This window comes from Neltuma alba, unplaced genomic scaffold (assembly GCF_004799145.2).
Source record: "Neltuma alba isolate B1F8T4 unplaced genomic scaffold, ASM479914v2 tig00011770_pilon, whole genome shotgun sequence".
Taxonomy (NCBI): domain Eukaryota; kingdom Viridiplantae; phylum Streptophyta; class Magnoliopsida; order Fabales; family Fabaceae; genus Neltuma; species Neltuma alba.
The window spans coordinates 18682-162860 of record NW_021636393.1 but is presented as its reverse complement, the minus strand read 5'-3'; the positions used below and the strand labels follow the sequence as shown (position 1 = coordinate 162860).

General features: G+C 34.9%; 3 protein-coding genes and 4 pseudogenes across 3 annotated transcripts; 1 reads left to right on the top strand and 6 right to left on the bottom strand.

Annotated features, from left to right (window-relative positions):
• Nucleotides 1-1878, bottom strand: part of LOC114717706 (receptor-like protein kinase FERONIA) — a 2554-nt pseudogene extending 676 nt beyond the window's left edge.
• A 25816-nt stretch (nt 1879-27694) lies between these two features.
• On the bottom strand, nt 27695-44240 carry LOC114717705 (receptor-like protein kinase FERONIA; annotated as a pseudogene).
• A 16559-nt stretch (nt 44241-60799) lies between these two features.
• On the bottom strand, nt 60800-63379 carry LOC114717704 (receptor-like protein kinase FERONIA). The gene has a single exon (XM_028902900.1). The coding sequence runs from the start codon at nt 63377-63379 to the stop codon at nt 60890-60892; it is 2490 nt and encodes an 829-aa protein (XP_028758733.1). The 3' UTR covers nt 60800-60889.
• A 13192-nt stretch (nt 63380-76571) lies between these two features.
• Nucleotides 76572-79138, bottom strand: LOC114717703 (receptor-like protein kinase FERONIA; annotated as a pseudogene).
• A 2799-nt stretch (nt 79139-81937) lies between these two features.
• On the top strand, nt 81938-82339 carry LOC114717708 (uncharacterized). Its single transcript, XM_028902902.1, has one exon. The coding sequence runs from the start codon at nt 81995-81997 to the stop codon at nt 82337-82339; it is 345 nt and encodes a 114-aa protein (XP_028758735.1). The 5' UTR covers nt 81938-81994.
• A 24021-nt stretch (nt 82340-106360) lies between these two features.
• On the bottom strand, nt 106361-121238 carry LOC114717702 (receptor-like protein kinase FERONIA; annotated as a pseudogene).
• A 7094-nt stretch (nt 121239-128332) lies between these two features.
• On the bottom strand, nt 128333-129931 carry LOC114717701 (uncharacterized). Its single transcript, XM_028902898.1, has one exon. The coding sequence runs from the start codon at nt 129929-129931 to the stop codon at nt 128333-128335; it is 1599 nt and encodes a 532-aa protein (XP_028758731.1).
• Nucleotides 129932-144179: the final 14248 nt, after the last annotated feature.

Below are 144179 nucleotides of genomic sequence, written 5' to 3'. Positions count from 1 at the left end.
CCCTGGCAAATTTTCAACCTCTGCTTCCAGGAAAGCGGATGGTTGTTAGAATTGTAAAGATGGTCACGGAGGGTCCCACGAGCCATAAACTCATAGACGAGGATCATTTCGTTGCCATCGTTGCAGTAGCCAATGAGAGAGACTAAATGATTGTGACGAAGCTGGGAGAGCACTTCAATCTCAGTTCGGAACTCGTGGAGCCCTTGTTGCGACCCTTGTTTGAGTCGTTTGATTGCCACCGGAGTTTGACCGTCTTTAATGTAACCTTTGTAGACGTTGCCGAATCCTCCGACTCCGATGAGGAAGAGTTCATCGAAGTTGTTGGTGGCGGCTCTGATCTCAACGATGGGAAAGTGATGGCACAATTCCGTCCGTACAATTGAGCCGCTGGTAATAATATTCGCTGATTTGGTGACAGTAAATAATTGAAAGCGCTTGAAAATTCCATAATCGCTCGACTTGACGTTCATCCCGCGAGTAATGAGGCAGAAAGCAACAATGAGAACCAAAACGGCGACGAAAGCTGCAGTGCAAACCACGACCCCAATTATCTTGCTTCTTCTTCTTCTCTGATTTTCTCGGGGTAGCTCATTAGAATTGGGTGGTGGAGGAGGAGGAAGATAAGAGTTGGGTCCGGCGAGATTTCGATCACTGGTGTTGAAAATCTCAAGTGCGTTCAAGAATGCATCACTGTACTGAATCATCGAATCCGAGACAGGATGCATTTTGAGTGAAAGAGAAGCTGGTTTTCCATCACCTGCGACAATTACGGCATAGTCTCTATATACCGGAACTGCTTTTCCCTTTGCCCACTTTAACACATTCACCCTAGGCTCAGCTAACTGGTCGGCTGTGTAAATATCAAACATTCTGTTGTAGGAATCGTTGATACCTGGAGTAAGCTCACAAAAATGGAGTCTCAGCATGTAGGTAAAGCCTGAATCGACGGGAAACTCCCAAGTAAGATTAGTGTTCTTGTTCAAAGTTTTATTCATCCCCATATTGCGTTCTGTTCGGTAGACTCGCTCAGGTACGGTGTAATTAGGAACTTTAGTGAATATCAGGGGTCTTCTCTCACCCTCAAAATCAGCAGGTAATTGAGAATGACTTACTAGAAAACTGTCATCGACGTCCCAAGATCGGAGCATTCCTGTGTCATCCGCATCTGAGATTTCGCACCCACCGACATTAAGCCGGTATTCTGTCTGGAGAGCAACGTTGGTGGGAATGTAAAACATGACCTCCGCACCAATTAAATCGAATCCAGGGCTATCAGCTTTAGTGTAATAGAGATAATCAGGCATGGATACGATCTCGATCCCATTAACGAATGCATATGATTGTGGGTTTGTTGAATTTGGAGTGAAGGTTAAGTTGAGGTTCCCACCATCGTCAACGTTGACACAATATTCTCTGAGGATGGTATCTTCATGTTTCGAATCGGCCGTGACCGAAGCATTGAAATCCTGAAGGAGTGTGAACCCACCAGATTTGACAGTGAAGAAGGCATCAAAACGGTTAAAACCTGGGTAGAAGAAGAGGCGGATGAATTTCTGGCCTGGAGACACAGTGAATGAATAGGAGAATTGAGAGCGAGATAGGCGAGCTGTGGTGTGAGGGACTTGTTGAGCAGAAGGAGATTGAGTAAGTGCTGTAACTGCAACAGATTCGTCTTGTTTTGATAAGAGCTTTGAGTCGATATCTCCGGTCCATGTCCGGTCATTTCCCGAAGTTGCCGGAGCAGCCACAGTTAATGCTGAATAGATCAACGGGGGTGTACAAAGAAGCAAGTGTGGAAAGGAAAAGATGGGAAAAACAGAGGAGGAGGAGGAAGATGGTTCTTAATGATGCAAAAGTAGTATAATTACTGAAGCTCATCTCTGGAAGAAGTAGACGAAGTCAGGTTTTGATGGAAGTAAATTTTGTAGTTCAATAAGAGAAATCAGTTCCCGCTTTGTAGGAGTTGGGTTCACGGATGCTAGTAGTTGCTTGCGAGGAAGCTTCTCGGGAGAGTAAACGTTCAAAGTCTATACAATAAAACATCGTCCGTTGACTCCTTCTACTACTCTAACAAGTGGGGAGTCTCATAAACGGTCTATGTGACGGAGCAACAATTGAGGGGAACCACTCCATGCTTTTGTCCATCACAGTATACTTTCTCCTCAATCCTCATTCTTCACTTTTGGTTAATTTTAATTTGCAGTGGTTGCATTTAATACCCGTAGGAGCTAGTTGGAGTTTTTTTTTTTTTTAACGAAACGCAAAAATTTAATTCATTTTATCTTTTAAATTTATAATTAGATAAATGTTCACTTAACATTGTGATGATATTTCTCAAATATACCTAACATTCTAATTCTTTTAGTAGAACAATTTTACTCACAATCTATTAAATGTTTGGTGCACTCTAACTCATGCTTTAGTTTTTTGATGTGACTGTAATTTGGTTACATTATATAAAAGTTGTTAATCATTTTATAAAAGAAACAAAAATTATTAGTTTTAACCGTTAATATCAACAAAAGGAAAATAGGTATTTAAAATAAATTTTAAAAAACGATGAGATTGCGTCAAATTTAAATATCATGAATAAAATTGTACTACGAAAAAAATTATAGTGCTTAGTGCATCTGAAAAATAAAATCAGGATGTTTGGTACTATTTTATCCAGTATAATTTTTTTGTTCATTGTTCGAAATGGCCATAGTATCAAATATGAAAATTAACCACCAATAAAGTCAATCATTGATAACGACTTATAATGTTTGAGAATATTGGAAAAGGATAATAACAAAAATGAATCTAGATGGTAAATAGTATAGGAATCAATTCTTGTATTAATAAAAAGGTACTTTAAGTGGCAATAAATTGGTGAAATTAAATAAGTTATTTATGCACAGCTAAGCCAATGATATTACAGATCTTCTGAAACAACTAGAGATTTAAGATTACTTAGCAATATTTTTTTGCGATCTATTAAAAAAAATTCTTCACAATAAATATTAATATGTACTTGAAATATGCTTTTCTATTTTCTCTTTTTGGTATTGAAATATAATATACTCCTCCGGTCCTTAATATAAGACCCATTTAACTAATTTGATTAGATTAAGAAAGTTAGGTAAGTTAGTTAATTATAAGAAAAGTGACACATTTTTCCTAAAATACCATAATCATCTTTCTTAATACCCCCTCTCCCTCTTCTACTTGATTATGGGTGAGATAGTATCTATAGAGATAATTTAGAGAAAATTGATAAATATGAGAAATGGGTCTTATATTTAGGACCAAAACCAACTCAAGAATTGAGTCCTATATTAAAGACCGGAGGAGTAATATATTAATATTCCACTATATATTATAATATATAATTATACATTTTAAGGTTGTATAGCTTGTCCGCGGCCGAGCCCTATGAATAGCCTGGACTGAAAATGGCCCTTTTTTCCCTGTTGTTTTTGTCAAGTTGGGGGGGGGGGTCATTTGTTTTTACGGGTTTATCATGAGGTCAACCGGGATCATGAACATCCCTATGGTGCATGTAAAGAATCGATATGAAAGTTGCATCGATATTTATAAAAATATTATTGGTCACATTTTTTATACCGTCGTCGCAGCATGAATGGGTAGATAATGCGGTTTAAAAAAGAACTTTTCTTTTCTAGTAGTGAAGTGTGCATTGTATTTAATTGATGGACATAGTATATGACTTGCCGGGAGAGCCGTGAAAATGAGTTAAACTCATTAGGTCAGTCGGTTTAAGTTTTTTTAAGTGAAGGGTTGAGTTTTTATTTTAGGAGATTTAAAAAATAGGCTTAAAAGGATTAACCCTTAGGACTAAGAAATAAAAAAGTCAACCCTTTTAAGCCATCCTTCTTTTTTATTATTATTGAAATATTTATATAATTATAGATTAGTCTTTCATAGACAAATCTAAACTAAAAAATTATTGAGAAGAATCAATACTTAAGATAATTAAACAGAATTAGATGTCTTGAACTGGTGGAAGAACAATTAAAATCAATTCCAAATTCTTTCAAGAATAATAGTTGATATTCTTAGCATTTGAATCACTACAGTAGTCGGTGAATCTTCTACAGTAGCGAATGATAACTTCAGTAGGATTTGTATTGGGTTCTCATCAGTTTTGATGAGCACCTAGTGCTTATCAGATCTGAACCGTCCAGATCCAATCTGGACGGTTCAGATCCAATCTAATTTTTATTTTTTTAAAATAATTATTTTAATAGGTATGAGATAAAAAATAATTTCTTAATTATTATTCTTTAAAAAAATAATTTTTTATTTTAAAATAATTATTTAAAAATATTTAATCTGAACCGTCTAAATTATATCTAGACAGTCCAAACTGCTCATCAAGTGATGAGCACTGGCTGCTCATTCCTTGATGAGTACCAAATACAGACCCTTTTCATCACTGCTTCTGTACCTTCCTGTCAGTCTTCAATTTCATTGCCATGCCCTTGAATGAGATACATCCCCCTGCACCTTTATCCTCGTATGGTTTCCCTACTGAAGATAAAATTAGAAGGAAAAATCAAATAAAGAATGATAAAAGCTTAACTTAATCTTTTATAAAATTATTTTTGTATAAAATAGTGAAATTAATTATTTAGCTTAACATTAATTTAAGTTAATAAATTTAAATATTTTACAAATATAAAAAGAAGGACTTACATTATATCTCTTATTTTCATTATCTTAAGGTCTCCAATCACACATGATTATTTGTCTTTTAGTTTTATATGAATTTATAGTTTAATTATAATATTTTAAAAATTAGAACACATAACAATATGTAATTAAAAATTTAACATAATAAATATAAACAACGAAAAAACAAAATATTTATTCATTTATTTATTTATTAGAAAACACTGGATCTCCGTGGTTTACTTTTCAACAAGTCGTCTGGACGTCCGTGCTTTAATAGACGACCATGGCCTGTGAATAAACAATACTCACGCAACGGACAGAGCTCTCGAACAGCAAAAATGAAGAAGACACTCTCACTTATCTTCATCATGCTGATGGTCCTACTGGTTCACGCAGATCTAAGCAGAGCAACCTCAGGGAACTTCAACCACAGCTTCACCTCCGAGTGCGGCTCCGGCGACTGCCTCATCGGCGATGAAGTCGACGTGGTCGCTGAGTTCCAGATGAATTCTCACGCAGCGAGGATGCTTTACGATGTCAGCAGGTCTATCACTGGGAGAACACCGAACCGCGAGCAGGCCTCTGTGGATTGCCCTCAAACACAAGGATACCGAACCTGCCTTCCCACTGCAAATGGAGGCGCTCCGAGACAAAAATGCGGCGATTACACTCGAAATTGCTGAGAAATTAGTCAGTGTCTTGTGGTTTGATTAAAAATTGTGATCTGATGGTGTTTGTTGCTCTGTTTTAACGCTTTCGGTTCCCCTGTATATGTAATTCTGGGTTTTTACCACTTTCTGTGTATCGTGAGAAAGAAAAATAATGAATCGCACCTGTGATAAAATAATAAGAGATTGTGATTAGAAGTAATTTCTGTAGCACACGGATTTAATACGACCGATCAATTTCCGCATCAAGCCTAAATTTTGGGTGATAGTTGTGTCCCTTGTATTCTCCGATCATCGTGGGAAAATGAATTCGATGATACCCCACCCACCGCCCCAGATTCTGTAATCATGTATTTGTGTTGCTACGAAAAGGATGGGCATTGAGACAAGACGATGAGCGTGGGGCTGCCCAAGTGGGCTCGTCTGGCCACTTGCCGCCCTTCATCTACTTTTTGTTTTTTGTTTTGTTTTTCGTAAGAGTACTTTTTGAATTTTTACTAATTATTATTTTTTATCTTTCCATGCTTGTTATGCTTCAAACAAGTCGGACATCAAAGTTGTGGTTGGCGTTTAACAATAATTGATCTTGATGTTATGAATATCATGTAGATGTCTATTTATTTCTTTCACTTCATCTTCTTTAAATAACTTCTACTATCTCAACTATTTATTACTTTTTTACTATCCATAACTCTTCTACTATTTATTCACTTTTGTAACTCATCTCCATTCATATTCATGGGATTGATTATCAAGTATTTGTTATTTAAAGATAATTGTAACCTATGTATAAGACTATGCCTATAAATAGGACCTGTTATTTGTGTTGTAGTACACGTGAAGAAATACAAAAGTTCTCTTATTCTCTTGTCTTCATCTTTCTATTTTTGTGGTTTCATTTTGGTTCTATTTCACAAGACGTTATCAGCACAAGGTGCTCTTATAATCGGAAGGTGTTGTAGTAAGGCTAATCAATCGCAAGGTAAATTTCTATATTACTTTTGTACTGATTTGTTTCATAACTATTCCATTCTCTTATTCATATTAATTTATTTTATAACTATTCCATTCTCGTAACATTAATTTCCATCTAACTTTTATATAATAGTATTATCATGTTAAATTTCATGAAACTTGAGTTTGTGGCTCTTGACACTACTGGAAAGAATTATTTATCATGGATACTAAATGCAGAAATTCATCTAAATGCCAATGGTCTAGGAGACACAATCAAAGAAGACAACCAAGCATCCAACCAAGATAAAGCCAAAGCCGTGATTTTTTTACGTTACCATTTGTATGAGGGGCTCAAGATTGAATATTTGACTACAAAAAATCCACTTGTTATTTGGAACAATTTAAAGGAGAGGTATGACCACCAGAAACTATAATCCTTCCTAAAACTTGTTATGACTGGATGCATTCACATTTACAAGACTTTAAATCTGTGATTGAATATAATTTTGCAATGTTTAGAATCAGTTCTCAACTAAAATTACGTGGAGAAAAGATTACTGATGAAGATATGTTAAAAAAAAAACATTCTCCACATTTCATGCATCCAATATGCTCCTGCAGCAGCAATACCTTGAGAAATGTTTCAAAAAATATTCTGAATTAATTTCTTGCCTGCTTGTGACAAAGCAAAATAGTGAACTTTTAATGAGGAATCATGAATCCCGTCCTACTGGCTCCACTCCATTTCTAGAAGCGAAAGCAGTAGCAAGTGAATCAACCGGTAGCCATGGTCGTGGACGTGGACATAGACATGGCCGTGGAGGTGGTCGTTTCCACTAGAAGTGGGCAAATAATAATGAAAATCATCAAAAAGAATCTAGTGGAAATAATAATCATGTTAAAAATCTTTGTTATTGTTATGGTGGCAAGGGTCATTGGTCTCGTACCTATCGTACGCCAAAACATTTAGTTGACCTCTGCCAAGAATTATTGAAAGATAAGAATAAAAATAAAAATAAAGACAGAGAGCCAAAGGTGGAAACAAATTTTGTTGGAGAAGAAGGCGATTCTGATTATGGCAACATGGATGTTACTCATTTAGATGTTGCTAATTTTTTTGCCGATCCTGATAGAAGAATTGATCACTTAATTGGTGATGGAAATGTCAAAAAATAAGTCATCTTGATCTATATATTTTATGCCTACAAAATTAGCTTTTTTTAATTCAATTTCTTCCATTTGATTATATTTTCTATACCAAATGCCACCTGTTGTTCTTTTAGGGAAAAACATAGGTCAATTTGTTTACTTTCATATAGTCAAATTCTCCGGTTAAAACTGAACACACGTTTTTTTTTTTAATGAAAGAGCTATTAAAAAAAAACCAGTCTAGGCAAAACGTGGGCCGATCAGAAGAAACCAGTCTATTCCAACCAATAAAAAATGGACTAGGTTGGACCGGATTGGACATCAAGGGTGTGTTTGGATGAAACCAAACTATGGTTTGGAAAATAGCTTCTGGAGAATAGATTATGGAAAAAATAGATTTTGTGAAGAATATATTTTGTGAAAAAGTGATTCTGATAAATGAGAGTGTTTGGATAGTTGTTATCAGAAGAACTTTTTATATGTACAAATTTTACTAAAAAATGTATAAGTTAATATGATAATTACATAAAAGATAGATTTTATAATATATTTTAATTTGAAAAAATAAAATTGTTAATAATATTTTTTTTACCAACATAATTAATAATATATAAAATAATATAATTAATATGTATATATATTTATAAAATATAAGATTAAATATATTTATAAAAAAATAATTGAGGAATGTTAAAATCATATTATCGTTGAGATCTACTCTACAGGTACAATCATACTCTCCCATTTGAGTCAGAAGCAGAATGAATTCACTTCTTCTGAAACCATGGTTTTGATCCAAAACCATGGTTTCTGTTTTTTCCTTGGTGTTTGGCAAGTCTGAGACCCAAACCATGGTTTGGGTTCCAAAACCATGGTTTTCTATGTTATCCAAACAGGGCCCAAGTCTAACTGGGTTTCGGACTAACTCTTCAGAGTAGATAGTTTGATTTGACCTAGTGTCTATGTCTATTTTTTTAAAATTTTATATTACGTTTGATTACCGCATACTTCTCTCTAATTTAGTTATTTGCGATATTTTATATTTTATTTTTAGATTTGGTAAAGTGTAATTTGTATATGTGAGATGATTGTATGGTCTTAGCGCAAAAAAAAAAAAAAAAGCTTCAAGTTTACAAGTTTTTTTACAAAAAAAAGGATGAGTAGCCAAGCAACCAAAACTGATTTGGGGGGTGTTTAGGTAACCCAATAACCACTTTTCAGAGGCACTTTTTCACAAATCGAGAAATTTTTTTTCACATATTTACTTCGTATACCGCAAAAGCACTTTTGAAACTATGGTTTTGATCCTATCCAACTACTTTTTTAGTAAATCGCAAAAAAAAGACTTTAGCAATTGACAAATTATAAATAGGGACCTGTTGTAATATTAGTATTGGTTTTAAAACAAATAATAAGCAATTGACAACAATTTTTATGAATAGATCTTTGTATGAAATTTTTTAATTGTAAAGATTTTTTTTTACAATTTTTTCAAGAATCAAATATCGTGGATATAAGGAAATGGACTGAAGTTTTGTCCTTTTTATGCTTAATATTATGTAATTATTTATAAAATGTTACTAAATATAATTAGTAAAAGTGATTTGGCATATCAAATAAAATCAAATGAAAAAGAAATTGAATCAAAAAACTGAAATTGTAGGTGTACAAATTTTTTTTTTAATATTTCTATAGAAAACTGGTAAAAGATAAAATATTAAGCAATGATAATATGAATTTAAAAATTATCAGTTGGAAATTTAAAGTTTACACTGCTGTAAAATTGTATAAATTTCACTGTAAAGTATTGCCAAAATTTACTATATTACCTTCCATGCAACTGGAAATTCATAATTATTCTTAGCGTCAACAAAGCGATACACACGCAAACACACCTACAGAAGAACAAAGGAAATCATAGGCAGTGAAATATATAAACAATAAAAACCTTTCACATAACATTTAAACTATAAAAACTCGGTTGAAATCGTTGTACGGTTGATCTATACTTTTTCTATTTGATGGGCCAAGGTAGGTGGTATCTGTGCATTTCGCACTTGGAGTGCACTTTATAGCAGACTGCTAATGATTGGCCTAACTAGTAAAGAATTGATATGTAACCTATAAAGTTGTGAGTTACAATTTTGCTATCAATGTAAGAGCTTTTGACGGGCAATTTATAGAGTTATCTCTATAAGTATCTTTTGAGCCTAGAGACATATAATTCAACTCACCTGAGTTTTTTTATTAAAAAAAAAAATCACAGCAGGTTGTACTCCTAGTCGCTGTCATCCTGACATCAAAAAGTGCTACGTGGGAGTTCATCATCATCTAGAGCTTGGCACTATCATCCAAGTCGCAACCGCTGATGAGGCAGTTGACGGAGTCGCCGCATGCGGTGGTGATGAGGCTGCTATTGACATTCCTTGAAGTCGCCTTACCCAGATCTACATAGACGGAAGAGGATGCTCTCAGTGTCCCCTTCCCTCAGCGTCTCTTAGCATCCATATCGCATCCATTGAAGTTAATCTAACAATTCAAATTCTGCCACATCATTATGCTATTAAAAAATAAAAATAAATCCTAATCGTCCTGCAAAATTTTTTACCGGTTTTGAATTATTTTTGAAGATTTTTTAGCATATCCAATTTTTTTCGCCAACCTCATTTCAACTAGAAGAGTTATGAGAAGTGACTTGGATAACCATAAAGGATGAAAAAACTTAAGCACCAAATATTTATATATAGGTTTTCGGACTTATCCAATTTAAACTAAAAGATTCATCTCAATTCAGTCTAACACAAATCATAGGACCATAAAGAGTTTCAAAACTATACCAAATTAAAACTACAGCAAGTATTATTTTTTTAGTTTTTAATTAAAATACTAGATGGCAGAGCTTTGCTATTTTTGTGGTCATATCTGACTCAATTTATATCTGAACTCCTAATAAACTCTATAGTTAAAATAAGTAGGTCCAAGATATTAGGTGTGTCACTCTAAATTTTTTTTAAAAAATACTTTAAAGCCACTTAGCAATTTTATAGCATAAGTCATATTTATTTTTAGTTTTTAATGTCATGATGATGTAACATATTGTGAGCTCTTAGATCAATCTAATAGACCATGATGCGATGTTAAGGGATGCCGAAAGGCGCTGTCGTTGAGAGGATCCGAAACCTACGTGCACAAGTAGGATCATCCACTGGAGGAGGAACTCTATTAGCAAGAGTTCATTCATTATCTCTCCTCAAGGGTTTTTTGTTGTGAATCACCGAGTTGTCCGTTCGCACCAAAACAAATGTATTTTGAGGTTGTAAATTCTCTTATTTTTTTTGGCAAATCTTATAAAGATCAACTCAACATAGGGAGAGCTTTCAAATGAGGGGAAAGAAGAGTAGTGAGGTTAATGTAAAAGATAGGAGGAAAAGTGTCAGCTTGTCTTTAAAAAAAAAACAAAACAAAAGAAAAGATATGCTAAAAGGGCATTAATTTTATCTACTAATCTTTTTCTTATATAGCATTATTTTCTATTCTTGTGATATAAGTCATGATTCGAGGGAAAATCTTTTTAAAAAAGGGGGAATGAAAATCTAATTACTAAAGAGACTAAAAGGGACTCATCAAGAGTTACGATGCTTGAGAGCCACAAATTAGTTTATTTTTAGTTATTTTATGTTTTATTTATTTGAGATATTTTATGTTTTATTTATTTGAGATTTCTTTTTTAAATTTGAGGATTTTCCAATAAATCGTTTGAATTATGTAACATCATCAATTTATTTATTTTGGGATTAAGTGATAATTATGGTTTAGGATATATAACTAAAGAATAAAATGATTTTGGAAGGGTGTTAAAAAAATAATGATAATAATAAATTATTACTCTACAAAACATAATAATTATCAATAATAAAATAAGTAATAAAGAAAATAAGCACATAAAGAGATGCACGAAAAGGGCAATATTTTCATAAAATAACTGTTTTAGATATATGTGAAAAAATTATTACTATTACTATTTTAGTTAGGGGAAAAAAGATATTATTTTATTATTTTATAGCCAAATAAAAAGTAAAACCTAACCCTAAACCTCATCCCTATAATTCCTTCTATTTCTCTTCACCTCTTGCTTTTCGCTGCTGCTCAGTCTCCTCATTATTGCATACTCTCATTAAGAACTTTGGCATAACTTTGTGTGATTATCTATAAGCTAAAGAGTAGCAGGCAACTCTGAAATTTCTTTCATATACAAATGAATTGTTTATGGATGTTATTGTTTTTAGATATCTTGCAAATTAATTATTTTAGTATGAAATGTCAAGTAATATTTGTAATAATTAAATATTTTGATAGTTATAATGATTGAAATATAAAGAATTATACTGTTGATGATTTGTATTGGATTGTGATTCTTTTTTTAGTAGTGGAACAGAAGTATATTGGTTGAGATATTCTGTTATACTATTAATTATCATGGCATATGCATTTGTGATGGGCTGAGGTCAAAAGGAGATTTGTATGTTATTTAATTACCACGTGGTATGCCATTACTCGGTGTATAGTGGATGGCAATTGTCAGGGCTCCTTCTTTTATGTTTTCCTTTAGCATGGATTTTATTGGAGTTGTGGGACATATGACACTTTCTTAGTTTTGCTCTTTTAAGGAGGGAAGCCATAGTCTGGACTTGGATTTTACACTTTTGGCTGGACATATTTTAAGTACTGGTGAACTTGAGACAATCTAGTCAAATGGATTAGTTTTGGTTGGACTATTTGTTAGCCTATAACTCTGATCATCGGAATAAGAATGGACGGTGATATAAGAGAGGCTGCATAATGCATTTATTGTTGTGAAATGCAATTTGTAAATGAACATGGATTGATCATGTTGTTGATTTAATGATAGTTTTTGGTAAAATTGTGACACTTAATGTATATAAATATATGCTAATATCTAGTTTTAATAATATATATATGCGTGTGTTTAGATTGTATATGTGAGGAATTTCATTATTATTGAGACGTTAGATCTCATCCCTTCTATTAATATTTTTAGGTGATGGATCTAGTAGGAAGCAAGAGAAGACACTAATGGAGTGAACCATGAAGGCTCTTTTGTGCTATTTGAGCACATGTTATGTTTATTTTATTTGCCATGACCCTAATACTTCATTTTATTCTGTTAAGATACTTTAAGGATTTATTTTGAAACTATGATATACTCAGTTGTTTGGACATACCCATGCTTTTTTGTTGATTTAAACACTAAAAATACGTATGGACTATTTAGGAAGTACTTTTGTTAAGTATATGGATTATATTTTTGAGTTGTTATATTTTTGGTATCAGAATGACAATATTCTGTGGCTTTTTGTTTTACTGTTGTGTGACATATCTTGTTCAAAAACTTTGAAATCTTTAAACTTGTTAGAGGCCATGAAAATATAGATGTGGTAAAATGTGCACTTTCCTTTATTTAGATTTAAAGTTTGTTTTAGTTGTATTGTTTAGCTTATGTAGTCTCCTTGTGGTGTCTTACATAGGAGAGAAAATTGGTGACCATTAGGAGGACTAACTCTACCCTAGTTTCATCTCAAGATGCTCATTCTCACCAAGATAATAATGTTATTTTGCAAGAGTGATAAGATTATGTTGTGAGTATTGATCAGAGAATGAAGAGATATGAGGATAAGTTGGCTGCAATAAAAGGTTAACGTGGTAGTCATCAAGAGGAAAATAGCCCTCTTACTAATGAAGCTCCTAGTGATCACTAGCCAGGAGGTGATATTCTTAGAGGCACTAAATTAGGAGGCAATAGTGGTGCACATTCTTAGCACAATCTTGCATGCATCATTCTTTTTTGGGAAAGTTTTAGAAAGTTTAATCCTCCTATGTTTGAGGGCAAGCTAAATCTATCAGAGACTGAAGAGTGGATTGAAAGGGTAGAGACCATATTTAGAATAGTGATTTGCAACCCTTAAGAAAAAGTACAGGTTGCAGAGTAGCTATTGCAAAAGGCAGCAAGAAGGTGGTGGGACAATATCAAGCCTTTTGGGAATACAAAAATGACTTGGGAGGAAACTTAATGCTCTTAGAGTTGATCAAAAAACAGAATGTTATGGCTTCAAGCAAGGGAATTTGAACAAAAAAGACTTCATGTCATGATTCATTAGGTTAGTCAAGTATATCACCTATTCTCAAACACAACACAACTTGAGATGGATGGCTGATAGACTCCTACGGAAAGCTAGACCAAAGTTAACAACCATCTTTTAAGACTGAGGATTTTGAGTAGATGTGTATCAAATTACGCATCATAGCTAAAAGAATGAGAGAGCAAGAAGCTAAAAAGAGGAAGGACTCTTATACTAGATCCAGTCTATTTATGAGACCTTCAAGGGGAATTAATAAGAAGAATACTCCCAACTTTAGTAGCCCAAAGAAGTGGTTTAATCAGCTCTCAAGGAATCAATTTAGTGCACCTTTCGAGGAGTTAATTTAGTGGATCTTTGAGAAATTAGTTTAGTGGGGCATAGAATTCCTATAGGGGCTCTAAAGCTCTTATCTCTAGCACCACTAATAATCAAAAGTGTGCCAAGTTGGAAGGGTACATTAAGGGAGTTGCATGATCTGCTTCAAGTATAGAAAACTTGGCCTCATTTCTAGATTCTGTGAGGATGGCTCATAAGGGGCAAATGATATGAGAGCTATAGTTCCTAGTAGAGTGTTCACGTTGTCACAACAGGAGGTTAATGTTACATTGAATTTCATTAAAGATATTCTCAAACTCTAGGGATTTGAAACTGAAGCTTTATTTAATTCTGGTACAATACACTCTTTTATATCTGATAGTTGTGTGCCTTATTTGAAATTGTATATGTATAATTTGTCATTTGATATGGATATTTCTACACCATTGAGAGCCTTGGTAAAAACTTCCAAGGCTTATTTGAGTTGTATGATTGAATTTGAGGGTAAGACTTCTACTATAGATCTTGTTTGTCTACCCATTAAGGGTATCAATTTGATTGTAAGAATGAATTGGTTGTCAAAAAATCATACCATTCTTGATTGTAAAAGGAAAACAATTTCTCTTTCGGCCCCTTAAGTGAGTTCTAGTAGGCCACAACTTTTATCTCTAGTGTATGCTTGGTGCATTTAAAAGGGTTGTTTGGCCTATATAGTGTTCTTTATTCAAGAAGAAGTTAAAGAAGGAGTAGATGACATTGTAGTAGTGAGTGAATTCTTTGATGTGTTCCTGAGAGAGATAGCTGGATTGCCTTTAGAGAGAGAAGTTGAGTTCTCTATCAATCTTGCACCCGATACAAAGCCTATCTCTAAAGCTCCATATCAAATGTCTCTATTAGAATTAGCAGAATTAAAGAAACAAACTAAGAAGTTGATGGAGAAGGGCTTCATTAGGCTTAGTGTATCCCCTTAGGGTTCGCCTGTGCTCTTTGTGAAAAAGAAAAAGAAAAGTATGAGATTATGTGTTGATCACAGTTAATTGAATAAGGCAACCACAAATAACAAATATCCTTTATCCTGGATTGATGATCTAATTGACCTGGCACATCTATATCCTTTAAGATTGACTTGAGGTCAAGCTACCGTCAATTAAGGGTTAGAGTATACGATATCCCAAGAACTATATTCAGAACTACATATGGTCAATACAAGTTTTTTGTTATGCTTTTCACATTAACAAATACTCTAGCTATCTTTATGGATTACATGAACAGAATTTTTAGGCCATATTTGGACAAATTTATAGTGGTTTTTATTGATGATATCATTATCTACTCTAAGGATAAGAAAGAGTAGGAGGAGTACCTCAGAGTTGTGCTTCATGTATTGAGAGAACATAAACACTATGAAAAGTTCCCTAAATGTGAGTTTTGGCTTAAGGAAGTAAAATTTTTAGGCCTTGTTGTATCAGTTGAAGGAGTTTAGTAGACCCTAGCAAGATTGATGTAGTTTAGAAATAAGACAAACCACAAAGTGTAACAGAAATGAGAAGATTCTTGGGACTGACAGCCTATAACAGGTGATTCATGAAAGGCTTTTCACATATGGCCATACCCTTAATTAGATTAATTAAGAAGGACAAGCCATTTGTTTAGAATGAGAAATGTGAGGCATCCTTTCAAAATTTGAAGATTAAGTTGATCACCACATTGGTAATTATGATTCTAGACCCACTCAAGCTTTCACATTATATATTAATGCATCTAAACAGAGTCTTGGGTGTGTATTAATGCAAAATGGTAGGATAATTGCTTATGCCTCTCGATAGTTGAGACCACATGACAAGAACTATCCTACTTATGAGTTGGAGTTAGTAGCAGTTGTATTTGTATTAAAGATTTGAAGACACTATCTCTATGATTCATAGTTTGAGATTTTCAGTGACCATAAGAGTTTGAAGTACTTGCTTAATCAGAAAGAACTTAGCAGGAGACACAGAAGATTGACAGAGTTTCTAAAGCATTACGATTATGAGTTAAAGTATCACCCATGAAAGGCAAATATTGTAGCAAATGCCTTAAGTAGAAAGTCTATCCATGTAGCCTAAATGATGGTCTGAGAATGGAAACTGCTGCAAGAAGTGCAGAGTACATATATAGATATCATGTTTGGTTTAATCGCTATCATAAAGGTGCTAACCATCAAAAGTATACTATGGAAAGAAAATAAAATAGCTTGATTGGAAGATGAGCATTGAGAGTTAGGAAGGAAATTGAACAAGGAACAAAGTCAAAGTTTGATGTTGGTGAAGATGGGATACTAAGGTATAAAGAAAAGGTTGGTCTCCCTAATGATAGAGAATTAAGGAAGCTACTGCTTGATGAAGCTCACCGAAGCAAATAGCCTATTCACCATCGAGCAACCAAGATGTATCACGATCTAAAGTAGAATTAGTGATGCCTTAGTACAAAGAAACATATAATTGAGTTTGTCTCTCACTGTCTAACTTGCAAGAAGGTCAAATTTGAACATCAAAAGCCCCCGGGTTTGTGGCAAAATCCATAGATTCCAAAATGGAAGTGAGATGATATTCTCATGGATTTCATCATGGGTCTTTCCAGAACTAAATTTGGTCATGACACTATTTGGGTAATTGTTGATAGATTAATTAAATCAGCTCACTTTCTAGCTATTAAGGCAGATTGGCCCCTTAAAAAGTTAGTGAAGATTTGTATGAAGGAGATCATTAGGTTGCATGGAACACTAGAAAGCATTATATCAGATTGAGATTTATGATACACCTCTAGGTTTTGGAGATTGTTGCATGAGGCTATGGGCACTTGATTGAATTTTAGAACTTTTTGTCATCCCCAAACAGATGGATAGACCAAAAAGACTATTCAAACTATTGAAGACATGTTAACAGCTTGTGTGATTGAATTAAAAAAGAGTTAGGATGATCACCAACCTCTAGCAGTTTACCTACAATAATAGTTACCACTCGAGTATTCAATATAAATCCTTATACGACCTTGTATGGAAGAAAAGTGTAGATCTTCATTTTGTTAGACAGAATTGAGTGAAAAAGTTTGATAGGCCCAGATTTGGTAGATCAAACTACTGAGGAGATTAAGATGATTCAGTAGAAACTGCTTACTGCCCAGAGGAGATAGAAGAGTTATGTAGATCAAAGAAGGTGACTAATAGAATTCATGGTATGACACCATGTATCTTTGAGAGTCACACTGATAATAGGTATTGTAAGATCAATTTGAGCAAAGAAGCTCACTTCATGAGTCCCTATGAGATTTTGGGTAGAATAGGGCCAATAACCCCCCACAATTGAAAAACATTCATAATGTATTACATTTATCACAAACGAAGAAGTACCAACTAGATCCTTCCTATGTTATCGAGCTTAAGAGATTGAACTCAAGAATAACATGACATATAAAGTTGAATCAGAAAAGATTGTGGGTACTAAAGATAAACAATTGAGGAATAAGACCATCAAACTTGTAAACATTATTTGGAAAGGAATGGCACCTAGTAATGCCACTGAGAGATGAAGCAAAAGATGAGATAAGAATACCCTCATTGATTTACCTAGGTATGTTTGTTAGCATGTGCGTCAAATTTTAGGGATAAAATTCTTTTTAGGAGGAGTGAATTGTAACATCCTCAATTGATTTATTTTGGGACTAAGTGTTAATTATGGTTCATGATATATAACTGGAGAATAAAATGATTTAAGAATGGTGTTAAAAATATAATGATAAAAATAAATTATTACTTTACAAAAAAATAATTATAAATAATAAAATAAGTAATAAAGAAAATAAGCATACAAAGAGATGTATGAAAAGGGAAATATTTTCACAAAATAATTATTTTAGGTATATGTGAAAAAGATATTATTTTATCATTTTATAACTAGATAAAAAGTAAAACCCTTACCCTAAACATCTTCCCTATAAATTCTCTTTTTTTCTTCAACTCTTGTTTTTTGACATGGCTCAGCCTTCTCATTATTGTTGACTCTTATTGAGAGCTTTCGAGTAACTTTGTGTGTAACTTTGAAATTTCTTTCATATACATATGAATTGTTTTATAGATGTTATTGTTGTTAGATATCTTGCAATGAAATGTTATTAAATAATATTTGCAATAATTAGATATTTTGATAGTTCTAATGATTGAAATATAAAGAATTATACTATTGATGATTGGTATTGGATTTTGATTATTTTCTTTTTGTGGTAGAACAATGGTATATTGGTAGAGATATTTTGTTATATTATTAATTATCATAGCATATGCATTCTGTAATGTGCTGAGGTCAAAAGGAGATTTGTATGTTGTTTAGTTACCATGTGGTATGTCATCACTCAGTACATAGTGGATGACACTTATCAGGGCTCTTTTTTTTATGTTTTTCTTTGGCCGGGATTTTATTAGAGTTGTCGGATATGTGATACCTCCTTAGTTTTCTTCTTTAAGGAGGAAAGTCATAGTCCAAACTTGGACTCTATACCTTTGGTTGGGTATATCTTAAGTACTAGTGAGCTTGGGACAATCCAGTCAAATGTGTTAGGTTCGATTGGACTATGTGTTAACCTATAACTCTAGTCACGGAATAAGAATGGACGGTGATATAAGGAAGGCTGCATAATGCATTTATTGTTGTGAAATGCAAGTTGTAAATGAACATGGATTGATCATGTTGTTGATTTAATGATAGTTTTTGGTAAAATTGTAACACATTGATGTATATAAATATATATTAACATCTAGTTTTAATAAATTATATGTGTGTGTGTTTGGATTGTATATATTAGGGATTTTATTGTTACTGATACGTTAGATCTCATCTCTTTCATTGACATTCTTAGGCGATAGATCTAGTAGGAAGTAAGGGAAGACACCAATGAAGTGAGTCATAAAGGCTCTTTTGTGCTCATTGAGGACATGTTATGTTTATTTTATTTGCCATAACTCTAAGACTTCTTCATTTTATTTTGTTAAGATACTTTAAAGATTGTTTTTGAAACTATGACATGCTTGGTTGTTTAGACATGCTCAAGCTCTTTTTGGCTGACTTGCACACTAGAAATACTTATGGACTATTTATAAAGTACTTTTATTAACTATGTGGATTATAATTTTGAGTTGTTACAAATTATCCATTAGATATATTGTTATACAAATATGAGTTGGCAAATAGGGATCTTAGAGATATTTTATAAGATATTATTATTATATCCTTGATTTAAATTTTAATAGATGACAATCTTATCCTAATAATATTTTATATTTTTAGATTAAGTTTAATATTTAGAGTCTCATTTGAGCATTTGCTTTTCTAATGAATTCGATTTTTAGGATAATAAATCTATAGCAGTAGTTAGGCCTTACCTGGACTTTCTGCCCTCCCGAGCATTTGGAGTGGTTGGATTACACCTTATAATTGTATATGCTCCAAACAAGAACATCTTTTAGTTAAGGAGAAAGAGAAATCGACTTAGGAATTTTGTCTATTTTAAGAGATCAATTGTATGCAATTATTTTCAAGTTATAAATGAAAATTTTCTTTGACAAATATTTACTTGTCTTTTTGTATTCGTGATAGAATACAATTAGATTGTAAGAGTTTGATCAACTCTTTGGGAAGCTTTTTTATAACTATGAATCTAGAAATAAGTTCTTTTAGGATTTTAGCTAACCAACTTTTATTATTTTCAAGTATATTTTAGTTTTGTGTTTCTTGAATTCCTATAGGAATCCATGTCATATAGTCAAATTTGAATGTTCTAATTTCAAATTCATTATCGTTGTAGTGTATATTTAAAAACAATTTTTCTGCTAATTTAACATGTAAAATTTAGTTTGTGAGTGTGCTTTATGTATATATGTGTGTCTCCCTGTTCTAAAATCTTTCTCCCTTACGCTCACACTGGCAAGAAGGGAAGAAAAGCACTTAGATTTAAAAGAAAAAAGGACGATTTAGAGGAGATACTATCTAACTTAATGTGATAGTTTGGGATATTCAACCGTGTTATGTGGCGTGCAGCTATCCTTTCTCAGTCTCTTTTAACAATTGAAATATTATCTTTCCTTTTAATTTTATAAATTTATTTTTATCACTATAATAATATTATTGTAATAATATTTATCAATTGTTACTTTAATTATGTTGTTTACAAATTGTTCTGTATGGGTTGATTTTGTAGAGGATATTTGTTATTTATTTATTTTTTGTCTCCCACGATCATAGAAAACTTTTTTTCTTTGTCAAAATTTCAATTAGCACCAATTTTTTAATCTAATTTTTATCTTTTTTTTTTTTTGATAGTTTTTATCATGATTTTCTGTACTCTATGCACAATTGGTTTTCAAATCAGGAAAGGAAAAAAATTTCAAAAACAAAAAAAGAAAGAAAAGACGAGAGCTCCTCATCCTAGCTTGCTGGTTATATCCTGTCTTGTCACATAAACACCCTAGAGTTTGACCAAAAGACTAATGAATCAATCTTAAAAAAACACAATTTACCAAAATATTAGGTCATATGGGATAATAAATATGGATATATGTTTATATGTGTGTATATGTATATATAATTTCTCACTTAAAAGCTATAGGCTGATTGCAACTCAAACTGTAGGAGGTTAATTCTACACTACAAAGATAGCGTAACATTGCCACCGGGAAAAAAAAAAAACAGAAATAGAAAGAGCGTATCATGAGGAGGCATATGAAACTGATTTGTTTTTTCTTTTTGCAGTGACAGGACATATTCTTCCATCAATAATTCAACGCTCCATTTTGATTTTGAAGAGGATTTATATAGAAAGAATAGTCACACAGCTTATATAAGAGAATCAAGAACACGGGGGACAGAACATGCACATTTTGTCTAGATTGGAAGCACTTGAGCAACAATAAGCTAAATGACTCCTTATCAGATCTTATGTCAAATGACTCAAATGTTGAAAATGACTGTGTAAAGCAAAAAAGAAGACTTGTTAGTTGTGGCTTATTAATTTGAAGACTTCTCGAGACAGTTTGATTATGTTATGGCTTGTTTGAAAAATTAATATTTGTTACGACAACTTTAATACTACCTTATGTTTTTAATATAAAAGTTAATAGGCTAATTTGTGTAGATTAAGAAAGTTTGTTGAGTTACTTATTTGTAATAACTAGGTGTAGTCATTCTTAAAATATTTGCTAATACTATCAATGGATAAATATGAGAGACCAAGTAGATTGGGCTCTTATATGTAAAACCAAGTTAAAAATTAAACTAGCTTTTATGTTAAGGAGTAGAGGTAGTACTAAGACTTATTATGAGGCTTTCATTGTAATTTGCTGACATTTTATATGATGGTTTATGGTCCAATTTTGTTCAGAAAATTTTCACTCAGAAATTATGGGCATCCGAAAGCTTTTTAGAAGTAATGTCATTTTAGAAATACTAAAAACATAGCAATGTCGCCATGCTGTCATTTAAAGTTAAGTTTGACTATTAAATATTCTTTCTTGATCAAGTTATGTAAATGTGACCAACCCAAATCCTAACCCCCGCCTTTCTCCCCAACCCAAATCTTTACCCCAAGAAATATATGTGATGAGTAATAATACTCTCTTGAGTGCTACACATATAAGCTAGGGGGTTTGATTTGATTTCAAATTTCAGACATCAATTTAATTTTTTTTAATTTATAATTTTTTCAAACTATTTATATTGATTATTGTACATATTAAGGAGGTTTTTTTTTATCAATATATATTTTCAAAACAAAACATTAAAAATGATTTTTTTAAAATAAAATATATTTTTAATATATAACTAATTTAACTAATTTTCTAATATCTAATCATCTAATTTTTATATTGAAAATGGAAGAGAGTAGTATAGAGTATGCCTTCTTATTAAATTTGAATATTTCACTAAACACTATGCCTAGACTTTTTAAGTCCATGATTGCCATAGAGCATGTGATTAATGCAATGGAAGGCAGACAATATTCATTTGTGATGAGAAAAACACATAACTCAAATTTATGAGTTATATGCAACAAAAATATTTTCTCACTACTTGCAAGAATCTCTAAGAAAACAAAAGAAGTATATGACAAAAATTAAATAACATAAGAGACACCAAAATTACTAACTCGGAAAACCTTTCAATGCAAGGGGAAAACCATGAGTCGTCCAGAGTAAAGAAAATCATAGTTCCACTATAATCAGAATAGGGTGCAAGAGAGTCTCAATCAAATGCACAAACAAATGCAAACAACCAGCCAAACAATCAAAGCTACAACCTTACAATAGAGAATGAAGAAGCTGAAAAAAAATACCCAAACCATAGGTTATAGAACAAACTCAATATCTCTCACACCAGCCAACGAATTAACAATCAAACTGTTGAAAATGATGCACTACTAGATATTGCAAATCTACTGACCTAGTTTCACCCTGGGCTAACAGTTAATGAATGTGTAAATGCCGATTTATTGAGACTGCCCCGTGAAGATGCGAAAATAACTTTCTCTTTCTTCTCTCTTCAAATGGCTGCTCTTTCTCTCAAAATGAGACCTTACGCCCTTTAACCCTAATCTACCCTCTCTCCATTTTAATAAGTGGGACTCGAAATGAGCTTCAAATATTAGGTCTTTCTCCACATAGGAATAGAGCCCAAACCCAACATATCTCCTCGTCCTGACTATGTAGAGATAATCGCAAATATATCTAGCATCCTACAATAAGCTTCAAACTTTCCATGAATATCAGAATACATCAACTCAAGCAATTCAAACAACTCTAGCTTGTTCACCACCCATGCATCAAGAACACTTCTCTAGTTCTACACACTTCAATTTAGGAAGTACATCCTTCATGGTTGAACAACTCAAGCCTTTACCACAGAAAAATCTTGCCCTGTAATAGCCCTTATATTTGAAATAAATAATTATTCTTTTTTAATTAATGTTTTAATTATTTATTGCAGTGAGGTGATCTAGTGGTGGAGGTGGTATCTCTGGGTGCCAGGTTGAATCTTCCTATGACGAAGGGATGATTTTATTTTGGTCTAACAATGTGAAATTACCAGAGTGCCCATATTACTCATCTAGTTTAAATGATCTTATATGGGATCTTAGCCTCTTCCCAGACAAACCCTTGTTGTTTGGTTGTTGAAATATCGGAAAAGAAGATGGATCTAAGCTCTATTTTCTTGGGTTTAAGTTAGTTCTTAGTAAAGAATTGTATTTGGAAAGCATAGTATTTTTTATATATTGATGTTTGAAACATTGTTGGGCATAGGATTTGAGGATTAAGAGGCTTGAAAAACTTGTTTGAATGTTGATTAACATACAAGGTGTTTATCAAACGTTAGAATTGATCATGCTCTTATTATTTGAAAATGGCCTACTTCTTCTCTGGTTGCATATACTGATATTTGAGTCCCCTGATAATCTGATCACGTATTCTGGTGCCAATTAGGGTGGTAAGGACGACAGAGGGAGCTAGCTAGGGAGGGGCAGCGGCAACAATGAGTCTTCAATATGGGCTTTGAGTGAGACAAGCTTGCTAGGAATGAAAATGGAGGAGGTGCGATACAAGATTATTGGCTGTGTTTTCTAAGAGTTTGGATGATATAATGGGATTTAGGAGCAAAGAAGATTAATATATTAAAAAAAAATAATTCAGCCTTTTGCACTAATTGTAAACACTATCAGTGTAAAAAGTAATCAAAAATATTTTTAGAAGAATTATTTTCACCCTTCTCCACCAGTGAAGAATTGGAGTTGTCATATTTGAAAATTTATGACAAATGAATATTCCAACATTTACAATTCCAGAGAAAAATATCAGAAACAAGAGGGTTTAACACATGCATATCATTTTTATATAGTTTTTATTTACAGTATCCTATTTTGTCCACGTTTACCACCGCTTAGGGTGTGAGTGGATTAGCAGTAGGAAAAATGATTTTTACTTCATTTGACTTTTATAAGTGCAAATTAGGATAAAAGTCCATCACTACTGGAAAAAAACCCAATTACCAACCAAATTAGTGATGAAATTCAAAATTACCAACGAATTAGTGATAGGAATAAATTACCAACAAATTTTTGGCAGAATATATTCCGTCTCTGACTTCATTTGCTGGAATTTTAAACTCTGACAATAATTTCCGGCAAAATATTCCATCAAAAATTGGCCACAAATTACCGACGGAATATTCCGTGGCAAATTTATTTGTTTTAATTTATTAATTAATCATGGATTTTTTTTGAATTTTTTCTTTTAATTTCTTATATATATTTATTTGTTTATTTTGTTTATTTTTTAGAGAGAGTAAAAGACAATTAATTTGTTGGAAACCAAACATACCTTAATTAAAGAGTATAGTCTAAACACAAGTCCTGAATACTTGAAATGTCAAATGTCAACTAAAGTCACAATTATTAATAACTCTCAACTGTCATTTTCTGAATCTCTAGTACTGCTAGAGGGCTCAATGATGAGTACTTATTTTATTATGATTTTTCAAATCTTATTTGAAATTTTGTCATATTTATTTGGTTTAAATGTATTAATTAATGATTAATTTGAATTAAAAGTGATTGTATGAAATTAGAGCTAAAAAGAATAAAAATATCATATTTTTATTATTTATTTTAATTTATTGATTTTTGAAAAATACGATATTATATTATCTTGACATAACAGATATAAGAAACTTGACCTAAATTTTTTCCTTTAATAAACTAACTTTCACTCGATGTCGGATAGAAAGATTTGTTTTTTAAAAATTCATCAACAAAAGCATAAAAATTACAAAAAGAAAAAAAAGATAACAAAATATCCTGAAAATTGCTAAATGACTTTCAAAATCCCAATTTAAACCCCTTATACTATTTCAAAATTTTCAAATCTTGTAAAATTATGCAAATGCTGTTCACTATTTTTTTTTTTAAATATTGCTATCTTAACACCCTTAACTGGTTTCTGGCCACCAGAGCTCTGACGCTGACAACCCTACCAATGGTCAGCATCCAAAGCTCTAGCAACGTGTCATCAAAGCTCTGGTGACGCTTGCTGGAGCTTCTGTGACCACTCTTTCTTGTATATTGACTACTTTTGTTAAGATATTGACTACATTTATTTTTAAAACTTTGATAACTACTAGCTATTAACTACTTTAGTATTACGATTAGCTACTTTCATTTTTAAAAATTTGATGACTACTATTATTTAGCTAATAACTACTTTTGTTTCAAATATTCAAAAAAAAAAAGCATTAAGTGTTGTTAGAGATCCAATGACTACTTTTGTTTTAGTTATTTACTATTCTTGTGTAATCAATAGTTATACAAAAGTAGTCATCTGAACTTTGAAAAGAAAAGTAGTTAATAGTTATATGAAAGTAGTTATTAGAAATAAGAGCCATGTTATCATTTTATAATATTTTAAAATTTTGAAATAGTACAAGAGGGTCTGATTTAGGATTTTGAAATTCATCCACTTTAATTTGTCCTTTAGCATTTTTGAAAGTATTTTGATGTTTTTTTTTCCATATGAAAAAGTAATCATAAGTGAAAGTGTTATAAAACTATGAAAACATATAGATTAGAGAGATGAGCAAGACACGAGAATTTGAGAGAAAAATGGATAAATTCTTGTTCCTTAGATTTTTTTTTTTCAGTTACATATAATCCTTTTTGTTTAGCCCCTATTTATTACAAGCTTCCAGCCCTTTTAAGAGTTACAATTCATAAATAGAAGAATTAATCCACATTATGGTACAAACATGAAAACATTCGTGGTCATAGTAGTAAATATTAGAATAAACCATCCATTTGAGCATCATAGGAAATAATGACATTAATCAAGAGATGAAATTCTAAAAAGACTGTAGAGTTCTTTTCACCTACTCATCATATATAATATTAATGACAAGTTATTTTTACCCTTTTAATTTGAAAGTGATCACCAATATAATGTAGTTATGACAAACTGTAAACCAAACATGCATGATGCTGATTTGTGGAGTCGCATCGTTAACGGATTCCATGAGATGCCCGAATGGAAGGGAAAAGCTAGCAAAGGGGCTCTAGATAGACAGAATCAGTTTAAGCTCATCAGATCTGGATCGTTTATATCTCATTTGAATGGTCTGAATTTGATTTCTTTTTTATTTTTATTTATTCAAAATAATTATTTTAATATATATAGAATTTAAAATAGAGATAATTTCTTAACTATCACATTTTTTTAAAAAAAATTTTTTCTATTTAAAAATAATTAATTTAATATTTTAAATATGGACCATTCAAATCAAATACAAACGGTCTAGATCTAATAAACTTAGAGTGATGAGCACTGAAACTCTAGATGAACCACTTTTACATTTATTTTCGGAGCACGCCATCATTGACTATTCCAAACTGAATGCGCCTTTCGATATACAAGTTGTAAAGAACACATAGACGGAGTTTTGATATGCAAATAACTCAAAGCGGTGCTCTCCATATGCATCGCATAATTGTTGATTAAATGAAATACTATTAAATTGAAATATATATTAAACACAATCAATAAACTTTATGAGCTACTTATAAATCAAATATTCTTTGGATAGATATAAATATATACTACTATATTTTATGTACACCAGGGTGGGTTAAATGCAGTCCGGATGGTCAGAACTAGTTTGAATGCTCATGAGATTTGAACCGTACAACCTGATTTGGACGATCCAGGTTTGATATTTTTTATTTTTATTAATAATTATTTTAACAAGTATATAATCTAAAATAAAGACGATCTCTTAGTTATTTTTTTTCAAAGAATAATTTTTTATTTAATAATTATTAATTCAAAATTTTAAATCTAGACTGTTATCAGATTTAGACGGTCCAGATCCGATGATGTTAGGATGCTCATCCAAACTAGTTACGCAGAAGGTTGAGTTAATAGCATGGGAAAAAAAGGACTATGAATACAAACACAATATTTTCAGAGATCCCTGCCTTAATTCCTTTGAACCAAAATATGTATAGCTATGCCTATCATATAACATGGTTAATGGTGTGAATAGAGTTATAAATATCATCATGAGAGTCATTCACATTATAAATGTTTTTTAAAAAAAAACCCCTAGCTTAAAAACCTAAAAACACATAGTTAGTGGCATTATAGAGCTGTGAATATTATTATAAGGGTTGTTAATCACGTTACAAATGTTAAAAAAATCTCAGTTTAAAAACCTAAAAAATATGTGATTAATGGTGTTAATAGAGTTGTGAATATTGTCATGAAAGTTAGTTGTTAAACACATTACAAATATTGAAAAGTCCTAAAAAAAAAGTTAACAGTTGCCTAAACTTCAGTGCCCAACAGCCCACCTGAACTCCAGCATGAGTTGTTAACAATCGATTGACCGGCGGTGAGGAAAAAAATTAAAAATTCACCAACATTTCAAAATTATAATTTAGTCATTATCATCAATTTAGAAATTGTTAAATTCATGTGACCTTATGGGGATTTTGAAATTCAAAAATTATTTTGTTGGAATTTTCCCCATTAAAAACTATAATTTTGTAGGCCAAAAGTGCCTTTTGTTTAATTACAATTGCGCTTTGCAACTTGCTTGGAAGATTTACTAAAAAACAAAACAATATTGTAGTGATGGTGCATGCAGTGATGTTGGTGAACAATGAGGGACCACACAAGGTTGTAAATGGCCACCACCCATTGAAAGCCTACCCTTCTTCAAAAGTAATATCTTCATTTAGAGTCCCACCAAGCTCTGCCATCTTTGCTCTGTTCAGCATCTCCATCACAGACTTGAGGCCCAACATCACATCAGCCATGGACGGCCGTTCATTTCCATCATCAGCTAAGCACTGTAAAGCAATCTCCGTGTATTCCTTCAAGCTTTCGGGCGTTATACTTTCCTTGATGAATGGATCCACCGTCTCATAAATCTTATTCTCATTAACACATCTTCGAACCCACTCTACTAGGTTTTGTTGCTGCCTCTCCACTGTACGAATGATAGGAGGCCTTCCACACAATACCTCCAGAAGGACCACTCCAAAGGAATACACATCTGACTTCTCCGTCAACCTTTGACACATGTAATACTCTGGATCTAAATATCCAATGTTTCCTTTTACTACTGTGCTTATGTTAATGTTGGATCTCATAATTCCTGAGGGTCCTATTTTGGAGAGTCCGAAATCTGAAATCTTGGCCATCCAGTTCTCATCTATCAGGATGTTTGTTGACTTGATGTCACGGTGAATGATAGCGTGCTTTGCACTTGTATGTAAATAGTGCAGTCGTCGTGTTGCACCCAGACAAATCTCCAGCCTTTGATGCCAAGAAAGCAGGAGCTGATTAGACTCGTAGAGATGGTCACGTAGGGTCCCCCAAGCCATGAAATCGTAGATGAGGATCATTTCGTTGCCATCGTTGCAGTAGCCAATGAGAGATACAAAGTGATTGTGACGGAGTTGGGACAACATTTCAATCCCTGTTCAGAACTCATGGAGCCCTTGCTGCGACCCTTGTTTGAGTGTTTGATTGCAACGGAGTTTGACCGTCGTTAACATAACCTTTCTAGACGTTGCCGAATCCTCCGACGCCGATGATGAAGAGTTCATTGAAGTTGTTGGTGGCGGCTCTGACCTCCGCAATTGAAAAGCGATGACAGAGTTCCGTCAGCACAACTGAGCCATTAGTAATACACTTACAAGTTCCATTACTCAACTTGATGTTCTTCCCACGAGTGATGAGGAAGAATGCGATGCTGGAAATCAGAATGACGATGGAAGCTGAAACACCCACAATGACCCCGATTACATTCTTGCTTCTGTTTTTTCTTGCTTGCTTTTGGGGTAGATCATTAGGATTGGGACGAGGTGGAGGAGGATCAGGGTTAGGTCCGGCTAGATTACTTTGTGAATCACTGATCTTGAAAATCTCAAGCCCATTTAAGAACGCGTCATTGTACTCTAACGGTGATTGCAAGTCACGATGCATTGTGAAAGAGAAGCTGGTTTTGCATCACCTGAAACAATTACGGCATAGTCTCTATATACCGGGACTCCTTTTCCCTTTGCCCAATTTAAAACATTCGCACCATCCTCAGCTAACTGGTCGGCTATGTAAATATCAAATATCCTGTTGTAGGGAATGTTGATATCTGGATTAAGCTCGCAAAAATGGAGTCTCAGCATGTACGTAAAGCCTGAAACGACAGGAAATTTCCAAGTAAGGTTAGTGTTCATTTTCACATTTTTATGCTTTCCCATATCGCGTTCTGTTCGATAGAGTTCCTCAGGTGCTGTGTAATTAGGAACTTTCGTGAACATCAGGGGTCTTCTTTCACCTTCCAAATCAGCAGGTAGAAAAGAACTTCCAACAAAGAAACTGTCATCGCTGTCCCAAGACCGGAGCATTCCCGTGTCTTTCGTGGGTGAGATTTGGCTTCGACCCACGTTTAGCCTGTACCGTGTCTGGAGAGCAACGTCGTCGGATATGCTAAACCTGCCCACCGAACCAATTAATTTGAATCCCAAATCGTCGGGTTTGGTGTAATAGAGATCCTCAGGCATGGAGACAATCTCAATTCCATTAACAAACGCATAAGAATCTGGGTGTGTTGAATTGGGAGTGAAAGTTAAAGTTGAGCCTCTCGCCATCCCCGACATTGACGCAATATTCTGTGAACATGGTATCTTCACGGTCAGCATCGGCCGTGACCGAAGCATTGAAATCCTTAAGGAGTATGAAACCCACCAGATTTGACAGTGAAGAAGGCATCGAAACGATCAAAACCCGGGTACGAAGCTGGGTAGAAGAAGAGACGAAGGAATTTCTGGCCTGGAGAGACAGGGAATGAATATAGAACCGAGAGCGAGAGAGACGAGCCGTGGTGTAGGGGACTTGCTGGGCAGAAGGAGATTGAGTAAGTGCCGTAGTTGGAACAGATTTGTCTTTTTGGATAAGAACTTTGAATCGTTGTCTCCGGTCCATGTCCGACCATTTCCCGTTGAGTTGCCGGAGCTGCCACAGTTAATGCTTAAAAGATCATCGGGGGTGTAAAAAGAAGCAAGTGGGGAAGCGTAAAGCAGGGGGAAACAGAGGAAGAAGATGGTTCTTAATGATGCAGAACTGGCGTGATTATTGAAGCTCATCTCTTGAAGAAGCAGACGAAGCCTGGTTTTGATGGATGTAAATTTTGTAGTGCAGAAACTGAAATCTGTTCCCGACAAGTAGGAGTTGGGTTAACGAATGCTGGTGGTTGCTTGCTGGGAAGCTTCGCGGGAGGCTAAAAGTTCAAAGTCTATACCAAAATAAAAATCGTCCGTAGACTTAAGTACTTCCATGCCAAGTGGACCAATAATAGCTGTGAATCTCATAAACGGTCATGGGGACATGGACAATATATGCGATTGGGCAACAATTTAGGGGATCCACTCCACGAGTCCATGTTCTTTTCCGTCACAGGACTCTTTCATCTCAATCCTTACTGGTCACATTTTGTTGTGCAATGTTAAGATTTATACCCGTAGGAGCTTATTAGAGTTTTTTTTTAATGAAATGTAAAAATCTGCTTCATTTTATCTTTTAAATTTATGATCACACATAAGCTTTCTTGGATAAATTGCACCAATAAAAAGATTATGATGATAAGTGCACATGAGAAATAAGATTAGGAGTATTTTGTGGTACTTTATCCTTTATCATTTTTTTTAAAAAAATTTTATTGCTTGCACCTGTTAAAGGAATTTCTATAAAAAGGATAAGTTCTGATGTAAATAAATTATTGAGATATTTTGTTAAATCAACACATATTTTACAAACGACTAACTTATCAATTAAATTTCATCTAAACAATTTAGAACTTTGGAAAAAAGATAGTGAAAGAATCATTCCAAGATATCACTCCCTCTGGTCTAAATATTTGAGTTAGATAAGTAACTTATAGAGATATTTTGTTAAAACCAACACATATATATTTCACAAACGATTAACTTATTTGATATTTAATCTCTATGAGTTACTTATCTAACTCATACATTTAGACCAGAGGGAGTGATATTTTGGAATGATTTTTTCACTATCTTTTTCCCAAAGTTCTAAATTGTTCGGATGAAATTTAATTGATTACTTTAGATTTATCACTTTATGCTTATTATTTTAATAATAGTTTTATAAAAAAGTATTGGAGGATTAGGACAAATTTGCACAAAATTTGGTTGAGGATTTGGGTTCATGTTAGTTAGTTTCTCTGTGTTTGTTTTAGGGCTTGATTTTATATCCATATATTTCTTAGTTTTATGGTTTCTCAGATTGAGCAAGTAAAATAAAAAGACAAGCACATATCAATAAACCAAGGTACTGAAAACCGGACCGGTCATTGAATCGGTCGAAACAGTGGTTTAAGGGTTAGTGGGTCAAACCGGAGTCAGACTGGAGTCAGACCGGTCATTAATAAAATAATATAATTAATTAAAAATATTAATATTTAAATATAAATAATCAAAGATTTTTTAATTAAATTTAAAATATAATCATATGTACATTGAGGGACTGTTACGGGGCAGACGCGTCATGTCTCATTGAAGAGATATGAACCAACCCCAAGAAAAACAAGAGGCTACGGAGGTGTTTTATTAATGGTTTGCTTTGTCTGATATACAATCTCGATTTGTGTGTGTTTTTATTTTATTTTATTTGATGGGAAGGTGAACCAATGTACCCATCTTTATTCTAGTTTCACTCTTCCGTCTTCTTTTTTGTTTTTCTGGTTAATAGAGTACCTTGTAAGTTCTTTTCTTTTTCACCATTTTGCTTTCAGTCGTGTCTAATTTTCTCATGCCTTGATACTGAGACAGCGTCGACAGATCAACAAGTGAGCGTCACCATCATCCCAAAGGCCACCGTCTCTGATTAATCTCCACCATCGCCTCCCTTTCTATCGTTCTTCTTCTCCCTCCATCATCTCTGGCGTCTCCCTCGAACCTTCTCATGAAATCATCTAAGTCCCAGGTTTTCCTCCACATTTTCTTTTCAATTTCTTACTTGCCCTGAAGTTTCTTGGCTACTCCTGAGATCTAGATCTCTGAAAGAGATTTAAGTTTCAGTGCAATTTATGTTGGTATTCTCTTCGTCTTCAAACCCCCCTTTCTTCTTCAGCCTCCCCAATCGTTCTGTGATTTTTTGGCATCTGGATTTTTTCAAAAGACGACTCGGACAACCCTTGAACTCGGTGGGTTACGCGGGTTGTAACCGGTTTATACCAGTTCATTCCGATCCATACCGAGTCAATTTCCTCCCGGTTTATCCATTAAATCGGACCGGACTGATGGCCGGTTGGCCGGTTTTCGGCTTAATGGGTGGTGGGAGTGCATACATTAGCTAAAAGCAAATTACTTACATTGAAGGAAAAAAAAAAAGACGACGATATATACATTAGGTATAAGTTCTATCTTTTGGCTGGGTGTGTACATATACGCGGCAATCCTTCAGATACCGCACTCAATAGTTACTAGGACTAAGCAAGGAAAGGGAGGACGCATCGGTATTATTTTGTGGCGCTTCACCCTGACCATGACCAGCAGGAGGAGGAAGATGACGACTTTCGGGAAAAAAATGATGATGGTTCAGAATTTGAATAGATAATGATATGACATGATGACTTTTGAAATTTAGAAATGTTATGTTATATAAGCTGAAAAAATTAAGGGGAGCAAGGGCAAAAAAAAAAAAAATTAAGGGGAGGGAAATAAAAGGGTGGTTTCTTCAACTACCCAATAAACTTACTCCAGATCGGTCCTTTGATATAATTGATGCAGATAAGGGTCGTTTAAACCAGATTTTCAAGGAGCCGATGTAAAGAGAACTTTAAATACTATCTCGATCCTTAATATAAAAACTAATTTGATATTTTTTATTCTAAATATAAGATCTCAATCCACTTTGTTTCTTATGTTTATTTTTTTTTCTAAGGCAGTCATTGTAATAATGATAGTCATAGGTAATACACTTAATTAGTAAGAATATTTTAGGTAAGATAACACCTATTTATTACAATAATTAACTTAATAAATTTTCTTAATTTATTTAAATAGTCAACCAGTTCTTATATTAAGGACAAGAGGTAGTACTATTTTTAAATTTATTTTTTAATTATTTATATTAACTTCTAGAGTTGATACGAAGATGTCCAGTCTTCACCAAAAAAAAAGAAGAAGAAGAAGATGTCCAGTATAAATAATCTTCGTTATATTGTATATGTAAAGAACCGGTGCAAAACCTGTACCGGTCCCATTTGGAATCCTTCAAATCCCAGTACTCAAGGCATCCCTTCACTAACTTTGGCATCAAGGGTCCCTTGGATTTGTGCGTGGAAAGTGATTTTTTCCTATGAATTTTCCCCCATTAATATATGTATCATTACCGTTAGTTTTAGTGATCTCTTTCGTCGTTTGCTGGTTTAAAAAAAAGATCTCTTTGTTCGTTTTTGTTGTTGTCATTTTCTCTTCTTTATACCAAAGAGAAAGAAATGTTTTCACTTATTGTCTGCAATTTGAGTTGAACTGAATTTTTGGTTTTTATTACTGTATCTCGTGTCCTAATATAAACGCTAGTAGAAGAATTGAATTTACCTTAAATATAATACATCAATCTATGTTGTCTTCCTCATTTATCCAAACTAAACTTATTCATTACATATGTTAACGAAGTTTGCATTAAAAGGTGATTTCAATCCCAATAATTTAAGAGAGCATTTTAACAAAATCAACATATATTTTTGACAAATAATGAATGTAACTTTTTTTCGTAGTCTATCCAAATTAATTAAATAGATCTTATATTAAGGATGTGAGCTAGTATAATATAAGGACCAAACAATAATGATCTCTAACAATAGTGTGATATTTGATTGGTCCATTTAGCAAAATCAATACGATGTACCGCATTCATTTTCACCACTGCCTCAGTGCCTTCCTGTCAGTCTTCCGTTTCATTACCATCCCCTTGAATGAGATACATCCCACCACACCTTTATCCTTGTATGGTTTCCCCACTAAAGATAAAACTAGAATGAAAAATCATACAAAGAATGATAAAAGCTTAATTTAGCCTTTTATAAAATTATTTTCGTATAGAATAGTGAAATTAATTATTTAGCTTAAAATTAATTTAAGTTAATAAATTTAAATATTTTACAAACATAAAAAGAAAATACTTACATCATATCCCTTACTTTCATTAGCTTAAGTTCTCTAATCATACATGACTATTTGTCTTTTATTTTTATATGAATTTATAGTTTAATCATAATATTTTAAAATTAGGACACATAACCGTGTGTAATTAAAAATTTAACATAATAAATATAAGAGATTTGATTTAAATATTGTCTTTTATGCATTCAAATGATCTATGTGTAAATTGAAAAACAAAATATTTATTCATTTATTTATTTATTAGAAAACACTGGATCTCCGTGGTTTACTTTTCAACAAGTCGTCTTGAGGTCCTTGCTTTAAATATTGTCTTCTTTTTTTTTTTTGTGTTGCAATTTTACCTAGATTGAAGATTGATAAACTCAAGGGTAGAAAAGTTGTAGATTCTAGGTTAAGAAAGGTTGAGATGACATTGGGCTCAAATTTTTTGTAAACACTTTGAGATATTCTAAAATTATTTGAAATACATTTTAGTCAAACATTATCATCAATTATTTATATTAGATTCGCTTGGCATTCAAGAGTAGGTGAATTTGATAATCAATAAAAATTTTTACAACTTAAGAAAAGTTTTTATGAGTTATTTGCATTAATTTTAGCACATGTCCCATTTCAGTTATAGATTGTATAATTGATGAAGTGTTAGTAAAGGATTGCTAGCTGATAAATATCCCTTAATTGGAATTTCTGTGTTCTGTTGAGGAAATAATACACACATGCTTCTCTCTCTGTGTGCTACATAACAATTTGGCATCAAAGTTGACTTTCTAGCCACACCACTATCATGCTGGGAACAAGATCTGGTGAATGTATCGATGATCTTGAGCATCGTTTGGACTTGCATGCTGGTGCCCTGGAGTCTAATTATGTCCAATTGGAATGAAACTCCTTAGATATAGATGAATTGAAGACTTGGGTGCTATTCTTACACAGCAAGGCTGTCCAATTACTTTTCCCAGCAAGCTTCTTAGTCCTCAAAAACAGTCATTATCTGCTTATGAACGTGAACCTACAGCAATTATATTTCCTGTACAGCAACAAAGATCTTCCTTGGTTGGCTATATTTTTACTACCAGGATAGATCATTTACCCTTGAAGCATTTATTAAAGCAGAAATCAATGTCGTCAGATCAATTTAAGTGGCTCAACAAGTTATGAGAACTAACTTATCAGATTCAGTATACTAAAGGGAAAGATAATGAAGCTGTGAATGCCCTTTATCGTCAATTTGATGTTCAATTAGCTATATATTAGTTCTTAGAACTTAATTACATACTAAAGTGAAACAAACATAGGTTATTAGTGATCATGTGCATCAACTTATTAAAGATTCAGAGCACGATCCTACTTCTCGGTCCAAGTATACATGGCTGCAACAATTGTTAAAGCGGAATAGAAAATTGGTAGTGGGTATTGATCACTCGTTATGACATAACTTGCTTTCCTTCTTTCATTCAGATCATACAAGAGGACACTCTAGCACCACTACTACATATAAAAGGCTTGCCTTTGTTTTTTATTGAAAAGGAATGTAGCATGATGTGAAAGGGTTTATTAGTTCATGTTCTACTTGTTAGCATTTTAAATCTGAACATGTTGCTTCACTTGGGTTGTTACAACCTTGGTCTATTCTAAATCATGTGTGGTCTGAGTTTTCTATGAATTTTATTAGTGGCTTGCCTCTCTTATATTTTAAAACAGTCATTTTGGTAGTTGTTGATAGACTTAACAAAGTTGCACATTTCATGCCACTTAAACATCCATTTTCAGCTTCAGATGTAGCTTGTCTCTTTCTTGATAATATTGTTAAACTTCACAAGTTTTCCAAGTCCATTGTGACTAATTGTGATCCCTTTTTTTATGGGAAATTTTGAAAAGAACTCTTTTAGCTCTATGGCGTTAAGTTGAATTACTATTCAACCTATCATCCATAGTCAGAAGGCCAAATTGAGGTTCTAAATCATTTCCTTGAATGTTACCTAAGATGTGTGACTGGTGACTTTACAAAGTAATGGGTTTATTGGCTTTCTTTGGTTGCACTATGGTATAATACTACTTACCATTCTTTTATAGCATGAATCCATTTGAGGCGGTTTATGGTGTCCCTCCATCAATTCATTTACGTTATCTACTTAAAGATTCATTAAATGATCTTGTTGATCACCTGTGCATGTCAAGTGAGACAAACATTCAGGTGTTAAAAGACATACTCTTGAAAGCTCAACATCGCATGATCCCGCAAGTCAATAAGCACTATATTGAAAGGAAATTTTCGATAGGAGACATTGTTTATATTAAGTTCCACCCCTTTCATAGAAATTTAATCTATAATTCTGCATTATATAAGCTTGCTACCTGGTATTTTGAACCATTTGAAGTCATTAAACGAGTTGGGAAGGTTGCCGATGAACTTAAACTGCTCCTTGAAACAAAAGTGCATCTAGTCTTTCATGTTTCATTGTTCCAAAAATGTGTTAGTCAAGGCCTTCCAGTTGCTATTTCATTGCCTATGATAAATGTTGAGGGTCAATTTTCTCTTGAACTTGAGTGTATTCTTTGCCATAAGCTTGTCAAGTGTGGTTCATTGTCTAGTTATGGTTCACTGGAATCATAGTAGACCTAGGGACACTAGTTGGGAGGATCTTTCCTTCTTGAAACAACAGTTTCCCACATTTGATTGTTCTGCTCCGCCATCCAACATCATCCTTATGGACAAGGATATTCTTTAGGTGGGGTGTAAATCATACAAGTTAGTTGTATTAGTTTTAGCACATATCCTATTTTAGTTACAGATTGTGTGTAACTGATTGAGTGTTAGTAAGGGATTATTAGCTTATAAATATTTCTTAATGTTCTATTGAAGAAATAATACACCTGTCCCCCCCTCTGCATGCTGTGTAACAAAAGAAGTTTAACAACAATTAGTGCAGAAACAAATAAGCAAGTAATGCAAAAATCAATATGAATAATTGTGCTAGAATGGATACAAATATAAAAGAGAAGAGCATCCAAACTATAACCCTTGGTCTATGTCTAGTCCCCAGAAAATCTTCTGGGATTTTTCATTATATCTCACATATGTTTGATCCAGACACTTGCAAAATTGCTAAAACCCTTTGAGTTTGATCTTAGCATGTCTTTGCAATTCCTTAAGTTTGATTTGGACGCGTAAAACATCACCACAATTCTTTCCAAGGTCAATCTTGCCCTTAATCCCAAGGGAACACTCTCTCGTGGTTACACAAATTACTGACGAAAACTCTTGTAAAGAATTGGACGAGAGAATGATAATTGATGGCTCAAGAGGAGTGATTTTATGATTGAGGATATATAGATATGAATATAATCATCCCAATTTAATCATCTCAAATTTTTCTCATGTTTCCTCCTTTTCCTTGCACTTTAAACTTGTTTAGAGTGGCATATTTATAAATCAATATGTGAAATAACTATTAGAAAGAACTAGTTGTAAGTTGCTTTTAGAAACTAACTATGTTTAGCCGTTGGAGACCTTTTCTGACTAGAAACTCAACCATGCACACATTAACACATTAGCACTTAAGATAGACGTATTAGTGATTAGGGAAAAAAAACTCTTTTAAGCTGTATATTGAGAATTCTAGATTTTTCATATACGTGAGTAGATTAACTCATTAGTCCAAATGACAATTGGGGGAAATGTGTTTCATATTTTGCTCCAAAGATTAACTAGTTAGTATTTCTGCACGGTGTATTAATTAAGGCATAGATAGTATGTAAGCACTTTGGAAAACTTACTTAGTTAACACATCAAAGATAAATCAAGCCACATTAAATGAGAGGAGACTAGCCGAAACTAGTATAAATCAAGGTGAAACAAATCTCTAAGAACCAATCAAAAATTGGGAGAACTTTTAAGACTAAGAAATTTACCAAGATTAATATAATTTTTGGTCTTTCAAGTTTTTCATAATTTTGGTTTTGGTATCTCCAATTTCAAACCATAGGTTTTGGTCCCTCAAATTTCTTTTTATTTAAAACATTAGTTCCTATAATTTAATAAAAACCTAGATCATTTTGCCCTTTGAGGGACCAAAACCTCTGAGTTGAAGCTTGAGGGACTAAAACCAAAATGAGAGTAAACTTGAGGGATCAAAATTATATTAACCCAATTTATCATCTCAAACTTTTTTTAAATAATTTTGCCCTATATTACTATTATCACACATGCACTATTGTTCTATATAACTATTACACATACACGCTTCATGCATATTATAATGAATTCAAGATAAATTCTCATCGGTTGACAATTTTGAGTCCAGTATATGACTATGGGAGAATATTAATTTATCACTAAATTTGATAATTAAGTTAAGAAATAATGTAGTAATTCATAATGGTTTTTTTATTTCCCATATAATAACTTAGCAATATATAAAATCAAAAATATATACCAATTTTATATGACCAAACAAAGTATAAAAGGAACCAATGCCTTACCCTTACTCAATTTAACAAGGGTGCAATTTTAAAAGGATCAACAATTGTAATTTCAAATTTGAATACTCCTCCGGTCTTATATATAAGACCCATTTTGTAGTGTAATTTACACTGCAAAACAGGTCTTATATTTAGGACTGGAGTAGTATAATTCTAGCAAAATGACAAAAATAATGATTATTGCTTTATGAAAGAAATTGACAATTTATTGTGGGTAGCACAGACTCCACCTATATTGTATAGCCGGTCCTAAGCCCAAATAAAGGAGGAGGGTTGTGTTAGGCCCTCGACAGCCAATGTAAAAACCCGTCGAATCTCATGAACATGGATCAACGAAGTAATTACGCTAATGCTAGGTCGTTGCCTAGAAGTGTCGCACTGTATGGCTTGAGTACAATGAGAAATGTGCTAGAGCCGCTGCATTGTCGCCTGGATGTAGTGTTAAATGAGCGAGGGCTACCGCACTCTCTTGGACGGAGGCGGCTAAAGAAGTTAGTTCATGAGACTGAGATTAGATTCGGCACTTGGAATATTGGGACGCTGAATAAGAAATCTATGGAAGTAGCAGGAGTTATGAGGGACAGAAGGATTAATATCTTGTGCCTCCAAGAAACCAAATGGACTGGAGAAGATGCCAAGGAACTTGGAGAGTATAAACTTTAGTATACAGGAAAGGTGAGTGCAAGGAATGGGGTTGGTATCATCGTTGATGGAACATGAAAAAGAAACGTGGTAGAGGTTAAAAGGTTTGAGGACAAAATAATATCGTTAAGAGTAATTGTTGGAAAAGATACTATCAATATCATTAGTACCTATGCACCTCAGGTTGGGGCAGAGACACACCTTAAAGATAAGTTCTGGGAAGATATGGAGGGGTTGGTTCAAAGCATACCACTCGAAGAAAATTTTTTTATCGGTGGGGACCTTAATGGACATGTCAATAAGGAAGTAGGACAATTCAGCGGGACCCATGGTGGTTTTGGTTTTGGGGAGCTTAATAGTGGAGGACAATCTATTCTCGACTTTTCTCTTGCATATAATCTTAAGATTGTCAACACTTGTTTTAAGAAGCGAGAGGAGCATTTAATCACGTACAAAAGTGGTGTCTCAAAATCACAGATTGATTTCTTTTTGGTTAAAAATCCAGACAGAAGATTGTGTACTAATTGCAAAGTGATTCTAGGAGATGGGGTGACTGCCCAACATAGAGTACTTATTCTTGATGTACGTTTTAAGAGTACTAGGGTAAAACCCAGGGTTAGGTGGTGGCAGTTAAAGGGTGAGAAACGAGAGTTATTCAAAAGGACCCTTGTGGAGGAAGGGATTTGGGAGTCGTAGGGAAATGCAAACATGATGTGGGAAGAGATAGCTACAAGGGTTCGTTTGGTAGGTAAAGAAATTTTAGGAGAATCCAAAGGTCCTGATCAGAGAGATAAGGAGACTTGGTGGTGGGATAAGAGTGTGCAAGAGAAAGTCAAACAGAAAAGAGATTGTTTTAAGGCCATACACTCGTGCAATAGTGTAGAAAACCAGGAAAAGTATCAGTTGGCTAAAAAAGAGACGAAGAAAGCAGTGAGCGAAGCACGTACTAAAGCTTATGAAGGGTTTTTATCAAGAGTTAGGAACAAAGATGGGAGAAAGAAATATTTACAAGATTGCGAAGCAAAGGGAGAGGAAAAAGAGAGATTTGGACTAAGTAAAGTGTATAAAGGATGAAGATGGTAAAGTATTAGTTACTGATGGTGATATTAAGGACAGATGGGAGGCTTATTTTTACAAGTTGTTTAATGAGGGAAGCAATTATGTGACTCAGAACTTACAGGACTTGCTAATTAACGAAGATGATCAGAATTTGGCTTTCTACTGCAGGATCCGTATCGGAGAGGTTAAGGCAGCTCTCAAGAAAATGGACAATGGAAAAGCTGTTGGGCCTGATGGTATCCCTATTGAAGTTTGGAAATGTCTGGGAGATGAGGGTGAGGTGTGGCTAACCAAGCTTTTTAATGAAATTTTACGCTCTAAGAATATGCCGGATGAGTGGAGGAGAAGCATTTTAGTTCCTATTTACAAGAATAAAGGAGACATTCAAAACTGTGCAAGCTACAGAGGGATAAAACTTATGAGTCATACAATGAAGTTGTGGGAAAAAGTGATGAAATATAGGTTGAGGCTGGAGACTTCTATTTCAGAAAACCAATTTGGATTTATACTAGGGAGATCCATTTCGGAAGCAATCTATTTACTAAGAGGGTTAATGGAAAGATATAGAAGTAAAAGAAGGGATTTACATATGGTCTTTATTGACCTGGAAAAGGCTTACGATCATGTGCCAAGAGAAGTAATGTGGAAGGCTTTGGAAAAAAAAGGTGTACGGGTTGCTTATATCAAAGTCATACAAGATATGTATGAGGGGGTAACTACCAGTGTAAGGATGCCTGGAGGTGAGACAAAGGACTTCTCTATTCAGATTGGCCTACATTTGGGATCCTCTTTGAGTCCGTACTTGTTCAACATTGTTCTGGATGTTTTAACTAAATCTATTCAAGAAAGAATCCCTAAGTCCATGCTTTTTGCGGATGATATATTTCTCATGGCGGAATCAAAAGAAGAGATTACATTAGATTGGAGTTATGGAGAAGGACGTTGGAGTTGAAAGGTTTCCGCTTGAGCAGGAACAAAACAGAATATATACATTGTGATTTTGGGGGGAGGCAAGGCAATGGGGATTTGGAGGTGAAGATGGGGGAGAAAATCATTCCTCAAGTATCAAAGTTTAAATACCTAGGATGCATTATACAGGAGGATGGGGAAATTGATGGAGACGTTTCTCATAGAATACAAACTGGCTGGTTAAAATGGAGGAAAGTTACCGGAGTTATTTGCGATAAGAAGGTACCTGAGAAACTTAAAGGAAAATATTATCAGACTGCTATAAGACTGGCTATGTTGTATGGTAGTGAATGTTGGGCCATAAAGGGGAAACAAGAGCACAAAGTTGGGGTAGCAAAAATGAGGATGTTGAGATAGATGTGTGGTCATACAAGAAAAGATAGGATTCGAAATGAAAATATCAGAGCAAGAGTTGATGCGGCACTTATCCAAGAGAAAATGGTTGAAAATCGCTTAAGATGGTTTGGACATGTGCAAAGAAGGCCATTGGAAGCCCTGGTGAGGAGGGTGGATTAGATAAGATGGAGTCCCATAAAAAGGAGCAAAGGAAGACCAAGAAGAACGCTTAATGAGGTCATTGAACGCGACCTCCTAGTCAACAACATATCTAAGGACTGGGTTGTTGACAGAGCACGATGACGTCATGTGATTCATGTAGCCGACCCCACCTAGTGGGATAAGGCTTGTTGTTGTTATTGTTGTATTGTGGGTAGCGCAATTCAATACTATTTGTCTTTCCACCGTCGCATATATTTCGATCAAACTTGACCGTTAACATTATTCCATGGAGAAAAACTGGTTTCTACATTATTGAAACCAACTTTATTACTTTCTTCCACATCAGTAACTTCTGTTAATAGAGCCCTTTCTTCCTCATGTTTTTCTTCTTCTTCTTCAGTTTCCTCTGCACTTTCTTGTAGCTGCAACGCAGATTTTAGGCCCCACTCAACTTCAAACATTTGGGACATCTTCCAAACATTTTAATGCCATGTCGTTGAATGCTTTAAGGCTCTCTGGTCTGATACTTTCTATTATGAACGAATCAACAGTTTCACAAATCACGCCCTCATGATGGCATTTTCTGACCCATTCTACTAAGCTTGCCTTCTTCTTCTCCAGAGTTGGTAAGAAAGGTGGCCTCCCACACAATACTTCGAGTAATACCACGCCAAACGAATAAACATCAGACTTTAGAGTCAACCTTTGTCATTTATAGTATTATGGATCCAAATAACCAATGCTTCCTTTCACCATTGTGGTAATGTGAGACTTGGATATCCCTGTGGGTCCTATTTTGGATAATCCGAAGTCAGAAAACTCAGCCACCCATTTTTCGTCAAGTAAAATGTTCGTCATCTTCACGTCACGGTGAGTGATATTTCATATCGCACCTGTATGAAGATAATGCAGTCCTCGCGCTGCACCCAGGGAAATTTTCAGCCTCTACTTCTAGGAAAGGGGGTGGTTGTTAGAATTGTAAAGATGCTCACGGAGGGTCCCCCGAGCCATGAACTCATAGACGAGGATCATTTCGTTGCCGTCGATGCAGTAGCCAATGAGAGATACCAAGTGATTGTGACGAAGTTGGGACAACATTTCAATCTCTGTTCGGAACTCATGGAGCCCCCTGGTGCGACCGTTGTTTGAGTCGTTTGATTGCAACCGGAGTTTGACCGTCGTTAACGTAACCTTTGTAGACGTTCCCGAATCCTCCGACGCCGATGATGAAGAGTTCATCGAAGTTGTTGGTGGTGGCTCTGACCTCAGCAATGGAAAAGCGATGGCACAATTCCGTCGGTACAAGTGAGCCATTAGTAATATATTTACAAGTTCCATCACTCGACTTGATGTTCTTGATGTTCTTCCCACGAGTGATGAGGAAGAATGAGATACAGGAAATCAGAATAATGATGGAAGCTGCAACACCGACAATAACCCCGATTACAATCTTGCTTCTGTTTTCTATGGCATGTTTTTGGTGTAGATCATTAGGATTGGGACGGGGTGGTGGAAGAGAATCAAGGTTAGGTCCGGCGAGATTATTCTGTGAATCACTGATCTTGAAAATCTCGAGTCCATTCAAGAATGCGTCACCGTAGTCAAATTCCGGTGGGGGTTCAGGATGCATTTTGAGTGAAAGAGAAGCTGGTTTTCCATTACCTGGAACAATCACGGCATACTCTTTGTATACCGGAACTGCTTTTCCCTTTGCCCAATTTAACACCCTCGCACTATGCTCAGCTAACTGGTCGGCCATGTAAATATCAAACATTCTGCTGTAGGAATCGTTGATATCTGGATTAAGCTTACAAAAATGGAGTCTCAGCATGTAGGTAAAGCCTGAATCAACGGGAAACTCCCAAGTAAGGTTAGCGTTCATGTTCAAAGTTTTATTCTTTCCCATATCGCGTTCTGTTCGATAGAGTTCCTCAGGTGCTGTGTAAATAGAAACTTTAGTGAACATCAGGGGTCTTCCCTCACCTTCAACATCAACAGGTAGAAAATAACTTTTGACAACGAAACTGTTATCGCTATCCCAAGATCGGAGCATTCCCGTGTCTTTCGTAGCTGAGATTCGTCTGCCACCGACGTTTAGCCTGTACTCTGGCTAAAGAGCAATGCTGTCGGAGATGATAAACCCACCCACCGAACCAATTAATTTGAATCCTAAGTCGTCGGGTTTGGTGTAATAGAGATCCTCGGGCATGGAGACAATCTCAATTCCATTAACAAACGCATAAGAATCTGGGCGCGTTGAATTGGGAGTGAAAGTTAAGTTGAGCCTCTCGCCATCGCCGACGTTGACGCAATATTCTATGAGGATGGTATCTTCCCGGTGAGCATCGGCCGTGACCGAAGCATTGAAATCCTTAAGGAGTGTGGACCCACCAGATTTGGAGCACCCAACAGATTTGACAGTGAAGAAGGCATCGAAACGATCAAAACCCGGGTACGAAGCTGGGTAGAGGAAGAGACGAAGGAATTTCTGGCCGGGAGAGACAGGGAATGAATATGAGAACTGAGAGCGAGAGATACGAGCCCTGGTGTAGGGGACTTGCGGGGCAGAAAGAGATTAAGTGCCGTAGCTGGAACAGATTCGTCTTGTTTGGATAAGAACTTTGAATCGTTGTCTCCGGTCCATGTCCGACCATTTCCCGTTGAGTTGCCGGAGCTGCCACAATTAATGCTTAAAAGATCATCGGGGGTGTAAAAAGAAGCAAGTGTGGAAGCGTAAGGTAGGGGAAAACAGAGGAAGAAGATGGTCCATGACGACACAGAAGTCGAAGTTTGGTCCTCATGGAGGTAAATTCGACAGAGCCAAAATAGAAATAAAAAGAAGATTAGCACCTGTAATTGCCATGAATGGTCGTAGTTTCCTGGAAGCCGCCCGCGATGGTAAACGCTCAAGTCTACGCAAAAGAGCAAGGCACTGAACAGTACACTTGACCTGATCAACGGTGGGTGCCAGCCGTAGGGAATTGGAAAAATGGATAATGAGACAAGTAATAAAATTATAAAAAGAAATTATTATTTTAATTGGCCATGATAGGCCAGGAAAAAAAAAAAAGTGAGCCTGTTTGGTCTTGGATTGAATTGAATGGGAAATTAAAGTAGGAAAGAGACATACCCTTCAATGCATTAAACTACAGCCATCCATCGCACTCTTCTATAAGTTGAAGATGCTTAGCCTTAGCTTTCTTCAAGAGCGTGATCAAGCTTGCAATGAATCCCATCAATGGCGACGACTTCAATGGAGGAGAAGAACTGAGAAGGAGGAGGCAGAACTGAGGAGCTTAATGATGGGGATAAGAACGTGAATTGGAAAGAGAATTGCGTGAAGTGACGATGGATGCGGATGAATGGAAAGGGAACAAGGGAACAAGTGGATGCGGTGATGAATCAAAAAAGGGTACCGGATATTCTAGTGAGTGGTGGATCAAAAAGAAAAAAAGCAAGAAGGAAGAAAGAAAGAAACTGAAGTCGAAAAATCAATGGAAATAGCAATGGATTATTTTGTTGGCGACTTACAACCTACTAACACTGAACACTTTTCTTATTTCTTTTAAAAGAGGGCGAGGTTAACTATGAGTTGGAACATTTACGAAGGGTGTAGTAGCTAGGTGTGAGTTATATGGCAGAAAATATATAATTATCTGATTAGAACCTATTTAACTAATTTAAATAGATTAATAATGTTAGTTAAATTAATTAATATAATATGTTTTTAAAAATATCCTAAGTATTTTTTTTAATTCCCTCATTTCTTCTCCTACATGATTATTGTTAGGAGAATATCAATAGAATTTATTTAGAATAAAATTAATAGATATATAATAGGGAAAATCCCAGAAAAAGCCCTTGGAATCTACCAAATCCCAGATTGGGTCCTTAAATTTCGAAAATGACAGAATGGGTCATTGACCCAATCTGTCATTTGTAAAATTCAGGCGAATTGACAATTTTGCCCCTAAGCAAAAGTGAGTAGTTATTCTCTAAACAAATCTAGGTAATGCTTACACTGTTCTAGTGATTACAAGATTCGTTGTAGTTAATAATAAGGTACCTGACAATAATAAGATACTTGACTATGAAAAAATGAGCAGTTATTCTCTATACAAATCTAGGTAATGCTTACATTGTTCTAGTGTTACAAAATTAGTTGTAGTTAATAACAAGACACCTGACTATGAAAAAGTGAGTAGTTATTCGCTACACGAATCTAGGTAACACCTAAACTTTTATAGTGATTCCTTGAATCATTGTAGTGAATGAATAAATGAGGGCAAAATTGTCAATTCGTCTGAATTTCACAAATGACAGATTGGGTCAATGACCCATTTTGTCATTTTTTAAATTTAAGGACCCAATCTGGCATTTCCCATATTCCAAGGACCTTTTTTGGGATTTTCCCTATATAATATAGGTTTTACACATAAAATCAACATTAACTCTTTAATTCACTAATTAGATTCTGCGTTGATAACAAGAGGAGTAGAAGGCAACAGATTATTTGAATTAACCCAAAAAAGAAGCCATGGGTAAGGGGAACCCCAAAAAGGAACCATGGGTAGGGGGAGACTTGGAGGTTCAAGAATAAATGGGTACTAACTCCAATCTTTAATATTAAAACTAGTTGATTAATTTAAGTAGATTAAAAAAAACTAGTTTAATTAGTTATTTATAATAAATATGTGTTATTTTCCTAAAATATCTTTGTTAATCAAGTGTATTTGGTTAGAACTATTATTATCACAAGGACCACCTTAAAAAATAATACATAAATATAAAAAATAAATAGATTAAGATTTTATATTTATATTCAAAATAAAAATCAAATAAACTATTAAAAACTGAAAGTAAGAGTATTAATTAAAAATGAACAGTTTCGGGGTTTGGTTTGTTATAAAGCTGGAAGAATTTGGATATGGATAATTGATTGAGGGGCGTGAATTGACTGATGGAGGTGGAAGGGGACCCAGGGAGGTTCAATTAACGTTAATGGGAAGCTGGAATTAAAATAAAAATGAAAGCTAGAGGCAGAAGTCAACCTTTCTTTTGTCAGGTTAAAAAAAAAGGTCTTGTTTTTTTGAAAGAAGAAGAATGGAAATTAAAAGCATGGAAACTTATCCAAAAAAAAAATTAAAAAGATGGAAAATAGGAATGAAGGAGAGCAGGATTGGAACTAAATGCAAATTTTTTTTAAAGAAATTATATTATAATAAAATCTTGGTGATGTTTAGGATGTAGCACTCGTCACTATGATGAGATCTAAACTATTAAAAAAAATTTAACGGTCTAAATTTAACCTAGAGTCTACAACTTTTCTACCCTTGAGTTTGTCAATCTTTAATCTAGGTAAAATTGCCACACACAAAAAGATTGTGAAAATTACAAAATCCCAGATTAGAAATTCTCACAAAAAAATTGTTGTCATTTGCAAATTAATTCTTGTCAAAACTAGTTAAAGTACTATCATGATTCCTAATATGAGATTTTTATATTAGATTAGCTTGGCACTCAAGCCCAGGTGAATTTGGTAGTCAATAAAAGTTTCTATAACTTAAGAAAGGTTGATACGAGTCAGTTGTATTAGTTTTAGCACGTGTCCCATTTTATTTACCGATTGTATAACTGATTGAATGTTAGTAAGGAATTATTAGCTCATAAATATCCCTTAATTGTAATTTCTATGTTCTATTGAGGAAATAATACACATGTGCTCCTCTTTCTGTGTGTTGCATAACATTTTGGCATCAGAGTTGACTTTTGGATAGCACCAACATCATGCTGGAAACAAGATTTGGTATATGAATCGATGATCTTGAGCATCATTTTGACTTGCACACCACTGCCATGGAGTGTAATCGTGTCCAATTGGAACGAAACTCCTTAGATATAAGTGAACTGAAGACTCAGGCACTATTCTTACATAGCAAGGCCATCCAATTACTTTTGCCAGCAAGCCTCTTAGTCCTTGAAAACAATCACTATGTGCTTAGGAACTAAACTTATGGCAATTATATTTGTTGTATAGCAATAGAGATCTCCCTTGGTTGGCTCTGTTTTTACTATCAAGACAAATCATTTACTCTTGAAGCATTTGTTAAAGTAGAAATTAGTGTCGCTAAATTAATTTAAGTTGCTCAATAAGTTGTAGGGACTGACTTATGAGATTGAGTATGCGAAAGAGAAAGACAATAAATTCATGGATGCCCTTTGTTGCCAATTTGATGTTTCATCAGCTGTAATATCAATTCCTATGACTGAATTATATACTAAAGCGAAACAAACATAGGTTATTGATTACCATGTGCAGCAACTTATTAAAGATTTAGATAGCTGGATCCTACTTCTTGTCCCAAGTATATGTGGCAATAACAATTGTTCAAGTAGAATAGAAAATTGGTAGTGGGCGTTGATCACTTATTATGACATGACTTGGTTTCTCTCCTTCATTCAGATCCTATGGGAGGACAATCTGGCACCACTGCTACTGATGAAAGGCTTGCCTTTGTTTTTTATTGGAAAGGAATGTAGCATGATGTGAGGGGGTTTATTAGTTTATGTTCTACTTGTCAGCATTTTAAATCTAAACATGTTGCTTTACCTGGGTTGTTACAACCTTTATATATTCCAGATTATGTGTGATCTGAGCTTTTATGAATTTAATTAGTGGCTTGCTTCTCTCACATTCTAAAACAATCATTTTGGCAGCTGTTGACAGATTTAGCAAAGCTACGCATTTCATACCACTTAAACATCTATTTTTAGCTTCAAATGTAGCTCGCCTCTTTCTTAATAATATTGTCAAACTCCACGAGTTTCGCAAGTCCATTGTGATTGATTGTGATCCTCTTTTTTGTGGAAAATAAAAGAAGGAACTCTTTCAACTTTATGGTGTTAAGTTGAATTACTCTTCAGCCTATAATGCACAATCAGATGCTGAGTCGCTACCTCGAACGTTACTTAAGGTGTATGACTAGTGACTTTTCAAAGTAATGGGTTCATTGGCTTTCTTTGGCTGAACTATGGTATAATACTACTTATCATTCTTTTATAGGCATGACTCCATTTAAGATGGTTTATGGCATCCCTCCACCAATTCATTTATGTTGTCTATCGAGAGATTCATCAAATGATCCTATTGATCACCTATGCACATCACGTGCAACAACTATTTAGGTGTTAAAAGATAGACTCTTGAAAGCTTAGCACCGCATGATCCAGCAAGTCAATAAGTACCATATTGAAAGGAAATTTTCGATTAGAGACATTGTTTATCTTAAGCTTCACCCTTTTTTGTAAAAATTTAATCTATAATTTTGCATTACATGCTGCATAGTATTTTGGACCATTTGAAGTTGTTAAACAAGTTGGGAAGGGTGCCTATAAACTTAAACTCTCCCTTGAAACAATGGTGCATCTAGTTTTTCATGTTTTAATTTATTGTTGAAGAAATGTTTAGTCAAGGTCTTCCAGTTGCTACTTTATTACCTATGATAAATGGCAAGGCTTGATTTTCTCTTGAATTTGAGTGTATTCTTCGCCATAAGTTTGTCAAGTGTGGTTTATTGCTTTTTACTCAAGTTCTACTTCATTAGAATCATAGCAGATTTAAGCACGCTACTTGGGAGGATCTTTCCTTCCTCAAACAACAATTTCTTATGTTTGATTGTTCTGATCAACCATCCAATATCATCCTTGTGGATAAGGATATTCTTTAAGTGGGGTGTAAATGATATAAGTTGATTGTATTAGTTTTAGCACGTCCCATTTTAGTTAAGTGTTAGTAAGGGATTATTAGCCTATAAATATCCCTTAATTGTAATCTCTATGTTTTGTTGAGGAATTAATACACATGTGCCTCTCTCTCTCTCTCTCTCTCTCTCTGTGTATGCTACGTATAACAAAAGACCTTTAATAACTATAAGTGTAGAAACAAATAAGCAAGTAATACAAAAATCAATATAAATAATTATGCTAGAATTCATAAAAATATAAAAGAAGAGAGTATCCAAACTATAAACCTTGACCTATGTCTAGTCTCAAAAAATCTTCTGGGATGTTTCATTAAATACCACATATGTTTGATCCGGACACTTGTAAAACCACTCGAATCCTTTAAGTTTGATCTTAGCATGTCTTTGCAATTCCTCAAGTTTGATTCAAACACGTAAGACGTCACTACAATTCTTTCGAAGGCCAATCTTGTCCTTAATCCCAAGGTAACACTCTTGTGGTTACACAAATTACTCATGAAAACTTTCGTAAAGAGTGAGATGAGAGAATGATAATTGATGGCTCGAGAGGAATGATTTTATGATAGAGAATATATAAACATGACTCCAATCATTTCAACTTTTGCCCATGTTTCCTCTCTTTTCCTTGCACTTTAAAATTGTTTAGAGGGGCATATTTATAAACCCATATGTGAAATAATTGTTAGAAAGAACTAGCTATATGTTGCTGTTAGAAACTAACCATGTTTAGCCATTAGAGAACTTTTCTGACTACTTGATGTGTTAAAGATTAAGATATTAATCAATGTATTATCATTTTGGAATACTGAACTTTGAAGCTCATTAATGTGATGTTGGTCATGAAGACTAGCCTGCTAGAGATTTTCCAGACAGTAAAAAAATGATGATGATGCATTTGCCAAAAAGGCTTAGTACATTAGATAGAGGAATATCAGAACTTTGCTTTGGACAATATGGATAAAACATTAAAACATCGATGTTAACATATTAGGAGTTTTCTATAGTATGTATAAGTTATTCTACTAAGATGTTTAACGCATTAGCACAATTTGCTTAGTTCGTTCTTCAGAACTAGAATAACAAGATTCACACATTATATCACATTTGGTCCTTAATATAAAAGCTAGTTGAAGATTTAATTTGGTCATAAATATAAGACCTCAATTCACATTGTCTCCAATATTTATCTATTTTTCCCTCAAGCAATCCATATGGTGATTACAGATGTCAAAGAGTTTTCACCAAAGGGTAATTTCAATGCACATGACAACATCCATTTATTATAGATAATTAACGTAACTAATTTTCTCAATACTCGTAATTTAGTTATCTACCTCTTATATTAAAAACTAGAGGTAAACTTTTTTCTGGAGTTATCAGATTGAAACTCATATGAATGATCGACATGTTAGGCAGAAGATCTAGCGATCGACGAGATAAGTTCATAAGATTTAGAAAATCACCCATGCACAGATTAACACATTAGCACTTACGATACACGTATTAAAGATTGAAAAAAATAAAATAAAACTCTTTTAAGCTTTATAGTAAGAATTCTAGATTTTTCATCCACTTGAGTAGATTAACTAATTAGTCAAAATGACAATCACTACAAGAAAATAGCAAGTTAGCAGCGAAAAATTTCTAGCAGTTCAACCAAACCATTGCAAATTTACGTATTTCTAGCGGTTTCAAGACAAACCACTAGAAATTAGCATCGCTTTGACCATTTTCTAGCGGTTATATGCCAATTGCTAGAAAATCACAGCTAGAAGTCTTCCCGGGTTTTGGCCCGAACTTGGTGCTAAAATTCTAGCATTTATTTTCTACAGCTAGAGAATGCAAAGAGTCATCTAATTTTCTAGCGGTTCGTTGAATCACTAGTAAATCATATACTTTTCTAACGGTTTTGTTGAAAACTGCTAGAAAATATTTAATTTTCCCAAGGTGGTTTTCATAACCGTTAGCAGTTTCTAGTGGTTGTCGCCAAAACTGCTAGAAATTTCTAGCGGTTAACTCAAAAACCGCTAGAAAATTTGTATATTTCTCGAGGTGCCCTAAATGCAGCGGCCAACCGTTGGACATTTCTAGTAATTTTAGCGACAACCGCTAGAAATTTCTAGCGGTTTTTGGTAAAACCGCTAGAAATTCGCTACCTATATATACCCGCCACGGTCATTTTCACTGTTTCATTCGTTTGTGAAGCGAAGCTCTGCCGAATTCTCTCCATGAAACATATCTGAGTTCAGATTCAGTTGCAGATCCCTATTTTCAGGTAGAAATAGTAATTTATTTATAAATAATTTCTATTCTTATTTTTTTATTTAATTTATTATATTTTTGTTTATAAATAATTTCTCTTTTTATTTTATTTATAAATAATTACTATTTGTTGTTATTAGGATGAGTCGTCGGCCAGGGAAGGCGCCAGTTGATCTTGAGAGGGTAGGACCTAGTGAGGATCTTCGTGATGGTGGTCATGATGCGGGTGAGCCATTCCCTAGCATTCATGACTACGATCTTAGCGAGGAGGATATCCTCAGCTTTATGGAGCAGGACGATATCGAGCGGACTGAAGAGGCTCATTTTACTGGGGACGAACAACTCCATGCTGATGCTGATACTGCTGAGAAGGAGGAGGAGGAGGAGGAGGTTCAGGGGGATGAGAATCCCCATGCTGAGCAGCGTCCTGCTTCCAAACGTCAGGCCGGTTTTGAGGTGGAACTTGAGGGTAAGTATTTATTTAACTTTTTTAAATTTGACAACTATTTAATTTATATAGAAATTGTTTTAATTCATTGATATATAACTTATTTCTTAATTAAATTTTACAGACTCTGAGAGGAACAGGTCCTATAGGAGGCTGACAGCCAGATAGCTGTCTATGATGACGAGCGGAAGGGTGGTTGTGCCGCTCAATGAGTTGGGCCAACCGACGAAGAAAGGTGGCCAGTTGTACAACAAGTACGTGCACCTCCTTGGTCAGTATTGGACGCTGTTCCCTATCTACATGCAGGACTGGAAGAAGATCACCTCGGAGAAGAAGCAGCAAGGTTGGAAAATGATGAAGGTAATATAAAATTATTATTTATAATTTTTTAATTTAAATAAATGATTATATATTTTGTTTTCAAATTATTTAATTGTTTGATTGTAATTTTTTATTTATTTAATTATTTGTTATTTATAATATTTTTAAAGTAGTTAAATGAATATAAATTTTTTTATTGAAATTACTTTATTGTTTGAAAATAATTTGTTATTGATTTCATTAATTTATTACTTATAATAATTTTAAATTAGTTGAGTAAAAATATATTTTCATTTAAATTACTTAATTGTTTAATTACGATTTGTTATTGATATAATTTACATTTTATTTATAATATTTTTAATTAGTTAAATAAATATATATTTTTATTGAAATTGTTTAATTGTTTGTTTATAATTTGTTATTTACTTAATTTATTGTTTTAATCACAAAGTAAATTTATACTGGGGGAGGAGTTGAGTGCCGACACGATCAAGAGGCTTGGGGTGGCATGGAAGAACAGGAGGACGGACCTGTGGAGGGAGAAGAAAGGTGACGGGACGAGGCCCCTGTAGGAGATATTGACAGATGTACCTAGTGGAGTCCCGGAGCAAGACTGGACTAGTTACCTCTATTTTAGGATGTCAGCTAACCAAATAGTATGATAATATTGTATTAATTATAATTTCTTTATTTTTTGTCCAATTTGAATAATTTAATTTAATTTTTTTACATTTTGCTTCAGGCTCTTTCCGCGAGAAATGGTGGGAGTGTCAGGCATCAGACGATACGTCATAGGGCTGGATCCAGGAGCTTTGCGATCACCTATGACGAGACTATGAGTACTTGAAATAAATTTGTTAAATATGTATATGTATCTAATTTTGTAACTAATTATTTCTTTCATTTCATTTGCAGAGGAAAAAGACGCAACAAGAGCGGGGATACACGCCCACTTATGGCGAGATGTGGCCAATTTTGTATAGACCTCAAGACGAGCGTGCGTCGAATGAGATTGAGGAGATAGCGGTAAGTAATGAATTAAATATTAATATAATATCATAGTATAAATATCATTTCATATTAATTAGCCTCTTTATATTAATTTTGATAGGCACGGATGACTCAGGTCGATACCGAACTGCGTGAGTCTCAGGGGTCTACCTTGGATCCTACCGCCTCACTTTTAGGGGTCATGGCCAAGCGCAGCACCCTGGTCGAGTTAGCGGGCTCGGACTTGGATCTACACCAACTAGGTTACCCCACTCAGGTGGCTCTAGCCCTTCATATACTGCAGGGAGCTCTCGGGCGAGCGCGGGAGGGAAGCGCCTGGGTTCCTCATCCTTAGAGGAGTTGCGAGAGGAGCTCAGACAAGAGTGGAGGCCAGCATTGGAGGCCAGCATCAGGGTGGAGGAGCGTGATCGTTGCAGGAGCGTGATGCTCAGTTCTAGTTGCAGCTTGACCAGTTCAAGGCAGTTGCTACGGCTATGCGTGATGTGATGATCAGTATGGCTCCAAACATCCTGATTCTTGAGATCCCCGACATACGCTTGTCAGAGTCCTACCCCTACCCCCTATCAGCCAGTCCAGCCCCAGCACGTTCAGCAGCCTGCCGACCCCCAGTAGGAAGATCCAGCGGAGGACAATCACGATGATGTTGCTTCTACCCCTCACCACCGCTTCCCCCTGTTTTCATTGTATAGGATTTTATTTGAATTTTGATTTTATGATTTTATATTCTATTTAGAAATTTATTTAAATTTTATGTTTATTTGTTTACTTTAATTATTTATTTAACTTTTATGTTTATTTGTTTGCTTTAATTATTTATTTCTATAATTTTATTTATGTCAAGTATTAATTAACATTAAAATATTTATTAATTTATTACTATATAAACATTAAAATTTATTAAACATGTTAAAACATGTTAATTAATTAAAATATTTCTACAATTTATTTCTATAATTTAAATATTTCTATAATTATTAATTAATTTATTAATTAAATTTATTAATTATTTATTTGTATAATTAAAATATTTCTATAGTTTATTAATTACTATATAAAACATGTTAAACATATATTTTTTTAACATTAAAATTTATTCTTGAAATATGTATTTAATTTAACAAATAATAGAATTTATTAATTTAATAAATATTTATAAATATTAATAATTTTTTAATAATTTTGTTTATATCAAGTATTAATTAATACATTATACTAAAAATGTTAATAATGTATTACAGAGTATTCAAAATATTTTTTGAATATTTAATTTTTTAAAATATTATATTATTTCTAGCGGTTCTAGGACCGTTAGAAAATTCAAGACAAATTCGAGTTTCTAGCGATTTATCACTGCTAGAAAATCAAGAAAATTTGTAGCGGTTCTAAACCGCTAGAAATTATATAACCGTTGTCATATTCAAATTTCGTCATGGTGTGAATTTTCTAGCAGTTATGAACTGCTACAAAAAATTTTGTCCGTTGAAACCGCTAGAAATTTCTAACGGTTAGTAACCACTACAAAAAATTAACTGTTACATAACCATTGGCAGCCTCCTTTATAAGTTAAAACACTCCAACTAAAATTCATTTTAACTTCTCTTTGAGCTTCCTGTGTCATATGTTCACGAAATTTGAGCAATATCAGTGATGGATCGGTCGTGGATCAACTTACACCGGTTGTCTCCGCAATACCTAGTTGGTCTAAGCTATTTCTTAGATTTTGTTTTAGCCAATGCCGCCATAAATAGTAAGATTCAGTGTCCATGTCCTAAACATAATTTCAAGAAGTGGCATCCCAGAGATATTGTTAGAGAACATTTGATCTTTAAGCCCTTCCCACGAGAGTACATATTTTGGCAACTACATGGAGAACGGCCAAATATGGTTGCTGAGTCAGTTCTAGTAGTTTCACGGATGAGAGTTTGAGTGGATGAAGCAGATGCCGTGAACGATGCTGTGCGTGATGCTTTTGGCGTTCATGAAAGCTCGAATCCCAACAAAGATGATGTAGAGGGGCCTCAACCGGAGTTTCTTAGAAACGAAACTGCTCAGGAATTTTTTGACCTCATGAGCGAAGCTGACAAGCCTCTTTATTCTGGGTGCACAAAGTATTTGAAGTTGTCATTCTTGGTGAGGCTATATCATATCAAATGCTTGTGTGGTATGACTGACAAGGTGATGTCCATGTTGTTGGAATTACTGGGAGATGCTTTCCCCTAAGCTGAATCCCCTCCATCTTTTTATGAAGCAAAGAAGATTATTAGTAACCTTGGCTTGAACTACAAGAAGATAGATGCATGCCCAAACGACTGTATGTTATACTGGGGAGATGATGCAAACAAGGAGATTTGTACGAGATGCAAGACGTCATGCTATGAGTCGGTACGGAAGGGGAAAAAGCAAAAGAAGAAAACTAGCCAAAATTCTCAGGTACAATTTATTACAATGTGCTACTTGTTCCGTCTCTAAATATTCGATATTTGAAATTCTCAGTACAATTGATTATGATGTGTTACTTGTTCAATCTTTAAATATTCAGTATTTGAAATTTTTAATACATTATTGTCTTAGATACTTTCCTTTGAAATCACGGTTGCAAAGAATGTATATGTCATCAAAAATGGCTCAGCACATGAGGTGGCATACGACTGAGAAAAATCCAGATGGCAGGTTAAGGCACCCACGAGATTTGGAGGCGTGGAAAGCATTTGATGCGAAATTTCCAGACTTTGCCAGTGATCCTAGAAATGTACGTCTTGCGTTGGCAACCGATGGTTTTAATCTCTTCAGAAACATGAGCACAAGTTACAGTATCTGGCTGATGGTGTTAATTCTATACAATCTACCCCCTTGGATGTGCATGAAGTAGAGCTCCTTTTTGCTTTCCATGATCATTCTTGGCAAGAAAGCACCAGGAAATGATATAGACGTATACCTGCAACCGTTGATACACGAATTGATTGACCTGTGGACGAATGGTGTTGAGGCATATGACTCATATGACAAACGACTATTCAATCTCAGTGCAGCCTTAATGTGGACAATAAGTCATTTTCCCGGTTTGGGAACTTTGTCCGGCTGGAACGTGCATACTGGGTTGGCCTGTCCTAAGTGTAATTTTGATTCCGTGCCATGTCGCCTTCCCCACAGTCGCAAGTGGTGCTTCATAGGACATCGACAGTTCTTCGATTCCAAGCACAGACTTAGATTGCAACGGATTTGCTTTGATGGGAAATAGGAGAAGAGAGATCCTCTTGTTGCTTTATCTAGTGTGGATATTTTGCGGCAGTTAGAAGATGTTAATGTCGAGTTTGGTAAGAGTGTGGATCCCGAACGATTGGGACGACGATCTCGTGGGACATTTGATACGCAACATATGCAATGGCGGAAGAGAAGCATATTTTTCACTCTTCCTTATTGGGAATCTAATTTGCTACGACACAGTTTGGATGTTATGCACATTGAAAAAAATGTGTGCGATAATGTGCTATATACGTTGCTCAACGAAGCTAGAAACTCCAAAAACCATCTCGCAGCTAGAAAAGATTTACAGGCCTGGAGAATTCGTGAAGAGGCTTGGCCTGATGAAAACGACAAGTTTCAACCAACTAAATTCACCTTGACGAAGCAGAACAAGGATATCTTCCTCTCGACGTTGAAGAACATAAAAGTACCAGATGGATATTCTAGCAACATCTCAAGATATATCGATCTGCAGGCTTGAAAGGTTACTGGTTTAAAAAGTCATGACTCCCATGTTCTTATGCAACAATTACTTCCATTGGCCTTGAAAAACACACTTCCTTCCGATGCATCAGTTGTTTTGGTGGAATTGTGTTCATTTTTCAAGAAGTTGTGTGCGAAGGTCTTGATAGCGGAAGAGCTTGATCAGCTGCAAAATAAAATTATTCTTACACTTTGTCACTTGGAGATGATATTTCCTCCATCATTCTTCATTGTTATGGTTCACTTAACTGTCCACCTTGTTCGAGAAGCAAAGGTTGCTGGCCTAGTTCACTATTGATGGATATACCCTATATAGAGGTACTAGATTATCTTTTATCCCTGTCTCTTTAAATTTCACATTGTTGTTTCATTTGCTCGCAATTATTAATGCAATATTAACTTACAGGTACTTGGGAAAATTAAAATCATATGTTAGGAATAAGGCGTGGCTTAAGGGGTCAATAGCAGAAGGTTATTCTGGAGATGAGGTCCTAACTTTCTGTTCAAGGTACTTTGACGACATGGAGACATCTTTTAACCGCCTGTGTCATGTTGGATGATATGAATTCTTCAGACTCACTCCTATAGAGAAACTCCAGGCACACAAACACGTTTTGATAAATTGCAGCCAAGTTGAACCCTTCATGCAGTAAGTATATCATATAAGCTCACTAGTTTTTACACTTTATATTTGTTTCTCACTGACTTTTTTAACAAATTACACTTTACTGTAGTGAGTTTAGAAGTTACCTCAAGTGTCAGCTACATGGGCGTGCGCGTTCTGCTGACATTGATAAAAGATTCCACAAAGAGTTTCCCAGTTAGTTTACACGTCAAATACGTAATGACAATAACCCATACACAGATGAATTCAAAGCTCTTTCCCTCAGTCCGTTAGACCATGCACGAAGGTTTACCACGTATAATGTCAATGGCTTCAAGTTCTGTACGGTTGGACATGATCAGGGATTGCTCACACAAAACTCTGGAGTTTGCGGGATATTCGGGACGAGATGTTATGCTAGCAGTAGTGATGGCGATATGCACTTTGGAGGCTTCACTTACTATAGAAAGCTAATTGACATTATTGAGTTGAGTTACCAGCTTTTCACCATGACACTGTTCAAGTACTCCTGGGCAAATATGACAACTTCACGGGGACTCGCTACTGACTACTTAGGCATCACCTTAGTTAATTTTTCTAGACTTATTCATACGGGGGCATCTGAAGATGATGAGCCATATATCCTTGCTTCTGAGGCACACCGGGTTTACTATGTCGAGGACGAGAAACATAAAGACTGGAATATGGTCGTTTACCTCAAGCCAATCTTTATATGGGTGATGGTGACATAACCCTTCCAACACTCAAATTTTGAAGACTTCTTTCCTCAAGGAGAAGATAATTTGCCAATTATCAGGTATACGTCTTTTCTTAAATTATTTAAATAATTAACTACTAATTACTAATTTATTCTAAATACATTATAATTCTAACATAATTTTTTTAAATATGTCCTTTCAGGCTGGATGATGATGAAGAATAGCAGCATCAAAAATTTTTATTATTAAAAAAAATTTTCCTTCCATAAATACATATGTATAAATTAAAATTAGTTTAGTTTTTTAAAAAATAAAAAATTATAATTTGTAGCGGTTGGGTAACCGCTACAAATTTACACCGCTACATATACTAGCGGTTACTTATACGCTAGAAAATGGACAAGCAGCTACAAAATGCACCAAAATGCTACAAAAAAACTGCTACAAATGTGTCGTTAATCTTTATAAATATCATATCACCTCTACATTTATTTACCCCATCTCTTTTCTTTCCTCTCCTATTCTTCCTCATAATTTTCTCTTTTTTTCTTACTCTCTCATATGGTGGTTTCTTTCTCTTCACTATATGGTAAGTGAATTTTATTTTATAAGTCCTCATATCTTTTATTTGTCTTTACTTATAATTTACCAACATATTTATTTTCCTTTTTCTTTCAGATTTTTCTTCTTCACACTTGTCATGCCCTCCTCAACTGATCTAAATACTTTTCAACATAACAGTTTAAGTTCAGTATTACAAACTATCTCATCTTCAATTCAACTATCTTATTAAATCTTCAATTCAATTATCTTATTAAATTAAATTCACTTCTTTTGACATTCTCATAATTTAATTACATATTGTTTATTACAAAATTCAAATATATAAAAAGTAATACATAATTAATTATACAAATTAACAAAAATTCTCCAATACAATCTATTTAATGGTTTTTAAATTTATAATATTATATTTTTTAATAATAAAAAACCACAAAAAAATTTTTGTGCCTGGAAAAACATTTCTAACGGTTCAAAACCGCTAGAAATAAAAAAATAGTGGGACAAATTTCGTGAAATTTAAATTTTGTGCCAAATTTCTAGCGGTTCAAACTGCTGGAAATGTTTTGGTTCAAAACTTTCTAACGGTTATATAACCGCTACAAAATTTTTTGCTTTTTCTAACGGTTTCTGTCCGCTAGAAATTTGGTCTCCTACTACTGAATTTTTCTAGAGGTTAATTAACCGCTAGAAAGTTTCTGATGTTTTAACCATACTATGTAGCGGTTGCCATAACCGTTAGAAATTTTTTCTTGCACTTGATTTTCTAGCGGTTTTTGTAACCACTACAAATCTTATTTGTTGCGATTAAAACTGCTAAAAATGTCTTATTTTAATTGCTACAAAATACATTTTTTTTGTAGTGAATCGTGTTAAATGTGTTTCATATTTTGCTCCAAAGATTAACTAACTTGTTAGTATTTTTCCACGGTGTGTTAATTAAGACATAGATAGTATGAAGCATTTTGAACGACTTATTTAATTAACACGTCAAAGATGAATCAAGCCACAGTAAATGAGAGGAGACTAGTCAAAAGCAGTATAAATCGAGCTAAAACAAATCTCTGAGAACCAATCAAAAATCGGGAGAACTTTCGAGACTAAGAAATTTACTATTTCAAGCTTTTTCAAATAATTTTGCACCGTTGCTTCAGTAAAACATGTTTTCCCTATGTTAATATTATCACACGCATTATTCTTCCATGTAACTATTACACACATACGCTTCATGCGTATTATAATGAATTGAAGATAGATTCTCATCAGTTGACAATTTTGAGTCCAGTATATGACTATGGGAGATTATTAATTTATCATTAAATTAAGTTAGGAAATAATTTAGTAATTCATAATTTTTTTTATTTCCCATGTAATAATTTATCATGTAAAATAAAGAATATACCAATTTTATATGGTCAAACGAAATATAAAGGAATCAATGCCTTTGTCAATTTAATAAGGGTGCAATTTTAAAAATGACAAAAATAACAACTATTGCTTTATGAAAAAAAAAATCACAATTTATTGTGGGCAGCGTAATTCAATACCATTTGTCTTTCCTCTGTCACATATATTTCGATCAAACTTGAGCGTTAACATCACTCCAGAGAGCAAAACTGATTTCTACTCATTGAAACCAACTTCATTACTTTCTTCCACATCACTAACTTCTGTTAACAGAGCCATTTCTTCCTCACGTTTTCCTTCCTCTTCAGTTTCCTCTGCACTTTCTTGTAGCTGCAACGCATATTCTAGGCGCCACTCAACTTCACTCATCGATGGTCGTTCATTTGGGTCATCTTCCAAACATTTTAACGCCATGTCGCTGAATGCTTTAAGGCTCTCTGGTCTGATACTTTTTGTTATGAACGAATCAACAGTTTCACAAATCACACCCTCATGATGGCATTTTCTGACCCATTCTACTAAGCTTGCCTTCTCCTTCTCCACAGTCCGTAAGAAAGGTGGCCTCCCACATAATACTTCGAGTAATACCACGCCAAACGAATAAACATCAGACTTTAGAGTCAACCTTTGGCGTTTATAGTATTCTGGATCCAAATAACCAATGCTTCCTTTCACCACAGTGGTAATATGAGACCTGGACATTCCTGTGGGTCCTATTTTTGATAATCCAAAGTCAGAAAACTTAGCCACCCATTTTTCGTCAAGTAAAATGTTCGTCGTCTTCACGTCGCGATGAATGATATTTCGTATCGCGCCTGCATGAAGATAATGTAGTCCTTGCGCTGCACTCCGGCAAATTTTCAGCCTCTGTTTCCAGGAAAGGGGGTGGTTGTTAGAATTGTAAAGATGGTCACGGAGGGTCCCACGAGCCATGAACTCGTAGACGAGGATCATTTCGTTGCCATCGTTGCAGTAGCCAATGAGAGATACTAAGTGATTGTGACGAAGTTGGGACAACATCTCAATCTCTGTTCGGAACTCATGGAGCCCTTGTTGCGACCCTTGTTTGAGTCGTTTGATTGCGACCGGAGTTTGACCGTCTTTAATGTAACCTTTGTAGACGTTGCCGAATCCTCCGACGCCGATGATGAAGAGTTCATCGAAGTTGTTGGTAGCGGCTCTGACCTCAGCAATGGAAAAGCGATGGCACAGTTCCGTCGGCACAGCTGAGCCATTAGTAATACACTTACAAGTTCCATCACTCGACTTGATGTTCTTCCCACGAGCGATGAGGAAGAATGCGATGCTGGAAATCAAAATGACGATGGAAGCTGAAACACCCACAATGACCCCGATTACAATCTTGCTTCTGTTTTTTCTTGCTTGCTGTTGGGGTAGATCATTAGGATTGGGACGAGGTGGAGGAGGATCAGGGTTAGGTCCGGCGAGATTATTCTGTGAATCACTGATCTTGAAAATCTCGAGTCCATTCAAGAATGCGTCACCGTAGTCAAATTCCGGTGGGGGTTCAGGATGCATTTTGAGTGAAAGAGAAGCTGGTTTTGCATCACCTGAAATGATCACGGCATGGTCTTTATATACCGGAACTGCTTTTCCCTCTGCCCAATTTAAGACATTCGCACCATGCTCAGCTAACTGGTCGGCTATGTAAATATCAAATATCCTGTTGTAGGAAATGTTGATATCTGGATTAAGCTCACAAAAATGGAGTCTCAGCATGTAGGTAAAGCCTGAATCGACAGGAAACTCCCAAGTAAGGTTAGTGTTCATGTTCAAAGTCTTGTTCATTCCCATATCGCGTTCTGTTCGATAGAGTTCCTCAGGTGCTGTGTAATTAGGAACTTTAGTGAACATCAGAGGTCTTCTTTCACCTTCAAAATCAGCAGGTAGAGCAAATGTTTGAACAAGGAAACTGTCATCGGCGTCCCAAGATCGAAGCATTCCCGTGTCTTTCGTAGCTGAGATATGTCCGGACCCGACGTTTAGCCTGTACTCTGTCTGAAGAGCAACGCTGTCGGAGATGATAAACCCACCCACCGAACCAATTAATTTGAATCCTAAGTCGTTGGGTTTGGTGTAATAGAGATCCTGAGGCATGGAGACAATCTCAATTCCATTAACAAACGCATAAGAATCTGGGCGGGTTGAATTGGGAGTGAAAGTTAAGTTGAGCCTCTCGCCATCGCCGACGTTGACGCAATACTCTATGAGGATGGTATCTTCCCCGTGAGCATCGGCCCTGACCGAAGCATTGAAATCCTTAAGGAGTGTGAACCCACCAGATTTGACAGTGAAGAAAGCATCGAAACGATCAAAACCCGGGTACGAAGCTGGGTAGAGGAAGAGACGAAGGAATTTCTGGCCGGGAGAGACAGGGAATGAATATGAGAACTGAGAGCGAGAGATACGAGCTGTGGTGTAGGGGACTTGCGCGGCAGAAGGAGATTGAGTAAGTGCCGCAGCTGGAACAGATTCGTCTTGTTTGGATAAGAACTTTGAATCGTTGTCTCCGGTCCATGTCCGACCATTTCCCGTGGAGCTGGTGGAGCTGCCGGAGCTGCCACAGTTAATGCTTAAAAGATCATCGGGGGTGTAAAAAGAAGCAAGTGTGGAAGCGTAAAGCAGGGGAAAACAGAGGAAGAAGATGGTCCATGACGACACAGAAGTCGTATGATTGAAGCCCATGTTTGGACGAAGAAGACGAAGTTTGGTCCTCATGGAGGTAAATTCGACAGAGCCAAAATAGAAATAAAAAGAAGATTAGCACCTGTAATTGCCATGAACGGTAGTAGTTTCCTGGAAGCCGCCCGCGATGGTAAACGCTCAAGTCTACGCAAAAGAACAAAGCACTGAACATTACACTTGACCTGATTAACAATGGGTGCCAGCCGTAGGGGACTGGAAAAATGGATAATGAGACAATTAATAAAATTATAAAAATAAATGGTTATTTTGAATGGCCATGATAGGCCAGGAAAAAACAAAAAAGTAAGACTGTTTGGCCTTGTATTGAATTGAATGGGAAATTAAAGTAGGAAAGAGACATACCCTTGAATGCATTGGACTGTAGCCATCCATCGCACTCTCCTAGAAGTTGTCGATGCTTAGCCCTAGCTTTCTTCAAGAGCGTGATCAAGCTTGCAATGAATCCCATCAATGGCGACGACTTCAATGGAGGAGACGAACTGAGAAGAAGTGGGTACAGCTGAGGAGCTTAATGATGGGGATAAGAACGTGAGTTGGAAAGAGAATCGCGTGAAGTGACGATAGATGCGGATGAATGGAAAGGGAACGAGGGAACACGTGGATGCCGTGACGAATCAAAAAAAGGTTGCTGAATATTATAGCGAGTGTGGATGGGGGAGGGGGAAAAAAAACAAGAAGAGGAAAGAAAGAAGGAAGCTGAAGTCGAAAAATCAATGGAGATAGTAAGGGATTATTTTGTTGGCGACTTACAACCTGCTAACACTAAACACTTTTCTCAATTCTTTTAAGAAAGGGGGAGGTTAATTGTGAGTTGGAACATTTACGAAGGGTGCAGTGGCTAGGCGTGAGTTACATGGTAGAAATACTTCTTTCTATTAGTATTTAATTTACTAATTTAAGTAAATTAATAATATTAATTAAATTAATTAATATAATATGTTTTTTGAAAATATTATAAGCATTTTCTTTAATTCTCTTCTTTTCTCTCTTACTTAATTATTATTGAGAGAATATCAATGGAATTTATTTAGAATAAAATTAGCAAACATATAATATAGGTTTCACATATATAATTAACATTAACTATTTAATTCATTAATTAGATCTTATATTAATAACAAGAAGAGTAAAAGGTAGTGGATTATTCGAATTAACCCAAAAAAGAAACCATGGGTGAGGGGAGATGTGAAGGTCCAAGCATAAATGGGTACTAACTCTAGTTCCCAATACAAAAAAACTAATTGACTAATTTGAATAAATTAATAACACTAGTTAAGTTAGTTATTTGTAATCAATAGGTGTTATCTTTTTTAAAATATCTTTACTAATCAAGTATATTTGGCTAAAACTACTATTATTATAATAACCACTTTGAAAAAGAATAGATAAATATAGAAGAAAAAGTAAATTAAGGTATTATATTTAAGATCAAAATAAAAGTTAAACGACTTTTTATATTAATAACCAAAAATAATGTTAATTAAAAATAAACGGTCGGGGTTTGGATTGTTATAAAGCCAGAAGAATCTGGATATAGATAATTGACTGAGAGGTGTGAATTGACTAATGGAGGTAGAGGGGGATCCGTGGTGGTTCAATCAAGGTTAATGGGAGACTGGAATTAAAATAAAATGAAAGCGTGGGGGTAGAAGTCAACCTTTTTTTTTTGTCAAGTTAAAAAAAGGGCTTTTTTTTTAAAGAAGAAGAATGGAAATTAAACGAAAAAGCTCAAAAATGAGAGAGCGAGAGCGAGAGCGGTCGAGGGAGCAAGGAAATCCGATGTCGACGTCGGAAGAACGTGATGCTCTGCTTCGAAGTAGGAAAAAGGTCAGGTCGGGAGAGGGCGAGTTCTCTGATTACCAGGTTCTTTGACCTAGGATTGAGGATTGGATGCATGATGCTTCTCCTGAGCCTGGTGCAAAAGGTACCCAGGAGACGGCGGAACAGGTTGGTGGTAGGGAGGAGGGCAAGAATACAGGGGAAGGTGCAACATCAGGGTTGAAGTGGAAATCCTTCAAACATGCTGTTACAAAAGAGAAGGATGAACAGGAAAAGGAGGAGGACTAATGGAGCAATGATCGATGGAAGGATCGTATTCAAGTGGTGATGATGGAGAAGGGGCCGAACATTATCATCCCAAAACACAAGAAGGAACAGCTAGCGAAACGATGGCAGAGAGCTTTGATTGTGAAACTACTGGAGTGCTTGGTTAATCCAAAGTACTTAGAGTTTAAACTCCGTCAGCTGTGGGCACAGCAGGGAAAGGTTGATCCGATTGACGTGGGGGTAGGTTTCTTTGTTGTAACTTTCACAAATGACCAAGATTATGACTTGGTGCTTACCAGGGGGCCTAGCTTATCTATGATCATTATCTTACTATTCAACCATGGAAACCAGAGTTTGATCTGGAGGAAGAAACCATTACCAAGATTGCGGCTTGGGTTCGCATCGCCCAATTACCTCTTGATTACTATGACAAAGGAATTTTACATGTACTCAGCTCACAGATGGGAAGGTCCTGAAAACAGATATGAATACTATGAATCGCAAGAAGGGTCAGTTCGTGAGAATCTGTGTGGAGCTAGATTTGAATGCTCCTTTGAGGCCACTGGTTTTGATAAATGGTAAAGCTAAAAGAGTGCAATATGAGGGCATTCATCTTATTTGCTTTCATTGTGGACAATATGGCCACGATGCTGACCATTGTCAGAGTAGGGTGAAGGTTGAGTTATAGAAGGAACAGGTAGATGAATTGTGAGAGAAGTTTCAAAATAATGATCGACAGTCGATGGTAGCTGAGCCTGAGGTACATGCCGATTCAACCCCTACTTTGGACTCGGAGCGATGGTATGAACCATGGATGGTTGTTCAACAGCCATGCCGTGGTAAGCTGTTAGAAGCTCCAACTGGGAAAGGTGGAGAAGCCAGGCGAATTTCATGGGATACCACAGTTACGAAGGAGCAAGGATCTCAGTTCTCTTGCTTGACTGTTGAGGAAGGTGGTAATGAGGGAGCGAAGAATAAGCCGCAAGTTGCGTTGAATAATATACCTGAAGAGCATTTATTACGTGAGAGCTTTCAAGGGGCTACAGCTAGGCCGAACGTGAAAAGTAAGATTGGGCCGCGCTAAAAAACAAAGGGTTCGAATAGCAAGTTTGTTGGGCCTCCTAGTAAAGCGAATGGTGGTGAAGGGACGCCAAAAGCGAAGAACCAAACTAGGTCTCTGAATGAAATGCCTCAGCTTGTAAATGCCAAGTCTAAGCTTGGATTGGGCTGTAGCGAAGGAAAGAGAGTAGATGTACCAGGTGGGGAAAAATTGTTGACAGGAAAATCTACAGCCTTACTTTCAATAAAAGAAGATAGTAGGAGTGGTCCAAAGCACGGGGCTTCTGAAGTAGTTTCTATAGACGTGATAGACAACCCTCCTGATCCTGGAGCTAGTGGAAGTACAGTACTGGTTATGCATTCGAACCCTCTATCGTTTGCAGTTCAAAATGGGTCAAGCGTGGGAAACAGGGGTTCCTCTAAGGACTTATAGTGCTAGTTCTTGGCTTGTCTTGATCTACCCCTTTTTTGTTTCTGGTTTCTTATGGATAGTAAAATATGCATATGGAATTCTAGGGGGGTTGGCGCAAAGACCTTTAGAAGGTTGCTATTTGAGATAAAGAACCACTATAATTTTAGTTTCTTGGCTTTGTTGGAAACACGTCAGAGTAGCAACAAAGCTTGGGCCCTTGCTCACTATCTCCAATTTAAATACGTTGATGTTGTAGAAGCGGTTGGACACAATGGGGGTATTTGGTGCCTATGGGGTGAGGACCTGGAGACATTCTCAAGTTCTACATGGTGCCTTTAATATTGGTGAGGAAATGGCTTGGGACCTTTCAGTGGTGTACGGTCATCCCAATCTAGCCTGACGTCGTGAGTTGTGGACAGAGCTTCGAAGTATAGAGGAGGATGGTGCCCACACAGGTGGTGCGTGGGTGGAGATTTCAATATAGTTCTATGACGTGATGATCGACATTCCGCTTCTCCGGATACCATTGGCCCTGACCGTGGCTTTCTGAAGTGGTTCACTGATAGTTCTTTGGCAAAGTTGGAGTTTCAGGGGCTGCGTTTCACTTGGCAGCGAGGGCACTCTCAGAGCCGGTTAGATCATTTTGTTGTTAATTCTGATTGGTTTGAGGTTTTTCCTTCTTCTTTGGTTCTTCATCTACCAAAACTCAAGTCGGATCATTGTCCTATGTTACTACAACTCCAAGATACGACTCCCAAGATTAGAACTTATGGTAGTTTTTGGTTCCTTGCTCCCTAGACGATGCATGAAGACTTTGAGGCTTTTGTCAAACGTAGTTGGAAGAATGATTGCATGTGGAAAGAGAATGTAGAAAATTTTATGAAGGAGGTCCAGGTTTGGAATAGAAGTGTGTTTGGGAATATTGAGAGATGGAAAAGGGATCTATTCAATCAGTTAGATCAACTAAACATCCTTAGCCAAGATAGTCCTTTCTGGAATAAGAAGAGGGAGTCAACTTGGCTCGAACTTGAAAAATACCTCTTATAAGAGGAGCTGATATGGGTGTAACGCCCACGATGTAGTCGGTATCATCATGGAGATAAAAGCACCAGATATTTTCATGCAGCTACCAGTGTAGGAAAAGAAGGAAGAACATTAAAGCTCTTCAGGACATGAATGGGGAATGGTGTTATGATCAGGGAGTGCTTTGTTGTGAAGGTACAAAATTCTTCCAACAACTCTATACGTCTGAATTGACCAAATACTGATGATTGACTTTGGAGGGTCTTATCCTAAAGTTCCTGATGTGAGAATTGAATCTTTGGGGTACTTAGCGACTCAACAAGAGATTACGCATGCTCTATGTAGTATGGGGTCTTTAAAAGCTCCAGATCCTGATGGTTTAAATCCTTTGTTTTACCAAAGTTAATGGAGTACGATAGGGGACTTGATGACTTCTTTGATCCAGGATATGTTTTCAACACCTGAGTTAATTAAGTAGTTTAATGGTACCAATATTGCTTTGATTCCCAAGGTCGATGTGCCTCAGATGTTCCGTGACCTCCGTCCCATTAGCTTATGCAACATTATTTATAAAGTGGTGACCAAAGTTCTAGCAAATAGATTGAAGGAAATAATGCCTCTAATTATTGTGCCAAATCAATGTAGTTTTGTCCAGGGTCGACAAAGTGTTGATAATATTATTCTAGTGCAAGAAGTTATACATTCTATGCGTACGTCTAAGAGAAAGAAGGGGTTGATGGCCTTGAAGATTGACTTAGAAAAAGTGTATGACAAGGTCAGGTAGGAGTTTGTTTTGAATTGCCTGACAAAGCTGGGGCTCCCAAGTAAGTGCATTGATATTATTAGAGTCTGTTTAACTTCAGTAGAAATGCAAGTTTTATGAAATGGTTCTAAGGGAGCAACCTTCAATCCAACTAGGGGCATAAGGCAGGGGGATCCTCTTTCCCCTTATTTGTTCGTTATAGTAATGGAGAAGTTGGGTCATCTCATTTAGAGTGAGGTTGATTCCAATAACTGGCATCCATTTCAACTGAAGTAGTATGGTTTTGTTATCTCCCATTTGTTCTTCACAGATAATCTTATCTTATTTGTGGAGGCTAGACTGGATCAAGCAGGCCTTATCAAAGCATGCCTGTATGACTTTTGTGCGGCATAGGGGGAGAAAGTGAATAATATGAAATCTAGAATTTTCTTCTCTCAAAACATGAATCATACTCGGCGAAGTGAAATTAGCAAGTTTCTTGAGTTTACTCCCACAGCATACTTGAGAAAATATTTGGGAGTCTCCCTCCACCACCATAGGGTCTCTAAATAGACATATGAGTTTGTTCTTAATAAGATGGACTAGCAGATTACCAATTAGAAAGCAAATACGCTCTCAATGGCAGCTCGACACACTTTAGTCTTTTTAGTGGTCTCTGCTATACCGAACTATTCCATGCAATCAACTTTGCTACCAGTTAATGTTTGTAATGAGATTGACAAGCGTAGTAGGGGTTTCTTGCGGGGCAATACAAGATTGAATAAGAGAATCCATCATGTTGCTTAGGATGAAGTTTGTAGAGGCAAGGCTCAAGGTGGTTTGGGGCTAAGACAAGCTCGTAAACAAAATACAGCATTTATGATGAAATTGGGATGGGGCCTTGTGAAGCGAAAAGATGCCTTATGGGTGAAGGTTTTGAGAGAAAAATACAAGCACAGAGTTGACATCATCCCCAAAGTTGAAAAGCGTAAGTGCTTTTCCTAAACTTAGAAGGGCATTTCGCTAGCTTAGGAGTTTACCCAAAAAGGTGTTGGTTGGTGTCTTGGAAATGGAGCTCATATCCAGTTTTGGGAGGATGCGTGGCTACTAAATCATAACCACCTCAGCTCTTATGTGTTAAGATCGATTGATGAGGCCATGCGCAATATGAAGGTAGCAGATTACTTCACTGTGTTGGGAGAATGGGATTGGCATCGTTTTGCTTTGTTCCTCCCTTCACCTATTCTGAGCGCGATTGCTCGTGTACCACCTTCAGACGGTCGGAGATTGAACGATAGCCCAAGATGGAAAGCGACCAATGATGGAGTCTTCTCAGTCAAATCCACTTATGGTTTGTTGAGCAACCGATATGGTAAATGTATAGCAGCATGTGGTGAAAGATTTGGAAATTGCCAGTTCCTCAAAGGTGTAAAACTTTCTTGTGGCTTTGTGGCAAGGGCAGGCTGCTAACGAATTGTGCAAGGGCTATCAAAGGTTTGAGTCCTACTATGAGTTGTGACCTTTGTGGGGCAGCCAGGGAGCATATGCTCCATGTATTGCGAGACTGTCAGGTAGCTCGTAATTGTTGGGAGACTATTCTTCCTTATCAACTACAGTCACGGTTTTTTGATGGTATGGATTTGACTGAGTGGAGACATTGGAATGTCAATCTCAAATGTAGGATTTTGGAGGTCACTTGGTGTATATGGTTTGCCGTGTTAGCTCGCCAAATCTGGTTAAATCGAAATGATGGTGTCTTTAATCACAAATTGAAGGGCTCTACTTTCGTTGTTGCTCAAGCTAAAGCGGTCATTGCTTGTTCTAAGGCGAGTTGTAGTACTTCTTTGCTTCAGTCTTGGAAATCCTTTAAATGGCAGCCTCCTTTGGTGGGTTGTGTTAAGTATAATGTAGATGGTGCAGCTATGAATGAGAAAGCGGTGGCAGCTTGTGTGGGTGCCGCAAGGGATCATAAAGGACATTGGCTGGATGGATTTATGTTTCATATTGGATACGGTAGTAACTTTCACGCAGAGGTTTGGGCGGTGCTTTGGGGCTTAAAACAAGCATGGGACATGCATTGGCGGTAGGTTGTCATTGAGACTGATTGTAGGGAGCTAGTAGATACTCTGACTACTGGCTAGCAGGATAAGCATCCAGATAAAGGCTTGCTTGCTGAGATTCAAGGGTAGATTGAGAAGGATTGGGATGTGAGCGTCTCTTGGTGTGGACGAGAGGCAAACATGCTGGCAGATTCGTTGGCTAAGGCTTCGTTGAATACAGCAGAAGGCATCAGCTTTTGTTCTTCTATTCCTGATTTTGCTACAAGTTTTCTTGTTTCTGATTTAGTACAGTAGGTTTAGGGCTGTTTGTTATAAAAAAAAAAAAAAGAATGGAAATTAAAAGTATGGAAACTTATCCATAAAAAAAATTAAAAGATGGAAAATAGGAGCGAAGGAGAGCAGGATTGGAATCAAATGCAAATTGTTTTTTTGTTATCAATGAAACTATATTATAATAAAACCTCAGTGATATCTAGGACGTAGCACTCATCATTATGATGAGAGCTGAAGCATTAAAAAAAATTTAAGGGTCTAAATTTAAAATTTTTAATCAATAATTTTTAAACCAAAATGCAAGTATAAATCTAGAATATATACTAGAAAAATTGCAAGCCCATTTATTAAAGGGAAAATTGTAAAAAAAAAAAAAAGATCGTGAATATTGTAAAATCTCATATTAGAAATCATGATAGTACTTTAACTAGTTTTGACAAGAATTGATTTGCAAATAATAACAATTTTTTGTGAGAATTTCTGATCTTGGATTTTGTAATTTTTTAAATCCTTTTTTTTTTGTTGCAATTTTACTTGGATTGAAGATGGATAAACTTAAGGGTAGAAAAGTTGCAGACTCCGGGTTAAGAGAGGTTGAGCTGATATTGGACTCAAGTTTTTTGTAAACACTGTGAGATGTTCTAACATTATTTGAAAAACATTTTAGTCAAATATTATCAATTATTTATAGTAGATTAGCTTGGAAGTCAAGAGTAGGTAAACTTGGTAATCAATAAAAAGTATTTTGGTAACTTAAGAAAGATTGGTACGAGTCAGTTGCATTTGTTTTACCACACGTCCCATTTCAGTTACAAATTGTATAACTGATTGAGTATTAGTAAAGGATTATTAGTCTATAAATATCCCTTAATTGTAACCTCTATGTTATGTTGGGGAAATAATACACATGTGCTCCTCTCTCTTTGTGCTGCATAACAATTTGGTATTAGAGTTTACTTCTCGACCACACCACCATCATGCAGGAAACAAGATCTGGTATACAGATCAGTCATCTTGAGCATCATTAGGACTTACATACTACTTCCATGGAGTCTAATCATATCCAATTGGAACAAAAACTCCTTAGATATATAGGTTAACTGAAAATTTAGGCGCTATTCTTACACAGCAAGCCCATCCAATTACTTTTACCAGCAAGCCTCTTAGTCCCCAAAAACAATCACTATTTGCTTATAAACTAAACTTATGGTAATTATATTTGCTTACAGCAATAGAGATCTTCCTTGGCTAACTCTATTTTTACTATCAAGATAGATCATTTACCTTTGAAGCATTTGTTAAAGTAAAAATCAATGTTGCTAGATCAATTTAAGTTGCTCAATAAGTTGTGGGGACTGACTTATGAGAGTAAGTATGCTAAAAGAAAAGACAATAAAGTCGTGAATGCCTTTTGTTGCTAATTTGATGTTCTATTGGCTACAATATCAATTTCTACAATTGAAGTACATACTAAAGTGAAACAAACATGGGTTATTAATGATCATGTGCAGCAAATTATTAAAGATTTAGAGCTAGATCCTACTTCTTGCCCCAAGTATACATGGTAGCAATAGTTGTTGAAGTGAAATGGAAAATTGGTAGTACGTGTTGATAACTCATTATGACATTACTTTCTTTCTTTCATTCAAATCCTATGTAAGGACACTTTGGCACCATTGCTACTTATAGAAGGCTTTCCTTTGTTTTTTATTAGAAAGGAATGTAGCATGATGTGAGGGGGTTTATTAGTTTATGTTCTACTTATAAGCATTTTAAATATGAACATGTGGCTTTACCTGGGTTGTTACAACCTGTATTGATTCCAGATCATATGTGGTCTGAGCTTTCTATGAATTTTATCGGGAGCTTCCCTCCCACATATTCTAAAATAATCATTTTGGCAGTTATTGACAGACTTAGCAAAGCTGCACATTTCATGCCACTTAAACATCTATTTTTGTGTCAAATATAGCTTGCCTCTTTCTTGATAACATTGTCAAACTTCACAAGTTTTCCAAGTCCATTATGACGGATTGTAATCCTCTTTTTGAGGAAAATTTTGGAAGGAATTCTTTCAACTCTATAGTGTTAAGTTGAATTACTCTTCAGCCTATCATGTGTAGTGAGATAGCCGAACTGAGGTTTTGAATCGCTACCTTAAACGTTACTTAAGGTGTATGACTAGTGACTTTCCAAATCAATGGGTTCATTGGCTTTCTTTAGCTAAACTATAGTATAATACTACCTACCATTCTTTTATAGGCATGACTCCATTTGAGGCGGTTTATGGCATCCCTCCACCAATTCATTTACTTTTTCTACCTGGAGATTCATCAAATGACCTTGTTGACCACCTATGCACATCACATGAGACAACTATTCAGGTGTTAAAAGACAAACTCTTGAAAGCTCAGCACTGCATGTTCTTGCGAGTCAACAAACACCATATTGAAAGGGAATTTTCAACGAGAGACATTGTTTATCTTAAGCTTCACCCTTTTTGCAAAAATTTAATCTATAATTCTACATTACATAAGCTTACTACCTGGTATTTTGGACAATTTGAAGTTATTAAATGAGTTGGGAAGGTTGCTTATGAAGCTAAACTTCCTCTTGAAACAAAAGTGCATCCAATTTTTCATGTTTCATTGTTGAAGAAACGTGTTAGTAAGGCCTTCCAGTTGCTACTTCATTGCCTATGATAGATGCCGAGAGTCAATTTTCTCTTGAACTTGAGTGTATTCTTCACCATAAGCTTGTCAAGTGTCGTTCATTGCCTGTTACTCAAGTTCTAGTTCATTGGAATCATAGCAGACTTAAGGACACCACTTGGGAGGATCTTTCCTTCCTCAAACAGCAATTTTCTACATTTGATTATTCTGCTCCACCATCCAACATCATCCTTGTGGACAAAAATATTCTTTAGGTGGGGTGTAAATGATACGAGTCAGTTACATTAGTTTTAGCACATGTCCATTTCAGTTACAGACAGTGTATAACTAGTTGAGTGTTAGTAAGGGATTATTAGCCTATAAATATCCTTAATTATAATCTCTATGTTCTGTTGAGGAAATAATACACACGTGCCTCTCTCTCTCTCTCTCTCTCTCTCTGTGGCGTGTAACAAAAAAAGCTTTAATAACTATAAGTGCATAAACAAATAAGCGAGTAATACAAAAATTAATATGAATAATTATGCTAGAATTGATAAAAATATAAAAGAAGAGAGTATCCCAACTATAAACATTGGTCTATGTCTAGTCCCTAAAAAATCTTCTAGTATTTTCCACTATATACCACATATGTTTGATCCGGACACTTATAAAACTACTAAAGTCCTTTAAGTTTGATCTTAGTACGTCTTTGCAATTCTTCAAGTTTGATTCGGACATATAAGACATCACTACAATTTTTTTCAAGGTCAATCTTTCCCTTAATCCTAAAGGAACACTCTTTCTCATGGTTACACAAATTACTCACAAAAACTCTCATAAAGAGTGGGATGAGAGAATGATAATTGATGGCTCAAGGGGAATGGTTTAATGATAGAGAATATATAAATATGAATTCAATCATCTCAACTTTTTCTTATGTTTACTCTCTTTTCCTTGCACTTTAAACTTGTTTGGACTGGCATATTTATAAAACCAAAATTTGAAATAACTGTTAGAAAGAATTAGATGCATGTTGCTGTTAGAAACTAATCATATGTAGCCGTTGGAGAGCTTTTCTAACTACTTGATGTGTTAAAGATTTGGATGTTAATCAATATATTATTATTTTGGAATACTGAACTTTGAAGTTTGTTAATAAGATGTTTGTCATGGAGACTAACCCGTTGGAATTTTTCCAGACAGTAAAAATATGATAGATGATACGTTTGCCACAGAGGCTTAGCACATTAGACATAGAGGAATATTGGAACTTTGCTCTAAACAATATAGATAACATATTAAAACATCGATGCTAACATATTTGGAGTTTTTTACAGTGTGTATATTCTCCTAAGATTTTTAACGCGTTAGCATAATTTGCTTAGTGCGTTATTTAGAACTAGAATAACATGACTCATAAATCATAGTATCTCTGATCCTTAATACAAAAGTTAATTGAAGATTTATTTTGGTTATAAATATAGGACCTCAATCTACATTGTCTCCAATATTTATCTATTTTTCCCTCAAGTAATCCATATAATGATTACAGATGTTAAAGGGTTTACACCAAAAGGTAATTTCAATGCACATGACAACATCTAATTATTACAAACAATTAACTTAACTAATGTTCTTAATATTCATAAATTAGTTATCTACCTCTTATATTAAGGACCAAAGGTAAACTTTTTGTGGAGTGATCAGATTGAAACTCATATGAATGATCAACATGTTAGGCAGAAGATCTAGCATGTTGACGAGATAAGTTCGTAATATTTAGAAACTCAACCATGCACAGATTAACACATTAGCACTTAATACACGTATTAAAGATTGGAAAGAAAAACTCTTTTAAGCTTTATAGTAAGAATTCTAGATTTTTCATACACTTGAGTAGAAAAACTCATTAGTCCAAATGACAATCGTGCTAAATGTGTATCATATTTTGCTCCCAAGATTAACTAGTTTGTTAGTATTTTTCCACGTTATGTTAATTAAGACATAGTGGGAAGCACTTTGAATGACTTATTTAATTAACACGTCAAAGATGAATCAAGCCACGTTAAATGAGAGGAGACTAGTCAAAACTAGTATAAAGCCAGCTAGAACAAATCTCTGAGAACCAACAAAAATCAGGAGAACTTTCGAGACTGAGAAATTTGCTACTTCAAGCTTTTTTAAGTAACTTTGCACCATTGCTTCGATAAAATTTCGAGACTGAGAAATTTGCTACTTCAAGCTTTTTTAAGTAACTTTGCACCAATGCTTCGATAAAATATGTTTTTCCTATATTACTATTACAACACGCCCATTATTCTTCAATATAACTATTACACACACATACTTCATCCTATTATAATTAATGAACTGAAGATAGATTCTCATCAGCTGACAATTTTGAGTCCAGTATATGACAATGGGAGAATATTAATTTATCATTAAAGTTGATTATTAAGTTAAGAAATAATTTAGTAATTCATAAAGGTTTTTTTATTTCCCATATAACAATTTAATATATAAAATCGAAAATATACCAATTTTATATGATCAAACGAAGTATAAAGGAACCAATGCCTTAGTGAATTTAACAAGGGTGCAATTTCAAGAGGAATAACAATTGTAATTTCAAATTTGAATCTAATTCTAGCAAAATGACAAAAATAACAATTATTGCTTTATAAAAAAAAAAAAAACTTCTCAATTTATTGTGGGTAGTGTAATTCACTATCATTTGTCATTCCTCTGTCACATATATTTCGATTAAACTTGACTTTTAACATCACTCCAGAGAGCAAAACTGATTTCTACATTATCGAAACGAATTTCATGTCTTTCTTCCACATCAGTAACTTCTGTTAAGAGAGCCCTTCATGTCTTTCTTCCACATCAGTAACTTCTGTTAAGAGAGCCCTTCATGTCTTTCTTCCACATCAGTAACTTCTGTTAAGAGAGCCCTTTCATCCTCGCGTTTTCCTTCATTTTTAGTTTCCTCTGCACTTTCTTGTAGCTGCAACACGAATTCTAGGCCCCACTCAACTTCACTCATCGATGGTTGTTCATTTGGGTCATCTTCCAAACATTTTAACGCCATGATGGCATTTTCTGACCCATTCTACTAAGCTTGCCTTCTCCTTCTCCACAGTACGTAAGAAAGGTGGCCTCCCACACGATACGTCGAGTAAAACCACACCAAACGAACAAACATCAGGCTTTAGAGTCAAACTTTGGCGTTTATATTATTCTGGATCCAAATAATCAATGCTTCCTTTCACTACTGTGGAAATGTGAGACTTGGACATCCCTGTGGGTCCTATTTTCGATAATCCAAAGTCAGAAAACTTAGCCACCCATTTTTCATCAAACTAAAATGTTCATCGTCTTCACGTCACGATTATTGATATTTCGCATCGCACCTGTATGAAGATAATGTACTCCTTGCGCTGCACCCAGGCAAATTTTCAACCTCTGCTTCCGGGAAAAGGGGATGGTTGTTAGAATTGTAAAGATGGTCACGGAGGGTCCCGCGAGCCATGAACTGATAGACGAGGATCATTTTGTTGCCATCGTTGCAGTAGCCAATGAGAGAGACCAAGTGATTGTGACGAAGCTGGGAGAGCATTTCAATCTCAGTTCGGAACTCGTGGAGCCCTTGTTGTGACCCTTGTTTGAGTCGTTTGATTGCCACTGGAGTTTGACCGTCGTTAATGTCACCTTTGTAGACGTTGCCGAATCCTCCGACTCCGATGAGGAAGTGTTCATCGAAGTTTTTGGTGGCGGCTCTGATCTCAACGGTGGGAAAGTGATGGCACAATTCCGTCCGTGCAATTGAGCCGCTGGTAATATAAATAATTGAAAGCGCTTGAAAATTCCATAATCGCTCGACTTGACGTTCATCCCGCGAGTAATAAGGTAGAAAGCAACAATGAAAACCAAAATGGCGACGAAAGCTGCAGTGCAAACCACGACCCCGATTGTCTTGCTTCTTCTTCTCTGATTTTCTCGGGGTAGCTCATTAGAATTGGGTGGTGGAGGAGGAGGAAGATAAGAGTTGGGTCCGGCGAGATTTCGATCACTGATTTTGAAAATCTCAAGTCCGTTCAAGAATGCATCACTGTACTGAATCATCGATTCCGAGACAGGATGCATTTTGAGTGAAAGAGAACTGGTTTTCCATCACCTGCGACAATTACGGCATAGTCTTTATATACCGGAACTGCTTTTCCCTTTGCCCACTTCAACACATTCGCCCTAGGCTCAGCTAACTGGTCGGCTATGTAAATATCAAACATTCTGTTGTAGGAATCGTTGATACCTGGAGTAAGCTCACAAAAATGGAGTCTCAGCATGTAGATAAAGCCTGAATCGATGGGAAACTCCCAAGTAAGGTTAGTGTTCTTGTTCAAAGTTTTATTCATCCCCGTATTGCGTTCTGTTCGGTAGACTCGCTCAGGTACTGTGTAATTAGGAACTTTAGTGAATATCAGGGGTCTTCTCTCACCCTCAAAATCGGAGCATTCCTGTGTCATCCGTATCTGAGATTTCGCACCCACCGACATTAAGCCGGCCGTACTCTGGCTGGAGAGCAACGTTGGTGGGAATGTAAAACATGACCTCCGCACCAATTAAATCGAATCCAGGGCTATCAGCTTTAGTGTAATAGAGATAATCAGGCATGGATACGATCTCGATCCCATTAACAAATGCATATGATGCTGGATTTGTTGAATTTGGAGTGAAAGTTAAGTTGAGATTCCCACCATTGCCAACGTTGACACAATATTCTCTGAGGATGGTATCTTCATGTTTGGAATCGGCCGTGACCGAAGCATTGAAATCCTGAAGGAGTGTGAACCCACCAGATTTGACAGTGAAGAAGGCATCGAAACGGTTAAAACCTGGGTAAGAAGCTGGGTAGAAGAAGAGGCGGATGAATTTCTGGCCTGGAGACACAGGGAATGAATAGGAGAATTGGGAACGAGATAGACGAGCTGTGGTGTGAGGGACTTGTTGAGCAGAAGGAGATTGAGTAAGTGCTGTAACTGCAACAGATTCGTCTTGTTTTGATAAGAACTTTGAGTCGATATCTCCGGTCCATGTCCGGTCATTTCCCGATGGTCCTTAATGATGCAGAAGTAGTATAATTAATGAGGCTCATCTCTGGAAGAAGTAGACGAAGTCAGGTTTTGATGGAAGTAAATTTTGTAGTTCAATAAGAGAAATCAGTTCCCGCTTTATAGGAGTTGGGTTCACGGATGCTAGTAGTTGCTTGCGAGGAAGCTTCTCGGGAGAGTAAACGTTCAAAGTCTATACAATAAAACATCGTCCGTTGACTCCTTCTACTGTTCATGCCGCGTGGACCACTAACAAGTGGGGAGTCTCATAAACGGTCTATGTGACGGAGCAACAATTGAGGGGAACCACACCATGCTTTTGTCCATCACAGCATACTTTCTCCTCAATCCTCATTATTCACTTTTGGTTAATTTTAATCTGCAGTGTTTGGATTTTATACCCGTAGCCCGTAGGAGCTTGTTAGAGTTTTTTTTTTTTTAACGAAATGTAAAAATTTAATTCATTTTATCTTTTAAATTTATAATTAGATAAAGGTTCACTTAACATTGTGATGATATTTCTCAAATATACCTAACATTCTAATTCTTTTAGTTGAACAATTTTACCCACAATCTATTAAATGTTTGGTGCACTCTAACTCATGCTTTAGTTTTTTGATGTGATTGTAATTTGGTTACATTATATAAAAGTTGTTAATGATTTTATAAGAGAAACAAAAATTATTGGTTTTAACCGTTAATATCAACAAAAGAAAAATAGTTATTTAAAATAAATTTTAAAAAACGATGAGATTGCATCAAATTTAAGTATCATGGCTAAAATTGTACCACTAAAAAAATTATAGTGCTTAGTGCATCTGAAAAATAAAATCAGGATGTTTGGTACCATTTTATCCCTTATAATTTTTTTGTTCATTGTTCGAAATGGCCATAGTATCAAATATGAAAATTAACCACCAATAAAGTCAATCATTGGTGATGACTTATAATGTTTGAGAATATTGGAAAAGGATAATAACAAAAATGAATCTAGATGGTAAATAGTATAGGAATCAATTCTTGTATTAATAAAAAGGTACTTTAAGTGGCAATAAATTGGTGAAATTAAATAAGTTATTTATGCACAGCTAAGCCAATGATATTACAGATCTTCTGAAACAACCAGAGATTTAAGATTACTTCGCAATATTCTTTCCGACCTGTTAAAAAAAAAAAAAATCTTCACAATAAATATTAATATGTACTTGAAATATGCCTTTCTATTTTCTCTTTTTGTTTTTGGTATTGAAATATAATATAATATATTAATATTCCACTATATATTATAATATATAATTATATATTTTAAGGTTGTATAGCTTGTCCGCGGCCGAGCCCTATGAATAGCCTGGACTGAAAATGGCCCTTTTTTCCCTGTTGTTTTTGTCAAGTGGGGAGGGTCATTTGTTTTTACGGGTTTATCATGAGGTCAACCGGCATCATGAACATCCTATGGTGCATGTAAAGAATCGATATGAAAGTTGTGTCGATATTTATAAAAAAAAAAATTATTGGTCACATTTTTTATACCGTCGTCGCAGCATGAATGGGTAGATAATGCGGTTTAAAAAAGAACTTTTCTTTTCTAGTAGTGAAGTGTGCATTGTATTTAATTGATGGACATAGTATATGACTTGCCGGTAGAGCCGTGAAAATGAGTCAAACTCATTAGGTCAGTCGGTTTAAGCTTTTTTAAGTGAAGGGCTAGGTTTTTATTTTAGAAGATTAAAAAAATGGGCTTAAAAGAATTAACCCCTTAGGGCTAAGAAATAAAAAGATCAGCTCTTTTAAGCCGCCCTTCTTTTTTATCATTATTATCGAAATATTTATATACTCCTCCGGTCCTTATTATAAGACCCCATTTGACTTTTTATTTGGTCCTAATTATAAAACTCCAATCCATTTTGTCTCTTATATTTATGCATTTTTTTCCAAGATAATCCTTCTAATAATGATAGTTTTAGCCAATATACTTAATTAGCAAGGATATTTTAGGAATGACAACACTTATTTATTATAAATAACCAACTTAACTTACTTCCTTAATCTATTCAAATAAGTCAATTGGGTCTTATAATTAGGACCGGAGGAGTAATTATAGATTAGTCTTTTATAGACAAATCTAAACTAACAGATTATTGAGAAGAATCAATACTTAAGATAATTAAAAAGAATTAGATTCTTGAACTGGTGGAAGAACAATTAAAATCAATTCCAAATTCTTTCAAGAATAGTAGCTGATATTCTTAGCATTTGAATCACTACAGTAGCCGGTGAATCTTCTACAGTAGCGAATGACAATTTCAGTAGGATTTGCATTGGGTGCTCATCAAAATTGATGAGCACCCAGTGCTTATTAGATCTGAACCATCCAGATCCAATCTGGACGATTCAGATTTAATTTAATTTTTATTTTTTTAAAATAATTATTTTAATAGGATATGATAAAAATAAAGATAATTTTTTAATTATCATTCTTTTAAAAATAAATTTTTTATTTTAAAATAATTATTTAAAAATATTTAATCTGGACTGTTAAAATTAGATCTAAACAATCCAAATTGCTCATCAAGTGATGAGCAGTGGGTGCTCATTGCTTGATGAGTACCAAATATGGACCCTTTTGAGCACTGCTTCAGTACCTTCCCGTCAGTCTTCAGTTTCATTGCCATCCCCTTGAATGAGATACATCCCACTGCACATTTATCCTCATATAGTTTCCCTACTAAAAATAAAATTAGAAGGAAAAATAAAATAAAGAATGATAAAAACTTAACTTAATCTTTTATAAAATTATTTTTGTATAAAATAGTGAAATTAATTATTGAGCTTAAAATTAATTTAAGTTAATAAATTTAAATATTTTACAAATATCAAAAGAAGGACTTACATTATATCTCTTATTTTCATTATCTTAAGGTCTCCAATCACACATGATTATTTGTCTTTTAGTTTTATATGAATTTAGAGTTTAATTATAATATTTTAAAAATTATAACACATAACTATATGTAATTAAAAATTTAACATAATAAATATAAACAACGAAAAAACAAAATATTTATTTATTTATTTATTTATTTATTAGAAAACACTGGATCCCCGTGGTTTACTTTTCAACAAGTCGTCTTGACGTCCGTGCTTTAATAGACGACCATGGCGTGTGAATAAACAATACTCACGCAACAGACAGAGCTCTCGAACAGCAAAAATGAAGAAGACACTCTCACTTATCTTCATCATGCTGATGGTCCTACTGGTTCACGCAGATCTGAGCAGAGCAACCTCAGGGAACCTCAACCATAGCTTCACCGCCGAGTGCGGCTCTGGAGACTGCCTCATCGGCGATGAAGTCGACGTGGTCGCCGAGTTCCAGATGAATTCTCACGCAGCAAGGATGCTTTACGATGTCAGCAGGTCTATCACTGGGAGAACACCGAACCGCGAGCAGGCTTCTGTGGATTGCCCTCAAACACAAGGATACCGAACCTGCCTTCCCACTGCAAATGGAGGCGCTCCGAGACAAAAATGCGGCGATTACACTCGGAATTGCTGAGAAATTAGTCAGTGTCTTGTGGTTTGATTAAAAATTGTGATCTTATGGTGTTTGTTGCTCTGTTTTAGCGCTTTCGGTTCCCTTGTATATGTAATTCTGGGTTTTTACCACTTTCTGTGTATCGTGAGAAAGAATAATAATGAATCGCACCTGTGATAAAATAATAAGAGATTGTGATTAGAAGTAATTTCTGTAGCACACGGATTTAATACGACCGATCAATTTCCGCATCAAGCCTAATTTTTGGGTGATAGTTGTGTCCTTTGTATTCTCCGATCACTTGGCATCGTCGGAAAATGAATTCGATGATATCTCACCCCCCCTGAGTTTCTGTAACCATGTATTTGTGTTGCTGCGAAAAGGATGGGCGTTGAGACAAGACGTTGAGGGTGGGGCCGCCCAAGTGGGCTCGTCTGGCCACTCGCCGCCCTTCATCTACTTTTTTCTTCTTCTTTTTTTCCTGGTAAAAGTACTTTTTGAATTTTTACTAATTATTATTTTTTTTATCTTTTCATGGTTGTTATGCTTCAAACAGGTCGGACGTCAAAGTTCACTACAAAAAAATTGACTTTCAGCGGTGACTTTTGTCGCCGCTGAAAGTACAAAAGTCGCCGCCGAAAGTTTTTTGCGGCGACAAGTCGCCGCTGAAAAGTCGTTGCCGTAGCAGCCGTGGCTGAAAACTTTCAGTGGCGACTAAAAATGTCGCCGTTAAAAGATACTTTCAGCGGCGACTTTTAGAAGTTTCAGCGGCGACAAATGTCTATTTTTTTGTAGTGGTTGTGGTTGGCGTTTAACAATAATTGATCTTGATGTTGTGAATACAGATGTCTATTTACCTCTTTCTCTTTATATTTTTAAGTAACTTCTACTATCTCCACAATCTATTACTTTTTCACTATCCATCACTCTTCCACTATTCATTTACTTTCGTAACTCACTTCTATTCACATTCATGAGATTGATTATTAAGTATTTATTATTTAAGGATAATTGTAACATATGTATAAAACTATACCTATAAATAGGACATGTCATTTGTGTTGTAGTACAAGTAAAGAATTACAAAAGTTCTCTTATTCTCTTGCTTTCATCTTTCTACTTTTGTGGTTTCATTTTGGTTCTATTTCACAAGACGTTATCAGCACGAGATGCTCTTGTAATCGGAAGGTGTTGCAGTAAGGCTAATCAATTGCAAGGTAAATTTCTATATTACTTTTGTACTGATTTGTTTCATAACTATTCCATTCTCTTATTCATATTGATTTGTTTTATAACTATTCCATTCTCGTAATATTAATTTCCAATTAACTTTTATATAATAGTATTATCATGTCAAATCTCATGAAACTTGAGTTTGTGGCTCTTGATACTACTGGAAAGAATTATTTATCATGAATATTAAATGCAGAAATCCATCTAAATGCCAATGGTCTAGGAGACACAATCAAAAAAGACAACCAAGCATCTAACCAAGATAAAGCCAAAGCCATGAATTTTTTACGTCACTATTTGTATGAGGGGCTCAAGATTGAATATTTGACAATAAAAAATCTACTTGTTATTTGGAACAATTTAAAGGAGAGGTATGACCACCATAAACTATAATCCTTCCTAAAACTAGTTATGACTGGATGCATTTACGTTTACAAGACTTTAGATTTGTGATTGAATATAATTCTGTAATGTTTGGAATCAGTTCTCAACTAAAATTATGTGGAGAAAAGATTACTAATGAAAATATGTTAAAAAAAAAATTCTCCACATTTCATGCATCCAATATGCTCCTGCAGCAGCAATACCTTGAGAAATGTTTCAAAAAATATTCTGAATTAATTTCTTGCCTACTTGTGACAGAGCAAAATAGTGAACTTTTAATGAGGAATCATGAATCCCGTCCTACTGGCTCCACTCCATTCCCAGAAGCGAATGCAGTAGCAAGTGAATCAACCCGTAGCCATGGTCGTGGACGTGGACGTGGACGTGGACGTAGACGTAGACGTGGCCGTGGAGGTGGTCGTTTTCACTAGAAGGGGGCAAATAATAATGAGAATCACCAAAAAGAATCTAGTGGAAATAATAATCATGTCGAAAATCTTTGTTATCGTTGTGGTAGCAAGGGTCATTGGTATCGTACTTATCGTATGCCAAAACATTTAGTTGACCTCTACCAAGAATCATTGAAAGATAAGAATAAAAATAAAAATAAAGACAAAGAGCCAAAGGTGAAAACAAATTTTGTTGGAGAAGAAGGCGATTCTGATTATAGCAACATGGATGTTACTCATTTAGATGTTGCTGATTTTTTTGCCGATCCTGATAGAAGAATTGATCACTTAATTGGTGATAGAAATGTCAAAAAAATAAGTGATCTTGATGTATATATTTTATGCCTACAAAATTAGCTTTTTTAATTCAATTTCTTCCATTTGATTATATTTTCTATACCAAATGCCACCTGTTGTTCTTTTAGGGAAAAACATAGGTCAATTTGTTTACTTTCATATAGTCAAACTAGAAATTTCTTTCCCGTAATTGTATCATTTAAGATAGTTTAAGATTTATTTTTTACAGAAGTGTGTTTTTTTTATTCTTTCATATTGTATTTGAATTAAAGATGTGGAATTTAGGAAAAACATATGAAAATTTAAAATTAATTATTTATCTCTCCATTTAAACCCCAATTGACATATTATTTTATGATACTTCTCATTTAATTTAATATATTCAAATCCCAATTAAGATATTATTAAAATTCAAAATTAATTGTTAATTTCTTCATTTGAGCCTCCATTAAAATCTCATTTAATAATGATACTCCTCATTTAATTCAATATACCCAAATCCCAATTAAAATATTATTCAAATCTTATTATTAATTGAATATATTCGGATCTTATATTCGGATCTTAAAACTGAACGCACGCTTTTTTTATGCAAGAGCTATTAAAAAAAAAACCAGTCTAGGCAAAATGTGGGCCGATCAGAAGAAACCAGTCTATTCCAACCCATAAAAAGTGGACTAGGTTGGACTGGATTGGACATCAAGTCTAACTGGGTTTCAGACTAACTCTTTAGATTAGATAGTTTGATCTGACCTAGTGTCTATGTCTATTTTTTTAAAAATTTTATATAATGTTTGATTACCGCATACTTCTCTCTAATTTAGTTATTTGCAATATTTTCTATTTTATTTTTAGATTTGGTAAGTTTAATTTGTATATGTGAGATGATTGTATGGTCTTAGTAAAAAAAAAAAAAAGCTTCAAGTTTACAAGTTTTTTTTTCAAAAAAAAAAAAGATGAGTAGCCAAGCAGCCAAAAGCAATTTGGGGGGGTGTTTAGGTAACCCAATAACCACTTTTCAGAGGCACTTTTTCACAAATCAAGAAAAATTTCTCCACATATTTACACATATTTACTTCTTATACCGTAAAAGCACTTTTGAAACTATGGTTTTGATCTTATCCAAATACCTTTTTAGTAAATCGCAAAAAAAGACTTTAGCAATTGGCAAATTACAAATAGGGACCTGTTGTAATATTAGTATTGGTTTTAAAACAATTAATAAGCAATTGACAAAAAATTTTATGAATAGGTCTTTGTATGAAATTTTTTAATTGTAAAGGTTTGTTTTACAATTTTTTCAAGAATCAAATCTCGTGGATATAAGGAAATGGACTGAAGTTTTGTCCTTTTTACGCTTAATATTATGTAATTATTTATAAAATGTTACTAAATATAATTTGTAAAAGTGATTTGGTATATCAAATAAAATCAAATGAAAAAAAATTGAATAAAAAAACTGAAATTGTAGGTGTACAAAATTTTTTTTTATATTTCTATAGAAAACTGGTAAAATATAAAATATTAAGCAATGATAATATGAATTTAAAAATTATCAGTTGGAAATTTAAAGTTTACACTGCTGTGAAACTGTATAAATTTCAATGTAAAGTATTGCCAAAATTTACTATATTACCTTCCATGCAACTGGAAATTCATAATTATTCTTACCGTCAACAAAGCGATACACGTACAAACACACATACAGAAGAACAAAGGAAATCATAGGCAGTGAAATATACAAACAATAAAAACCTTTCACATAACATTTAAACTATAAAAACTCGGTTGAAATCGTTGCACCGTTGATCTATACTTTTTCTATGTGATGGGCCAAGGCAGGCGGTATCTGTGCATTTCGCACTTGGAGTGCACTTTACAGCAGACTGCTAATGATTGGCCTAACTAGTAAAGAATTGATCTGCAACCTATAAAGTTGTGAGCTACAATTCTACTATCAATGTAAGAGCTTTTGATGAGCAATTTATAGAGTTATCTCTATAAGTAGCTTTTGAGCCTAGAGACATATAATTCAACTCATTTGAATTTTTTTATTAAAAAAAAATCACAGCAGGTTGTACTCCTAGTTGCTGCTATCCTGACATCGAAAAACGCTACGTGGGAGTTCATCATCATCTGGAGCTTGGCACTAATCCAAGTCGCAACCGTTGATGAGGCAGTTGACGGAGCCGCCGCATGCGGTGGTGATGAGGTTGCTATTGACATTCATTGAAGTTGCCTTACCCTGATCTGCATAGACGGAAGACGATGCTCTCAGTGTCCCCTTCCCTCAGCGTCTCTTAGCATCCATATCGCATCCATTGAAGTTTATCTAACAGTTCAAAATTCTGCCACATCATTATGCTATTAAAAAATAAAAATAAATCCTAATCGTCCTGCAAAATTTTTAACCGGCTTTGAATTATTTTTGAAGACTTTTTAGCATAATATCCAATTTTTTTCACCAACCTCATTTCAACTAGAAGAGTTATGAGAAGTGACTTGGATAACCATAAAGGATGAAAAAACTTAAACACCAAATATTTATATATAGGTTTTCGGACTTATCCAATTTAAACAAAAAGATTCATCTCAATTCAGTCTAACACAAACCGTAGGACCATAAAGAGTTTCAAAACTATACCAAATTAAAACTACAGCAAGTATTATTTTTTTAATTTTTAATTAAAATACTAGATGGCATAACTTTGCTATTTTTGTGGTCCTATCTGACTCAATTTATATCTGAACTCCTAATAAACTCTATAGTTGAAATAAGTAGATCCAAGATATTAGGTGTGTCACTCTAAATTTTTTTTAAAAAATACTTTAAAGCCACTTAGCAATTTTATAGCATAAGTCATATTTATTTTTAGTTTTTAATGGCATGATGATGTAACATATTGTGAGCTCTTAGATCAATCTAATGGACCATGATGCGATGCTAAGGGATGCTGAAAGACGCTGTCGTTGAGAGGATCCGAAACCTACGTGCACAAGTAGGATCATCCACTGGACGAGGAACTCTATTAGCAAGAGTTCATTCATTATCTCTCCTCAAGGGTTTTTTGTTGTGAATCACCGAGTTGTCTGTTCGCACCAAAACAAATATATTTTGAGGTTGTAAATTTTCTTATATTTTTTGGCAAATCATATGAAGATCAACTCAACATAGGGAGAGCTTTCAAATGAGGGGAAAGAAGAGTAGTGAGGTTAATGCAAAAGATAGGAGGAAAAGTGTCAGATTGTCTTTTATAAAATAAAATAAAAGAGTTATGATGCTTAAGAGCCACATATTAGTTTATTTTTAGTTATTTTATGTTTTATTTATTTGAGATTTCTTTTTTAAATTTGAGGATTTTCCAATAAATCGTTTGAATTATGTAGCATCATCAATTTATTTACTTTGGATTAAGTGATAATTATGGTTTAGGTTATATAACTAAAGAATAAAATGATTTTGGAAGGGTGTTAAAAAAATAATGATAATAATAAATTAATACTCTACAAAACATAATAATTATAAATAATAAAATAAGTAATAAAGAAAATAAGCATATAAAGAGATGCATGAAAAGGGAAATATTTTCATAAAATAATTGTTTTAGGTATATGTGAAAAAATTGTTACTATTACTATTTTAGTTAGGGGAAAAAAGATATTATTTTATTATTTTATAGCCAAATAAAAAGTAAAATCTAACCCTAAACCTCATCCCTATAATTTCTTCTATTTCTCTTCACCGCTTGCTTTTCACTGCTGCTCAGCCTCCTCATTATTGCATACTCTCATTAAGAGTTTTGGCATAACTTTGTGTGATTATCTATAAGCTAAAGAGTAGCAGATAACTCTAAAATTTCTTTCATATGCATATGAATTGTTTGTGGATGTTATTGTTTTTAGATATCTTGCAAATTAATTATTTTAGTATGAAATGTCAAGTAATATTTGTAATAATTAAATATTTTGATAGTTATAATGATTGAAATATAAAGAATTATACTGTTGATGATTTGTCTTGGATTTTGATTCTTTTTTTAGTAGTGGAACAGAAGTACATTGGTTGAGATATTCTGTTATACTATTAAATATCATGGCATATGCATTTGTGATGGGCTGAGGTTAGAAGGAGATTTGTATGTTATTTGATTACCACGTGGTATGCCATTACTCGGTGCATAGTGGATGGCATTTGTCAGGACCCCTTCTTTTATGTTTTCCTTTAGCATGATTTTATTAGAGTTGTGAGACATATGACACCTCCTTAGTTTTGCTCTTTTAAGGAGGGAAGCCATAGTCTAGACTTGGGCTCTACACTTTTGGCTGGGCATATTTTAAGTACTGGTAAACTTGGGACAATCTAGTCAAATAGATTAGTTTTGGTTGGACTATATGTTAGCCTATAACTCTAATCATCGGAATAAGAATGGATGGAGATATAAGAAAGGCTGCATAATGCATTTATTGTTGTGAAATGCAAGTTGTAAATGAACATGGATTGATCATGTTGTTGATTTAATGATAGTTTTTGGTAAAATTGTGACACTTGATGTATATAAATATATACTAATATCTAATTTTAATAATATATATATGCGTGTGTTTAGATTGTATATTTTTAGGTGATGGATCTAGTAGGAAGGAAGAGAAGACACTAACGGAGTGAACCATGAAGGCTCTTTTGTGCTATTTCAGCACATGTTATGTTTATTTTATTTGCCCCGACTCCAATACTTCATTTTATTCTGTTAAGGTGCTTTAAGGATTTATTTTGAAACTATGATATACTCAGTTGTTTGGATATGTCCATGATTTTTTTGTTGATTTAAACACTAAAAATACGTATGAACTATTTATAAAGTACTTTTGTTAAATATATGGATTATGTTTTTGAGTTGTTATATTTTTGGTATCAGAATCACAATTTTCTGTGGCTTTTTGTTTTACTGTTGTGTGACATATCTTGTTCAAAAAATTTGAAATCTTTAAACTTGTTAGAGGTCATGAAAATATAGATGTGGTAAAATGTGCACTTTCCTTTATTTAGATTTAAAGTTTGTTTTAGTTGTATTGTTTAGCTTACTTAGTCTCCTTGTGGTGTCCTACATAGGAGAGAAAAATGGTGACCATTAGAAGGACTAACTCTACCCCAGTTTCATCTCAAGATGCTCATTGTCACCAAGATAATAATGTTATTTTGCAAGAGTGATAAGATTATGTTGTGAGTATTGATCAGAAAATGAAGAGATATGAGGACAAGTTGGCTGCAATAAAAGGTCAACGTGGTAGTCATCAAGAGGAAGATGGCCCTATCACTGATGAAGCTCCTACTGATCACTAGCCCGGAGGTGATATTCTTAGAGGCACTAAATTAGGAGGCAACAGTGATGCACATTCTTAGCACAATCTTGCATGCATCACTCTTCTTTGGGAAGGTTTTAGAAAGTTTAATCCTCCTATGTTTGAGGGCCAGCTAAATCCATTAGAGACTAAAGAGTGGATTGAAAGAGTAGAGACCATCTTTAGAATAGTGATTTGCAACCCTTAAGAAAAAGTACAGGTTGCAGAGTAGCAATTGCAAAAGGCAGCAAGAAGGTGGTGGGACAATATCAAGCCTTTTGGAAATAAAAAAATGACTTGGGAGGAAACTCCTCCAACACTATTTCCTAATGCTTTTAGAGTTGATCAAAAAGTAGAATCTTATGGCTTCAAGCAAGGGAATTTGAATGAAAAAGACTTCATGTCATGATTCATTAGGTTAGTCAAGTATATCACCTATCCTCAAAGATAGCATAACTTGAGATGGATGGCCAATAGACTCCTTCAAAAAGCTAGACCAAAATGAACAACCATCCTTCAAGACTGAGGATTTTGAGTAGATGTGTATTAAATTACACATCATAGCTAAAAGAATGAGAGAGCAAGAAGCTAAAAAGAGGAAGGACTCTTATACTAGATCTAGTCTATTTATGAGACCTTCCAGGGGAATCAGTAAGAAGAATACTCCCAACTTTAGTCGCTCAAAGAAGTGGTTTAATCAGCTCTCAAGGAATCAATTTGGTGCACGTTTAAGGAGTCAATTTAGTGGATCTTTGAGAAATTAGTTTAGTGGGGCATAGAATTCTTATAGGCGCTCCAAAGCTCTTATCTCTAGCACTACTAATAATCAAAAGTATGCCAAGTTGGAAGGGTGCATTAAGGAAGTTGCATGATCAGCTTCAAGTATAGAAAACTTGGCCTCATTTCTAGATTATGTGACGATGGCTCATAAGGGGCAAATGATATGAGAGCTATATTTCCTAGTAGAGTGTTCACGTTGTCACAACAAGAGGTTAATGTTACATCGAATTTCATTAAAGGTATTCTCAAACTCTAGGGATTTGAAACTGAAGCTTTATTTAATTTTGGTGCAATACACTCATTTATATCTGATGGTTGTGTGCCTTATTTGAAATTGTATATGTATAATTTGTCATTTGATATGGATATTTCTACACCAGTGAGAGCCTCGGTAAAAACTTCCAAGGCTTATTTGAATTGTATGATTGAATTTGAGGGTGAGACTTCTACTATATATCTTGTTTGTCTACCCATTAAGGGTATCAATTTGATTGTAAGAATGAATTGGTTGTCAAAAAATAATACCATTCTTGATTGTAAAAGGAAAAGCATTTTTCTTTCGGCCCCTTAAGTGAGTTCTAGTAGGCCACAACTTTTATCTTCAGTGTATGCTTGGTGCATTTGAAAGGGTTGTTTAGCCTATATAGTGTTCTTCTTTATTCACGCAGAAGTTAATGAAGGAGTAGGCGACATTGTAGTAGTGAGTGAATTTTTTGATGTGTTCATGAGAGAGATAGTTGGATTGCCTTTAAAGAGAGAAGTTGAGTCCTCTATCAATCTTGCACCCAATACAAAGCGTAACTCTAAAACTCCATATCAAATGTCTCTATTAGAATTAGCAGAATTAAAGAAACAGACTAAGAAGTTGATGGAGAAGGGCTTCATTAGGCTTAGTGTATCCCTTTAGGGCTCGCTTGTGCTCTTTGTCAAAAAAAAAACAAAAGTATGAGATTATATGTTGATTACAGCTAACTGAATAAGGCAACCACAAATAACAAATATCCTTAAACCTGGATTGATGATCTAATTGACCAATTGACTGGCACATCTATATCCTCTAAGATTGACTTGAGCTCAAGCTACCATCAATTAAGGGTTAGAGTATACGATATCCCAAGAACTATATTCAGAACTACATATGGTCAATACAAGTTTCTTGTTATGCCTTTCACATTAACAAATGCTCTAGCTATCTTTATGAATTACATGAACAGAATTTTTAGGCCCTATTTGGACAAATTTATAGTGGTTTTTATTGATGATATCCTTATTTACTCTAAGGATAAGAAAGAGCAAGGGGAGTACCTCAGAGTTGTGCTTTAGGTATTGAGAGAACATAAATACTATGAAAAGTTTCCTAAATGTGAGTTTTGGGTTAAGGAAGTAAAATTTGTAGGCCTTGTTGTATCAGTTGAAGGAGTTTAGTAGACCCTAGCAAGATTGATGTAGTTTAGAAATAAGACAAACCACAAAGTGTAATAGAAATGAGAAGATTCTTGGGATTGACAGGCTGTAAGAGGAGATTTATGAAAGGCTTTTCACATATAGCCATACCCTTAACTAGATTAACTAAGAAGGACAAGCCACTTGTTTAGAATGAGAAATGTGAGGCAGCCTTTCAAAATTTGAAGATTAAGTTGATCACCACATTGGTACTTATGATTCCAGACCCACTCAAGCTTTCACATTATATATTAATGTATCTAAACAGGGTCTTGGGTGTATATTAATGCAAAATGGTAGGATAGCTGCTTATGCCTCTCTATAGTTGAGACCACATGACGAGAACTATCCTACTTATGAGTTGGAGTTAGTAGCAATTGTATTTGTATTAAAGATTTGGAGACACTATCTCTATGATTCATAGTTTGAGATTTTAGTGACCATAAGAGTTTGAAGTACTTGTTTAATCAGAAAGAACTTAAGAGGAGACACAGAAGATTGACAGAGTTTCTAAAGCATTACAATTATGAGTTAAAGTATCACCCATGAAAGGCAAATATTGTAGCAAATGCTTTAAGTAGAAAGTCTATCCATGTAGCCTAAATGATGGTCCAAGAATGGAAACTATTGCAAAAAGTGCAAAGTACATCTATAGATATCATGTTTGGTTTAATCGCTATCATAAAGGCGCTAACCATCAAAAGTATACTATGGAAAGAAAATAAAATAGCCTGATTGGAAGATGAGCATTGGGGGTTAGGAAGAAAGTTGAACAAGGAACAAAGTCAAAGTTTGATGTTGGTGAAGATGGGATACTAAGGTATAAAGAAAGGGTGGTCTCCCTAATGATAGAGAATTAAGGAAGCTACTACTTGATGAAGCTCACCGAAGCAAATAGCCTATTCACTATCGAGCAACCAAGATGTATTACGATCTAAAGTAGAATTAGTGATGCCCTGGTACGAAGAAAGATATAACTGAGTTTGTCTCTCAGTGCCTAACTTGCAAGAAGGTCAAATTCGAACATCAAAAGCCCCCGAGTTTGTTGCAAAATCCATAGATTCCAAAATGGAAGTGAGATGATATTCTCATGGATTTCATCATGGGTCTTTCTAGAACTAAATTTGGTCATGATGCTATTTGGGTAATTATTGACAGATTAATTAAATCACCTCACTTTCTAGCTACTAAGGTAGATTGGCCCCTTAAAAAGTTAGTGAATATTTGTATGAAGGAGATCATTAGGTTGCATGGAACACTAGAAAGCATTATATCAGATTGAGATTCATGATACACCTCTACGTTTTAGAGATTGTTGCATGAGGCTATGGGCACCTGATTGAATTTTAGAACTTTTTGTCATCCCTAAACAGATGGACAGACCAAAAAGACTATTCAAACTATTGAAGACATGTTAAGGGCTTGTGTGATTGAATTAAAAAAGAGTTGGGATGATCACCAACCTCTTGCAGTTTACCTAGAATAATAGTTACCACTCAAGTATTCAATATAAATCCTTATACGGCCTTGTATGGAAGAAAGTGTAGATCTTCACTTTGTTAGACAGAATTGAGTGAAAAAAGTTTGATAGGCCCAGATTTGGTAGATCAAACTACTGAGAAGATTAAGATGATTCAATAGAAACTGTTTACTGCCCAAAGCAGATAGAAGAGTTATGTAGATCAAAGAAGGTGACTAATAGAATTCATGGTGTGACACCATGTATCTTTGAGGCCACACCGATGATAGGTATTGTAAGATCAATTCATGCAAAGAAGCTCACTTCATGAGTCCCTATGAGATTTTGGGTAGAGTAGGGCCAATAACCCCTACAATTGAAAAACATTCATAATGTATTACATTTATCACAACCGAAGAAGCACCAACTGGATCCTTCCTATGTTATCAAGCTTGAAGAGATTGAACTCAAGAATAACATGACATATAAAGCTGAATCAGAAAAGATTGTGGGTACTAAAGATAAACAATTGAGGAATAAGACCATCGAACTTGTAAACATTATTTGGAAAGGAATGGCACCTAGTAATGCCACTAAGAGATGAAGCAAAAGATTAGATAAGAATACCCTCATTTATTTACCTAGGTATGTTTGTTAGCATGTGTGTCAAATTTTAGGGACAAAATTCTTTTTAGGAGGAGTGAATTGTAACATCCTCAATTGATTTATTTTGGGACTAAGTGTTAATTATGGTTCATGATATATAACTAGAGAATAAAATGATTTAAGAATGGTGTTAAAAAAATAATGATAAAAATAAATTATTACTTTACAAAAAAATAATTATAAATAATAAAATAAGTAATAAAGAAAATAAGCATACAAAGAGATGTATGAAAAGGGAAATATTTTCATAAAATAATTATTTTAGGTATATGTGAAAAAAGATATTATTTTATCATTTAATAACTAGATAAAAAGTAAAACCCTTACCCTAAACATCTTCCCTATAAATTCTCTTTTTTTTCTTCAACTCTTGTTTTTTTGACATGGCTCAGCCTTCTCATTATTGTTGACTCTCATTGAAAGCTTTCAAGTAACTTTGTGTGTAACTTTGAAATTTCTTCCATATACATATGAATTGTTTTATGGATGTTATTGTTGTTAGATATCTTGCAATGAAGTGTTATTAAATAATATTTGCAATAATTAGATATTTTGATAGTTCTAATGATTGAAATATAAAGAATTATACTATTGATGATTTGTATTGGATTTTGATTTTTCCTTTTTGTGGTAGAACAATGGTATATAGGTAGAGATATTTTGTTATATTATTAATTATCATAGCATATGCATTCTGTAATGTGCTGGGGTCAGAAGGAGATTTGTATGTTGTTTAATTACTATGTGGTATGTCATCACTTGGTACATAGTGGATGACACTTACCAGTGCTTTTTTTTCTATGTTTTTCTTTGGCCGGGATTTTATTAGAGTTGTTGGATATGTGATACCTCCTTAGTTTTCTTCTTTTAAGGAGGAAAGCCATAGTCCAAACTTGGACTCTATACCTTTGGCTGGGTATATCTTAAGTACTAGTGAGCTTAGGACAATCCAATCAAATGTGTTAGTTTCGGTTGGACTATGTGTTAATCTATAACTCTAGTCATCAGAATAAGAATAGATGGTGATATAAGGAACGTTGCATAAAGCATTTATTGTTGTGAAATGCAAGTTGTAAATGAACATGGATTGATCATGTTGTTGATTTAATGATAGTTTTTGGTAAAATTGTAACACATTGATGTATATAAATATATATTAACATCTAGTTTTAATAAATGATATATGTGTGTGTTTGGATTATATATGTTAGGGATTTTATTGTTACTGATACGTTAGATCTCATCTCTTTCATTAACATTCTTAGGCGATAGATCTAGTAGGAAGTAAGGGAAGACACCAATGAAGTGAGCTATAAAGGCTCTTTTGTGCTCATTGAGGACATGTTATGTTTATTTTATTTGCCATAACTAAGACTTCTTCATTTTATTTTGTCAAGATACTTTAAAGATTGTTTTTGAAACTATGACATGCTTGGTTGTTTAGACATGCTCATGCTCTTTTTGGCTGACTACACACTAGAAATACTTATGGACTATTTATAAAGTTCTTTTATTAACTATGTGGATTATAATTTTGAGCTGTTACAAATTATCCATTTGATATATTGTTTTACAAATATGAGTTGGCAAATAGGGATCTTAGAGATATTTTATAAGATATTATTATTATATCCTTGATTTAAATTTTAATAGATGACAATCTTATCCTAATAATATTTTATATTTTTAGATTAAGTTTAATATTTAGAGTCTCATTTGAGCATTTGCTTTTCTAATCAATTCGATTTTTAGGATAATAAATCTATAGCAGTAGTTAGGCCTTACCTGGACTTTCTGCCCTCCCGAGCATTTGGAGTGGTTGGATTACACCTTATAATTGTACATGCTCCAAACAAGAACATCTTTTAGTTCAGGAGAAAGAGAAATCGACTTAGGAATTTTGTCTATTTTAAGAGTCAATTGTATGCAATTATTTTCAAGTTATAAATGAAAATTTTCTTTGACAAATATTTACTTGTCTTTTTGTATTCGTGATAGAATACAATTAGATTGTAAGAGTTTGATCAACTCTTTGTGAAGCCTTTTTATAACTATGAATCTAGAGATAAGATCTTTTAGGATTTTAGCTAACCAACTTTTATTATTTTCAAGTATATTTTAGTTTTGTGTTTCTTGAATTCCTATGGGAATCCATGTCATATAGTCAAATGTGAATGTTCTAATTTCAAATTCATTATCGTTGTAGTGTATATTTAAAAACAATTTTTCTGCTAATTAACATGTAAAATTTAGTTTGTGAGTGTGCTTTATGTATATATGTGTGTCTCCTTGTTCTAAAATCTTTCTCCCTTACGCTCACACTGGCAAGAAGGGAAGAAAAGCACTTAGATTTAAAAGAAAAAAGGACGATTTAGAGGAGATACTCTCTAACTTAATGTGATAGTTTGGGATATTCAATCGTGTTATGTGGCGTGCAGCTATCCTTTCTCGGTCTCTTTTAACAACTGAAATATTATCTTTCCTTTTAATTTTATAAATTTATTTTTATCACTACAATAATATTATTGTAATAATGTTTATCAATTGTCACTACAAAAAAATAGCAGATTAGCAACGGAATTTGTGATGGAAACAAATTCCGTCGCTAATTTCTGACAGAATTGTGACGGAAATTCTGTCGCTAATTGTTTTGACGGATTACCGACGGAATTTCTGTCCGTTGCTAAATTCCATCGCTAATCCATCAATAAATATTTAGTGATGGAATTAGCGACGGAATTTTTTCCGCCAGAAATTTCAGTCGCTAATTCTATTCCGTTGCAATTCCGTCGCTAATCCGTCACTAATTTTAAATTTTTTTATTTTAAATTATAATCTTACAAAAATTTACATAATAACAATTAAGAATATAATGATTTAAAAACATTTTTAATTATAAAATAAATTGATATATTTGTAGAGTTAGTGTTAATGAAGATATCATCATCATTCATGTCATCATTATGTATACACTGAAAATAGAAAGACAATTTCGTAGAAAACTTGTTTATATTTTGTTAAAATAAATTCCTCTTGATTATTAATAATAATTAAAAAATATAATAAGAATATTAATAACTTTTTTATACAAATTGATATAAGAAAGAAATAATTTTACCATATGTAAAATATATTGAGATATATAATATATGATAGAAATTCAAAACCAAAAAATGAATTTATATGAATGCAAACTAATATTGAAGTGAATTTTGAATTTCAATCATTAAACAATAAAATTTAATCGTGATATAATTAATACCCATGATATAGATTGATTTTGGTCTTCAATACAAAAACAAGTGGTATATGCAAAGAATTTTAAGAAAATAAATTACATAGGATATATATACAAGTAGGAGAATTCTGTTTATCATAATCTATTCAAATGATTTAATCTTTTATATAGAATAATTTATTAGATTTTATTATAGTAGTTACTTTTTGAATAAAAAGATTTTTGACTAATTATAAATGATTTTCTTCAAATATATAAAACACATATAGATGATATAATATAATGTAATATAATACATATATAATTAAATTGTATATCTTATCAATGTCAATTAAAAAATAAATTTAAAAATTATTTATGATTTAAAATTCAAAATTAGTGTTGTTAGAAATTAAAATCATATTAAAATATTTTTTAAAAAATAAAACATTATAAAACAAATAGTAAAACAAATATTTAAAAATTATTTTTTCATTAAAATAGTTATGATTAAAATTATCATATAATATATTTTTAGTTTTTAATAATATATGTATATATAATTGTTTGTGTAGAATAATATTATATATATATATATATATTTAATTTTACATAATAAGTTAACAAGTTCATTGCAGCTCAACTGGTAAAGCCGCACGCGCGCGCAGAGGAGGTCCTGGGTTCAAGCCATGGAGAAGTCACTTTGAGGAGAGAATTATGTGGTGGCGACACGTGGCAGCACATGTGGCAGCAGAGGTGAGGTGGTAGCACACGTGGTAGAGGTGGTCCCTAGTGATGATGTGGTAATTGGTAGAGGTGTCACGTGGCATTTTTTAGTTTTTTTTTTTAAAAAAAAGGGTTAGAGACAGATTAGCGACGGAATTTTTCCGTCGCTAATTTCTCTGTCACTAATTAGCAACGGAAAATTTCTGTCACTAATTTGCGACGGAAAATTCCGTAGCTAATTAGGAACGGAATTTCAATTATCTAATCAATTGGCAACAAGGGAATTGGCAATGGAACAAATTCCGTCGCTAATTCCGTCGCTAAAAGCATGTTTTTTTGTAGTGTGTTACTTTAATTATGTTGTTTACAAATTGTTCTGTATGGGTTATGTGGTTTTGTAAGGGATATTTTTTATTTATTTATTTTTTGTCTCCCACGATCATAGAAAACTTTTTTTCTTTGTCAAAATTTCAATTAGCGCCAATTTTTTAATCTAATTTTTATCTTTTTTTTTGTATAGTTTTTATCATGATTTTCTATACTCTATGCACAATTGGTTTTCAAATCTGGAAAGGAAAAAAATTTCAAAAACAAAAAAAGAAAGAAAAGACGAGAGCTCCTCATCCTAGCTTGCTGGTTATATCTTGTCTTGTCACATGAACACCCTATAGTTTGACCAAAAGACTAATGAATCAATCTTGAAAAACACAATCTACCAAAATATTAGGTCATATGGGATAATAAATATGGATATATGTTTATATGTGTGTATATGTATATATAATTTCTCACTTAAAAGCTATAGGCTGATTGCTACTCAAACTGTAGGAGGTTAATTCTACACTACAAAGATAGCGTAACATTGCCACCGGGAAGGAAAAAAAGAAATAGAGAGAGCGTATCATGAGGAGGCATATGAAACTGATTTTTTTTTTCTTTTTGCAGTGACAGGACATATTCTTCCATCAATAATTCAACGCTCCATTTTGATTTTGAAGAAGATTTATATAGAAAGGATAGTCACACAGCTTATATAAGAGAATCAAGAACACGGGGGACAGAACATGCACATTTTGTCTAGATTGGAAGCACTTGAGCAACAATAAGCTAAATGACTCCTTATCAGATCTTATGTCAAATGACTCAAATGTTGAAAATGACTGTGTAAAGCAAAAAAGAAGACTTGTTAGTTGTGGCTTATTAATTTGAAGACTTCTCGAGACAGTTTGATTATGTTATGGCTTGTTTGAAAAATTAATATTTGTTACGACAACTTTAATACTACCTTATGTTTTTAATATAAAAGTTAATAGGCTCATTTGTGTAGATTAAGAAAGTTTGTTGAGTTACTTATTTGTAATAACTAGGTGTAGTCATTCTTAAAATATTTGCTAATACTATCAATGGATAAATATGAGAGACCAAGTAGATTGGGCTCTTATATGTAAAACCAAGTTAAAAATTAAACTAGCTTTTATGTTAAGGAGTAGAGGTAGTACTAAGACTTATTATGAGGCTTTCATTGTAATTTGCTGACATTTTATATGATGGTTTATGGTCCAATTTTGTTCAGAAAATTTTCACTCAGAAATTATGGGCATCCGAAAGCTTTTTAGAAGTAATGTCATTTTAGAAATACTAAAAACATAGCAATGTCGCCATGCTGTCATTTAAAGTTAAGTTTGACTATTAAATATTCTTTCTTGATCAAGTTATGTAAATGTGACCAGTTGATTTTTTTTTTTTTTTTAAAAAAAAAGAACTCCACTTTAGCTGAAATCATAACCCCCACCTTTCTCCCCACCCCAAATCTTTTCCCCAAGAAATATATGTGATGAGTGATAATACTCTCTTGAGTGCTACACATATAAGCTAGGGGGTTTGATTTGATTTCAAATTTCAGACATCAAGTTAATTTTTTTAAAATTTATAATTTTTTTCAAACTATTTATATTGATTACTGTACATATTAAGGAGGTTTTTTTTTTATCAATATATATTTTCAATACAAAACATTAAAAATGATTTTTTTTAAAATAAAATATATTTTTAATATATAATTAATTTAACTAATTTTCTAATATCTAATCATCTAATTTTTATATTGAAAATGGAAGAGAGTAGTATAGAGTACGCTTTCTTACTAAATTTGAATATTTCACTAACACTATGCCTAGACTTTTTAAGTCCATGATTGCCATAGAGCATGTGATTAATGCAATGGAAGGCAGACAATATTCATTTGTGATGAGAAAAACACATAACTCAAATTTATGAGTTATATGCAGCAAAAATATTTTCTAACTACTTGCAAGAATCTCTGAGAAAACAAAAGAAGTATATGACAAAAATTAAATAACATAAGAGACACCAAAATTACTAACTTGGAAAACCTTTCAATGCAAGGGAGAAACCATGAGTCGTCCAGAGTAAAGAAAATCACAGTTCCACTATAATCAGAATAGGGTGCAAGAGAGTCTCAATCAAATGCACAAACAAATGCAAACAACCAGCCAAACAATCAAAGCTACAACCTTACAAATAGAGAATGAAGAAGCTGAAAAAAAAAAACCCAAACCACAGGTTATAGAACAAACTCAATATCTCACACTGGGCAACGAATTAACAATCAAACTGTTGAAAATCATGCACTACTAGATATTGCAAATCTACTGATCAAGTTTCACCCTGGGCTAACAGTTAATGAATGTGTAAACGCCGATTTATTGAGACTGCCCTGTGAAGATGCGAAAATGACTTTCTTCTTCTCTCTTCAAATGGCTGCTCTTTCTCTCAAAATGAGACCTTACGCCCTTTAACCCTAATCTACCCTCTCTCCACTTTAATAAGTGGGACTCGAAATGAGCTTCAAATATTAGGTCTTTCTCCACATAGGAATAGAGCCCAAACCCAACATATCTCCTTGTCCTGACTATGTAGAGATAATCGCAAATATATCTAGCATCCTCACAATAAGTTTCAAACTTTACATGAATATCAGAATACATCAACTCAAGCAATTCAAACAACTCTAGCTTGTTCACCAACCATGCGGCAAGAACACTTCTCTAGTTCTACACACTTCAATTTAGGAAGTACATCCTTCATGGTTGAACAACTCAAGCCTCTACCACAGAAAAATCTTGCCCTGTAATAGCCCTTGTACTTGAAATAAATAATTATTCCTTTTTAATTAATGTTTTAATTATTTATTGCAGTGAGGTGATCTAGTGGTGGAGGTGGCATCTCTGGGTGCCAGGTTTGAATCTTCCTATGACGAAGGGATGATTTTATTTTGGTTTAACAATGTGAAATTACCAGATTGCCCATATTACTCATCTAGTTTAAATGATCTTATATGGGATCTTAGCCTCTTCCCAGACAAACCCTTGTTGTTTGGTTGTTGAAATATCGGAAAAGAAGATGGATCTAAGCTCTATTTTCTTGGGTTTAAGTTAGTTCTTAGTAAAGAATTGTATTTGGAAAGCATAGTATTTTTTATATATTGATGTTTGAAACATTGTTGGGCATAGGATTTGAGGATTAAGAGGCTTGAAAAACTTGCGTGAATGTTGATTAACATACAAGGTGTTTATCGAACGTTAGAATTGATCATGCTCTTATTATTTGAAAATGGCCTACTTCTTCTCTGGTTGCATATACTGATAGTTGAGTCCCCTGACTTATTCTGGTGCCAATTAGGGTGGTCAGGACGACAGAGGGAGCTAGCTAGGGAGGGGCAGCGGCAACAATGAGTCTTCAATATGGGCTTTGAGTGAGACAAGCTTGCTAGGAATGAAAATGGCGGAGGTGCGATACAAGATTATTGGCTGTGTTTTCTAAGAGTTTGGATGATATAATGGGATTTAGGAGCAAAGAAGATTAATATATTAAAAAATAATAATTCAGCCTTTTGCACTAATTGTAAACACTATCAGTGTAAAAAGTAATCAAAAATATTTTTAGAAGAATTATTTTCACCCTTCTCCACCAGTGAAGAATTGGAGTTGTCATATTTGAAAATTTATGACAAATGAATATTCCAACATTTACAATTCCAGAGAAAAATATCAGAAACAAGAGGGTTTAACACATGCATATCATTTTTATATAGTTTTTATTTACAGTATCCTATTTTGTCCACGTTTACCACCGCTTAGGGTGTTAGTGGATTAGCAGTAGGAAAAATGATTTTACTTCATTTGACTTTTATAAGTGGAAATTAGGATAAAAGTCCATCACTACTAGGAAAAAAACCCAATTACCAAGCAAATTAGTGATGAAATTCAAAATTACCAACGAATTAGTGATAGGAATTAAATTACCAACAAATTTTTGGCAGAATATATTCCGTCTCTGACTTCATTTGCTGGAATTTTAAACTCTGACAATAATTTCCGGCAAAATATTCCATCAAAAATTGGCCACAAATTACTGATAGAATATTCCGTGGCAAATTTATTTTGTTTTAATTTATTAATTAATCATGGATTTTTTTGAATTTTTTCTTTTAATTTCTTATATATATATTTATTTTGTTTATTTTGTTTATCTTTTAGAGAGAGTAAAAGACAATTAATTTGTTGGAAACCAAACATACCTTAATTAAAGAGTATAGTCTAGACACAAGTCCTGAATACTTGAAATGTCAAATGTCAACTAAAGTCACAATTATTAATAACTCTCAACTGTCATTTTCTGAATCTCTAGTATTGCTAGAGGGCTCAATGATGAGTACTTATTTTATTATGATTTTTCAAATCTTATTTGGAAATTTTGTCATATTTATTTGGTTTAAATGTATTAATTAATGATTAATTTGAATTAAAAGTGATTGTATGAAATTAGAGCTAAAAAGAATAAAAATATCATATTTTTATTATTTATTTTAATTTATTGATTTTTGAAAAATACGATATTACATTATCTTGACATAACGGATATAAAAAACTTGACCTAAATTTTTTCCTTTAATAAACTAACTTTCACTTGATGGCGGATAGAAAGATTTGTTTTTTAAAAATTCATCAACAAAAGCATAAAAATTACAAAAAGAAAAAAAGATAATAAAATATCCTGAAAATTGCTAAATGACTTTCAAGATCCCAATTTAAACCCCTTATACTATTTCAAAATTTTCAAATCTTGTAAAATTATGCAAATGCTATTCACTATTTTTGCTTAAATATTGCTATCTTAACAACCTTAATTGGTTTCTGGCCACCGGAGCTCTGACGCTAACAACCCTACCAATGGTTAGCATCCAAAGCTCTAGCAACGTGCCATCAAAGCTCTGGTGACTGCTTGCTAGAGCTTCTGTGACCACTCTTTCTTGTATATTGACTACTTTTGTTAAGATATTGACTACATTTATTTTTAAAACTTTGACAACTACTAGCTATTAACTACTTTAGTATTACGATTAACTACTTTCATTTTTAAAAATTTGATGACTACTATTATTTAGCTAATAACTAATTTTGTTTCAAATATTCAAAAAAAAATGCATTAAGTGTTGTTAGAGATCCAATGACTACTTTTGTTTTAGTTATTTACTATTCTTGTGTAATCAATAGTTATACAAAAATAGTCATCTGAACTTTGAAAAGAAAAGTAGTTAATAGTTATATGAAAGTAGTTATTAGAAATAAAGGTAATGTTATCATTTTATAATATTTTAAAATTTTGAAATAGTACAAAAGGGTCTGATTTAGGATTTTGAAATTCATCCACTTTAATTTGTCCTTTACCATTGTTGAAAGTATTTTAATGTTTTTTTTCCATATGAAAAAGTCAATCATAAGTGAAAGTGTTATAAAACTATGAAAACATACAGATTAGAGAGATGAGCAAGACACGAGAATTTGAGAGAAAAATGGATAAATTCTTGTTACTTAGGTTTTTTTTTCAGTTACATATAATCCTTTTTGTTTAGCCCCTATTTATTACAAGCTTCCAGCCCTTTTAAGAGTTACAATTCATAAATAGAAGAATTAATCCACATTATGGTACAAACATGAAAACATTCGTGGTCATAGTAGTAAATATTAGAATAAACCATCCATTTGAGCATCATAGGATATAATGACATTAATCAAGAGATGAAATTCTAAAAAGACTGTAGAGTTCTTTTCACCTACTCATCATATATAATATTATGACAAACTGTAAACCAAACATGCATGATGCTGATTTGTGGAGTCCCATCGTTAACGGATTCCATGAGATGCCCGAATGGAAGGGAAAAGCTAGCAAATGGGCTCTATCAAGAATAGCGACAAACGTAGAAGAAGAATGTAAAGGAGTGGTCTTTTAGAAAATACCCTCCATTCCCCCAAAGATACTTAAAACACTGAAGGCTACAATGAATGGAAGGGAAAAGCTAGCAAAGGGGCTCTAGATGGACAGAATCAGTTTAAGCTCATCAGATCTGGATCGTTTATATCTTATTTGAATTGTCTGAATTTGATTTCTTTTTTATTTTTATTTATTCAAAACAATTATTTTAATATATATAGAATTTAAAATAGAGATAATTTCTTAATATCACATTATAAAAAAAATTCTATTTAAAAATAATTAATTTAATATTTTAAATATGAACCATTCAAATCAGATATAAACGGTCTAGATCTAATAAACTTAGAGTGATGAGCACTGAAACTCTAGATGAACCACTTTTACATTTATTTTCGGAGCACGCCATCATATACGTCATTGACTATTCCAAACTGAATGCGCCTTTCGATATACAAGTTGTAAAGAACACATAGACGGAGTTTTGATATGCAAATAACTCAAAGCGGTGCTCTCCATATGCATCGCATAATTGTTGATTAAACGAAATACTATTAAATTGAAATATATATTAAACACAATCAATAAACTTTATGAGCTACTTATAAATCAAATATTCTTTGGATAGATATAAATATATACTACTATATTTTATGTACACCAAGGTGGGTTAAATGCAGTCCGATGGTCAGAACTAGTTTGAATGCTCATGAGATTTGAACCGTACAAACCTAATTTGGACGATCCAGGTTTGATATTTTTTATTTTTATTAATAATTATTTTAACAAGTATATAATCTAAAATAAAGACGATCTCTTAGTTATTGTTTTCAAAGAATAATTTTTTATTTAATAATTATTAATTCAAAATTTTAAATTTAAACTGTTATCAAATTTAGACAATCCAGATCCGATGATATTAGGATGCTCATCCAAACTAGTTACGCAGATGGTTGAGTTAATAGCATGGGAAAAAAAGGACTATGAATACAAACACAATATTTTCAGAGATCCCTGCCTTAATTCCTATGAACCAAAATATGTATAGCTATGCCTATCATATAACATGGTTAATGGTGTGAATAGAGTTATAAATATCATCATGAGAGTCATTCACATTATAAATGATAAAAAAAAACCACTAGCTTAAAAACCTGAAAAACACATAGTTAGTGGCATTATAGAGCTGTGAATATTATTATAAGGGTTGTTAATCACGTTACAAATGTTAAAAAAATCTCAGTTTAAAAACCTAAAAAAATATGTGATTAATGGTGTTAATAGAGTTGTGAATATTGTCATGAAAGTTAGTTGTTAAACACATTACAAATATTGAAAGAGTCCTAAAAAAAGAAGTTAACAGTTGCCTAAACTTCAATGCCCAACAACCCACTTGAACTCCAGCATGAGTTGTTAACAATCGGTCGACCGGTCGGTGAGGAAAAAAATTAAAAATTCACCAACATTTCAAAATTAGAATTTAGTCATTATCATCAATTTAGAAATTGTTAAATTCATGTGACCTTATGGGGATTTTGAAATTCAAAAATTATTTTGTTGGAATTTTCCCCATTTAAAACTATAATTTTGTAGGCCAAAAGTGCCTTTTGTTTAATTACAATTGCGCTTTGCAACTTGCTTGGAAGATTTACTAAAAGACAAAACAATATTGTAGTGATGGTGCATGCAGTGATGTTGGTGAACAATGAAGGACCACACAAGGTTGTAAATGGCCACCACCCATTGAAAGCCTACCCTTCTTCAAAAGTAATATCTTCATTTAGAGTCCCACCAAGCTCTGCCATCTTTGCTCTGTTCAGAGTCTCCATCACAGACTTGAGGCCCAACATCACATTGCCCATGGACGGCCGTTCATTTCCATCATCAACTAAGCACTGTAAAGCAATCTCCGTGTATTCCTTCAAGCTTTCGGGCGTTATACTTTCCTTGATGAATGGATCCGTCGTCTCATAAATCTTATTCTCATTAACACATCTTCGAACCCACTCTACTAGGTTTTGTTGCTGCCTCTCCACTGTACGAATGATAGGAGGCCTTCCACACAATACCTCCAAAAGGACCACTCCAAAGGAATACACATCTGACTTCTCCGTCAACCTTTGACACATGCACTACAAAAAAATATATCCATTGTAGCGGTTAAAGTGAGACATTTCTAGCGGTTTTAACCGCAATAAATAACATTTATAGCGGTTAACAAAACTGCTAGAAACCCAGGCGCAAGAAAAAATTTCTAGCGGTTACGGCAACCGCTGCACAGCATGGTCAAAATGCTAGAAAATTTCTAGCGGTTAACCAACCGCTAGAAAATACTGAAAGGAAAAAAATTCTAGCGGTTTGATAACCACTAGAAATATTCTGAACCAAATCTCATTTTTGCCAGGAATTAAAAATTTTCATTAGCGCGCCAACATTTCTAGCGGTTGAAGAACTGCTAGAAATTTCATGGAAATTAAATATTCCCGCCAATTAAATTTTTGGAATGGCGCCAAAAATATTTCTAGCGGTTTGAACTGCTAGAAATTTCGGAATCACGAAATATTTGTAGCGGTTTAGAACCGCTAGAAAAGTTTTCCATGCCAAAAAAAAAATTTATTGTTTTTCATTATTAGAAAATATAATATTATAATTTTAAAAACCATTAAATAGATTATGTTGAAGAATTTTTGTTAATTTGTATAATTAGTTGTGTTACATTTTATATGTTTAAATTTTGTAATAAACAATATGTAATTAAATTATGAGTGTGTCAAAGGAAGTGAATTTAATTTAATAAGATAATTGAATTAAATAATTAATAAAATAGTTGAATTGAAGGTGAGACAGTTTGTAATATTGAACCTATAGTGTTAGGTTGAGGAGTATTTGAATCAGTTGAGGAGGGCATGACAAGTGTGAGGAAGAAAAATCTGAAAGAAAAGGAGAAATAAATATGTTAGTAAATTTTAAGTAAAAACAAATAAAAGATACAATGACTTATAAAATAAAATTCACTTACCATACAGTAAAGAGAAAGAAACCGCCATATGAGAGAGTAAGAAAAAAAGAGAGAATTATGAGGAAGAATAGGAGAGGAAAGAAAAGAGATGGAGTAAATGAATGTAGAGAAGATATGATATTTATAGAGATCAGTGACACATTTGTAACGGTTTTTTTGTAGCGTTTTATTGCATTTTGTATCTTTTAGTCATTTTCTAGCGTACACATAACCGCTAGTATTTTGTAGCAGTTATAAGTTGTAGCAATTACATAACCGCTACAAATTATAATTTTTTAATAAATTTGTAGCGGTTATGTAACCGCTACAAATTTATTATTTTTTATTTTTAAAAAAACTGTACCAATTTTAATTTATACATATGTATTTATGGACGGAAATTTTTTTTAATAATAACAATTTTAGATGCTGCTATTCTCCATCATCATCCGGCCTGAAAGGACACATTTTAAAAAAATTTGTTAGAATTATAATGTATTTGGAAAAAATTAGTAATTAGTAGTTAATTATTTAAATAATTTAAGAAAAGACGTATACCTGATAATTGGCAAATTATCATCTCCTTGAGGAAAGAAGTCTTTAAAATTCGAGGGTTGGAAGGGTTCACTATCGTAAATAATGTCACCATCACCCATATCATAAAGATCCCGTGGCTTGAGGTGAACAACCATATTCCAGTCTTTATGTTTCTCGTCCTCGACATAGTAAACCTAGTGTGCCTCAGAAGCAAGGATATATGGCTCATCATCTTCAGATGCCCCCATATGAATAAGTCTAGAGAAATTAACTGAGGTGATGCCCAAATGGTCAGTAGCGAGTCCCCGTGAAGTTGTCGTATTTGCCCAGGAGCACTTGAATAGTGTCACGGTGAAAAGCTGGTAACTCAACTCAATAATGTCAATTAGCTTTCCATAGTAAGTGACGCCTCCAAAGCGCATATTGCCATCACTACTGCTAGCATAACATCTCGTTCCGAATGTCCCGCAAACTCCAGAGTTTTGTGTGAGCAATCCCTGATCACGTCCAACCGTACAGAACTTGAAGCCGTTGACATTATATGCGGTAAACCTTCGTGCATGGTCTAACGGACCAAGAGAAAGAGCTTTGAATTCATCTGTGTATGGGCTGTTGTCATTACGTATTCGACGTGTAAACCAACTGGGAAACTCTTTGTGGACTCTTTTATCAATGTCAGCAGAACGCGCACGTCCCCGTAGCTGACGCCTGAGGTAACTCCTAACTCACTACAGTAAAGTGTAACTTCTTAGAAGAGTCAGTAAGAAACAAATATAAAGTGTAAAAGCTAGTGAGCTTATATGATATATATACTTACTGCATGAAGGGTTCAACTTGGCTGCAATTTATCAAAACGTGTCTGTGTGCCTGGAGTTTCTCTGTAGGAGTGAGTCTGAAGAGTTCATATCCTCCAACTGGTTTCCTAACAGGAGGAAATAAAGTTGACGTGGAAGGACCAGGAGGAGAATCATCTACGCGACGCGGGCGATTAAAAGCGTCTCCATGTCATCAAAGTACCTTGAACAGAAAGTTAGGACCTCATCTCCGGAATAACCTTCTGCTATTGACCCCTCAGGCCATGCCTTATTTCTAACATATGATTTTAATTTTCCCAAGTACCTGTAAGTTAAAATTGCATTAATAATTACGAGTAAATGAAAGAACAATGTGAAATTTAAAGAGGCGGGAATAAAAGATAATCTAGTACCTCTCTATAGGGTACATCCATCGATAGTGAACTGGGCCAGCAACCTTTGCTTCTCGAACAAGGTGGACAGTCAAGTGAACCATAACAGTAAAGAATGATGGAGGAAATATCATCTCCAAGTGACAAAGTGTAAGAATAATTTTATTTTGCAGCTGATCAAGCTCTTCCGCTATCAAGACCTTCGCACGCAACTTCTTGAAAAATGAACATAATTCTACCAAAACCACTGATACATCAAAAGGAAGTGTTTTTCAAGGCCAATGGAAGTAACTGTTGCATAAGAACATGAGAGTCATGACTTTTCAACCCAGTAACCTTTCGAGCCTGCAGATCGATACACCTTGAGATGTTGCTAGAATATCCATTTGGTACTTTTATGTTCTTCAACGTCAACAGGAAGATATCCTTGTTCTGCTTTGTCAAGGTGAATTTAGCTGGTTGAAACTTCTCGTTTTCATCAGGCCAAGCCTCTTCATGAATTCCCTAGGCCCGTAAATCTTTTCTAGCTGCGAGATGGTCTTTGGACTTTCTAGCTTCATTGAGCAACGTATATAGCACATTATCGCACATATTTTTTTCAATGTGCATAACATCCAAACTGTGTCGTAGCAAATTAGATTCCCAATAAGGAAGAGTGAAAAATATGCTTCTCTTCCGCCATTGCATAGGTTGCGTATCAGATGTCCCACGAGATCGTCGTCCCAATCGTTCAGGATCCATACTCTTACCAAACTCGACATTAACATCTTCTAACTGCCGTAAAATATCCATACCAGACAAAGTAACAGGAGAATCTCTCTTCTCCTCTTTCCCATCAAAGCGAATCCGTTGTAATCTAAGTCTGTGCTTGGAATCAAGGAATCGTCGATGTCCTATGAAGCACCACTTGCGACTGTGAGGAAGGCGACATGGCATAGAATCAAAATTGCACTTAGGACAGGCCAACCCAGTATGCACATTCCAGCCAGACAAAATTCCCAAACTGGGAAAATCACTTATTGTCCACATCAAGGCTGCACGGAGATTGAATAGTTGCTTGTCATATGAGTCATATGCCTCAACACCATTCGTCCATAGGTCGATCAATTCGTGTATCAACGGTTGTAGGTATACGTCAATATCATTTCTCGGTGCTTTCTTGCCAGGAATGATCATGGAAAGCAAAAAGGAGCTCTACTTCATGCACATCCAAGGTGGTAGATTGTATGGAATTAACACCACCGGCCAGATACTGTAACTTGTGCTCATGTTTCCGAATGGATTGAAACCATCGGTTGCCAATGCAAGACGTACATTTCTAGGATTATTGGCAAAGTCTGGAAATTTCGCATCAAATGCTTTCCACACCTTCGAGTCTCGTGGGTGCCTTAACCTACCATCTGGATTTTCCTCCGTCGCGTGCCACCTCATGTGCTGAGCCATTTTTGATGACATATACATTCTTTGTAACCGCGGTTTCAAAGGAAAGTATCTAAGAAAATAATATATTAAAAATTTAAAATACCAAATATTTAAATACTAAAAATTGATGACATAATCAATTGTTTTAAGAATTTCAAATATCGAATATTTAGAGACGGAACAAGTAACACACTGTAATAATTTGTACCTGAGAATTTTGCCCGTTTTTTCTTTTGCTTTTTGCCCTTCCGTATCGACTTATAGCGTGACGTCTTGCATCTCGTACAAATCTCTTTGTTGGCATCATCTCCCCAGTATAGCATACAGTCGTTTGGGCATGCATCTATCTTCTTATAGTTCAAGCCAAGCTTGTTAATAATCTTTTTTGCTTCGTAAAAAGATGGAGGGAATTCAGCTTGTGGGAAAGCATCTCCCAGTAATTCCAACAACATGGACATCGCCTTGTCAGTCATACCACACAAGCATTTGATATGATACAGCCTCACCAAGAATGACAACTTCGAATACTTTGTGCACCTAGAATAAAGAGGCTTGTCAGCTTCGGTCATGAGGTCAAAAAATTCCCGAGCAGTTTCGTTTCTTAGAAACTCCGATTGAGGTCCCTCTACTTCATCTTCGTTGGGATTCGGGCTTTTGTGAACACCAAAAGCATCACGCACAGTATCATTCAAGGCATCGGCTTCATCCACTCGAACTCCCATCCGTGAAACTACTGGAACTGACTCAGCACCCATATCTAGCCGTTCCCCATGTAGTTGCCAAAATACATACTCTCGCGGAAAGGGCTTAAAGATTAAATGTTCTCTAACAATATCTTTGGGATGTCACTTCTTGAAATTACATTTAGGACAGGGACACTGAATCTTACCATTTACGGCAGCATTGACGAAAGCAAAATCCAAGAAATAGTTTAGACCAGCCAAGTATTGCGGAGTTGACCGGTGCAAGTTGATCCACGACCTATCCATCACTAATATTGCTCAAATTTCGTGAACATATGACACAGGAAGCTCAAAGAGAAGTTAAAATGGAATTCAGTTGGAGTGCTTTAGCTTATAAAGGAGGCTGTCAACGGAGTGCAACGGTCAATTTTTTGTAGCAGTTACAAAACCGCTACAAATTTCTAGCGGTTTTAACGGAAATTTTTATTTTCCAGCGGTTAATAACTGCTAGAAATTCAATCTCCAACGGTTATAAAATTTCTAGCAGTTTGTAACCGCTACAAATTCATAGAGTTTCGGTTGAATTTTCTAGCGGTTTTATAACCCCTAGAAAATTTTCGCCTTGATTTTCTTACGGTTTATTAACCGTTAGAAATGATATTATTTTAAAATATTAAATATTGCAAAGGTATTTTAAATACTGCGCAATAAATTAATAACATTTTTAGTACAATATATTGATTAACACGTGATATAAACAAAATTATTAACAAATTATTAACATTTATAAATATTTATTAAATTAATAAATAATTATAGAAATATTTAATTTATAGAAATATTTTGATTAATTAACATGTTTAACGTGTTTAATAAATTGTAATATTCATGTAGTAATAAATAAATAAATATTTCAATATTAATTAATACTTGACATAAATAAAATTATAGAAATTGTAGGAAATAGAATAATATGGAAAATAATTCTCTTGTATTTCATTGATCAGAATATACACATATATATACAAGTGAGAGGAGCCTCTGCATTAATGGCCCATTATGATAATATCATATCCTATCAAATCCTAATCATAATTACATAATATTTACATATCAAATCATATCATATCTCTACACTCCCCCTCAAGTTGGAGCATAAATGTTAAGCATGCCCAACTTGTCACACAGATAGTCAACACGAGTCCCATTTAGAGCTTTAGTGAGAAGGTCGCCCAATTGATCACTAGAACGCACATATCCAGTGGAGATGAAGTTCTCCTTAAGCTTGTCTCTGATAAAATGACAATCAATCTCAATATGTTTGGTACGTTCATGGAACACAGAATTGGAGGCTATATGTAGGGCAGCCTTATTGTCACACCACAACTTTGCTGGCAAAGTGGTTTTGAGGCCAACTTCCTTTAATAGCTGATATATCCAGATTATCTCACATACAGACTGTGCCATAGCTCGGTATTCTGCCTCTGCGCTCGATCTGGACACCACATTTTGTTTCTTGCTTTTCCAGGACACCAGATTCCCGCCCACAAAGACACAGTATCCTGTAGTAGACCGTCTCGTGGCCTTTGATCCACCATGATCTGCATCACAGAAGCACTCAATGTCTGTATGGCCATGATTTTTGTATAATATCCCACGACCTGGACATCCCTTCAAATAATGTAACACGTGCTCCAAGGCTTCCCACTGTCTGACAGTCGGGGATGCCATGAACTGGCTTAGTACACTGACTGGATAAGTAATATCCGGACGAGTTACAGTGAGATAGTTTAACTTGCCAATCATTCTCCTGTACCTCTCAGGATTCTCAAATGGTTTGCTCTTCTGAGCCTCAAGCATCCGTTTCTCATCATCAAGAGAATCATCGAGTGGTATGCTCCCATCAGCGTCAAGGAGTGGGTTGTGAACCATAGGAAACTTGGTCGGTGCTGCTCCCAACTTTCCAGTTTCCTTCAGGAGGTCAAGAACATATTTGCGTTGTGTCAGTAATATGCCCTTCTTGCTTCGCATAACTTCAATACCTAGAAAGTATGTCAGAGAGCCCAGATCCTTCGTCTGAAAGTGGGAATTAAGAAAGGACTTGAGGGACGAGATGCCCGAACCATTACTGCCTGTGATCACAATGTCATCTACATATACCACCAAGAGAATCATGCCAGCCGCTGTTCTTTGATAAAATACAGAATGATCGCACTTGCTTTGGCTCATGCCAAATTTCTGTACGACAGTACTGAACCGGTCAAACCATGCACGAGGGCTTTGCTTCAAACCATACAAGGACCTCTTAAGGCGACATACTTTCCCATGCTCCCCCTGAGCAACGAACCCAGGTGGTTGCTCCATATAGACCTCTTCATGAAGATCACCATGTAAGAATGCATTTTTAATGTCTAATTGATGTAGATCCCAATCATAAGTAGCAGCCAGAGAGATGAACAGACGGACAGATGAGAGCTTAGCAACAGGAGAAAAGGTTTCGGAATAGTCAATGCCATAGGTTTGTGCATAACCTTTAGCCACAAGGCGAGCCTTAAGGCGGTCAAGTGTGCCGTCAGCCTTAGTTTTCGGAGTTAACACCCATTTACATCCAATGGCCTTTTTACCCGCCGGTAAATCGACCAGGGTCCATGTACCAGCTCGATCAAGGGCCGCCATCTCCTCTTCCATTGCAGCACGCCAACCTGAGTGGGCCAAGGCTTCACGAATAGTTCTGGGCACAGAGATAGTATCTAGGGAGGCAACAAAGGAACTGGACACAGGAGACAAGCGGTCATATGAAACAAAGGACGAAATAGGATGGGCACAAGTACGTTTACCTTTGCGAAGGGCAATGGGTAGATCAAGAGAGGCATCCGGGTCTGGAACAGGAGGTGTCTCAGGATTAGGGTCAGAACGAGGTTCAGTGTTGCTCAACTCAGGATCTGAGGGCGAGGCGGACCAGGGAGGAATAGAAGCTGGCGTGGCGGTAGTAATCTCCGTTGACCGTTGTGTATACACACGATCAAAGGGTTGAACGAGTGCGGGAGCGGGTGCTTGCGACGACAGTGATGGTGAGGTGACAGAGTATATTAGAAGGTCATCCTCCTCCGCAGGTGGAGCAGGTGGGGAAGAATGCGAGAAATATGGTGTGGACTCCTGAAAGGTGACATCTGCAGATACTAAATAACGATTGAGAGTAGGTGAGAAACAACGATAACCTTTTTGGACCCGAGAGTATCCAAGGAAGACACATTTAAGAGACTTTGGGTCTAACTTTGAAATAGATGGCCGTACATCCCGCACAAAACAGACACACCCAAATATCTTAGGAGCAATAGGGAACAAAGGCTTAGAAGGAAAGAGGGTAGAAAAAGGAGAGTTACCATCAAGAACAGAGGAAGGCATTCGGTTAATAAGGAAGCAGGCAGTGGAGACCGCGTCAGCCCAAAATGGTTTAGGAACCTGCATTTGAAACAAAAGTGCACGGGCCACCTCAAGTAGGTGGCGATTTTTTCTTTCTGCAACACCATTTTGAGCTGGTGTATCGACACAAGATGACTGATGAAGTATACCATTTTGAAGCATGTAAGATTGGAACGAAGCAGAGAGATATTCTTTAGCATTATCACTTCGTAAGGTGCGAATAGAAACATTAAATTGAGTTTTAATCTCAGCACAAAAGGCACAAAAATGGGAAAACAATTCAGAACGATGTTTCATTAAATATAACCAAGTTGTCCGGGAATAATCATCAACAAATGTAACAAAGTATTTAAACCCTGCTTTGGACTCTACAGGACAAGGACCCCAAACATCAGAATGGACTAACTCAAAAGGGGATGAAACCCGTTTATTGACACGAGACACTAAAGGAAGACGATGATGCTTGGCAAACTGACATGACTCACAATCTAAAGACGACAAATGCTGAAATTGAGGATAAACTTTCTTAAGAGAAGATAAAGACAAATGACCCAATCGACAATGAACTTCAAAGGGAGAATGACTGCTAGCGCAAGCTACCGCATGAGACACCCGATCATCCAGTATATAGTGCCCGCCAGATTCATAACCTCTACCAATAATCCGCCTCGTCAAAAGATCCTGTATCAAGCAATGAGAAGGAAAAAGTGAGACCCAACAGTTTAGTTGACGGGTGAGTTTACTGGGAGATAGGAGATTAAAAGCAAGTTTAGGAACATTTAGCACAGATGACAAACGGATAGAGGGTGTGGGATTAACAGTGCCAGAACCGAGAACTTGAGACTGGGAACCATCAGCGATGGAAACACTTGACGGATTGGCAAAAGCATTATAAGAGGAGAAGAGATGGCTGTTACCTGTCATATGATCAGTAGCCCCGGAATCTATGATCCACTTTGAGGAAGAAGAAGCAAGGGCAGTAGCATTATTACCTGTTGTAGCTGCGGCACTCACAGACGGTGTAGTAGATTTTAACTGGGCATACTCAGCAGCAGAAATCGTGACTGTGTCACTGGCTTGTGTAGCCACGTGGGCAGAGTTATTCCGTTGCTGTTTATTCTGAAGTTTTCGACATGTGCGTTTTGTATGCCCCGGTTCTTTGCAGTAATAACACACTACCCCACTGGAGTCAGAAGGGGCTCCCCCTTGCTTCGAACCACCACGGGTAGGCCCCCCGCGGTTATCAATAGGACTACGAGTCTCATAGGTGCCCTTACTGAGCAAGGCACTTGTAGGAATACTAGCAGCTGGTGGCAAGAGATTCTCAGCTCTCATTACTCTGGAAAACACATCTTGAAGGTCAGAAATTTCAGATCCGGATAAGATTTGAGACCGAACTGTGTCGTACTCAGGTGGGAGACCAGTAAGAAAGCTCATAATAGCCATTTGCTCCCGTTGCTTATGCTGAACCTTCAAATCAGCAGTAAGAGGCATTAACACATTCAGTTCTTCATACATCCTTTTAAAGTCCATAAAGTAGGCTTTGAGAGGACGATCCTGTTTTTCAGAACGATAGAAAGCTTTGCAGACCTCGTAAACACGAGAGATATTTCCTTTTCCTGAATACAAAAAATCTAAATAATCCATTAGTTCCTTAACCAATTCACAGTGATTAATAGAGGGAATAATCTCACTGTCAATGGAATTACGGATCTGGAAAAATAGCCGTGCATCATCCCGCAACCAGGTCTTTTTGGAATCAGTTGTTGGAGGATCATCAGTCAGATGGTCTTCCTTCTCAATGCTCCGCAGATAGAGGCGAATGGTTTTACTCCAATCCAAATAATTTACCCAAGTCAACTTGTGATCAGTAATTTTAGTAATAGTTGGGACAAGCTCCGAGACAGATTTAATTTCCGCCATAGATGAAGTGCACTAACCAAAGGGAATGCGAAAGAGTGTTACACAGGAACACAAAGCACGATACCTGGATTACCTAATGAATACCAAGGCAGTGAAAAGGCCAACAGCTACACAGGGAGCTGCAAACAGAACTGAATTGCACAAACAGCGTGCCGGAGATGCGCTAGAAACGAAACAGAACGCCAGAAAGTAATAAACCGTACGGACTGTACGGACGCCGAGTGAACAGTGCAGAGCGCACGGACTGTACGGACGCCGCCGGAAAGTCGATGAACAGTGCAGACGTACGGACTGTACGGACACTGTACGGACGCCGAGTGAACAGTGCGGCGGTGGTACTGTAGCAACCGAAAATTAACACCCAGAGAGAAAATTCCCACGCTCTGATACCATGTAGGAAATAGAATAATATGGAAAATAATTCTCTTGTATTTCATTGATCAGAATATACACATATATATACAAGTGAGAGGAGCCTCTGCATTAATGGCCCATTATGATAATATCATATCCTATCAAATCCTAATCATAATTACATAATATTTACATATCAAATCATATCATATCTCTACAGAAATAAATAAATAAAGTAAACAAATAAATAAAATTTAAATAATATCTAAATAGTGTATAAAATCATAAAATCAAAATTCTAATAAAATCCTATACAATGAAAGCAAGATAAATCATAGGTGAGGGGTAGAAGCAGCATCATTGTGATCGTCCTCCGCTGGATCCTTTGGCTGGGGGTGGGCAGGCTGCTCAACGTGCTAGGACTGGACTGGCGGATGGGGGGGTAGGGGCGGGACTGGTGGCAGGCGTAGGTCGGGGATCTCAGGAATCAAGATGTTTGGAGCCATACTGACCACCACATGACGCATAGCCGTAGCAGCTGCCAAGAGCTGGTCAAGCTGTGCCTGGAACTGAGCATCACGCTCCTGCAGCTGACGATCACGCTCCTCGATGCTGGCCTCCACCCTGGCCTCGATGCTGGCCTCTAACTCTTGTCTGAGCTCCTCTCGCAACTCCTCTAAGGATGAAGAACCTGGCCGCTTCGCTCTCGCACTCGCCTGAGAGCTCCCTGCAGTATATGAAGGGCCAGCGCCACTTGAGCGGGGCAACCTAGTCGATGTAGGTCCAAGTCCAAGCCCACTAACTCAACCAGGGTGCTACGGCCGGCCACAACCCGCTAAAAGTGAGGCGGTGGGATCCAAGGCAAACCCCTGAGACTCACGCAACTCGGTATCGACCTGAGTCATCCGTACCTACCAAAATTAATATAAAGAAGTTAATTATAATAAAATGATATTTACACTGTGATATTATATTAATATTTAATTTATTACTTACCGCTATCTCCTCAACCTCATCCGACGCACACCCGTCTCGAGGTCTATACACCATCGGCCACATCTCGCCATAAGTGGTCATGTATCCCCGCTCCTGCCGTATCTTTTCCCTCTGTAAATGAAATCAAAGAAATAATTAGTTACAAATTAAATACATATATATATTTAATAAATTTATTTCAAGTACTCACAATCTCGTCATAAGTGATCGCAAAGCTCCTGGATCTAGCCCTATGACGTATCGTCTGATGCTTGACGCTCCCAGCATTTCTCCTAGAAAGAGCCTGAAGCAAAATGTAAAAAAATTAAATTAAATTAGTCAAGTCGGATAAAAAATAAAGAAATTATAATTAATACAATATTATCATACCATCTGGTCAACTGTCATCCTAAAATAGACGTAACTGGACCAGTCTTGCTCCGGGACTCCACCAGGACATCTGCCAGTATCTCCTGCAGGGGCCTCGTCCCGTCACCTTTCTTCTCCCTCCACAGGTCGGCCCTCCTATTCTTCCATACCATCCCAAGCCTCTTAATCGTGTCAGCCCTCAACTCCTCCCCCAGAATAAATTTACTCTATGATTAAAATAATAAATTAACTAAATAACAAATTATAAACAAACAATTAAGCAATTTCAATAAAAATATTTAGTTTTTAACTAATTTAAAAATATTATAAATAAAATATAAATTATATCAAAAACAAATAATAATTAAACAATTAAGTAATTTAAATGAAAAATATTTTTATTCAACTAAATTTAAAATTATTATAAGTAATAAATTAATGAAATCAATAACAAATTATTTTTAAATAATAAAATAATTTAAATAAAAAATATATATATTCATTTAACTACTTTTAAAAATATTATAAATAACAAACAAATTAAATAAATAAAAAATTATAATCAAACAATTAAATTATTTGAAAACAAAATATAATCATTTATTTAAATTAAAAAAAATATAAATAACAATTTTATATTACCTTTATCATTTCCCAACCTTGCTGCTTCTTCTCTAAGGTGATCTTCTTCCAATCCTGCACGTAGATGGCGAACAGCGTCCACTGCTGACCAAGGAGGCGCACGTACTTGTTGTACAACTGGCCACCTTTCTTCGTTGGTTGGCCCAACTCATTGAGCGGCACAACCACTCGTCCGCTCGTCATCATAGACAACTCTCTAGCTGTTAGCCTCCTATAGGACCTGTTCCCCTCAGTGTTTGCAAAATTTAATTAAGAAATAAATTATATATCAATGAATTAATACAATTTCTATATAAATTAAATACTTATCAAATTTAAAAAAGTTAAATAAATACTTACCCACAAATTCCACCTCAAAACTAGCCTGACGTCTGCGAGCAGGACGCTGCGCAGCTTGGGGATTCTCATTCCCCTGAACCTGCTCCTCCTCCTCCTCTTTGTCAGCAGCATCAGCATCAGCATGGGGTTGCTCATCCCCAGTCAAATGAGCCTCCTCAGTCTGCTCAATATCATCCTGCTCCATAAAACTAAGGATATCCTCCTCGCTGAGATCGTAGTCATGAATGCTGGAGAATGGCTCACCAGCATCATGACGATCCTCACTGGGTCTAGCTCTCTCAAGATCAACTGGCTCCTTTCCTGGCCGACGACTCATCCTAATAACAACAAATAGTAATTATTTATAAATAAAATAAAAAGAAAAATTATTTATAAGCCACAATATAATAAATAAAACATAAAAATAAAAATTATTTATAAATAAATTACTACTTCTACCTGAAAATAAAGATCTGCAACTGAATCAGAACTCGGATATATTTTGTGGAGAAAATTCAGCAGAGCTTCGCTTCCTGAATGACTGAAGAAGTGAAAGTGAAGGGCGGGTATATATAGGCCGCGCATTTCTAGCGGTTTTTGGTAAAACTGCTAGAATTTGGTGGAAACCGCTAGAAAGTCTCATTCTTTGGCGGTTTGTTGGCCTGAACCGCTAGAAAGTAAATGCTACAATTTTGGCACCAAATTCCTGCCAAAACCCGGGAAAGGTTCTAGCTATGAATTTCTAGCGGTTAGGTTATAACCGCTAGAAATATGCGGCCAATGGTCAAAGCGTCGCTAATTTGCAGCGGTTTTTCTTAAAACCGCTAGAAATGTTAGAATTTTCTAGCGGTTTAATTGAACCGCTAGAAATATTCCGCTGCTAACTAAGCATTTTCTTGTAGTGATGTAATACTCTGGATCTAAATATCCAATGCTTCCTTTTACTAGTGTGCTTATGTTAATGTTCGATCTCGTGATTCCTGAGGATCTTATTTTGGAGAGTCCGAAATCTGAAATCTTGGCCATCCAGTTCTCATCTATCAGGATGTTTGTTGACTTGATGTCACGGTGAATGATAGCGTGCTTTGCACCTGTATCTAAATAGTGCAGTCGTCGTGTTGCACCCAGACAAATCTCCAGCCTTTGATGCCAAGAAAGCATGAGCTGATTAGACTCATAGAGATGGTCACGTAGGGTCCCCCAAGCCATGAAATCGTAGATGAGGATCATTCCGTTGCCATCGTTGCAGTAGCCAATGAGAGATACTAAGTGATTGTGACGAAGTTGGGACAACATTTCAATCCCTGTTCAGAACTCATGGAGCCTTTGCTGCGACCCTTGTTTGAGTCGTTTGATTGCAGCCGGCGTTTGACTGTCGTTAACATAACCTTTCTAGACGTTGCCGAATCCTCCGATGCCAATGATGAAGAGTTCATTGAAGTTGTTGGTGGCATCTCTGACCTCAGCAATTGAAAAGCGATGGCAGAGTTCCGTCAGCACAACTGAGCCATTAGTAATACACTCACAAGTTCCATCACTCAACTTGATGTTCTTCCCACAAGTGATGAGGAAGAATGCGATGCTGGAAATCAGAATGACGATGGAAGCTGAAACACCCACAATGACCCCGATTACATTCTTGCTTGCTTTTGGGGTAGATCATTAGGATTGGGGTGAGGTGGAGGAGGATCAGGGTTAGGTCCGGCTAGATTACTTTGTGAATCACTGATCTTGAAAATCTCAAGCACATTTAAGAACGCATCATTGTACTCTAACGGTGATTGCAAGTCAGGATGCATTTTAAGGGTGTGTTTGGCATGAGGGATTTGGGAGGGAGGGGAAAGAAGGAGAGGAAATTTTATTCATTTCTCCTTATTTGGCAACACGCAAATTTTAGGAGGGGAGGAAAAATTTTTAAAAATTTTCCCTCCCGTCCCCTCCCCTCCTCAACCTCCCCTTCAAAATTGAGAGGATTTAAAAGAAAAAGGTAATATTTTGTCATGTTGTGACCATTATACCCATATTTTACCATGTTGTGACTATTATGTCCATATTTTATCATGTTGTAACTATTATGCCCATATCTTAAATAAAATAAGCAAAATTGTCCATATTAAAATATTTTTCCCTCCTCTCCCCTTTTTTTTTTGTAAATCTAAATAAGATAATATTAAATCCTTCTACTGTCTTCCCCTCTCAGCCGTCGTGTTGATATCTGGATTAAGCCCACAAAAATGGAGTCTCAGCATGTACGTAAAGCCTGAAACGACAGGAAATTTCCAAGTAAGGTTAGTGTTCATTTTCACATTTTTATGCTTTCCCATATCGCGTTCTGTTCGATAGAGTTCCTCAGGTGCTGTGTAATTAGGAACTTTCGTGAACATCAGGGGTCTTCTTTCACCTTCCAAATCAGCAGGTAGAAAAGAACTTCCAACAAAGAAACTGTCATCGCTGTCCCAAGACCGGAGCATTCCCGTGTCTTTCGTAGGTGAGATTTGGCTTCGACCCACGTTTAGCCTGTACCGTGTCTGGAGAGCAACGTCGTCGGATATGCTAAACCTGCCCACCGAACCAATTAATTTGAATCCCAAGTCGTCGGGTTTGATGTAATAGAGATCCTCAGGCATGGAGACAATCTCAATTCCATTAACAAACGCATAAGAATCTGGGTGTGTTGAATTGGGAGTGAAAGTTAAGTTGAGCCTCTCGCCATCCCCGACATTGACGCAATATTCTGTGAACATGGTATCTTCACGGTCAGCATCGGCCGTGACCGAAGCATTGAAATCCTTAAGGAGTATGAACCCACCAGATTTGACAGTGAAGAAGGCATCGAAACGATCAAAACCCGGGTACGAAGCTGGGTATAAGAAGAGACGAAGGAATTTCTGGCCTGGAGAGACAGGGAATGAATATGAGAACCGAGAGCGAGAGAGACGAGCCGTGGTGTAGGGGACTTGCTGGGCAGAAGGAGATTGAGTAAGTGCCGTAGTTGGAACAGATTTGTCTTTTTTGGGTAAGAACTTTGAATCGTTGTCTCCAGTCCATGTCCGACCATTTCCCGTTGAGGTGCCGGAGCTGCCACAGTTAATGCTTAAAAGATCATCGGGGGTGTAAAAAGAAGCAAGTGGGGAAGCGTAAAGCAGGGGGAAACAGAGGAAGAAGATGGTTCTTAATGATGCAGAACTGGCGTGATTATTGAAGCTCATCTCTGGAAGAAGCAGACGAAGGCTGGTTTTCATGGAGGTAAATTTTGTAGTGCAGAAACTGAAATCTGTTCCCGACAAGTAGGAGTTGGGTTAACGAATGCTGGTGGTTGCTTGCTGGGAAGCTTCGCGGGAGGCTAAAAGTTCAAAGTCTATACCAAAATAAAAATCGTCCGTAGACTTAAGTACTTCCATGCCAAGTGGACCAATAATAGCTGTGAATCTCATAAACGGTCATGGGGACATGGACTATATATGCGATAGGGCAACAATTTAGGGGATCCACTCCACGAGTCCACGTTCTTTTCCGTCACAGGACTCTTTCATCTCAATCCTTACTGGTCACATTTTGTTGTGCAATGTTAAGATTTATACCCGTAGGAGCTTATTAGAGTTTTTTTTAATGAAATGGAAAAATCTGCTTCATTTTATCTTTTAAATTTATGATCACACATAAGCTTTCTTGGATAAATTGCACCAATAAAAAGATTATGATGACAAGTGCACATGAGAAATAAGATTAGGAGTATTTTGTGGTACTTTATCCTTTATCATTTTTTTTTTTAAAAAAATTTTATTGCTTGCACCTGTTAAAGGAATTTCTATAAAAAGGATAAGTTCTGATGTAAATAAATTATTGAGATATTTTGTTAAAATCAACACATATTTTACAAACGACTAACTTATCAATTAAATTTCATCTAAACAATTTAGAACTTTGGAAAAAAGATAGTGAAAGAATCATTCCAAGATATCACTCCCTCTGGTCTAAATATTTGAGTTAGATAAGTAACTTATAGAGATATTTTGTTAAAACCAACACATATATATTTCACAAACGATTAACTTATTTGATATTTTAATCTCTATGAGTTACTTATCTAACTCATACATTTAGACCAGAGGGAGTGATATTTTGGAATGATTTTTTCACTATCTTTTTCCCAAAGTTCTAAATTGTTCGGATGAAATTTAATTGATTACTTTAGATTTATCTTTTTATGCTTATTATTTTAATAATAGTTTTATAAAAAAGTATTGGAGGATTAGGACAAATTTGCACAAAATTTGGTTGAGGATTTGGGTTCATTTTAGTTAGTTTCTCTGTGTTTGTTTTAGGGCTTGATTTTATATCCATATATTTCTTAGTTTTATGGTTTCTCAGAGTGAGCAAGTAAATTAAAAAGAAAAGCACATATCAATAAACAGAGAGAATTTTTTTTTCCCCGATTAATGGGTGGTGGGAGTGCATACATTAGCTAAAAGCAAATTACTTATATTGAAAAAATAAAAATAAAAGACGACGATATATACATTAGGTATAAGGTCTATCTTGTTGCTGGGTGTCACTACAAAAAATTCGACCTTCAGCGGCGACAAAAGTCGCTGCTGAAAGTCCAAAAGTCGCCGCTGAAAAGTTTCAGCGGCGACATTTTGTCGCCGCCAGGTCGTCGCCATAGCGGCCATGGCTGAAACTTATCAGCGGCGACAAAAATAGTCGCCGCTGAAAGTGAATTTTCAGCGGCAACTTTTATCAGCAGCGACTTTTCGTCGCCGCTTAAAGGTGAGAGTTTACCACCCGGAAAGTGTCGCCACTGAAACATAAGAATCAACGGCGACTAATGTCGCCGCTGATTGTGGCTTCAGCGGCGACTCTTTTGTCGCCGCTGAATCCTTTTTTAGCGGCGACAAAGAAGCCTTTTTTAGCGGCGACACTTTGTCGCCGCTGAAGCCATAATCAGTGGCAACACTTATGTCGCCGCTAAAACAAGCTTCAGTGGCGACACTTTTGTCGCCGCTGATTACCCTTTTTTTGTGATTTTAATTATTTTTATAATATATTAATTATGCAAAAAATTTTATTTATATTCCTGATAAATATTATCAAAAGGTTTAATAAAAATAAAGTAATTAACACACAAATATAATATATTAAATGATAAGATTTATATAACCATCAAAGTGTTTTTGTGTCTTTAACTAAAAAAAAATTGTTCAATTAAAGGATACATTACATAATGCAAAAGAAAAATTATGTAGAAGGAGGGACACTAGAAGTAGGGGTATCTGCAGGAGCATTTAACTACATCTTTTGCATGAAAGCAGTGAACTGAGCTTGTATTCTCTGTTCCATCAGTTGCTCCATCCTTTGTTCAAGTTGTGTACGCTCTGCTTCCATCTTTGCTCGCTCTGCTGCACGTTCTGCTTCCATCCTCTCTCGCTCTGCAGCAAGATTTGCTTCCATCTTTTCTCGCTCCTCCTGAAATCTTCTTTCAAACTCTTCATACAACTATGTGCGTACATTCTCAAGTGAATCACTAGATTGAGTGTGAAGTCTCTTCCTTCGAGGCTCTGCTCCATAACCTTTTCCTCTAACATATCCTGACCTCTCACCAAGAACAGCTGTCAATATCTCATCAGAGGTCATTCGAGCATCACTCTCTAAGGATTGCTGCTGAACGAGCTCATGCATGCGATCCTACAGTGACAAATTACAAATTACATTAATGAAAAAAATAAAATTATTTAATTAAACATAAAGGACAAATATTATGTATACATAAATCTCTTCAGATCGCGGATCCACCCACTCTAACTGGCCATCTGCGGTCTTCCTAGTATGTGTTATCTCCCAAACCTGATCTGGGGGGGCAGGCTGTCTAGTGGTGGGGTCTCTCTATAAAACATAATATACAAAAATAACAAATCTTGAAAAATAAAAAAAAATTGATGAGAAAAATAAAATGTAGTGAAGAGGCAACTTACTACAGAGAACTCAACCTCCGCAAATGATCGAGGACCACATGTATGCTTTGTTAGTTGTTTTGCTCGGTTTTGTGTGTTCCTAGCACTTTTGTTCTACATGAAATTTGAGTAACTACTAAGCATGTTGAATGATATAATTATATTATCCATTTAAATAGTTAGTATTTCGTAAGATACCTTAAATGGATCTGACTAAAAATATGTTAATAACCACTCCCAATCTTCAAAACTTACAGTTTGAGGTGGATTTGCCAACCTTTCTTCATCAGTGTCAAATTTCTTATAGTGAGTATGCAAGTTGGTCTTCCAATTTCTGAAAGCATTTTGCAATGTAGTCACTATCATTTTTTGGAACTTCTCTTCATCTGTTGCAACAGCAGGTTGAAATTTTTCCTAAAATAAAAATCAATATCAACATAAGTACTTGTTTTGAAAGCATAAATAAACTAAGATATATATTTACTAAACATAAATTGTACCTTCACTTTTAAAATCATAACATCAATATAATTTGTGTAAACATTCTTCCATTCAGCACAATCCTTCAAAGATATTGTGGTTCTAATAACATAACCACAATAATTAGCTAGCTCTCTTGCTCCTCGCCCTACTGCTCTTGTCATGTCATCTGTGAAAGTAAGCTCAATCTTTCCTCCAAATTTAGTCATTAAGTCCACATTGAGCGACTTATAAACTCCTCTACCTTTCTCAATTATATTAGAAGACCCTATCATTCAAGTGAACAAATAATACAGTCAAAAGTATGTAATGCTGATTAGTTACTTGTATTATATAAAAGTAAAGAAAATTTACCTGCACTACTGTTTTGAGTAGGGGGAGAGTCGGCAGGCAATTCCTCAAATTGCACTTGGAGTGGTCGAGGTGAAATGGTAGGTCTAATTGCAGGAGTAGAGCTAATACCTCCACTACTTGTGCTGCCATGTCGTGTGAAGAAAGAGCTTCTCCCACCTCGTCCTCTCTTTAGCCCTGACATATCCTGTAATAATGTACAAAATTTAGATTACTTTTTATGTTAATAAAACTACTCTTTATGAACATAGTACATATTAACAAAAATTACAAAATCTAACTTGTCAAGAATATATTAGTAAAAACACCATTTATAAGGATTGTAGTTTCATTCTGTTGAGTCCTCTGTGGTACTATCATTATCTTCTATTTCACCTTCAATGTCACTTTCTTCTTCAGTATCACTATCATTATCATCAAGCACATCTTCTTCATCACTATCTTCATGAACTAGTGAATTGGATTCACTATCATCAATAAATCCAGTCTCCATAGTATGAATATTACTTCTTTGTGATGGTTCTCCTACTTGAATGAAAGTTTGGGGTTGTACATCATCTCCACACAAGTCAATAAAGATATCATGCTGTATAAGACTTGCATTTAAATCAACCACCAATTGTTGATAAGGCTCTTCATCAACCATTGCAATATTAATACCACTACCAACATTAACATTTTCAATCGGCATATTGAACAAGTCACGTGGATTCGTTTTGACAACAACAATCCAACCCGGTTCAACAATATCATCCACATAAAAAACTTGCTTTGCTTGAGATGCTAAAATAAATGGTTCATTAGTTTGTAATGAACATTGAGTGTTGATACTTGTGAACCCATACTTATCCACCTTATATCCTTTGCCATAATTAGCGACATCCCACCAGTGACACTTAAACAAGTATTTTTTATTCTCTATGTAAGATAACTCATAAATATGCTCTAACACACCATAATATTCTTTATCAGCATTAGTGTCATCACCCTTGGCCATGACTCCATCATTTTGAGTTTTTTTCCCTATTGCCCGATCTTTTGCATGAAAGCGAAATCCATTGCCTATAAACATAGAGTAACGATTGACCACTCTCGATGGACCAATTGATAAACTTTTGAGTTCAGGACTTACAAAGCCTTGTGTGGACAACGCTATCACCTATTAAAGAAGAATCATTCCTTAAATATGCATGAATATTATTAATATAAACTTCAAAGCTCAAAGTCTAGAACTTACTCGTGAACGGAACCAATCAGGAAACTCTTTATATTGCCTTTGCTCACTCATTAATCCCCGAGCTTCAAGTTCTCTCCTATGTTCCCTACATGTTTTTACACAAGTGAGAAAAATATAAATTATAACAAATTCATTCTTATTAAGTTAAGTTGACGTACTCTATGAATGGCCAAGTTTCTTCACAATTTTGGAGCACATACATTCTTGCTTGACAATACTCTTCATAAGAAAGAGAGACTGATTCAAAATGTCCTTTAGCTTCACCACTTTTCTTGAACACTGAAAGCTCATTACTGATATTATTATCATTGATGTCATCATTCCGATGCTGCACATTAAATTTAGTAGGAATGTCTTTCAAGTATCGTGAACAAAAAGTTAGACTTTCATCTGCCAAATATCCTTCTGCAATTGATCCTTTAGGTTGGGCCTTATTGCCAACATATGACTTGAGAGTTCGCAAATACCTACAACAAAAAGTCGAGCCTTATTGAATGGTTTTAAATGATAGATTACAAATATAATTGTAAAGTAACCTTGTTAAAGTGAATTACCTTTCTATGGGGTACATCCAACGATACTGAACTGGCCCACCAACTTTTGCCTCTCCCGCTAAGTGTATAGGCAAATGAACCATTACGTCAAAAAAAACAGGTGGGAATATGGTCTCTAACTAGCACAAAGTTATTTCTATTTGACTTTGAAGTTTGTCAAGTTCTTCACATGTTAAACACTTTGAACAAAGATTTTTAAAAAATCTTCCCAATTGTATTATTGGTTCACATACTTGGGGAGGCAGTAAACCACGTATTGCAATTGGAAATATTTCCTGCAATAGCACATGGTGATCATGGCACTTCAAACCAAATATTTTTCACTCATGAATGTTGACACACCTTGAGATATTAGATGCAAAAGCATCAGGTACTTTTAAGTTAGCCAAGAATTTGCAAAGGAATTGTTTCTTTTCAGAGGATAACGTATAAGGAGCAGGAGGCTTATAAACATCATTACCATTCTTAATCGGGTGTAAATTACTCCTAATGCCCAAATCCACCAGATCATACCTACTTTTTAATGTGTCCTTTGTCTTTCCAAGTAAATCCATCACTGTCGATACAAGATTATCAGAAACATTTCTTTCTATATGCATTACATCAAGATTATGCCGTATCAACAAATTTTTCCAATAAGGCAGTTGGAAAAAAATGCTTCTTTTCCTCCAATTATAAGCCTTACTATCTGTAGGGCGCTTTCGTTTTTGGCCTTTTCCAAATGATATATTACCCAATTGTTCTAATTGCATAAGTGCTTCATCTCCAGTTAATGGAATTGGTGGAGCTCTGAGTTCTTCTTTTCCATCAAATGATTTTGCATCTTTACGCCACGGGTGATTTTGTGGACGAAAACGCCTATGACCCATGTAAGATAACTTGCTCCTTAATGAAATGCAATGCGTGTCTTTGTGACAACAAGGGCATGTAAACTTGCCTTTAGTTGACCATCCCGAAAGATTTCCATATGCGTGAAAATCGTTTATTGTCCACAACACTGCTGCATACATAATAAAATTTGATTCAGAAAATGCATCATATGTTTGCACCCCTACTTCCCACAATTGTTTCAGCTCCTCAATCATTGGTTGTAAGTAAACATCTATTTCATTACCTGGACACTTTGGACCAAGAATAAGAAGTGTCATCATAAAGTATGGACTTTTCATGCAAAGCCATGGTGGCAAATTATATGGTACCAAAACTACAGGCCAAATACTATGATTGGCACTCATATTTCCAAAAGGTTGAAATCCATCACTTGCCAAACCTAATCTAACACTTCTTGGATCAATAGAAAAGCTAGGGTATTGTTGGTCAAAGTGTTGCCAAACAAGAGAGTCAGCTGGATGTCTCAATACACCATCATTTGTATGCTTCTCCTTATGCCACCTCATTTCTTTGGCAGTGTCTCTTGCCATATAAAGCCTTTGTAACCTAGGTGTTATCGAAAAATGCCTTAAGACTTTCTGGGAAATTTTTTTTCCTTTTTGCCTGTTCAACTTCCATCTAGGCATCTTGCACTTAGGACATGATTCTTCATTTGCATGTTCCCCCCAGTATAATATGCAATCATTTCCACAAGCATCAATTTTATGGTAATCTAAACCCAAATCACGAATTATCTTCTTAGCTTCATAGAATGAATTTGGCACTAAAGCCCCTTCTGGAAGAACATCTTTTAATAGGGCCAACAATGCATCCATAGATTTGTTGCTCCAATGGTTAAGACACTTTAATTGAAGCAATTTTACAATAAAAGACAATTTTGACATCTTCTCACAACCTGGATAAAGTTCTGTCTCTGCATCCTTTAATAAGTCGTAGAACCTTTTGGCATGCACATTAGGCTCTTCATTCTCATTTAATTCATTGTTCATATCATTCATAGAAGGGACATTATATGCATCACATACCATTCTTGTAAGGTTCTCCTCATAAGTATCATGTTCTGCTGCTGTACTTGAAGTCCCACAATTACTTTGACATCTAATAATTTCCCCATGCAAGTCCCACACCTTATAACTATCCCAAAAACCTTTACTCAATAAGTCAACCCTGACATCTCTTCTCGCTTTGAATATAACATTCATACATTGTTTACAAGGACATCGTATTTTGCTTGTCGCTCCCTTCTGAGTGAATGCCCATTCGAGAAAACCATCTACTCCTTTAATATATCTTAAGTTGCCTCTATCTTTAACATCCAACCAACTTTTATCCATTTCTATTTCATAAAAGTTGAAGATTAATATAAGATAAAAAAAACAATAAATATTAAAGTGCAAGAAATAAATAGAAATGAATAAGTTTGAGTTGCCTCTATCGGTATGCTTAGTCCTTTTTCAAACTTGAATCTACTAAACATCTTAACAACACATAATTATCAACGGAATAAAATTTTATCAAGGAGACATCATAAAAGCTGAGCACTGTACAAATATCTCCATGTCTAGCATTAACAAAAACAGAGAAAAAGGCCATTTATCAGGAGAAGAAACCAAGGTTCGGCCATGAATAAAAACTCTATCCGTCCTGACTATATATCCATCCTAACTATATATCTGATGTACTTTAAAAGGCCAAGATGTAGAAGCTTGATTTAAAATTATTCCCCACATGACAGTGTATAAACAATAAACAGACCTACTAATAGGAGTATAAACAATAAACCTCAGTTGAACCATTTATCAGGAGAAGAAACCAAGGTTCGGCCATGAATTAATATCATTGCAGCAAGCAGATTATTACAAATAATAATCAAAACAGGGGAAAGCGGTTCTAGCTTTTGATGTCATGTGAATAAAAGACAATCTAAAAGTTTAATTAAAGGAAGCAAGATCAGGGCCCATTTTGGAATGCTGAAGAGATCTAACCTGATAGGACGACAGAAGGGGACGCAACTGATCCAATGGAAAGTGAAGAATTACAACTTCCCAAAATGTTGCTAATAGATACAATCACAAAAGCTTTACACACAAGGCAAAGCAGGGATCTGTATGTGTTTGATAGCCTAGAGACTTGCAATCAGTGCCATATTCATCATGACCAACATCTACAAATTGGCAATGATATCCAACAAAGACGTGTGATACCTACAGTTACAATAGCAAGCCTCGTGAATATGATAGAATAATTGATGATCATATCATAACCAAATCTGCTATATGCTCCAAAAATCTTCATGTAGGAAACTAATGGCACCATAATTGAAGTTGAAAGAAAGAAGAAATAGCATCAATTGTAAATCAAAATAGAATCTTACCCTCATATGTTCAGCAATTTCTTTCTCATCAACATTGCATATTGTTTGTCCTTGTCACTTTCACGCATACAAACTAACATATGAGCATTTGAACACTTGATGAATTTAAAAGGAGTGTTACTAAATCCAGGATTAGTCTGTGGTAACTGTCAAAAACAGAAATGGTTAGCCATAGAAGGAGAAATATTTAAAGATTTAAGGAGACCAGACGATAGTGGCCAGCCAAAATAAAATAAATTACCTCCTCAGTACCATCTTCCTCTAATGCTTGTCGTATGCCTTCTTTTGTCACCCACTCATCATCAAATTTGTACCTAAAAGATCTAATTAGATTTTCAAGCACAAAATGCAGAAAATGATCAGGACGATTATTAACAAAAATGGAAGAAAACAATATGAGGAAAAGGGCCTACCACTTGCTGCATACCCAGGCTTACTTAGAACATAGAACAAAGGAATCAGGCATATTAAATCACCCAGTTGGATTCTATATCAAAGCTTTTAGAGAGTCTTGAGGATAAGAAAGAAAGAAGAAATAATTTCCAAATGCAAAATCAAATGATTCTAAAAAAGTAACAGCAAAACTTGTTTGAAAACCTTCAGCAAGAAAATGATTGCACATAATATTCATAAGTATTTATGGAAAGATAAAGTTTTGAGGCTACTTTTGCATCTTTTGAGCTTAAAGATGCAAAGGCATCCTTGGCAAAATTTATAGATTAAAAATTAACACATCTGTCATTTATTTGGGCCTAAAATCATTCTTTTGCAGGCTCATTCAAAGAAGATACAATTTCAATAAAAAAAATTAAATTAAAATATAAGCTTTGAGCCCACCTTCTATAAGCTTATTAGTTGACTTCTAAAGTTCACTCCTCACGCCACACACAAGCAAAATTATTTGTACATCTCATAGTCATCTATTCGAACAGCAACAATAGTTATATATATATATATATATATATATATTCACTGCAACAACTCCGTTTAATAAAATGAAAGAAGATGTAGATGTAAAATATACCTTTCTACTGCAAATCATGCCGTTATTTCATTGACGCTACCCTTAAAATTAGTCCTTCTTGCAGCTTCAAGCAGAGCTGAAACCCCAACAACTTGATTATTGGTAGGTGCTCACATTCATCACATTATATCAACATGATCGACCTAACAATTTTTAAGAACATGAAATAATCATCTCAAATAAATTTCCTTTAAATTTAGCTTAGAAATCAGTTCCTAATGAAATATTATCCTCGATCCTCATAACTATGTGAAGTTCATACTTGGCTTTAAGTAGATTTTACAAGATTTCTTCAATACCCACATATATCAATAGATTCTGACTATCACAAATCTTTTCCTACATTTTGCAAGTAGATACACGATAAAAACAAAATTAATTAAAAGTTATTCCATAAACCAAACATAACCACTCCAAGTCGTGACATTAGAAGATTTCAACAGTAAAAACATCTTTCAACAGACATATATTTCTGCAACTGAAATTGCAGAACAAGATTTTAGGAGAAAAAACAAAACAACTTGTACTCCTAAATCACGGTAAGGATTGGTCATCATGTTAGCAAGTATAACCCATTCAACCAAATAACTTCTCATCTCATTTACAACTGCAAAACTACCATTCTATGTACAATAAACAGGAGATGGTGGAAAATCCCACAGAAACAATTTTAAAAAAGAACCGAACGAACAGAGTATACGGCAATCACACGATTCTTTAACAGATCAAGCAATTTTCAGTTTCAGCAACAATCCAAAATGATCAGCAAAACTAAAATACTCCCTAGAACCTAAGCTTCAAACAAATTACTGTCAACTCACGGCACTAAGATATGCAAGACCTAAGGCATCATCGACAAAGGTGAAGAGGAAAGAGCAGAGCAGCTTCGGTGATACCCAAAAGGTGATAAAGGCAGATTCCAAGTGCCACTCAAAGATAGATAAAGAAGAAGGTGAGACCCACGAACCTGCTCGAACCCAACGCGAAGAAGAAGAACGCTAGCCCCAACTGCCACCTTGAAGACAGAACGAAGAAGGCGAGACCCGGAACCAATTCAAAGATAGAATAAGCGGAAAGCAAGACGATCAGCTCGAGACCCACTAGACCACCCACAAAGACAGATATGGAGGAATGGGGCAAGAAGAACACAGCTGATGACCGAACTACCGAAGACGGAGGGCGCGCTGATGAAAATATGGAGGGAAGGGAAATTTTTTTTTAAGTATCAACCGAGTCGGGACTGCAGCCATAGCAAACTACGGCTGCTGGTCCATTATATTATGGGCCAGACGCAATAGGCATAAAAAAAAAATTACATACAGCTTGTAGGAAAAAAAATTGCATACAACATCTGGTTAGATATATACTAGATGCTGTACCTAATATAAATAGATAATTTCTTAATTTTAGTTTGAAATAAATCAAGTTTTTAATTGTATAAAATCATTTAAAAGAAAATTTCTCATTAAAAACTATTCAGTTAGTGAAAAAGAAAAAAAAAGAATTAAAAAATATATTATTTCAATTTAAAAAATTAAAATTTTTAATGGAATTAATTAAATAAAAATGAAACCATAGTACGTAATAATGCATTTATACCTTATAGAAGAAGATGTCCTAATGTTATTATATGAAATGAAATATAATTTAAAATTATTTGGTATATTTATGGAGTTTGTTCAAAATTGAACAGAAGCCATATGTAAGCTTATGGCATCAAGTTCGAGGAGGTCAGAAGCGAAAAGTGTTGAAAGAACATACAACTTCTGTTTCCTGTATAACTGACACCAAAAGTAGAAGTTAAATTGGTATTTTGCACTAGTGAGACTTCAAAAGCGAAGAAGAAGATCGGCACACTTACAAGGATGACAGCAAGAAAGAACGCTGGAAGTCAGACGCTCAAAGCTTTTGCTGCGCAGCACTGGGGAATAAACACAAAAATGGACGGGGGGAAATATTAACCTCCACCAGGTCCCCTGTTCGAACTAGTTAGATGACAAATTATTTTTAACCTTTTTGACCCAAAATGAAAGTGTGAAAAATCAAACATGGGGATTTGTTAGATTCGAACACAGGACCTCCAGATTAGAATAAACAGACCTGGCTAGTTAGGACAACGAATTTGATTGAAACCATCAGTGAACAGAAAATATATATACATATAATATGCAACAGTATATGTTATACAAAATTTAATTAATCACATTTTAAATAAAAAATATAAATAGTAATAATATTTAATTAACTATATACACGATTTTATTATCTATATCTCTCACACATTTTTAATTAATTATATTATCTCCTTCAATAATTTTATTTCTCAATCCTCTCATACATATGTTCATCATCAAATATGATTATGTTAATTAAGTAAGCTCACACTAATTTAATTATAATAATCTCTCTCATATATTTAATTATGTTATCTCTTTCAATTATAATATCCTTCTCTCTCTCTCTCCCACACACACACACTATCTCTCTTCCAATAATATTTACATCTACCTCTCACACACACACTCTATCCTTCACTACTTTCCCCATCACTCAAACTTGCTTACTTTCTCATGCATGTCTCCATCTCATTTCTCTCCCATGCACAATGTTTTTCTATTCCATCTCTCAAATATTTGGATATAGTATATGCCTTTTATACAAACTCCAAACTTTCTTCCTCTCCCTTTCTCTCTCAAACACCACATTATCTTCCTTTTAGTCTCTCTCTAACACAAAGATTTTTAAAACAACATTAATTATCAAAGTTACTTAATTACACAAATAAAAGATTATAATATAAAATTTTTACAAAAAATTAAAAAAAATGTGCAAAAACTTTCAGCGGTGACTTTGAAAGCATGCTTCAGCGGCGACACAATGTGTCGCCGCTGAAAGGAGATTCAGCGGCGACAAAATGTCGTCGCTGAAAGTCGCTTCAGTGGCGATATAAATTGTCGCCACTGGAAGAAGATTCAGCAGCGACTTTTGGTCGCCGCTGAAAAGACATTCAGCGGCGACTCTAATGTTGCCACTGAAAGTATACACTTTCAGCGGTGACAACTTTTGTCGCCACTGAAAGTTGAAGCTACAGCGGCGACAATGAAAAGTCGCCGCCGTAACTATCACTTTTGGCGGCGACATTTTTGTCGCCGCAAAAGGACCTGACTTTCAGCGGCGACACTTCTTGTCGCCGCTGAAAGTCATATTTTCAGCGGCGACTTCATTTGTGGCCGCTGAAAGTCGTCACTGAAAGTTTAATTTTTTGTAGTGTGTGTACATATAAGCGGCGATCCTTCAGATACCGCACTCAATATTTACTAGGACTAAGCAAGGAAAGGGAGGACGCATCGGTATTATTTTGTGGCGCTTCACCCTGGCCATGACCATCAGGAGGAGGAAGATGACGACTTTTTTTTGGGGGGGGGGGAATGACGGTGCAGAATTTGAATAGATAATGATATGACATGATGACTTTTGAAATTTAGAAATATTATGTTATATAAGCTGAAAAAATTAAGGGGAGGGAAATAAAAGGGTGGTTTCTTCAACTCCCCAATAAACTTACTCTAGATCGGTCCTTTGATATAATTGATGAAGATAAGGGTCGTTTAAACCAGATTTTCAAGGAGCCGATGTAAAGAGAACTTTAAATACTATTTCGATCCTTAATATAAAAACTAATTTGATTTTTTTATTCTAAATATAAGATCTCAATCACTTTGTCTCTTATATTTATTTTTTTCCCCAAGGCAGTCATTATAATAATAATAGTTATAGGTAATACACTTAATTAGCAAGAATATTTTAAGTAAGATAACACCTATTTATTACAAATAATTAACTTAACAAATTTTTTTAATTTACTTAAATAGTCAACCAGTTCTTATATTAAGGACAAAAGGTAGTATTATTTTTAAATTTATTTTTTAATTATTTATATTAACTTCTAGAGTTGATACGAAGATGTCCAGTCTTCACAAAAAAAAAAAAAAAGGAAGAAGATGTCCAGTATAAATAATCTTCGTTATATTGTATATGTAAAGAACCGGTGCAAAACATGTACCGATCCCATTTGGAATCCTTCAAATCCCAGTACTCAAGGCATCCCTTCTTGTCCACTAACTTTGGCATCAAGGGTCCCTTGGATTTGTGCGTGGAAAGTGATTCTCCTATGAATTTTCCCCATTAATATATGTATCATTACCATTAGTTTTAGCGACCTCTTTCGTCATTTGCTGGTTTTAAAAAAAAAAAAAGACCTCTTTCTTCGTTTTTTTTGGCCATTTTCTCTTTTTAATACCAAAGAGAAAGAAACGTTTTCACTTATTGTCTGCAATTTGAGTTGAACTGAATTTTTGTTTTTTGTTACTATATCTCGTGTCCTAATATAAAGGCTAGTAGAAGAATTGAATTTACCTTAAATATGATACATCAATCTATGTTGTCTTCCTCATTTATCCAAACTATACTTATTGATTACATATGTTAACGAAGTTTGCATTAAAATGTGGTTTCAATCCAAATGATTTAAGAGAGCATTTTAACAAAATCAACATATATTTTTGACAAATAATAAATTTAACTATTTTTCGTAGTCTACTCAAATTAGTTAAATAGATCTTATATTAAGAACGAGAGTTAGTATAATATAAGGACCAAACAATAGTGCGATATTTGATTGGTACATTTAGCAAAATCAATACGATGTACCACATCCATTTTCGCCACTGCCTCAGTGCCTTCCTGTCAATCTTCCGTTTCATTACCATCCCCTTGAATGAGATACATCCCACCACACCTTTATCCTTATATGGTTTCCCCACTAAAGATAAAACTAGAATGAAAAATCATATAAAGAATGATAAAAGCTTAATTTAGCCTTTTATAAAATTATTTTTGTATAGAATAGTGAAATTAATTATTTAGCTTAAAATTAATTTAATTTAATAAATTTAAATATTTTACAAACATAAAAAGAAAATACTTAGATCATATCCCTTACTTTTATTAGCTTAAGTTCTCTAATCATACATGACTATTTGTCTTTTATTTTTATATGAATTTATAGTTTAATCATAATATTCTAGAATTAGGACACATAACCGTGTGTAATTAAAAATTTAACATAATAAATATAAGAGATTTGATTTAAATATTGTCTTTTATGCATTCAAATGATCTATGTGTAAATTGAAAAACAAAATATTTATTCATTTATTTATTTATTAGAAAACACTAGATCTCCGTGGTTTACTTTTCAACAAGTCGTCTTGAGGTCTTTGCTTTAAATATTGTCTTTTTTTTTTTTTTTTGTGTTGCAATTTTACCTAGATTGGAGATTGATAAACTCAATGGTAGAAAAGTTGTAGATTCTAAGTTAAGAAAGGTTGAGATGATATTGGGCTCAAATTTTTTGTAAACACTTTGAGATATTCTAAAATTATTTGAAATACATTTTAGTCAAACATTATCATCAATTATTTATATTAGATTCGCTTGGCATTCAAGAGCAGGTGAATTTGATAATCAATAAAAATCTCTACAACTTAAGAAAAGTTTATACGAGTCATTTGCATTAGTTTTAGCACATGTCCCATTTCAGTTACAGATTGTATAACTGATTGAGTGTCAGGAAAGGATTGTTAGCTTATAAATATCCCTTAATTGGAATTTCTGTGTTCTGTTGAGGAAATAATACACACATGCTTCTCTCTCTCTCTCTATGCTACATAACAATTTGGCATCAAAGTTGACTTTCCAGCCACACCACTATCATGCTGGAAATAAGATCTGGTGAATGGATCGATGATCTTGAGCATCATTTGGACTTGCACGCTGGTGCCATGGAGTCTAATCGTGTCCAATTGGAATGAAACTCCTTAGATATAGATGAACTGAAGACTTGGGTGCTATTCTTACACAGTAAGGCTGTCCAATTACTTTTCCCAGCAAGCTTCTTAGTCCTAAAAAACAGTCATTATCTGCTTATGAACGTGAACCTACAGCAATTATATTTCCTGTACAACAACAGAGGTCTTCCTTGGTTGGCTCTATTTTTACTACAAGGACAGATCATTTACCCTTGAAGCATTTGTTAAAGCAGCAATCAATATCGTCAGATCAATTTAAGTGGCTTAACAAGTTATGGGAACTAACTTATGAGAGTATAGTAAAGGGAAAGATAATGAAGCTGTGAATGCCCTTTATCGTCAATTTGATGTTTACTTAGCTATAAATTAGTTCTTAGAACTTAATTACATACTAAAGTGAAACAAACATGGGTTATTAGTGATCATGTGCATCAACTTATTAAAGATTTAGAGCTTGATCCTACTTCTCGGTCCAAGTATACATGGCTACAACAATTGTTAAAGCGGAATAGAAAATTGGTAGTGGGTATTGATCACTCGTTACGACATGACTTGCTTTCTTTCTTTTATTCAGATCATACAGCAGGACACTCTAGCACCGCTACTACTTATAAAAGGCTTGCCTTTGTTTTTTATTGAAAAGGAATGTAGCATGATGTGAAAGAGTTTATTAGTTCATGTTCTACTTGTTAGCATTTTAAATCTGAACATGTTGCTTCACTTGGGTTGTTACAACCTTGGTCTATTCTAAATCATGTGTGGTCTGAGTTTTCTATGAATTTTATTAGTGGCTTGCCTCTCTTATATTCTAAAATAGTCATTTTGGCAGTTGTTGATAGACTTAACAAAGCTGCACATTTCATGCCACTTAAACATCCATTTTTAGTTTCAGATGTAGCTCGTCTCTTTCTTGATAATATTGTTAAACTTCACAAGTTTTCCAAGTCCATTGTGACTAATTGTGATCCCTTTTTTTTTATGGGAAATTTTGGAAAGAACTCTTTTTGCTCTATGGTGTTAAGTTGAATTACTATTCAGCCTATCATCCACAATCAGAAGGCCAAACTGAGGTTCTAAATCATTTCCTTGAATGTTACTTAAGGCGTGTGACTAGTGACTTTACAAAGTAATGGGTTTATTGGCTTTCTTTGGTTGCACCATGGTATAATACTACTTACCATTCTTTTATAGGCCTGATTCCATTTGAGGCGGTTTATGGTGTCCCTTCATCAATTCATTTATGTTATCTACTTAAAGATTCATCAAATGATCTTGTTGATCACCTGTGCATGTCCAGTGAGACAAACATTCAGGTGTTAAAAGACATACTCTTGAAAGCTCAGCATCGCATGATCCTGCAAGTCAATAAGCATCATGTTGAAAGGAAATTTTCGATGGGAGACATTGTCTATATTAAGTTCCACCCCTTTCATAGAAATTTAATCTATAATTCTGCATTATATAAGCTTGCTACCTGTTATTTTGAACCATTTGAAGTCATTAAACGAGTTGGGAAGGTTGCTTATGAACTTAAACTTCCCCTTGAAACGAAAGTGCATCTAGTCTTTCATGTTTCATTGTTCAAGAAATGTGTTAGTCAAGGCCTTCCAGTTGCTATGTCATTGCCTATTATAAATGTTGAGGGTCAATTTTCTCTTGAACTTGAGTGTATTCTTTGCCATAAGCTTGTCAAGTGTGGTTCATTGTCTAGTTTTGGTTCATTGGAATCATAGTAGACCTAGGGACACTACTTGGGAGGATCTTTCCTTCCTGAAACAACAGTTTCCCACATTTGATTGTTCTGCTTCACCATCCAACATCATCCTTATGGACAAGGATATTCTTTAGGTGGGGTGTAAATGATACGAGTTAGTTGGATTAGTTTTAGCACATATCCTATTTTAGTTACAGATTTGACAGCAAAGAAGGCAACGAAACGATCAAAACCCGGGTACGAAGCTGGGTAGAGGAAGAGCCGAAGGAATTTCCGGCCGGGAGAGACAGGGAATGATTATGAGAACTGAGAGCGAGAGATACGAGCCGTGGTGTAGGGGACTTGCGGGGCAGAAGGAGATTAAGTGCCGTAGCTGGAACAGATTCGTCTTGTTTGGATAAGAACTTTGAATCGTTGTCTCCGGTCCATGTCCGACCATTTCCCGTGGAGCTGCCGGAGCTGCCATAGTTAATGCTTAAAAGATCATCGGGGGTGTAAAAAGAAGCAAGTGTGGAAGCGTAAAGCAGGGGAAAACAGAGGAAGAAGATGGTCCATGACGACACAGAAGTCGTATGATTGAAGCTTATGTTTGGGCGAAGAAGACGAAGTTTGGTCCTCATGGAGGTAAATTCGACTGAGACAAAATAGAAACAAAAAGAAGATTAGCACCTGTAATTGCCATGAATGGTAGTAGTTTGCTGGAAGCCGCCCGCGATGGTAAACGCTCAAGTCTACGCAAAAGAACAAAGCACTGGACAGTACACTTGACCTGATCAACAATGGGTGCCAGCCGTAGGGGATTGGAAAAATGGATAATGAGACAATTAATAAATTTACAAAAAAAGAAATGGTTATTTTGAATGGCCTTGACAGGCCAGGAAAAAAAGAAGTGAGCCTGTTTGGTCTTGGATTGAATTGAATGGGAAATTAAGGTAGGAAAGAGACATACCCTTCAATGCATTAAACTAAAGCCATCCATCGCACTCTTCTAGAAGTTGAAGATGCTTAGCCTTAGCTTTCTTCAAGAGCTTGATCAAGCTTGCAATGAATCCCATCAATGGCGACGACTTCAATGGAGGAGACAAACTGAGAAGAAGTGGGCACAGCTGAGGAGCTTAGTGATGGGGATAAGAACGTGAATTCTAAAGAGAATGGCGTGAAGTGACGATGGATGCGGATGAATGGAAAGGGAATGAGGGAACACGTGGATGCGGTGATGAATCAAAAAAGGGTACTGGATATTCTAGTGAGTGGTGGATCAAAAAGAGAAAAGCAAGAAGGAAGAAGGAAAGAAACTGAAGTCGAAAAATCAATGGAAATAGTCATGGATTATTTTGTTGGCGACTTACAACCGACTAACACTGAACACTTTTCTTATTTCTTTTAAAAGAGGGCGAGGTTAATTGTGTGTTGGAACATTTACGAAGGGTGTGGTAGCTAGGTGTGAGTTATATGGCAGAAAATATATAATTATCTGATTAGAACCTATTTAACTAATTTAAATAGATTAATAATGTTAGTTAAATTAGTTAATATGGTATGTTTTTTTTAAAATATCCTAAGTATTTTTTTTAATTTCCTCATTTCTTCTCCTACTTGATTATTGTTAGGAGAATATCAATAGAATTTATTTAGAATAAAATTAATAGATATATGATATAGGTTTTACACATAAAATCAACATTAACTCTTTAACTCACTAATTAGATTCTACGTTAATAACAAGAGAAGTAGAAGGCAGTGGATTATTCGAATTAACCCAAAAAAGGAGCCATGGGTAAGGGTAACCCAAAAAAGGAGCCATGGATAGGGGGAGACGTGGAGGTTCAAGAATAAATGGGTACTAACTCCAATCTTTAATATAAAAACTAGTTAATTAATTTAAGTAGATTAAAAAAATAGTTTAATTAGTTATTTATAATAAATATGTGTTACTTTCCTAAAATATCCTTGTTAATCAAATATATTTGGTTAGAACTATTATTATTACAAAGACCACCATAAAAAATAATAGATAAATATAAAAAATAAAGTAGATTGAGATTTTATATTTATAATCAGAATAAAAATCAAACAAACTATTAAAAACTGAAAGTAAGAGTATTAATTAAAAATGAACGGTTTCGGGGTTTGGTTTGTTATAAAGCTGGAAGAATCTGGATATGGATAGGGGCGTTAATTGACTGATGGAGGTGGAGGGGGATCCAGGGAGGTTCAATTAACGTTAGTGGGAAACTGGAATTAAAATAAAAATGAAAGCTAGAGGCAGAAGTCAACCTTTCTTTCTTTTGTCAGGTTAAAAAAAAGGTCTTTTTTTTGTTTTGAAAGAAGAAGAATGGAAATTAAAAGCATGGAAACTTATCCCAAAAAAAAATTAAAAAGATGGAAAATAGGAATGAAGGAGAGCAGGATTGGAACCAAATGCAAATTTTTTTTTTTTGGTTATCGAAGAAATTATATTATAATAAAATCTTGGTGATGTTTAGGATGTAGCACTCATCACTATGATGAGATCTGAACCATTAAAAAAATTTAACGGTCTAAATTTAACCTGGAGTCTACAACTTTTCTACCCTTGAGTTTATCAATCTTTAATCTAGGTAAAATTACAAAAAAAAAAAAAAAACCTTTGAGAATTTCAAAATCCCAGATCACAAATTCTCACAAAAAATTTGTTGTCATTTGCAAATTAATTCTTGTCAAAACTAGTTAAAGTACTATCATGATTCCTAATATGAGATTTTATATTAGATTAGCTTGGCACTCAAGAGCAGGTGAATTTGGTAACCAATAAAAATTTCTATAACTTAAGAAAGGTTGATGCGAGTCAGTTGCATTAGTTTTAGCATGTGTCCCGTTTTATTTACAAATTGTATAACTGATTGAGTGTTGGTAAGAAATTATTAGTCTATAAATATCCCTTAATTGTAATTTCTATGTTCTATTGAGGAAATAATACACATATGCTCTTCTCTCTATGTGTTGCATAACATTTTGGCATTAGAGTTGACTTTCCGACAGCACCACCATCATGCCGAAAACAGGATTTGGTATACGGATCGATGATCTTGAGCATCATTTTGACTTGCACACCACTGCCATAGAGTGTAATCGTGTCCAATTGGAACGAAACTCCTTAGATATAAGTGAACTGAAGACTTAGGCACTATTCTTACATAGCAAGGCCACCCAATTACTTTTGCCAGCAAGCCTCTTAGTCCTTGAAAACAATCACTATTTGTTTAGGAACTAAACTTATGGCAGTTATATTTGCTGTACAGCAATAGAGATCTTCCTTAGTTGGCTCTGTTTTTACTATCAAGACAGATCATTTACCCTTGAAGCATTTGTTAAAGCAGAAATCAATGTCACCGAATTAATTTAAGTTGCCCAATAAGTTATGGGGACTGACTTATGAGATTGAGTATGCGAAAGGGAAAGACAATAAATTCATGGATGCCCTCTGTTGCCAATTTCATGTTTCATCAGCTGCAATATCAATTCCTATGACTGAATTACATACTAAAGTGAAACAAACATAGGTTATTGATGATCATGCGCAGCAACTTATTAAAGATTTAGATAGCTGGATCCTACTTCTTGTCCCAAGTATACGTGGCAGTAACAATTGTTGAAGTGGAATGGAAAATTGGTAGTGGTCATTGATCACTTATTATGACATGACTTGCTTTCTTTCCTTCATTCAGATCCTATGGGAGGACAATCTGGTACCACTGCTACTTATGAAAGGCTTGCTTTGTCTTTTATTGGAAAGGAATGTAGCATGATGTGAGGGGGTTTATTAGTTTATGTTCTACTTGTCAGCATTTTAAATCTAAACATGTTGCTTTACCTGGGTTGTTAGAACCTTTATCTATTCCAGATTATGTGTGGTCTGAGCTTTCTATGAATTTAATTAGTGGCTTGCTTCTCTCACATTCTAAAATAATTATTTTGGCAGCTGTTGATAGAATTAGCAAAGTTGCACATTTCATGCCACTTAAACATCCATTTTTAGCATCAAATGTAGTTCTCCTCTTTCTTGATAATATTGTCGAACTTCATGAGTTTCCCAAGTCCATTGTGATTGATCATGATCCTCTTTTTTGTGGAAAATTCTGGAAGGAAATCTTTCAGCTCTATGGTGTTAAGTTGATTACTCTTCAGCCTATCATGCACAGTCAGATGCTGAGGTTTTGAATCGCTACCTCGAATGTTACTTAAGGTGTATGACTAGTGACTTTCCAAAGCAATGGGTTCATTAGCTTTCTTTGGCTGAACTATGGTATAATAC

Excerpts from the sequence above, each read along its gene's own strand:
- LOC114717704 (XM_028902900.1), bottom strand. The coding sequence starts at position 63,379 with ATGGGCTTCAATCATACGACTTCTGTGTCGTCATGGACCATCTTCTTC.
- LOC114717708 (XM_028902902.1), top strand. The coding sequence starts at position 81,995 with ATGAAGAAGACACTCTCACTTATCTTCATCATGCTGATGGTCCTACTG.
- LOC114717701 (XM_028902898.1), bottom strand. The coding sequence starts at position 129,931 with ATGGTATGTGATGCATATAATGTCCCTTCTATGAATGATATGAACAAT.